Here is a 144,179-nt window from a genome sequence, read left to right on the forward strand (position 1 = left end):
AGCAAGCCACAGTGGCCCCAGACAACTGTCAGGGATGAGAGCCCGATCTCAGGCCTCTCCAAGCACTGTGACTGCGGAGAGTGGGGGGCAGTAGCCCCAGGTGCCTGACACCCTTTAACCACTCTCCCTTCCACCAGGTCAGAGAAGATAACCTGACCCTGGTCCTCCCCTCTGGGGCTCTGTACCCTCCCTCCAGGAGCGGCTCCCCCAGAGTAAAAAATTGTCATGGTGCTTGTAGAAGCAGTCCTGCACAATTCTTCCACCAGTGCAGGGATGTTAACCTGCAACTGATCCTCCAACCTGGGGTCTGTACCTTAAGGATGGACCAGGGCCAGGGGTGAGGCTTCCCTCCCCCTGCCCTCTCTTCTGGGGTCCTGAACCACCCAACTAGGAGTGGCCCCCCCAGAAGACAACATGGTAGGGGCACTGTTAGCAGTAGCCCCTTCCTCCAGGTCAGAGGGAACACCCTGAACCTGGCCTTCCAATCCAGGGTCTGTACCCCTAGATTGCTCTGGGGTCAGGGGTGAGTCTTTCTCTCCCCTTCCCCTACTTTCAGGGTTCTGCACCCACCCGTCAGGGAGAGTACCCCTTGAAATCACACCAGGGGGGGTGATTGGGCAAACCGCCCCCCCCCTTCAGGTCAGGGTTTATCCCCTGCACCTGATCCTCCAGTCCAGGGTCTGTACCCATAGACTGGACCACTGCCTGGCAACCCAGGAATTCCTGGGGGGCCTACCTACCCCCCACCAGGTCAGAGTTTACCCTCTCAACCTGGTCATCCAACCCAGGGTCACCACCCTGCGGTTGAACCACTGCCTGGCGCATCAGGACTTCCTTGGGAGCACACTTTCCCGAAGGGCCACACAAGAGTCTGGCTGGCGCAGGTCTCCTGACCTCTGCCCATCTGACAGAGTCTGGATTCCCCCCAACCCAGAAATGGTCTCACCAAGGTCATTCATGGGGGGCTCTGATCTCAGAGCTGACCCCTGACCCTCCAGGTTCTCCACTGGGGTCCGCAACCCCCTCTCAACCCTCTGTCTGGACTTCTGCACCCCCTCACTAGGAGTGGTACTGCCAGACACCAGAACTGGTGGGACGCTGGTGACAGCCGCCCCCCCAAGTTCTCCTGACACTGTGGGATCTCCCTCAACAGATGGCTCTATGGTACAGGCTAGGCTCCCCTCCTGGTGTTCCCTCATGGAACCCTCCAGGACCTGGGACCGGATCTCGGGCACCTTGGACCTCAGCCCATCCCCATTCCCTCTCCTCAGAGACTGGACATGGGGTCCCTCACCCATCCCACTACACTGGGACCTACCAGGGACACTACAATCCTTCCCTACCTCACCTGGTTGGGAAATACCTAGACCACTCCTCTCAGGAGCCCCCCCCAAATGCCTCTTCAGACTCTCTGGTACTCACCAAGAGGTCTGCCTCCATTGTAAGCTCCCTGGGGTCAGAGAACTCACACTCCACCTGGTGTTGGCGTAGCTCTAGGAAATAAGGACTAGACATATGCTCTCCAGCAATTACATCACTCAGTCCCTTACATGAATTAACCAAAGTACCCTTCACCCAACCATCCAGTGACTCTGCTTTGAAAAAGCATCCCACATCACCCTCCTGAGACTGGTGAGACAGTACCTGACTGTCCCTGACACTCAACCCAAACTCTTCTGGGATGTCTTCACACTCCATAACCAGGACTTCTACCTGGGGGGAACCCCTCTCCCTGTCACTCTCACCTAGAGTCAGTAGAGTGTCCCTCCCACCAGTAGGAATATGACTCCCCATGCCAGTTCCCCAATCCACCTCAGGGACCCTGTGCATCACTGGAGCTACCTCATACCCCTGAACCTCCTGGTGTGTGTTAACTCCCTCCTTCAAGTAGGGCACTACATCTCTGGGCATGTGCACTTCTTCAGCAGCACTAGATACAAGATTTTTGCTGCCACCATCTGAACTGGACTCAGCCCTCATGGCCTCCAGCTTCAGCTCTTCACAGCTCAGATCTTGAGCTGTAATCCTTTCTTTTTCCAGCACTAAGGCTCTCTTCTCCTCAGCCCTCTCAAGCTCCGCATCTAGCTCTTCCAGACTCCGGATTCGAGCTAGGAGCCAATCATCTCTTTCTGTTCCCTCCTCAGGGCCACTGCCCTCCTCCTCAGAGTAGTCCTCCTCCTCAGAGTAGTTATCCTCCTCAGACTCATTTGGTGGTGTTGCCTGACAACGTTTCAATTCATACTGAAACAGGGCTGACTCAAGATCCTCCCTTCTGGATTTCTTGTTCACAGCCAGTCCCCTTTCCATGCAGAATGCTTTAAGCTGCCACTTTTTATACATAAATAGGTGCCAGAAATTGACTTCCATTCTGCAAAGGCTTCACAACCAAAAACCAAAGTCCAAAAATATTAGCAATACTTCCAGGAGGACATCAGAGAACAAAAAGCAGAATCACAAGACAAGTAGTATGTGGTCACGTAGTGGTCTGAACTCAAAACAGTAGTGTACACTTAATCACTGTTTGTCAAGTACAAATACAAGTCCAAATCCCAAACGCTGATCACCAATATTAGAAATGGGGTCTTGGGTTGACAGTCAGGTTACCCCCTGTTCAAGCAAGGACCCTCACTCTAGTCAGGGTAAAAGAGAATCACCCTCAGCTAACCCCTGCTTACCCCCTTGGTAGCTTGGCAGAGCAGTAGGCTTAACTTCAGAGCGCTAGGTGTAAAGTATTTGTACCAACACACACAGTAACTTAATGAAAACACTACAAAATGACACAACACCGGTTTAGAAAAATAGGAAATATTTATCTAAACAAAACAAGACCAAAACGACAAAAATCCGACATACACAAGTCAAGTTATGAACTTTTGAAGATTAAACTCAAAAATAGCGCTTAGAAACAAAAATGCTTCAATGAGATGTTAACACGGCGTCGTGACGGAGTCGTTCCCAACAAGCCGACACCAGCGGCGCCGGACACGGAGTCGTGTAGACCCCCAAGTACAGTACCTTTGGTGAAGAGTGAAAACAAGCCGAGGCGCGAAATCAGGAATTGCGGCGTCTGTGCGAAACGTTGAATCCGTGCACTTCAAGCGGCGTCGGTCACGACGTGGCGCGGCGACTTCCACGGAGTCGCGGACTTCAGCGGGGCTGCTGCGGCGATGGGCCTGCAAAGAGTGTCGCGTTACAGCGAAGGTCACGGCGTCAGGTGCAGGTGGCGTTACCGGATTCAGCAGCGGCGTCGGTCTGGAGTCGTCTGAAGTCGATTTCCTTGGATTTCCACCAGCTTTCCTTTCAAGGGCCCAGGGACTGGATAGGGCACCACTTGTCAGAGCAGGAGTCTCTCCAGAGACTCCAGGTGCTGGCAGAGAGAAGTCTTTGCTGTCCCTGAGACTTCAAACAACAGGAGGCAAGCTCTAACTCAAGCCCTTGGAGATTTCTTCACAAGATGGAAGGCACACAAAGTCCAGTCTTTGCCCTCTTACTCTGGCAGAAGCAGCACTGCAGGAAAGCTCCACAAAGCACAGTCACAGGCAGGGCAGCACTTCTTCCTCAGCTATCAGCTCTTCTCCAGGCAGAGGTTCCTCTTGGTTCCAGAAGTGTTTCTCAAGTCTGTAGATTTGGGTGCCCTTCTTATACCAATTTTAGTCTTTGAAGTCACCTTTCTTCAAAGGGGACTCACACCTACTTGTGAAATCCTGCCTTACCCAGGCAAGGCATCAGACACACAGCAGGGGGTTGGAGCCGGCATTGTCAGAGGCAGGCACAGTCCTTTCAGATGAGAGTGACCACTCCACCCCTCCCTCCTAGCAGAGATGTCTAATCAGGAAATGCAGGTTACACCCCAACCCCCTTTGTGTCACTGTCTGGTGTGAGGTGAAAAACAACCCAACTGTCAAACTGACCCAGACAGGGAATCCACAAACACGGCAGAGTCACAGAATGGTTTAAGCAAGAAAATGCCCACTTTCTAAAAGTGGCATTTTCAAACGCACAATCTCAAAATCAACTTTACTAAAAGATGTATTTTTAAATTGTGAGTTCAGGGACCCCAAACTCCACATGTCCATCTACTCCCTAGGGGAATCTACACTTTAATCATATTTAAAGGTAGCCCCCATGTTATCCTATGAGAGAGACAGGCCTTGCAACAGTGAAAAACGAAGTTGCTAATATTTCACTGTCAGGACATATAAACCACATTACTATGGCCCTCATTCTGACCTTGGCGGGCGGCGGAGGCCGCCCGCCAAAGTCCCGCCGTCAGGTTACCGTTCCGCGGTCGAAAGACCGCGGCGGTAATTCTGACATTCCCGCTGGGCTGGCGGGCGGTCTCCTTCAGACCGCCAGCCAGCCCAGCGGGAAAGAGGCTTCCACGATGAAGCCGGCTCGGAATCGAGCCGGCGGAGTGGAAGCTGTGCGACGGGTGCAGTTGCACCCGTCGCGTATTTCACTGTCTGCGCAGCAGACAGTGAAATACATGTAGGGGCCCTCTTACGGGGGCCCCTGCAATGCCCATGCCAGTGGCATGGGCACTGCAGGGGCCCCCAGGGGCCCCGCGACCCCCCCTACCGCCATCCGGATCTCGGCGGTCCGACCGCCGGGATCTGGATGGCGGTAGGGGGGGTCAGAATCCCCGCGGCGGTGCAGCAAGCTGCGCCGCCGCGGAGGATTCAATGGGGCCGCGGTACACTGGCGGGACCCCGCCAGTGGTGCCGGTCCGACCGCGGCTTTACCGCCGCGGTCGGAATCCCCATTGGAGCACCGCCGGCTTGTCGGCGGTGCTCCCGCGGTCCTCCGCCCTGGCGGTCAAAGACCGCCAGGGTCAGAATGAGGGCCTATATGTCCTACCTTATCCATACACTGCACCCTGCCCTTGGGGCTACCTAGGGCCTACCTTAGGGGTGCCTTACATGTAGGAAAAGGGAAGGTTTAGGCCTGGCAAGTGGGTACACTTGCCAAGTCGAATTTACAGTGTAAAAATACACACATAGACACGGCAGTGGGAGGTCTGAGACATGATTACAGAGCTACTTATGTGGGTGGCACAACCAGTGCTGCAGGCCCACTAGTAGCATTTGATATACAGGCCCTGGCACCTCTAGTGCACCTTACTAGGGACTTACTAGTAAATCAAATAGGCCAATCATGGATAAACCAATTACATACAATTTACACGGAGAGCATATGCACTTTAGCACTGGTTAGCAGTGGTAAAGTGCTCAGAGTTGAAAAGCCAACAGCAACAGGTCAGAAAAAAATAGGAGGCAGGAGGCAAAAAGACTGGGGATGACCCTGCATAAGCAAAAGTCCAACAAAAGATTTGACCTTTTCTAGAAGTCTGAGTTGTTTAAGGCGTGCAGTCAATGATTTTTCAGAGTGCAATAGAGTGTATCTAGGCATCTTGGCCAATCTTTAATTTGGGAAGCACAGTGCAGAGGAGAAATGAGTAGGGATTCCATATTTAGAGGGTTCAGCTTTAAGTGAGGGCCAATACCCAAATTTGAACATTTTTAGAGTGCTATTTAAGTGAAGTATATTATCTAGAGATTTAGACTCAGATTTGTCCATTTTTGGTGCAATGCAACGCAGAAAGACAACTTGCTGTGCTGCATCAAATAGACAGTTCGCCGAAATGTGCCATCAGGGATCTTCCAGCTCTCTCTCTGCGTGGGTGTACTAGTGGCAGCCAAGTGCTAATGTAGGCACCCATGCGCCAAGGTACAAAGGTGCATGCATTAGAGCCAAGTTTATTTTTGCGCATGAAGGGACACTTCCCTGCCCAAAAACAATCCCCCAAGGTATTTTCCTCTTTCCACGTGTACTGCACACAGCAGCACACATGGAAAGAGGAAATATCAAGGAGAAATAAACATATTTCTCCTTGTTATGCCTCACCTGGGAAGGCGTAGCATTTGGAAGCATTCCCAGGTTTACTAGTCTCACTAAATCTGTGAATGAGCCAAAAACCATGGGTGGATGCATGTGAACTCACTCCCCATATGGAACAACTTCACCACACAGAGTAATCCAAGCCAGCGACTTGAGCTACCTTGCATTACTCCAGATTTCCTATGCCATGCATGGCCATGCAAGGTGGCTCTGCATGACATATTAAATCTTTCTTAAGGGCTTGTGTTGCCCTTGTGCCACCTTGTGTGGCAAAAGGACAATGAAAGCCCTTCATAAATCTGGGCCTTGATTTTTAGGTAAAGCTGTTTGTCAATCGTAAACAGATGAATGCAATATTAGTTTGTTAGACTGTCAGTGCAAGAGGCTCCATATAGAGGCTGAAAAGTGAGGGAGCAACAATGGAGCCCTAAAGAGCCACTTTACTGACTAGGGTAGGGGTCGACAAGGAGTCCTTTAGGTCAATTCATTGACAGCAGTTATTGAGATATGAGGACGTCCAGTTCAAGATTGTGTAACCAAACCCCATATGTGACATTAGGGTGCTGAGAAGAATCGTGTACTTGACTGTGTTGAAGACTGAGGGAAGGTCAAGCAGAACAAGTTGGCCCAAAAAGTGGCTTCATGCTTACCCTGCGTAGTCTGACTGCAGCAACCTAACAACCTACTGTCAAACCAGTCAAATTAGCCCCCTTTGACAACATAAAACCTTGTTTTTAAATAATAATAATTCACTCCTAAATGCACCTTGTCAACTACAAGATAGGTGCCTAACATTTAAAAGTGTGTCATATGAAAAATTAAAGTTGACATGTTTCTTTAGTCACAAGCACCCAAAACCTATTTTCACTGTCAGAGCAGTAGCTGAATTCTAGAAAATGTCAAAGTACAGATTATAAACTTGAATGTTCGCCTTTTGACATGAAATGGATCAAATGATCATTCAAAGACTATTTTTCATATTTATTAAAAGTCCAATTGATTGGTAAAGTTACATTTTTAATACATATTTAGGAAAAGTAACTTTTAGAGAGTTACCTTTTCCCTGACTGATGCTCCTGGAGGTTAATTTGCATTATCGTACCAGCAGCTTCCCACCAAGTGCTTGACCTCAATGAGGTGCAAAAAACATTCCCATAGCAGGAACGATAACTTCTGCATGGTGACAGGTAGGACTGGGTGTGGGACTTTTGATCCTATCAACCGAGAAACGACAATGGATTCAGGTACTTAATTACCTTGAAAGGGGCAGAGGTGAACCCTGCCCTTTCATATTTTAATGTAAGGAGACCTGAAGTAGGCAAAGTTCCACAATAGCCAGGTTCACTCCAAAACCCGTAGGAGGGAACTTACCCCCAGAACTGGTTTAGAGTTGACACAGAAGAGGGGACTGTTCATCTCCCTGGCCACACCTAAGGGTGGACACAGGAGCTCTGCACACTTGTCAAAATCTACTACTCAATGCAAAAAACTCAGCAACCAATCAGGTTTTTTGTGTTTTATTATGATGTTTTGATTGTTCTATGTGAACCAAACATAGTACCACTTGTCATAAGCAAAAACTATTATTTAGGCAACTACCTTTCCTAAGAACAGATGTGGAAGTATCTGCAAGCCCAATTTCACCCTTGCCTACAGAAACTCTGCTTAGCATGAGATGGTTATAGGCTTTAGAACACTGCTGCACATAGTGCTCATTTCCACCTTACTGCCAGGAAAATCACTAATAGCTCACTGCAGGTATCACTGAGGGTAGGCTTTAAAGGATAGTGCTTTCAATTCACTGCTGCCATACATCGTTCCTACAGAGCATCCATCTATGTAACAAAGGCTGTTTTGAGATATTGTTCTGTCCATGATTTGGAAATAAAGATAGTAAACTATTGGTAATTAGGGTTCTCTTATAAATATCTGTTTAAAAAGTCAGGCAATGTTAATGGGTAGTTCTACAAACTGCTTAAAAAAGACGTTTTGTTAAGGAAAAGACATATATTTTCTTTGTATAAGTAGCACTTTGTTCTCTTCCTTGCACTTTCACAGTACTTTAGAGCATACCAGATGGTTTAGGGGACACAAGGTTTAGCTGGTAATAGGACTCATACCAGGGTGTCTGAGGTTATTTTGTCCTTTTTTATTAAATATGTAATCTATCAAGATGACCTGTGTGCATGGGGCTGATTGCCAGACTTTAGAACCAGAAATTAATGTGTTTTACCTCAATGCCTTCTTCACATCCATTTTGAAGTAAACAACCCATTTGTAAGTTATGAAAACCATCTTTCTCTCTCCAACTGTGGTTCATTCTTGATTAACTCCTCACAGGTTAGTCTGCATGGGCACTCATGTCCATTTACATTGTCCATAGATACCTTTTTTAAAGGTATGGGTTTTTACAGAGCAGCTGTGAAACAGATCTCTATCTCTAGCTAACAGTGTATGTGGAGTAGGCATTAGACCTGCCCTTTCAGCCATTGGCTTCCCTTGAATGGCCTTTTCTAGCTATTTGTTTTGTCAATCATTGTCTCCAGTGGAGTATTCATGTCTCACCTAATGATATCGGCTGCATGGGTGTATCATTCCACCTTCACACAAATGTTTGTATTGAACTGAATGAGGTGCTGCTTTACAGCTATAGCCTCTCTGTCCACTCCTGCTGGCTCTCTCTAATGTGGTAATACTATGGAGCATATTTACAAGACCCTAGCACCACCTTGTGCCACCCTAGCATCATTTTTTATATGTGAAGAAGGCGTTAAGGAGTCCTTTCTCCAACGCCATATTTACAAAGTAGCCCAATGCTTACATTGCACCAATTTATAAACCCTTGTGCCACATTATGCCTGCGCCACGCATAATGTATACAAGAGGGGAGTTCCGATGCAGGCCCGAAAAAATGGCACAGTGAAACTTACAAGATTTCACTGCAGCATTTTTTCTGTCATTTTTAATGGCTGCTAGAGCAGGCATTAAAATGATGCCTCCATTTTACTCATTGGGCATGCCTGTGCTTTGCTGCACTAGTGTCAAGATTTTTTATGCTAGTGCAGCAAACCTCCACATTAGCGTCAAATATGTTGATGCTATCGTCCTAACGACCACCATGGTGCGTTATATTGTAAAATGATGCAACCATGGTGTCGTTAGGTGGGGCAGGGGTGAAGCAAGAAAAGTGATGCATCAAGACAACTGCGCCAGTTTCTTGTAAAGATGCCCCTACATGTGTTAGCACATTGTTTGCCAATGCTTATAGTTCTAACCATCAAGGAACCAATGTATGCAGAAGAGTAGTAAAATATTCATACTAATACTTGCGCCATAGTTTCAATCAACACAAATGTGCAAAACATTCATACACATACAGGATCGAAGTGAACATAGTCAAAACGTAAATAATGTGGTGAATGTAAAAAAATGCATTGTAATGGAATATTTTATGATGAGTACCTTTATGGTGAATTTATTGCAAAGGTATTTTTTTCAGAGGCCACCATCCATCTCTACCAGCACATATCTGTCGTAGTTTGGACTTTTGCTCTGGGCAAGACTGCTGGTTCAAGGATGAAAGTACTTATGTTTGTAGGTGACTATGCCTATCCTGCAACCCTTCCGGCTCACTAGCAGTACCTCATCAACAACCCAAAATGTTAAAGGTGATTTGTGGCAGCCTTTACGCTTAGATTCAAAAGTATGATTTCTCAGGGAGTGTCGTGGTTAAACGAAGATTACCCCGTTCTCACAGATATATCATGTCTCAACCAAACACAGGCAATAACGAAGATGCAGTAATGTTTCAATAGTTTTTATTTAATACAATGCAGTAAATCGTATTGGCTGCAATGATTTGAATAATGAACAGTACAAGAGATAGAATTGTAAAGACGAGGGTCATGATTATGAGGACCCCCACCAGCTTGTATTAGCATAGAATGACATAAAAGGCCTGATAACAACTTTGGAGGACGGTGTTAATCCGTCCCAAATGTGACGGATATACCACCTACCGTATTACAAGTCCATTATATCCTATGGAACTCGTAATATGGTGGGCAGGATATCCGTCACATTTGGGACGGATTAATACCGTCCTCCAAGGTTGTAATCAGGCCCAAAGTGGAAAAACACAAAGCCCGGGTCAGCGTCAAGACGACGTGCACCATCGATAGCAGCGATGGTATCTGGTCGGAATCCCTCTGATTATCTGTCTAAAGTGTGATGTATTTATACAGATCTACTTGGACCCCTGACGTACGTTGTTCCAAAACAATAGATAACGCTGCATGCTTGGGACGGTAATTTCTAATGTGAGCACCTACAGTTTGTTTGTCTTTGTTACATGAGTTGACACCTTAGCGTGGTGACACTGATAACATAACTCTAAACAAACAGGCCTAACTATAAACAAGGCATCCATCTTAGAAGATTTAATTAAATAAATGGTCTAAGACAGAGCAAGCTAAGTAGGTTAAAAGTCACGTAGGTGACTGGGACATGAGTCTGCAAGCCAAAGGCTAAGCTAACTCCAGTTATCCCATTAAAGCAAACTAGGATTCACTACACCCTCCCCATTGCTGTAACAAGTATGATGCCAGTACTGACCTCCACTGAAAGTGAGGTAATCCAAAAGCTAAAAAAGCTGCTCTGAGCTAAAAGCAAAGCATAAAAACCAAAGCTAAAAACATAGTTAAAATTGAATGTTTAAAACATACTAAAGAGACTTGAAGTCAACCATGACAAGCACAGCAGACCAAAATAAATCATTGTAGCGTGGAACTATAATCATGATGTTGAAGACTAGCTCCGAAGTCACCTTGCAAAAAGTCATCAAAAAATTAGGCCAAATCGTCTGATGTGAGATCGATCACTTGGGCGGATGGATTCACGGAGAAAAAGTGCGCAATAGTCTGATGTGCGGGTCCACCTGCGTCAGTTCCATTGTCCGTAGATGGTAGAACCAACTCTGAGAGTTCCTATGTATCTCTACGGATCAGCCTTAGTCTCATGGGGCACAACCGTGTATGAACCCTCATCGGGAACATCAGCAGTTCTGGGTCCACAGGAGATACTGGCAGGACGGCAAGACACACAGTTGGCAAATGTTCGAAGAAGAACCATACGCAGTGAAAGACCGGCTGCACGCACCAGAGGAGTGGTCAAAATGTCAATGACCAGTTCCACTCTAGTTCCTCCATCAAGAAAGCATCGAAGATCTGAACCATGCATTCACAGCACAGTTGTGCTGATGGCAGTGGCTCCATCGCTCCTTGTAGCTGTAAAGAGACAACCACTGCGGATCAGAAAAAACAGCAGTAGTATTCCACCAAATAATGCCAAAATTATGGGAAAGCCACCAAACACACTTGAAAAGAGTGAATGGAATGCCAACAGGATGACTCAGAAAATAGCCTGGAAGACGGACACAAATCCAGACCCAACAGCCTTAAAGAAATTGACAATCCCAGTAGTGCTCAAGGCATTGAATATTCTGAATACCAGCTCACCAAAGTGCTTGGGGAAGTTGGTATTTAATAGGGATTGTATCTCGGCTGATGATCTCGCAATCTGGAGTGCATACGTCTCTCTAGCGGATGTCACCACGACCTGTTTCTGAAACAGTAGCGCCTTTAGTCTACTCAGCTTGTCATAATTCACATTAATAGTATCAATGTGAGGCCACATTTCTGATACCTTTATCTCTTGTGTGGGGGGAATAAAACATGTCCACAACACGAAACGACCTTAGAGACCGAAATTATGTAGGCAATGCCCGGCCGCATACCGCAACAGCCTTGATCACTCAGCACCACGTATCTGCCATTGGTAAGTACATGGAATGCTGGTTGAATCAAAGAAACGGGAGTACCCTTCAGAAAACAGGCCAAGTTCGCAACACCCGCATTTCAGTGGCCGTGGAGGGACACCTGCTTACAGATCATAGAATGACTAACAGTAGCCTCACAGTTGCTTTCGCTAAGGAAGACTTCTGTTTCGCCATTCAGACATTTAGAATCAAAAGACAACTCCCACTCTTCCTTAATATAGCTATCACCCAAACACACATACCTGCCCACGGCAAGATGTTTCAGGCACTTCGAAAAGCGAAAGGTGGATATGGGCAGATTAATAATGCCATGTACGAGCCAGGCAGTTGAAGGACTCTCTGCAATCGTAAAAGGCAACTTTGCTATACGAAGCATGATGAAACTCGCTTCCCTTTTAGCCATTGTCCGTTGTTTCTCAAAGAGATTAAAAGCAGTGAACAGTTCACTACCATTAATGTATCTCCATGGAACACGGCCATTTTTCAATGTTTGTAACATCCAACCAAGCTGCATAATAGAACGCAGCTGACTTTGTCCATGGTATAAACGGGACATGTCTGACGGAATAATTTCAATCGTAGATGACACTATATTTGTGAGCAAATACATTCTGTTGGACAGGGTGTTCATGCCGTTATCGACAACCGCCAAAGTTCTTTCTAAGTTTTCCTTTTCTATCTGCCTTAAACGTGCAGCGGCTTCTATCTGAGATAATTTCCATATCTCAACATACATTGCATATACAAATCTTTTAGAGCGCTGTTCCCTAGGACCTAACAGGAAGTCCTGTAAGTCTATTTTTTCAGAAAGTGTGTTCAGGTGTTCTTTAACTGCAGCTAACGTGTTAGACTGTACCCATTGTTGACACAGTTTACCCACTCTATTCGTAGTGACTACCCCCGTGTGTTGACCTGAGATGAAGCGAGGATCTTGCCGGCTAATCTTAAGACCCCTGAGGAATTTAAGAAGCAAGCCTGACGGGGGCGTGGTCTGGCCACGTATAGTGATGGCCGCCTGAGACCCGAGCTCCGCTGGTCGGCGGGCCTTGGGCCGGGGGTGGCGGCGCTGGGGGCGCACCAACGACCCCTCTACCACCTACGGAGCGAGCGCTGGAGGTCTGCGATCCCCGGGGGTCTCTGACGTGCGCGAGGGATTACCATTCTCCCCCGAGCGACCGAGGAGAGAGATGACGGCATGACGGCCTGAGATAAGAGGCAGAGCCGCAGCCTCGCGTGACTGTGCGACCCAGCTCAGAGGAAGCGCCTCCCTGTGGGCATCGGGAGTTTCCTCCCCCTCCCTTCACGCTGCACCTGGAGTGCCCCTGCTCCACGAGGGCAGTGGTGAAGTTCTGGCAGCCTACGGGAGATGGCTGCATCGCGGACTAGGGGGAGAGACCCGCAAAGACCTCCCCACGGACCCTGGATACCTGATAACAGCCGCAACTAACGGACGCAACAGGTGAGTGGAGACACCAACTGCGCCCACATACTGGTCCTCACCCACTTCCACGCTTTCATCTCAGGCCCGCCCTAGCTTCACACTGCGCAACATTCTTCCCCCCCGGAAAGTGGGGGTTACCTGATTACTCGGTTACTTGCACCCTTACCTACACACGCACCTGGATCTACCCCAACATCCGGAGGCCTGCAAATTGGGACTTTACTAAGTGCTAGCAACACAACAGAGCACCCTACCCTTTCACCCTCTCCCCTCCAGGGAGAGTGGTCTGATGCCACGGGTCAATCTTCTGACACGGGGCTCTTCGCCACTACAGCCCTTACAGGTATCACAGAGTGACATTGCCACCCTGCGGCCATTGTGAAGGGGAACCTCTGATCGACCACCCAAGGGAAGATCCTTAGACGGGCAGACTGAGGAGCTGGGGGACCCCAACTTATCCCCTGTGTTAGAGCCCCCATGAACTATTCCACTGACAAACATTAGCAAACCGTAATTGACCCAAGGTACAGCGGGCTCGCTGGTTTATTGCTCCCCCCTCAAGACCCCCACAGGAGATTCAGTCTACTACCCCATGCACAGCCTTATATCCCGGAATTATTCCTACTGGTCTCTAGTTGCCTATACCACCATGTATGACTCCTGACCACCGCACTGAAGGCAGCTTACCTTCCCTTCTCCCCCACCTCCTCCTTTCTGCTGCATTGGCCGCCTGCTCCCCCCCTGCATTTGCTGAATCACAGACGGACGTCCTTCAGATCCCTACCTGCACGGGGGAACCCGCGATGCCCATGGGCAGGCCAGAGAGCAAACCACCGGGTAAGTCACCCCAGCAACTACTCTTCTCGAAAGCCGTGCGCCACAAGAAAGTCCCGCCCGCAGAGAAACACCAGTCCCCTTCACACACCAGTATGGCGGACACCACTAAGGGCGTGACGATGGACCTTATCCTGCAGGAAATATCGGCGATAAGCCGCAAGTTGGAAAGTATGGACAGTGCCATGACCTCGCTGACGGCGGAGACAAAATCTATGCGTTTGGACATAGCGGGCTTCCAGGCGCAAGTTTCCAGACTAGACCAGCGAGTGACAACAGTGGAATCACAAGTCGCCTCATGGGGTGACGGAGACCAGGAACTTCTACACCTCCGTAACAAACTGATAGATCTGGAGGACAGGGCCACAGGAACAATATTCGCCTCCTTGGGTTCCCGGAAAACGTCGAAGGGGCGGACATATACTCCTACCTACGTGAGACTTTACCCAAACTCACTGATATAACATTCGACCCTCCTTTAGTATTCCAAAGGGCGCACAGACTGGGTCCTAAGAGACATGATGGCATCAACCGCCCGCCCAATTATAGCTTGTCTGCTGCACCACGCTTTACTCTTGGGGGCCACTATTTCTGTTTGCTCTCGTATATTTCCGTATATCCTCATAGCTCATAAGAAATGCCTTTTCAATAGCTTAACTTCTGCTCTATCTGTTTAAGAACACTAGGTATCTCTTTGGAGTTACCCCACTGTTCCCATTTGTTAGCCTCAAGTTTGGTTGTTTTTCAATGATTAATATTCGATGATTAATACGTGCTGTAACATGTTATCATAGCTGCCTGATATAAAACGTCAGTGAAGCGCTCCACTACATCTTACCCGATACAGTTCAGCCCCCTCACTGCCCCCACCTCCCTCCCCCCCTTCCTTCTTACTTAGATAAGTTAGACCTACGCTGCCCTCGCAGTTAGGTCCTTCTATATGTAATCATAGTTAGGATCTTAGGGCCAGATGTAGGAAACGTTTGCGAGTCGCAAATGGCCCAATTCGCAATTTGCGACCCCGCAAATTTGGAAATGGGATATAAAAATCCAATTTCCGACTCGCAAAATGCAACGCGAGCCATTACCGACTGGCAAAATTAGCGACCCCATTTTGCGACCCGCAAATAGCAAGTCGCAATTTGCGAGTCGCAAACCATATGCAATAGCCACTCGCAAATTGCGACTAGTCGCAAAAAGCCCATTTTGCACCTCCAATTTACCACTATCTCAGAGCAGGTGGTAACCATTACCAAAGTATAAAAGGAGACCCAGAAGGTATCTTGGTTACTCAAGATGGCGGAGATATATGTGATAGGAATGAGGAGGAGAGCCCACGCCGCACAGCAGAGGAGGAGGAGGAGCCAGAGACAGGAGAAGATATTCAGAACCAGGCAGACACTTTTCCAACAAACTGAGGAGGAGATTTATGATAAATATAGACTCAGCAGTGCAGCTATACTAGATTTAATAGAATTACTCAAACCACAGCTACAACGCCAGACTGTGCGCGGCTGCGCCATCCCTACGCATGTGCAAGTGCTATGCTCACTGCACCTCTTGGCCTCGGGTAGCTATCAGGGGGGCATTGCCGTGGCAGGTGGGGTATCTCAAAGTGCACTCTCACGGTTCTTCAGAGCATTCCTAGTCGCCTTACTCACACACATGTCCAGATACATATACTTACCCAGGAATGAGGCAGAAATCAACAGCACCAAGTTGGAATTCTATAGGATTGCCAACTTCCCCCATGTCATAGGGTGTGTAGACGGGACACATATACAAATATGCCCTCCTGCAAACCTGGAATATCTGTTCCGCAATCGGAAGTGTACCCATTCACTCAATATTCCGGTGGTATGTGCCGCCCATTATGTCATCACTGACATGGTTGGCAAATTTCCAGGCAGTACTCATGACTCCTACATTTTTAGGCACAGTGGGATACACCAACGCCTAGAACGTGGGGAGTTTGGAGACGGATACCTCCTAGGTAGAGCTGAACACACCTTGCAGACACACACAGATCAATGTGGAAACCATCCATGCCCAGCTAACATTGTACTTTTTGTGCCAAACAGGTGACAGTGCATATGCACTACGACCATGGATCCTTACCCCGTGCTTAACATCCAGCAATGAGACAGAGAGGCGATACAACAGTGCACATAAGAGGACCAGGAACATCATTGAACATACCTTTGGACTGCTGAAAGCAAGGTTCAGATGCCTCCACAGAAGTGGAGGTGCCCTCCAGTATGCCCCAATAACAGCTTTCAAGATCGTTGTCGCATGCGCTATACTGCACAATATTGCCACCAGACGTGGGCTACCTCTCACCCCTGAAGACCCTGATTCTGAGGATGAAGAGCAAGAGCTACCACATTGCCATCATGGGGATAGGAGCATCGCAAATCAAGGCAGATTGAGACGGGAACACATTGCAAACCAATACTTTGGAAGGTACGTGCTAACTGGTACCATACTCACTAATGTCACACACAAAGAGTCCATGTGTTAAGTGGAAAGAACAAGTGATTTAATAAGTGCAAACAAAAAAACTGTATACATTTTGAACAGGTCAGGGGCTGTAATAGTCCACCTGGCATGGGACACATTGATTTCATGTGCCCCACCCCAGGACTGTGTGGAGCTCAAACCCTACGCCGGCCTCGGCCAGCATGGCTGGTACTTGGGGGGTTAGCAGTGCCCTGCCTTGTGCTTCCACTGCGAAGCACCCTGGTGTCACCGGCAGAGATACTGCTGATGGTGGAGCCCTCCTCGCTATCTTGCGGGGTGTCGCCTGTGCCCCTGCCTCCATTATGTCAACAGCGTGGCTGAGACGGCCCAGTCCTCGTGCCACGTCACTGGCAAAGTGGCCCATGTCCACTTGGAGGCTGACCGTGTGCCTAGAAAGACCAGTAGTGTTCACGGCCAGCCTTACAATGGACGATGACATTCTGTCTAGGCGGTTCAGCAGCTGCCTGTCCCGACGCCGTGCACTCTCTGCCTGCGTTAGCAGTCTAGCCACAAGTTGACACATGGAGAGTGCAAGGTCGCCCATGTGTGTATTTATCTGTTGCAACTCAGAATGTACAAGCTGCATGCTGTTGCCATGATTGCGTTCAATGCGCCTCAATGCCCCTGTCATCCTCCTGATCTCTTGTGTCTGCAGGCGCTGACCCCGTAGGAGTGCGGCCTTTGTACGTGAAATGGAGGCATCCCCTGACTCTGCCTGCCGCTGTGTTGATGGATTCCCACGTCGCCTGCGACGCGGTGGAGGCTCTGTGACGTCTACCGTGGCACTGTGGCTGGGACCTGGTGCAGGCTCATACACCAATATGCCAACTGGTGTCTCGTGAGGGGACAGGGTGTTGGTGGTGCAGGTCGCAGTGTTGGCTGATCCTGATCCCTCAGTTGGCTGCTGGCTGACCAGTGGCCCCTGGCTGCTTTGGCTGGTGGGGGTGTCTTGTGGGAGACCTGTGGGACATAGGGAACACACTGTCAGTATCTATTATCTGTTATTGACTTCCTAATAAACTGTTTCCTATCAACTGCCTACTTGACTACATTGCCCATAATGCACCATTCTGGTGATTGCTACTCTGAAATGGATCTATTTTGGTTGTGCATGTTCCTGTGTACAAGGTGGGTGGGAGTATGGCATGAATGGGTGTACATGCATGTCTCATGGTACTCACCGGTTGATGGTCCTTGGTCAGATGTATCCAGCTCTCCCATCCCGCATACTGCCTCAGGCTCAAGGGTCTCCTCTACCCTTTCCTCCAGGGGTGTGGGTGGTGGTAATGTTGACGGTCCCCCTCCGGTGCCCCTCATCTCCCGGAGCCTCTCTGCCACCCTCTCCTTGGTCCGGGAGCGCAGGTCGTACCACCTTTTCTTGAGTTCATCGATGCTCCGGTGGCTGACACCCAGGGAGTTCACTTTTTCCTGGATGTCCATCCTTAGGCCCATATTTATACTTTTTGACGCTAAACTGCGCTAACGCAGTTTAGCGTCAAAAAGTTTTGCGCCGTCTAACGCCATTCTGAAGCGCCATGCGGGCGCCGTATTTATGGAATGGCGTTAGACGGCGCAATCAGACCGGCGCTGCCTGGTTTGCGTGGGAAGAAACCACGTAGACCAGACAGCGCCGGCGTAGGGGGAAAATGGCGCATGGGCGTCTTAAAATGGGGCAAGTCAGGTTACGTCGAAAAAATCGTCTTAACCCGACTTGCGCCATTTTTTAACGACGCCCATCCCCCATCAACATGACTCCTATCATTGTAAAGATAGGAGTCATGCCCCCTTGCCCAATGGCCATGCCCAGGGGACTTCTGTCCCCTGGGCATGGTCATTGGGCATAGTGGCATGTAGGGGGGCACAAATAAGGCCCCCCTATGCCACCAAAATAAAATATAAAAAATAAAAAATAAAACTTACCTGAACTTACCTGAATGTCCCTGGGGTGGGTCCCTCCATCCTTGGGTGTCCTCCTGGGGTGGGCAAGGGTGGCAGGGGGGGTCCCTGGGGGCATGGGAGGGCACCTGTGGGCTCATTTTGAGCCCACAGGCCCCTTAACGCCTGCCCTGAGCAGGCGTTAAAAAGTGGCGCAAATGCGCCGTTTTTTGCCACGCCAACTCCCGGGCGTCTCTTTTGCCCGGGAGTATAAATACCACGTAAAGGCCTGGGAGTCATTTTTTAGACGGGAACGCCTCCCTTGCATATCATTAACGCAAGGAAGGGGTTCACGCTAAAAAATGACGCACATTCCGGGAACTTTGGCGCTATTCGCCTCTAACGCCATAGTATAAATATGGCGTTAGTTGGCGTTAGTTTTGCGTCGAAATTGCGTCAAAAAAAACGACGCAATTTCGGCGCAAACGGAGTATAAATATGGCCCTTAGTCTCCTTTTCTCAGTGTCTGGCACGGTGAGGGCTGCCTTTCCAAACAGTTACTCATGGTGCTGACAACACTCCTCGGTCAGCACCTACAGCTCTTTTTCTGCAAACTTGAGTTTTCGCTTCCTTGGGGTCTCTGCCATGGTAGCTGCTGTTCTGTGTGTTTGCAGTGTAGCTGTTGAAAATGGGTGTGGTCCTCCCTCCTCCCAGGTGTATTTGTAAACTTCCTGGCTGTGATGTCATCATCATGTGCCAGGAAGTGTTTTCCAGAGTGTTCTGCAGCAGTTGCATTCAATTTCCAGCACAGTCGCAATTTGCGACACCTACTCGCAAATTGCGTGTCCGTTTTTTGCGCGGTCGCAAAAAGCGACCTCGCAAACAGCGGACTCGCTATCTGCGGTGCGACTGCATTTGCGAGTCGCAAATTGTCGCTGCGTTTTCTTCTTGCATTGCATTTAGCGAGTCGGAAATTGTGAGTCGCAACGACTCGCAATTTCCGACTCGCTAATTTTTCCCTACCTACATCTGGCCCTTAATCCTTAAATCCCTGCTGAACCATGTAACACCCTCCCGTCCTGTACCGCTCCCCCCCTTCCTAAGACGAAGCACTATCCTGACTCAAGACACAGGCTCCCATGTGCGCTGACTACACCCCCAGCGCTGCCCCCCCTCTCCATGCTCCCCCCTCTTCGTTCATGACGCTTAGCTCTGCACTTTGTTGAGGAGGCTGAGTTCGGAGGGGCCGGGGTGCCGAATGTGCGCCGCCTCTCTCGGTCTGGGGCCCGCTGACTGGGTGTCGAAACGCTTTAGGCCTGGGTTGGGACCTGCAGGTTATAGATCGAGAACACCAGGACTTTTGTTCTGATCTCCCTACTCTCTTCGGTTCCGTTCAATTACTCCTTTTTTCCTTCTCTCTTCTTCTTCTCTTGCCACTCCCTTTTCTTTCTTTCTCCCCCTTTCCCCTCCTTTTCCTACTTCTCTCCCCACCCTCTTCTCCTTTCTTTTCCTCCCATCCCCCTTTCCCCCTTCTCTCTCCCCCTTATCTTCCCCTCCTCTTATTACTTTTCTCCCTTCTCCTCTCACCCCCCTCTTTTCCCCACCCCTAGGGGCAGTACTAAGTTCCCCCCCTCCCCTGCCCTCCCTCCTCCTTACTTCCTTCCTTATAGCCCCACACCCTTCCTGATTCCTACAAGGAACAAGAGTCATTTGGCCCGAACATACCACCCTCGACGCCACTGCAGATTGTATCATGGAACGTAAACGGCCTCATCCACTTCATAAAACAGAAAAAAGTCTTGTCTTACCTCAATTCCAAGCAGGCTGATATAGCCTTATTACAGGAGACACACTTAGACAGAGTGGAGTGTGGTAAACTGCAAAGAGATTGGGTGGGCATCGCCCTGTTCAGTTTCAGCCCAACCCCACACGGAGAACACCCCTTGAAAATGCGGAGTTGCCTTATTGCTGCGTAAAACCCTCCCCCTTGTAGTTACTAAATCATGGACTGACCCAGAAGGTCGTTATGTATTTGCTAAACTAAAGATAGGAGATTCCTCACTGTGTGTGGGCTCTGTCTATGCGCCAATTGGTTCAAAGCGGTTGTTTTTCCTACAAATCAGCCGCCTTCTGACGGAGATAGGGGCATCCCGCTATGTGATAGGGGGTGACTGGAACATAGTTAGAGACGCTGTACTGGACAGGACGGGACCCCTGGACGTAAGTAACAAAACCGACAGAGCCCTACAGTCCGATATAATGTCAGACAACAGCCTAGTGGACCATTGGAGGATGACCCAACCGAATAAAAAGGATATACCTTTTTCTCCCCAGTACACGGCACCCAATCTCGCCTCAACTACTTTCTTATATCTCATGACCTTGTGGCCTATGCCCATGATGACTGCATACTAGAAGGTGGTCTTTCGGACCACTCCCCTATTAGTGTCGCTATCCAAATGGGCCTGGTCTCCCCGGGCCATAAGCCATGGAGATTTGCAGTCCACCAATATCGCTCCCCCCAGGGCAAGACACGGCTAAGGGATCATGCATCCACCTTTGCCCAAGACAATCTAGGTACTGTTACATCCAGCCGTATCATGTGGGCTGCAGCCAAGGCAACAATCCGGAGACAACTCATGCGAGATGCTGCGCTAGCGAACAGAGACAGGAGGGAGCAACAGGTGGCACTGGAACTTGATATTTGTCGGCTTACCCGACAATATACTGCTCAACAATCTCTTTCAGGGCTCCGAAACCTAGAACGCGCCCAAATGGCCCTCAATGAGCTATACACTTCCCAGGCTGAGTATGCTTTACAGAGGCTACGGGGAGGCACTATGCGCAGGGTGAGAAAGCAGGGTGATTGCTCGCAGCTCAGCTCCGCCAGAGGACGGCTGCTCTTGCTATTCCGGCCATCCGTGCTTAATATGGGGAAACCTTAACGCAGCCGCAGGCGATAGCAAACGAATTTGAGTCTTTTTACAGACATCTCTACACGCCAGAGACTACGCCCAGTCCCGCCCAGGTCACGACCTTTCTAGCGGATCTTGATCTACCCTCTCTATCAGATGACGGGCGCGGCCTCCTGAAGGGGGAAATCAGCAGACAGGAATTAGAGAGAGTCATCTCCGACCTACCTTACCATAAATCACCCAGGGAGGATGGGCTCCCAGCGGAATTTTACAAATGGGTGGGGATAGAGGAGATTGACATTATACATGGAGCCTTGAAGGAAGCCTGTCAATCAGGAGACTTAGGGGCCATCTCCAACAACGCCACGATAGCCATAATACCTAAACCTGGGAGAGATCCCCTGTTGTGTAGCAATTACCAGCCCATATCTCTTCTAAACGGTGACACAAAAATCCTAGCTAGTATTTTAGCAAATAGATTACGTAAAGTCATACTGTCCCTGAGTCACCATACACAGGTGGGGTTTGTGCCGGGCCGCACCTCTCGGAATCATCTACGTACCCTATGCCATACTTAATGGGCCTCCAAGGATCTTCGGGAGACAGCGCTGGCTCTGTCTCTGGACGCCGAAAAGGCATTTGATCGAATTGAGTGGCCCTATTTGTTTGCGACTCTGGAAAGATTTGGTCTAGGTAACAGATTCATCTCTATGACACAGTTGCTACTTGAGCAGCCTATGGGAAGAGTTAACTGTGGAGGCTTCCTCTTGGACCCCTTTCCCATCCGTGGAGGGACACAACAAGGATGCCCTTTCTCACACCTCTTGTTTCTACTAGCAATGGAACCCCTTGCCGCACCCATCCGCTCCTCCTCTTCCATAACAGGCCTTACACTACCGAATTGCATTTCCAAAATCTATCTATATGCCGATGACATCCTTTTAACCTTGACAGACCTTGAACAATCATTACCAGCCCTGCTGGAGGTCATTGGCGGATTTGCGCCCCTCTCAGGCTACCGTATCAATTGGGACAAGAGCGAGGCGCTTCCCCTTTCACGTGTGACCACAAAAGCAGCACTCCTAGGCTTCCCATTCCGTTGGACCCCGAGACGCCTCAAATATTTGGGAGTGCTAGTCAATCCGGGCTTGGTACACATGGTGGCGGACAATATCGATGCCCTCATCGCATGAATGAAACTTGATTTTGCAAAATGGAACCACTGGGCCTCTCCATGTGGGGTAGGGTACAGGCGGTCAGGATGGCCACAGTGCCCCGTTTCACCTATATCTTGGGGCTTCTCCCCTTACAAGTGTCCCTTTCTACACTACGAAGCATAGATACTATCATCAGAGCATTTGTATGGGGCTCTATGCGACCACGCCTCACGCCCACCAAGTTATTAGCCTGCCACTCCTATGGGGGAATGGGACTCCCCTGAGTGGAGCACTATTCACTAGCACTACATCTGTCTCAACTGTCCCACACTCTGCCCGAAGTATCGGACCCGCCGCAGTGGGTGGCTTTGGAGAGACTTTTGCTCTTCTGGAATGAGGGACTCAGAGGACCTTATTGCGATGACCTCCCATCTACTAGCTCGACGAACCCGATTCTGAAGGTGACTCGGGCAGCCTGGCGAAGGGCTCACCGCCTGCTTGGGGTCCATCCTCTTCTACACGCTCAGGCCCCTCTGTGGAATAACAGTGGACTACGGATAGGCAGCGAGGTGCTCAATTGGCCACAATGGAAAAGGGCCGGTATCCATGAACTTTCTCAGGTCTTGAAAAATGACACACTTAAACCTTTTGCTAGGCTGCAGGACGAATTCGGCTTTCGGCCGAGCCACGAGTAGAGATACCTGCAACTTAAGCATTGATTGTACCAGGGAGCCAATGCTACCCGACAGGGGCTCCAGCCTTCACCAGTGGTGTCCTACCTATGGAAATGGGGACAGCATAGGGGAGTTATGGTGGGCCTCTACGAGTTAATTACCCGGCGGCTTTACTCCCAACCTCTTCTAGATAAGCTACGCTTACAGAGGCAGGACCGCCTGCAGCGGATTCTAGACCCAAAAGACTGGTAGGATATCCTGGAGGCTCTGGACAGGGGCACCTGGGAGGCTTGTCTAAAGTTCTGCCTCTTTAAGGTCCTGCATAACTGGTACTGGTCCCCAGTGAAATTACATAAGACAGGGCTTCTTCCACACGCAAAGCGTTGGCGATGTACTGAGATGTGCTGTGATCTGATACACATCTTGATTAATTGCCTGACAGTTCGGACCCTATGGGCCGTGGTGGGCTCTACACTGGCCGAGTCTATGTTGCTTCCATCACCACTCCCCCCTCCTCTCATACTACTGCAAGATATGACTTCTCACCCAGATCTTTCTAGATTGCAAAAAAGATTGCTACACATGGCGCTAGCTACCCCAAAAATCTGCATCCTTCGTCACTGGAGATCGCCGACTTCCCCAACCCTGGAGGAATGGATCACACCTTTGACCCGCATTGCTATGCATGAAAGAATTATCTATAACCTGCAAGACCAAACTCAAATCTTTAATCAGGTTTGGACCCCCATCCTCACTGCAAGACGATCGTAGGCCGCCCGACACTATCTGTTCCCCCCCCTCATGCGGACTCCATTATTATTTTTTTTTCCCCTTCCCCTTTTTTCTCCCCCTCCCTCCCCCTACCTCTTTCCTCTCCTCCCCTACTCTTTCTCTCCTTCTCCTCGATCTTCTTCTTTCTCCCATCCGCTTATCTTCACAGTGATCTGACCCTAGTATGACCCTCTTGTAGCAGTCTCTCTCTGGGCCACAGAATTGGTACAGAGTGGCAAGCATGAAACACACTGAGTGAAGGCCGAAGCTTCAACGACCCCAGTTGGTCCGCTATTTTAAAGCTACTATGTCCTGGCACACTGAGTCCCTGATATTTTACACTCTGCCGCAACAGAACCCGGCCTATACTGGCGCTTTCATGTATATAGATGTCACAGCATGACCCGATTCCAGGCCTCACCATAGCAAGACGTAACATTCTTATCACTGAGTGGTCAGACCACCTCGTACCCTTACCTTCACCACTCTGATAGCCTGCTCTTCCTCCCCTCCAATTCCCTCCCCAAATGTCCCATGGTACGGTACTCTGCCCATCCTCTAATTTTCATCTTTTATCTTTTTTTTAATTTGTTTATTGTGTCTCAAAAACACGATCGGTAACATCTCAGAGTTTACTTGTTCCTTATATCGTTTTATTCATTATGTATCAATGTTCGCTGCTGATGGGGCCTTGGTCCCCTCTGGGTCCTGTATCCTTTTACAGTGTTTACAATAAAAAAAAAAGAAGAAGCAAGCCTGACATCCATTGGTGTCTACTGGCCAAACTAACCACCCGCCGGGACTGGAAAGTGAAGAATTATAGGTACCAGCCTGAACTTTGGCATCTAGCTCTTCTTCAGTCTTATTCAAAAAGAATTGCCAACCATTGACTTTAGCCGGTGTGGGGATACTGGGAGTGTTCATTTCTTTTATTTTTGCTAACCCGAGGCAGGATGTCTGTTGAACAGTGTCATTCAAAAAAAATTATTTGTTCAGGAATCAGGCATGCCCTAAACAAGGCCTCCCTACCCTGTATTTGCAAATCCTGTGTCCCCCATACACTCTTTAAATCAATATTGTTCTTCCAGTGATTGTTACCTTCAATGGTAAGTCGGGAAACAAAGGCATCTGAATATATCAGTTTTGTATCTGTTAGCAAAAGTTTCTTAATTTTTGAACGGGCAATTAAAAAAAATATGACCTGGAGTTTCTTGTGTCATGCCCAGAAAAGTAAGTGAATATTTCTAAATAATTTTTAGGGCTCCCCACTGGTGGCGTTGAACAATGTTCCCACTGTGTAATTACGTATAGGTCTATGTCTGGTTGCACGGTGCAGGTAGTAATGTCCCCAATTATTCTAGTAGAACATTTCCCCATAATTCATTGTATTTACATACACATCATCACTTTCAAATATTGAATAGTCCTTCATTTCATTTAACATAGTATCAACTGTCTGGACATATCAATCATCAGAAACAACACCTAGTGTGATAACATCTGTCATGGATATTTTGAATGCATATGGAAATTGAATGACCTCAGTAGGCCTGTGTATTTAATAAGGAACTTTGTCCCACACAATCCCATCATAAATGGGTACCGCTGAAATGTTTACCGGGGAGAGGTCTCTGCGGACCTTTTGTGAGTAATGATGTGGAGTTAAAACTTCATCTATTGGTGCTACAATTGCGCGTTCAGGGATGTAATGACCATTTATAAGCAAGAAAAAAACAGCCACAAACCCAATCCATAAAAATAAGGTAGTAAATGTTAGGCAGAACCAAAAATAGTTCCATGAATATATCAAGTAGTTCTTTTTAAGCCATTGATATAGCTTGCATGTCTTTGAATCATTTTCAATTGCATGGGTGGATGAGTCTGAAGAAAAGTCATCAATGTCGATGAAGTAGCCAGAGCCAGTCTCTGCAAAAACAGGAGCAAGTTCAGTACTTGTAGATTTGTTTACATCTCGTGGGGGCTCATAATAAATTTTGACATCAATCTGTGTTGTATTGGTGTATAAAATGGCCAATTCTTGACCTGATGTTGTCGGGGAAGTGTTGACTGGAACCAGCAAGAGCTCATTCTCCGCCCTCCCCATGGTCGAGGAGGAACTTATAGCATTGTTGGACATTGTAACATAGTCCATAGTAGTACTGGTCACTCTATTCTGAAGAGGAATGTCCTGTTGGGTAGTGAGAGGGGATTGGGGACCACCCAAGGGACCTCTGGGTCTACTGTGCAGGATCAGCCACATGGTGTAGTTTGACATTGTCAATTGAAACAAATCTGTTTCCTCGGGAACCAGGCAACCGTGGTAAGATTACAGTTCTGGTACCTTGTATTCCCAAACCTGAGACTGGTGCTCTGTAGGATGGACCAAATTCCTTCTTTACAGGAATCTTTTCATGAACCAGATCCCAAACTGTGGGAATCCAGCCAGTGGAAGTTGTTGGAATATCCCTTATTCCTAAGGTGGCAGCACTGGTGGGTGATTTTTCATCTCAAAATTGTTGAAGCTCCTGTAAAACAGTGAGATGTTCATTTATGTCAAAAGGTGTTTCTGCTGCCACCATACCAGAACCATCAAGATCTGGGACATACATAGGTATCCCAAAGAGAACCTCTTAGGGATTCCGTCCCCCCAAGGACCATCTAGGCACATTATTTAGTGCTCTCTGGACCCCATATAGGTGATGAAGCCAACTGCGGCCAGAACCTAGTACTCTAGCTGTTAAGGACTGCTTTAGATCACGGTCCCGCCGCTCCACGACCAAATTTCCCTTGAGATGGTAAGGTAAGGAGCAATGGAGTTCAACACCCATTGTCCCCATGGTGTCCCTGAATGCCTTAGAGGCAAATGCAGGGCCCTGGTCCGAGTGGAATGCTTCAACCGCATATGTACAGATAAAGATCAGCAAATCTTTGATAACAGTTCTAGCGTCAGCCAACTGCTGCAGCCATACCCTCAGAAATCTAGAACAAGAATCTACAGCGACTAGAATGTATTTGTATGCACCATCCGGTTAGAGTGGACCGCAGTGGTCCAGGTACACACATTGTAATGGCCTACTGGACAATACGAGGGATGTCTGTGGTGGGCGTTTGATATTAGAGCCCTTTATTGCTGGCAGATGTCACAACAAAGGACATACTGCTTTGTCTGTTTGTATAGACCCGCCCACCAGAATCTTTTCTGTAAGAGTGTTACTGTGCCGAAATACCAGCATGAGCGGAAGCCTCATGCCCTGCTTTCACTAGATCTAATCTCTTCGTTGGGGATTGCTCGATCTCCAACCCCAGGAAGTGTTGCATAAGCAACATTCTGTGCACTGATGTGGCACAAATATTTGTAGGGTATCATTTTGGGAGAGACTTGCCTTCAGCCGAAGCTTTCACAGCAGTCATTATTTCATTATCCAATCTCGTATGGGAACGAGTCACTGTAGCCACAGAAGCCGTAGCTACTGCAGATTTGGCTGCTTCGTCGCCAAAGTATTACCAATAACGTGTACTCCTACACGTTGGTGGCCCAATGTATGTACTACATGGACACACAGTAGCTTATCCTTAAGATCAGCCACCCTCCCCCACAATGTCTTGTGTTTTATGGTGTTCCATTTAGAATATCTGAACCCGTTCAGTTTCCAATGATTAAGATAATCATTGTAAGACTGAACGCAGTAATATGAATCACAGACTATCAAAGTCAGTCTTCCTGTCTCAGTTTTTTCCTAGTGCTAAAATAAGGGCTTTAAGTTCAGCCAACTGAGCTGTGCAGTCCCCGAGGGTCTGCGTGTAGGTATTGTGAGGGTGAAAGGTTCCATTCTTCATCTGCGCAAGCGGCTGAGTATTGATGTCTGGTACCTACAGGTGGTTGGGCTGAACCACGAGTATAAATGACAGTATCATAGTTGTCTAAAGGTAAAAGATGTAGAGGAGCGTGGCACTCTTGTTCATATTGGAGAAATTCTTGTGTCCGAAGTTTCGGATCAAAAATATAATCTACATCAGTAGCTGTCAGAGAAGTTGCCCACTGAATCCAGCTTGGGTGTAATGCTTTAGCATCAGGAACGCTCGCTTTGGTGACGGCCTCTAGTGCCAGCACCAGGGTAAAGACAATGATGCGTTTCCCCTGGGCAAGTGGTCTCTCTTTAATGACAGCCTCCTGAACTGCAGTTAGAATTTTTTCAATGGGCGCAAAGTGTTGTTCTGCATTCGAGTATAGATGAGATTTATATGCGATGGGCACCGTGTCATCCTCATTGAAGGTGACATATACGTGAACCCAAGGGCACCAGCAATTATTCTGCTGACCAAATTTTTCTTGTTGTCACGGATGTGTAAGTGTTTGGCTTCTAGCATGTCCTGTTGCAAAACCCTAAGGATGCATATATGTTCAATTGTCCAGTGCCTGCTAGAAAAGTCTGGACGTATTAAGTCATGTAGTGGTTTGATGCGTTGTGCATAGTCAGGAATGTATGTTCTGCCAAAATTAAAGAAACCGGTCAAAGACTGTAGTTTCCTTAGCGTATTTGGTGGGTGCAGTTGTGCACATTTTTCTAGGAAGTGTGGGACCAGGCTCTTTCCTTCGTTTGATAGCTCATATCCCAGGAACAGTAAACTGAGAAAGGCGATCTTACTTTTCCTAAAGTTCAATTTGTAACCGACTTCTGCAAACCCCCAAATTATGCGATCGACTCTCACAAGATGAATGCTCATGTCGTCGTCTGTGAGATAAATGTAATTCACATAGGATAACGCCACAGGATCAATATCATGTAATATTGACGTTACTCGGGCTGAGAACAGCCCTGGGCTGTTCTTATGGCCCTGGGGTAGACAGCAAAAGCGTTTTTGTGAGCCAAAAGAGAATGCACTCAGGTCCCTACTTTCTTCCGCTAAATTCTGGCAGAAGAACCCGTTGGATATATCCAACGTCATTTTATATTTTTTGTGCACTATGTTATTTATTAGTGCCGTGCTATGTGAATTTTGTATACCATATGTATGGGTATCGCTGTTTAAATGTCTGTAATCTAAGACTATTCTATAGGAATGGTCTGGCTTCGAAACCGGGAATAAGGGGTTATTCATTGCAGAGGCACAGGGCTCAACTACCCCCTGATATAATGCAGGTGCCTGTGCTAAAGCCCAACTGACAGTGTAGGCTTCCATTTTAGCCGCTGGAACAAGATTAGAGAAACAAGGCAAAATTACATTTTCCCCATGTGGGAGCTTACAGACGTGTTCGGGCGGCCAATCTCTTTCGGCCAATAGGATGAACCCGATGAACCCGACATAGCCACAGCCACCCCAATGGGATACAAACTCCCACGCAAAGACCGCCGTAACAAGCCAGGAGGTGGCATCGCCATCCTGCACAAAGACACCATTAAAGTCACCACAAACTTCCAAGACACCATCGACAGCGCAGAACACATGCACTTCCTAATCCACAATAACAACAGCACCACCCGCAGAGGTACACTAATCTACAGACCCCCAGGACCACGCCCGCCTTCTGTAACACCATTGCCTACACCATCAGCACGCACGCCCTCACCTCCACAAACTACATCCTCCTTGGTGATTTTAACTTTCACCTGGAAAACCTTCAAGACCACAACTCCTCCTCCCTCCTAGACAACCTTGCCAATCTAGGACTCAAACAACTGGTCACAGCACCCACCCACGCATCAGGACACACACTTGACGCAATCTTCACTTCAAGCCAACACATATCCTACACCCACACCACCGAACTCCACTGGACAGACCACCACTGCGTCCACTTCTCCTTCGCCAAACCCCCCACGCACCACCACCAACAGACCACACCTTACTGCATATGGGACAAGATCCCTGCTGAACGCCTGAACTCCCAACTGACGCATAACCCACCCCACAGCGACGACCCCAACACCGCGGCCCACAACCTCTCTAAATGGATCATGACCTGTGCAGACACACTAGCACCCCTCAGAAAAAACGTCACCGCCCGCAACATCAAGAACTCCCCATGGTTCACCACTGAGCTCCAAGACTCCAAGCGCAAATGCCGCCAGGTGGAGAAAGCCTGCCGACAGGAACCCTCAACAAGCAACTTCTCCACCCTCAAAAACTCCATTCGCACCCACCACCAACTCATACGCACCACCAAAAGAGCACACTAAAAGGAACACATTGACAACAACTCCCAAAACAGCAAAGAGCTCTTCACCATCATTTAAGAGCTTTCCAAACCCAAAGCCAGCAACATAGACCCCACACACACACAAGCCCTCTGCGACTCCCTCTCCAACCACTTCCACCACAAAATCCTGGACATTCACAACAGCTTCATACGACACATACCCACCACACACGCCTCTCACCCACCCAAGTCAGACCCCCCCACACTCCCCTAAACCTACTTACCACCTGGGCCCCAACCACCGACAAAGAAACTGAAATAGCCATGAATTCCATCCACTCCGGATCCCCCTCCAACCTTTGCACCCATCGCATTTTCAACAAAGACAGCCCAACCATCGCCCCCAAACTCCTCGACATAATCAACACCTCATTCGACACCGCCACCTCCCCTGACCTCTGGAAGCACGCAGATGTCACTGCACTCCTAAAAAAGCCCAAAGCTGACCTGGAAGACCTCTCCAACTACCGCCCCATCTCTCTCCTCCCTTTCCCTGCCAAGGTCGCAGAGAAACTAGTCAACACCCGCCTATCCCACTTCCTTGAGGAAAACAACACTCTCAACCCCTCTCAATCCGGGGTTCCGTAAGAACCACAGTACAGAAACCACCCTCATTGCATGTACCAATGACATCAGAACCAGAGTCGACAAGGGCGAGACAGTCGCACTCATCCTCTTAGACCTCTCTGCGGCCTTTGACACTGTCTGCCACCACACACTCTGCACACGCCTCCACAACACAGGAATTCAACACAAAGCCCTAGACTTGCTCACCTCATTCCTCACCGATAGAACCCAAAAAGTCTGCCTCCCACCCTTCCACTCCACTGCTACCAAAATCATCTGCGCAGTCCCCCAAGGGTCCTCCCTCAGCCCCACTCTCTTCAACATTTACATGACCCCTCTTGCCAACATCCTCCGACCGCACGGAATCACCATCCTCTCCTACGCAGATGACACCCAACTCATTATCTCCCTCACCCGCAACCCCATCACCGCCAAAACCAACCTCCATGCTGCACTCCTCAACACCGCCACCAGGATGACAACAAATCACCTCAAGCTCAACTCCAACAAAACAGAAATCATCATCTTCGGCCCCAACAACACCCTCTATGCCGGCACCACACTCAAACTCAAACACAAACTCCAGAGAATCCAGAACACAGCTGCACGCCTCATCCTGAACCTCCCCCGCCGTGAACACATCACACCACACCTCAAATCCCTGTACTGGCTCCCCATAGACAAGAGGATCACCTTCAAGAATCTCATCCACGCACACAAATCCCTCCACAACACCGGCCCAGCCTACCTCAATGAAAGAGTGAACTTCCACACTCCCACACGCCACCTCCGATCCGCTGACCTCGCACTAGCCACAATCCCCCGCATCCAACGCACCACCACCGGAGGCAGGTCCTTCTCCTACCTCGCCCCCAAGACCTGGAACTCCATCCCCACCAACCTTTGCAAAACCCCAAACCTCCTGCTTTTCAGAAAAAACCTCAAGACATGGCTATTCGAACAGTGAACCCTCCTCCCCCCCCCACCCCTAACCCCCACCCCCACCCCCGCCCTAGCACCTTGAGACCCTCACGGGTGAGTAGCGCGCTCTATAAATGTCTTTGATTGATTGATTGATTGATTGATGTCACAATTAAGTTTGTCCCAAAAGATCACACCAATGGTTCGTTCCATGTCTCCCTCAATTTGGATCTTTAGATCGTAAAGTCTATCTGGTGGGAGTACACGCCGTCCGCCATTTCAACTGCAACAAAATCGCTAGTTGCTGTTGCATCCAGATGTTCTCTCAGACTGTGGTGACATACCGTGACCTCTGCTGCGCTGTGTACCAGTGTCACTGCCCACGGCTTGTTCTTCAGCAAAGTTCTCAAGTGTATTGGTATTTTTAAGCAATAGTGCTGCCACCTTTTTCTTTTTAAACTGTGGCTTTTGTTGCAAAGTCTTGTCTTCTTTTTTTACTGTAGACTGTGGGGAGTCTTTCTTTTGTTTCACCTAGTCCGGACGTCGGTCGGGACGGCCCCCTCTCTCGCTACGCCTATCCAGAGCGTCCTGAAAGGAACGAGAGGTACGTGAATCAGTATATCTATCAGGAGTTCAAATATACTCCCTATTTCTGAGAGTATATCTCCTTTCGGAGTTCTCTGGATGTGGAGAATCTGCTCTCTGCTTCTGTCTTTCGTTAAATTGTTTTGGCTTCTCCCAGCGCTTTTTCGAACTCTCTTGTATCTGTTTAGTACCTTCCTTAGGGGTGGTATTGTGTACTTCCAATTTCTGTGGCTTAGCTCCCAAACTATCCTCTCCTATACTAGTATAGGTATCAGAAATAATTTTTGGTAACTGTCTCTCCTGTTCCAAAGGTGGAGTTTCTCAGAGACCCTGGCGTGTAGCCAGTGCTACTGCTTCCCCTTTAATGTAACTGAGTATTATGAAGGATACCGCATCAACATTTTGCATCAATTTCATCCCCAAATCTAGGGCAGGGGCTGCCCCATGTTCATTCAGAATTTGTTTTAACACTTCTGGTAAATTGGCAAGTGTCGGGGTACCATGTGTGGTAGTATATATTGCAGCGAAGACTGCACCCCATGTGGCACAGTCATGCACCGAGGGATCCATCCCAAAGGGCAAGCACATTGTTAGAATTTTATGTTTCTCCTGTGGCCCCGAATGGGAAAACATAGCTTCCAGCTGATTTGTTTTCTGGGCTATTCAATAAGGTATTTTATCCCGTTCTGTGGGTACCTTACCCATAATAGTATGTACTGTTTGTGGATTAATCCCAGTAGTCAATTGATATCCAGCAGGTGCTGGTGGTGCTGTACGAGCTGGTGTTGTGTTCAAAGTCCGCATTACGAACTGAACAAGCCTTCTATATAATGTTACAGTTTCAATATATAAGTTCTGCAGATCAGCTACTGGCATATTCTGTATATCTGGGTGAGGTGTGTATGTGGCAAACATAGGCCATGTTGGTCCGTCATTACGTAAAGGATCTAATCTCACTCATTGTGTAACATGTGGTAGGGCGCCTTCAAACCAGTTCTGATGCTCTTGATAGGTGAGCGGTATTTCGTGATACTGGTATGCTTGGTACTGTTGAGGTACATTTGCAATTCTATATGTGTGAAAAGTGGCTGACCTGGCGTCTTCCTCAGGAAAGGTGACCCAGACAAAGAACGTTTCTGTTTGGTAAGCTTTATTAGCTTCTACTATGAAAGTGACTTCCCCACCCTCTTCTCTTAAGCCATGCACTACTAGATGTAATGTTAATGCTTGTCCAGCATTTTCAGGAATGTCTATGGCGTTAGCCATATTGGAAAATGGGTGGAGAGATGGAACACCTAGTGGGGAGTATAAGTCCTTTTTAAGAGTTCGAGCTCGAACAACCTACAGCATAATTAGGTGTTCCCTGTTCAGCTGAGGAGGATTTTCCCAAAGACTACGGACATCGCCGTATAATGGTACGTAGGGTACCTGTCGTTTTGTGAGACAGTGATAATCGGGATGCCCGTAAATTAGTGCCTAAACACCATCATTGGTGGCGTCATGTCGTAGTTTGGACCCTTGCTCTGGGCAAGACTGCTGGTTCAAGGATGACAGTACTTATGTTTGTAGGTGACTATGCCTATCCCACAACAAGTTGCAACTGTAGTCCCAACCCTTCCGGCTCACTAGCTGTACCTCACCAACAACCCAAACAGCTAAAGGTGATTTGTGGCAGCCTTTACGCATGGACTCATAAGTATGACATCTCAGGGAGTGTCGTGGTTAAACGGAGATTACCCCTTTCTCACAGATATATTATGCCTCAACCGAACACAGGCAATATTTTTATTTAATACAATGCGGTAAATCGTATTGGCTGCAATGATTATGATAATGAACAGTACAAGAAATAAAATTGTAAAGATGAGGGTCATGATTATGAAGACCCCCACCATCTTGTATTAGCATAGAAAGACATAAAGTGTATCATATGTCCGTGTACCCTATCATAATAGGCCTAACCTTCTACCTAGAGGAGAGCTGGGTATGTTAAACCTAATATGCCAATGCCATGTCCCTGGAAGGAGCCCCAAACCCTTTGAGTGAGGTCTTGAGCTCAGACTTCGGAAGAACCCAAAGTCCGGGTCAGCGTCAGGCCGACATGCAGCATTGATAGCAGCGATGGTATCTGGTCGGAATCCCTCTGATTATCTGTCCAAAGTGTGATGTATTTATACAGGTCTACTTGGACCCCTGATGTAGGTTGTTCCAAAACAATAGATAACGATGCATGCTTGGGACGGTAATTTCTAATGTGAGCACCTACAGTTTGTTTGTCTTTGTTACATGAGTTGACGCCTTAGCGCGTGACACTGATAACATAACTCTAAACAAAAGGCCTAAGTATACACAAGGCAGCCATCTTAGAAGATTTAATCAAATAAATGGTCTAAGACAAGCTAAGTAGGTTAAAAGTCACTATCTGACGGGGGGTTGAGTCTGCAAGCCAAAGGCTAAGCTAACACCTGTTATCCCATTAAAACAAACTAGGATTCACTACAATCCCAGTACCTTGACTCACAGGGCCAGAATTATTGATCTGTCATGCAACGCAGCACAGCAACCATATTTTGCTGCAATGTATTGCACAAGGACAAAAACACAGCACAGAGCCATTTGTACTAAGATTGGCCTCCTGCTGGCGTCATCACTGGTGCTAGGGCTCAGACAAGGGTGACTTGTGTGACACAGTCTTATTCCATAGTAGAATGTGGGCAGATGTGAGTGTGCACTGTTTGGCATAGCATTTGTGCTGGAAATATACTAATCCAGTATAAATTCCAATTTCTAAACAAACTAAGAAGGATATAGCTCATTGGATGTGCTCTGTGGACGTCAGTACTCATGCAATGTGCGCATTGTTTGGCAAATAAATACATTTCCCCTTATTAATGTCTGCTTCAAAGAACTGTTAGCTTTTGATGCAAAACTTAGACTGGCTAACGTAGTACATTGGGCTTTCTCCTATAGATGTTCTGTTGTTGTTCTTGTCGTTAAAGAATATGAATGAAAATAACAGGATAACATCTTAAGATACCTCTTCTCTGCATAATTATTACCTGAGACAAACACATTCTGGGGGTTATTACAACTTTGGAGGAGGTGTTAATCCGTCCCAAAAGTGACGGTTAAGTGACGGATATACCACCAGCCGTATTACGAGTTCATTATATCCTATGGAACTCGTAATATGGCTGGTGGTATATCCGTCACTTTACCGTCACTTTTGGGACGGATTAACACCTCCTCCAAAGTTGTAATAACCCCCTCTGTGTAGCTAAGATAAAATTCAGGCATATTATAAAACAGGCACCTTGTTTTCCACCACCATTTTCGTACCTACCTTGCTAGCTCAATGATAAATGAGTAAATAACACTTGCCCACAATATCCAGGGTCCAGAATACCCTTAACATAGAACACAGAACAGCGAGCCTACCCACTGACCTCACTGTTGGATGTATTCAGAGAGAGACTTTAAGGGAGTATATTTTCAAAAAGCAATGGCCTTTGCATGTCATACAGACTCATCTTAGAAATCTGAGCAGTGCAGCAACAGGCAAAGCTCACTCTCTGGACATATAAGCACAAGAATGCAGAAACGGTCTTCAAAATCTTACATTTGTTTTAGAAGGAACTTTCCCCACACGTTCTACTACTTTTTTCACTTTATCATTCAGGGCCTTGTTTTTGAGATTGGCAGATGGAATTGTGCCTGTTGAGATGGCAGAGGGCATTAACTGAGCTATTCTGAGTATTCTCTGTCCCCCAGTTTTTAAAGATAACAACTGGCCCTGTGGTCGTCTCTGACATTGAAGGAACCCCCATTCAACGTTTTACATTTTTCTGTTTTTTCAAAAGCAAACTCCTAATGTGGAAATGTATTTCTGAAAAACAAAAGGTGTTGTCCTCCACACCCTGGAATTTTTCTCCCAGAGTGTGGCGGTCATTATAGATTTTTTGCTGTCCTTCACCGTAAGGTTTTCTCTGATGGTGACAGAGAGGAAAAAAGGCATTACATTATCTAACCCAAATAGCGCAAACAGTCTAATGTCCTTCCTCCGATGGCCTGACCCCAGTGAGCCGTCGAAGGAAGTATTCTGTTAAGGGATCAAAGAGGGGTTTAGTTCATGGAATAGTAAAGGTCCATTGGTCTCTAAATGGGGCGGGCGAACAGAGGGTTTTGCATGCAGGGTACTCTGTTATATTTGCGCTGGAGTCCCCTGTCTTTTCATATGATGTCATATCATACACGTCATAGAGGGGATTGTGGGTGGTTTCCATATTTCCATAATCTAAGGATAAGAACCTTAATTGCCACCAGGGAAGTGGCAACCCATATTCGATGTGGATAACCACTTCAGTAATGTAGAAATATTGTGTAGTACTACTGAATATAAAGGGCCCAATACTTTCAAGATATTTTTTTATGTTAGACCAAATTTTCCCTAATACTGATTCAATGTATTAAAATTGCATAGTAGGTGCACTATATTACAGTCTGTTTGATCTGTATATTCAATGTTAAATTAGTGAGACCATTGCTCTTTATTGTCCAGAGAGGCAGGCTGTGAATAGCTGCAGTCAATGAGAATTCCGTAAGGCCAAGATATTTCTCCTTTGTATAGTCCCAGGTATGTTCGTATATTACAATTGGAGTAGTATCTAATACCATGGGGTGCTGTAAATCCAGTCACAATTGTTTTGTTAAAAACAAGCGCTGTCACCTGCTTTTGTTAATAATGCAGTCCAAAGGTGGGCCAGGTCCCATAGGTAAATATTAATATTTATATTTGGTTTCCTTTTCCCTCATTTTCACTGTTTTCTCCTTGATTCTTCCAATGTTTTTGTGTGTCTTCTCCTCGCTTTTTCCTCATATTCACTGCTTTTTCCTTGCTTTTACTGTCGTCTTTTGTGTGCCTTTCTCCTTGCTTCTCCCTCATTTCCCCTGATTTTTCCTTGCTTTTCCCCCCATGTTTTATGTGCCTTCTCCTTGCTTTTCTCTCATTTTCACTGCTTTCTCCTTGCTCTTTCCCTTGTTTTCACTGCTTTCTCCTTGCTCTTTCCCTCTGTTTTTATGTGCTTTTTTCCTTGCTGTTCCCCAAAATGATCAGTTCAGTTGTGTCCATCTTGAAGATCCTTAATGTATGCTTGTAGTGCCTCACACCAAATATCTGACACAGGGTAATTTTCCATTCCTTCCTTGGTAAAGAATAAGCAGGGCAAAAAAACAAAAGGTAATCCCCTGTTTTTAAGGGCCTGATTTCGAGTTTGATGGATGCGTTACTCCACCATTTTACAATCTCCACAGGTCGTTATGGGATCGTGATAGGGCAGATGGGATAGCCGTCATGTTCATGAAGGAGTAACCCCCTCCTTCAAACTCTAAATCAGGACCTAAGTCAGTATGGCCGGTAGGGTAGCTGCTACTCCCCATGGATCCCTTTATCCATTTTGAAGTTAAGATATCTAATGGTAAAATACCAAGTCTAAAGCATATATGAATGCTTTTGGCACTCTATGGTGATATTCTATCCATTAAGTGTTCAAATGTAAGGAGTACTTTTTTTGGGATAAAAGATCGATTATCCTTCCAGATAGCTGCTCTATTAGCATTTTAAGAATAACATATAACAATCTTTTCCTTTATTTTTGGTCTTGTGTGGTCATGAATAAGCTGGGGATTGATCCATAACTCCTCCAAATTAATCTAACGGACCCAAGATTTGATAACACTGAGCTAAGAAGTAACACTAACTTTGTCCAATTCAATAAGTTGTCTCACGGACATTCAACAATACTGCAACTCTTCCACAAACCAAATTCAAACCCATTAGAACGACTGTCTAAGATTGGCTACATGATCAACCCTGTTTAGTGGAAGGTCAAGACATAAGGGAAAAAGTGAAGCACTAGTTTGGAGTTTAAACAGGGATCTTAAAAATATATGTTCTGACTTACTCAGTGGGACATCATTCCCATATCCCCAAATCTCAGCCCCAGCTCAATACAAAGTTCTCCCCTCACCAGTTCCTTTGCCAGATAAACTTCAGTAGCAGGAGAAATTGACACACTAGATATGATGTTGTACATTAGCAGCTCTATGCTTAGGTATCTTCTCAATGTTGTGTATTTGTGCAGCTCAGGTTAAAGTATCCATCACATTTATTCCCAGACAATTAAAATTCCTCACTCTCTCAGTTGATGTCCCATGCACTGACATATTACCCCCAAAGGTGTGGTGGGGATTTAAGGTCATTGTATTTGGTCTTCTGGTAATTGATCTGTAGTTCATGGTAGGAACTAAAGATAGAAAACTGGTTTTCAATTGCTTGTAAACCTATTGCCATCCTTGAGATCCACAATGTATCATCAGCAAACACAGGAGAGAGGATTTTAATACCAGCTGACGTTGGTGCATCAGTGCATCATTCTGGCATGTCTCCAGAAATTCTCTAACCTCATTAATGTATAAGCTGAGCAATGTGAGGGCCAGCACACATCCCTGCTTTCCACCTCTTATTGTAGAAATCTATTAAGATAGCTCTTTGTGTCTTCTCCATCTCATTTGTGTGTCAGGGTAACAATAGAGGCATGAAAAGATTGTTAGACATGATTCAGAAATGATGCATTTTCTCAGAAGCTCCCAGAGTAGAATCCAACGCACTAAATCGAAAGCAGACGTCATGTCAATGAAGGCTAAGCAAAGATGACCTTTCTTAAGAGAGATTAACTTCTAGAACAAGGTTTGCAAGTTGAAAATTCAATCTATAGTGCTCACCTTATCTCAGAAGCTGCCCTATAGATCTTACGGGTGTGGCAATCATCCATCCTATCCTGTAATTTGAGCAATGCTTGTTTGCAGAAAATCTTGTGTAAATTATCTAACACAATTGGCCTGTAGTTTGCTAGATTATCTTTGCTCCTTTCTTAATGTATAAGAATTCATTCTGCTCCTTTCCAGAAGTGGGAAATAGCATCACCTGCTTTTATCGCATTCTTTAAAATGTTGACATATGGGACCCAAAACCAAGATTCTTATAAATAAAGATTTCCTGGAATTCAAAAAAACCTAAAAATTGTGAAACTAAATTGAGAAAGCAAATATTGGGACAACCCTTTGGAAGTACTGAAATAAAAGGTCAGTAAAGGTTTTTGGCCCATGGGGCCTACGATGTTAATAAAAACAGAGACCAGCTTTCAACTGCACAAGTGAGTCTTATATTTTACCAAAATGACTGAATGCTTTTACCTTTATGTCATCTAATACGTACCCATCCAATTCCAATAAGTGTGATCGAGGTTTACCAATGCTATTCTCAATCATCTATATGTTTAAGGCTATGAAAGCTCAGAAAACAAAGAAAGACCTTGACTTAAATGGAATTCCTGGAGACCTATTCTAGTATTAGGGGTATTATATGGGGCCTTTATAGAACTAACTTGTCTAACACTATAGCCTCCAGAGCCCCAATACCAGACACATGGTGGGACACCCAGATGATCCTGATTTATAAAAAGGTCTGAGTTCCATCACAAGGAATACCATTCCATTATTTTGCTAGATAATTTGCAAAAGGAATTTTGCTAGCAGCTATAGGACAAGCTGGATATGTGATTAAAGGAGTGTTAGACCTGGCATCCTTGGCGTTGTTCTCCTATAATGTTTTGCCTTCAACCCTTCTGTTTTGCTGACTTTGCTTTTGCTGGCTTTAGGACTCTGTGTCCTCTGCTAACTAGTGCTAAAGTGCTTATGCTTGCTCCTTTAAACATGGTAACACTGGCTTACACTACTTGTCACATTTAATTTACACGGAAGTCCCTAGTAAAATGTCACTAGCTGTGCCATGCGCTTAAGTAGCCCTTCAAACATGTCTCCCAAGCACCTCTGGGGAATAGAAACCTCTAGAAGTTTCTCCCACTTCCAAGTGGGTACTTAGGTATAAATATTGGACCTCAGACCCCCAACTTCAGTATACCTCTGGATCTGTGGACTCTGGCAGGTTGGAGGACTGCTGTGCTATTGAAGGGACAGTCACATAGCTGGTGTGCTGCCCAGGACTGCTGCCCTATTGTGCTGACCTGCTGCCCTCTTGTCTGAGTGAGACGGACTGGACCTGCATCTCTAAACCCAGGACCCCAGAGTGACTCAATGGGCTAGTTGGCTGGCCACCTGATCAGAAGCCTAAGGGACATAACAGGCTTCCAACAACCTTAAACCCAGCACCTGGACTCTGACACTTGGCAGTGGGCCTGAAGGTGCTCTGCCAGCTGATCTGTAGATTCATGAGATCCAAGGCATCTCCTTTGTGACATTGCACGTCTTCTGTAGAACCAGCGCATCGCTGCTGCTTCTCAACATATTACCCTCAGAACCAACGTATCACCTCTGCTCCAGGAAATTCCCTGATACACGGATGTTGCATTACTCATTGCAGACCATCAGAATCGCTAATGCTGACACATCTCCACGCAGGGACATTGTCTCACCCATTGAGGCTCATCGAAACCACCAATCCACGACACATCCTCACACAAGGACATTGCATAGCAGCTCAACGGAACCGCCGCTGTGCAATGCACCTCCATGCAAGGACATTTCATCACACTTCACAGCTCCTGGAACCACCGCTGCATGATGTATCTCCTCACCTAGACCTTGCATCACCTCAGCTGCACCACGCATGGGCTTCACATCCCTACGCAATCAGCACTAAGCTTACTGTTTTCAGCAGACCTAAGTCGATCCCTGTAGCTGGATCATGCACTGTCACAGTCAACGTGAACTTGTGACTTTGTCCCAGTCTGGTGTGACCAGTTAACTTAAGTTGCCAATTTTTGCTTTTCAGTGCTATTTTCACTGAAATCTTTACATTTGCATATCTCCAGTTCTACTGATTGAATTATTGTCACTTTGGTCTTTATTTAATGAAAGGTACTCTAATTTTCAGAATGGGTATGGGATTTTTCTTGTGTTGTGTTTTCACTTTATGACTGTTTGAAGTGCTGCGTTTTGCCCATTGCCTCTAAGTTAAGCCTGACTGCTCTGTGCAAGCTACCAGAGGCTTGAGTACTTGGGGATTGCTTGCGACTTTACATTGACAAGGACTGTGGTTGCTGCTTGAGTAGGGGTTCTAACCAAGTTTCTAACAAGAAGGAATTACTCCTGCACCCTGAGCAGGTGTTAGGAGAAAGATGAGCAAAGTTAATCACCTCCTTCTGGTCAAGTGGAAAACTCCCAACATAATGTACAGCAACCAATATGTTGTTTTTGTTGACCAAAAGGCACCATTTGATCATGTACCATGGTCAAAACAGTAGGAAATATTGTGGAATCAGGGTTTCCTCTCAGGAATATTAGAATTGGTAACTGATTTACACTCAAATTATTACACTCAAGTTCTTTGGGGTCCACACAGTGAACTGACAGAGAAAATTGTCATTAGCAGTGGTGTATGTCAAGAGTGTGTTCTTCGGTGGAATCTTTTCCTACTCTGCATTAGTGAATGAATACATTATCTACTAGATTTTAAAAATGATTCCCTCAACATGAGGGTTCCAAAGTGACTGCTCTTTTATTTGCAGGTGACACATTATTGCTGTCTAAGACATCAATGGGTTTCAGAATATTACTTGAAAAATTCAACGTGTTTTGTGTCAAATATGGGTTGACAATTCATGTTGAGAAATCTAAGTTTATGTTTTTTAACCCTCACAAATCTCTAAAAGGGACAACCTTAACCAATAATTTTATTCAAGAGAGCGCCCATGAATTTGATTACTTAGGCATCCGCTTTTCATGCTCAAATATTTGAAGCCCCCACTTTCTCTGTTGAAACTCGAGAACAAGTCATCAAATTACCCCATAGTACCCGTAGCAGGAATGTACAAGGCCGAAGTAGGAAGTGCAGTATTGTAAGGAGCTAAACTATGGGGCTATTGTAAAACGTACTTATTAAGAGTGAAAATAAATATATCAAGGCCTTGCTGATTGTCCCGAAGAGTGCTCCTAACTTACCAATCTGAATGATCCTCACTCTTCCTTCCATTTCTCATATTGTAAACTTAAAACTTTTAGTAGTTCAGATTCATTTAGGGGTCACTGATTAGATTGAACCTTATATAATAGCTTTGAATTACATAATCCATGGAACTACAAAACTGAAGCATGTGGACTTGTGTGGGCCTCCCATTTTCAAAAATGATGCAAAAAGTTGTACCAAAGTGACTTTTGGGAGAATCCTTAAATGAATTTCCTATAATAGCCCAAAAATACTGAATGGTTGATATTGCCAATGTTTCTTAGTTACTCAGATAACTGAAATTTAGGGAAACCTAACGAATACATTTTTACTTTTAAAACTTATTTCAATCTAATATCAAAATCAGCCCCAGGATATCTGAAGAATCTGATTCAAGCAGCTAAGGGATGTCGTAAACCAGATTAACAAGCAGCCTGAGGCTTTACCAGCCCTAGATGGATTACCTGGAGTAATAAAAGTGAAATAACATGTTCTATAGAGAAACACATTGTAAACAACACAGACATTTCCCACACAAGTGTAACCATGCTTGCCGGAACAACAACTGTCTATTTATGTGCCTTAACCACGTATGTGTCAAACTACGCATATGGGTGGTTAAGGAACAGAAAAAGATGGTTTGGGAGAGGACGCGGTGAGGTAAGTGGGGCTGGGTCAGGTGTAGGGGTAGTTTTTAGGGGTGGGGTGGATTAGGGGCTTGGGGCGGATGGGGGTTTTTGTGCTTTTTTTAGGGGCAGGGTGGGGGGTTTTGGTATTTCGTTCTTTAGGGATTACTGTGGGAGGGTCTGGCTATTTTATTTTTTAGGAGCTTATTTTTATTTAGGGCTTAGGGTGGGGGCTGGGGTAGTTTCTTTTTAAAGGGGTTGGGGAAGGTTTAAGGAAGGATGGGAGGAGAGAGGAGAGAAGAGGAGATAGAATCCGGGAATGATGCAGTGAGGTAAGTGGGGTTGGGGCAGGGGTGGGGGTGCGGGTAGTTTTTAGGAGTGGGGATAAATTTGGGGCTTTTCAGGGTAGATTACTTAGGGGTAAGGTTTTAGGGTTCAGGGTGGGTGGAGGGGTCGGGTAGTTTACTGAGTGGGGAAGGTTTTAGGGCTCAGGGCGGATGGGAGGTGTTGGCGTTGTTTTGTTTTATGGGGCAGGAGTGGGAGCCAGGGTAGGTTTTTTTATTAGGGTTTAGGGTGGGGGGTTGGGTAGTTTACTTGGGGGGAAGGTTTTAGGGCTCAGGGCTGGTGGGTTGCAGGGTAGTTTACTTGGGGGGAAGGTTTTAGGGCTCAGGACGAGTGGGCGATCGGGGTAATTTAGTTTTTGGGGGCAGGGGTGGGGGTGTGGATATTTTTTTTTTTTTAGGGCTTAGGATGGGTAGGGGTTTGGGATAGTTCACTCACAGGAAGGTTTTAGGACTCAGGGTGGGTGGGCGGTTGGGGTAGTTTATTTAGGGGTGATTCTTTTGGTGCTCAGGGCGGGTGGGGGTGTTGAGGTAGTTTTGTTTTATGGTGCAGGAGTTGGAGTCAGGGTAGGTTTTTTATTAGGATTCAGGGAGGGTGGGTTGTCGGGTACTTTCGTTTCTAAGGAAGAGGGGTCCTACATTTAAATCGAAATCTAGGGCCATTGTTAAGGATGGGATGGTGATCTGGCACAATTGTTTCTTCTACTAAAGATTTAGGGCCAGATGTACGAAAAAGGCAATTTGCGACTTGCAAATTGCGAGTCCCTGCGACTCGCAATTTGCAAGTCGCAAATTGCTATGCAGTACGGTGTCTCAGACACCGACTGCAACTCGCAATGGGGTCGCAATGACCCACCTCATGAATATTCATGAGGTGGGTCGCAAATTGCGGCCCCATTGCGAGTATGAGCACTCGCTAACATGGAGGCCTGCTGACGTCAGCAGGCCTCCATGTTAGCGACCTGCTTGTCAATAAAGCAGGTTTTTTTTTTTTTGAAGTGTAGCCCGTTTTCCCTAAGGGAAAACGAGCTGCACTACAAAAAAAACCGAAACCTTTAGTTTCGGATTTTTCAGGGCAGGGAGTGGTCCCTAGGACCACTCCCTGCCCTGAAAAAATATTTTTGGGTGCAATCACAAACTGGAAGGGGTCCCATAGGGACCCCTTCCAATTTGCGATTGGGTTACCATCCACTTGAAGTGGATGGTAACTGTGATGCCATTTGCGACCGCATATGCGGTCGCAAAAGGTATTGCATCCCAATGCGACTCGCAAATAGGAAGGGAACACCCCTTCCTATTTGCGAGTCTGAAATGCATTTTGCGAGTCGGTAACGACTCGCAAAATGCATTTCTGCATTGGGATTCGCGTTTTGCAACTCGCAAACGGCAAATTTTACCGTTTGCGAGTCGCAAAACGTTTTGTACATCTGGCCCTTAGTAGCTAACATCAACTTAATGTGGTCCAATGGCCCTGTGTGGGACGTGCACCTCGACTTTCAGGTGACGTCTTCACAAACTACTGATTGGCAATTATGTATGTCTTATCCAAGCAATAGCTTTATTTGTCAATGTTTCTTGACCTGCTGTTTTGGAATGCTTATATAAATTGCCCTGCCTTCATTCCTCAGGATTTGATTCTGGCAGTGTAAATTTTCCTGGGTTGAGTATGTATGCTCCCGTTAATGGGGTGCTGCAAACAAGACGCCCTCCAACCGGATTTTCTGGTCATGTTGCTGGCCACACAATTTGGATACCCCTCACAGTGTCACCCACAGTAAGGATCTCATTAGCATGATCAAGAGTATGGTGTATCTTTTGTAGGTAAGCAGTTATCTGCAGGGATGTTGTTAGTGTTCTCAGGCCCCACCGTTGCTCAGTCAGTTTTCTGCCCAGTCTTTAGGGATGGAGTATCTTGAAGCATTTAAGGCAGCAGCTACAGTGGATAGCCGACTGACCAGACTCGCCATCATTAAGATCTAAGATAGAAGTGTTTTTTATGACTAATAATCTCTAATTTGTCTGAAAATATTTTACTGATAGCCAATGGAGTAACGAAACTTGAGGGCCCCTCAGCAAAATACACAGAGGGCCACCCCATGCTCTAAACCGATTCAGGAGCTCGCAGGCCAGGGGACTACCGCCCATGTACAGTGCCCCTTGGGGACCTTGGAGATCACTCTCCCATCGCCCCCATCACAGCTGTGGAGGCTATTGTTATACCACTGTTGATAGCACTAGTAATACCTTTCAGTTCAATGACCTAATTTCACATAGCCTTGATGTATTTCCTCCAAAGTATCAGGGAACCCATCCTCTTCTACCTAGTCAGATAGTACTGCTTTATTTACCAATATGGATGTATCTACCACAAAATATGTACCTTTGTTTTATGTAAACACCTGATATCAGATTTGGCAAACTATACTAGGTACCAGGTGGACATGGTTGATATGAAACCCTTCCCGGCCAGTTAGAGTTAGCGGTATCATATGTCTAAGCAAGAGTAGCCTATGAGGCTCAGGACCCTCTGTGTGCAGGTTTACTAAAGAATTTCTTGACTGTACTAGTATGGGTTTTAGGACTTGATCTTCCCCTATAACATGTATTAAGCCTTCAGCTTACCTAAATAAGGTCATAAATTTATTTTAGGGTAATGTTACACAACCTGCTAAGCAGTCCATGATGGTTTATCAACTGTATTATGTTTTCTCATTTATTATTTGAACAAGTTATACTACAAAGCCTGGTTGAAAATCTTTAAAATCTAAGCAATAGCAAGCAATTGCCGTAGCTGGCCCTTTGTATATAAGGCTATAATTAGTTAAAAATATGTCTATTCAAAATAGAATTAATCAGCAACTTATATAAAAATTGTTCAAACGCAATACTATTAAAATAACCAATTTGTTAAAAAATTGCTTTAAATTCCTGCCATTTTTTATGCACCTGCGCAATCAGTCAATGTGGGACAAAGTTTGTTAGAGTACTCCAGACTGAGCCAAGGGGGTGTCCCTGCACTGTTTCATAAGGCCCTAGTAAAGTGCACTAGATATGCCTAGGGCCTGTAAATTAAATGCTACTAGTGTGTCTGCAGCACTGATTTGCCACCCACATAAGTAGCCCCTTAACCATGTCTCAGACCTGCCATTGCAAGGCCTATGTGTGCAGTTTCACTGTCACTTTGACTTGGCATTTAAAACTACTTGCCAAGCCTTAAACTCCCCTTTTATTACATATGTCACCCCTAAGGTAGGCCCTAGGTAGCCCATAGGGCAGTGTGCTATGTAAGTAAAAGCAAGTACTGGTAGTTTTTTTTCACTACTGTTAAGACTGCTCCTCTCATAGGCCAGCATTGTAAACTCTCATATATTTTTAAGATGGTAATGTCTGATCTAAAAGGAGTGTCATTGTCATGTTTGGTATGGTTGGAATGGCAGTGAGAAATCCTGCTTACTGGTGAAGTTGGAATTAACATTACAGAAATGTCACTTTTAGAATGTAGGCATTTATCTACACTTACTGCTCTCTGTGCCTTACAGCCTGTCTCCAATCCATGTCTGGTCTGTGCTGGGTGATATCTCTCCTTGTGCATTCCACCCAGACTGCCATAAACACAGGACACTAAGCTGCATCTACATTCATCTGCATACTGATGGGTCTTTCTGGGCAGGAAGGGTGGAGGTGGCTCTCACACTTCAAAGGCTAGTGGCCTGACTCTACACTCAGGACTGATACCCCCCACTCCCCCCCTCCACCACAGACCCCCTCACAGACAATATTGGGTTGAACAGGGAGCTGGTGTACTTCAAAACCACTCTTTGAAATTTACCCCACTTCAAAGGCACATTTGGGAATATGCACTGGGTCTGTGACCCCCCAAAATCAGTTGTTTCTGGACCTACAAATGGACTTTGTCAGAAGAACTGCTGTGTTGCCCAAAGGACTCATCTGGACTGCTTTTCAGGAAGTACTGCTCTCCTGCTTGTTGCCCTGCTCCTCCCTGACTCACCTGGAAGGACTTTGCCTTCCCCCCACAAGTGACCGCCAGGGGCTTGTCAGCTTGCCTCCTGTTAAGAAGTCTCAGGACCGTCAAAGACTTCACCTAAGGGAGAAAATCCACTGTGCTGGGAAAATCCACGCAATATATGAAGAATCGACACAGCACCTGTCTCAGGACGCATTGCCTGTTTCATCATCACAGCGCATTTGGATTTTCCATGCATCGTCCCTGGATATCAATTTGTCATCAAACCCTGCACCGCAGTCAGGAACCAAGGCTGTGTGCCCGAAAATTGACGCATCACCTTGCCTGAGTGGAAATAATTTACCTATCACCTACAATGCACAGGAAAAATTGGCACATCGCTTTACTTTCTGACGTCTCCCCTTCTCTGTGGCATCTAGCTTCAGTATTTTTGATGCATTCCAGGTACTTTGTGTTAAAGAGATACACCCATTGATTCCTATGGATTAAGATTTACTAAACCTCTAAAAAAAAAAGATATCTTGACTCCTGCATGTTGGATTTTGGTCGTTTTTGTCTTGTTTTATTCAGCTAAATAATATCTATTTTCCTAAACTGGTGTGGAGTACTGTTTGTGGGGTTTTCACTGTGTTACTGTATGAGTTAAGGCACAAATGCTTTACAGATTGCCTTCTAAATTACGCTTGCCTGCTTTGTGCTAAGCTGCAGGAGGGTGAGCACAGGATAATTTAGGTTGTGTTGTGGCTTACCCTGACTAGGACTGTGGTCCCCTCTTGGAAATGGTGCATACCTCTGCCAACTAGAGACCCAATTTCTAACAGAGGGCCTCATTATGATCACTGCTCAGACAGTCCTCTAAAGTTTCCGCCCTGGAAGTGTCTATGCTAGGAGCATCAGTCTCTCCAGGGGGTAACATGGATTACAAGTGGGTCCTTAATAGAAAGATGGATTACCAAGAATTTGACCATTCCAGTCCAGAATTCCCTGGTTATTCCTCAATATTCCTAAGCATTTCTCACAGAGCCCAGAGATTATAATTGCAGTTGAAATTGTCAGGTGATAAGAACAGCTCTAGAGTTTGAACGTGGATCTCATGCTCCCGATGGAGCCGGTAACACCACGTTACTGGTCCCATCAGGAACACAGAGGCGCTTGTAATCAGCCCCTAGGTGGTGGAATGCGAATCAAACTTTAAACCCAATTCACGTTTAACTAATTAAAATACCTTTGACAGCTTTCACTGCCAACACTTTAAAAAACTGCTGACAAAAACCTTTATAGGTGACTTCTGAAGTTAGATAAAGCTTCGAATATTCAGTTCTAGTTTTTGGAATACAGCCGCACCATGAACAGCAAAACAATCAGAAGTTACATCCTTTTGTTTTACTTTAAAGGTGCATTTTTAATGTTTAATGAGATGTGAGTGTTTAACAGCAAATAAAATAAAATGATTACTGGTGCCTTAGATTCTATAGAAGTCATGATTAGCAAAAAGCTCGTATTTTACTTTTGTTAGCATAATTTGCGCTATTTGAAAAGCTGGCATACAGTAACGATATATAGGTGCCAAAAAGCACAGTTTGTAAATGTGATATTTATAAATGTGAAGTGCTGTCTATTTTATCTACAAAGGATCTTCCCACACCGACATGTTGAAGCCTGATGCTTACTCATAGAGCACGTACCATTTGGCCTTTCTTGGCCTAAAGCGACTGTTTGTTTTATAAGTCCAATAGGTCTGTTCGTTGTTCACCTGTGACCACTTGTGTTTTATTTATGAATAAAGTGATACAAAACGCTAGTTCGAGCATTTCTAATTTTCTACCTGAATAGCTTGTAAAGTGTCCCCATGCCCGGCATCCTCAGACGGCTGTGAGCGGCAGTAATGTGATAATCGCCCAGTAATGAGATCTTGTGGCTGGCCTCAGGGTGCCAGCACACTTTTTCTTATTGTTGGTGAGAAGTCGCGCTCCTTTTTTAGAAATTAATTTCCGCAGACATCTTCTTTCATCAGGACAGGGTTCAAATCTAAACGAGAACCATCTTTTGTGACTTCAGATGTCAAGAGATTGGCATTGAAATGTTAAGCCAATACCCACAATCCACAGGAGCCCGGTGCAATTTGATAGTGGATTCTGCTACGTGTTGGAAGGAGACTGAAGGTAATATTATCTTCATGCATCATTTAAAAACTAATCAAAAAACTTTACATTCGCTAAGACATGTACTACCTGAAGACAATAGGAAGTAGGACTTTGTATTGACCCTTTTGTAGCCTCCCACAGGTAAGTAGCTAAAGGACTGACTTGATTTAGGGATGATGGCTGTAGACAGGACCACTGGAATAACACAACAGGGGGACCACATTTATGCGGCAAGGTTGACTAAATTACACCGCGAGAAAAGGCAAATTATGCCACATATTGTGGCACATTTTGTGAGAGTATAATTTTATCATCTTGACATTTTTTTACATGTTAACATTGTCTGGCCAAAGGTTTGACCTCATTAGTTCCAGTTTAACACCCTTTTACAGCAATAAGCAAGGGAGAGGTGACCAGTCAACGTTTACAAATGCGTGGCAACATAAGTCTCTGCATTTTAAGTAACTTTTGATCTGACTGAAGTAAAACATTTTATTGCTAAAATCTTAAATGTATGCAGCAGATGATGAATTATGTGGCAAATGAGGCAAATCTATATGCGTAAAATATTGCAGTCTCTAGGACAAGACGTGTGAAGCCACCACATAGCACTTCCTCGTCCTGTCTCCTATGGCCATCTGGAAACATTCGACTGTGAAGGCTGCACCGTGGATATTGACCAACAAAATCTGAACTCCCTGCCAGCACTGCTGTATATATATCCTTGAGTAGCATCACAGCAAGATACTGTGGGCTGTTGTTCACTCTTGAATGAGCGGTCGGTTATTTTGGAGTTAGGGGTCTGCAGCCTGCACGTGCCACAGTCTTCCCAACAAAGCACACACATTTCATCAGTCACTACCTGTAATATCTGCCAGAGCTTGACACAAAGACCACAAGAACTAGATACCCTACAACATGACAACTTTTAGTCACCTTTTCCTGTGTCAGGCACAGAGGACTACAAGCACAGGAAGCAATGGAGCAGCACAGACCTTAGTGCCCACAGTCACAATGAACCACAGTAGACACAGCCACATGATAAGAGCTGCTGATTATGAGTTGCCATAGTACGATTTCGAATGAAGATAGAATTAGAAGAAATATGTTCTTAGAAGATCCAAGTATTTGATGGAAGTGTAACTTTGCGTAACATTGCATTTTACTGAATTATTTTAGCTTCATGTAAATAGCTTTGTTATCCAGGATTAAATGCTACTTATTTATTAACTATTAATTTACATCAGCCTCGAAGAGGGAGACAGCTCGACCTCTCTGCCCACCTTTAAGGGCCTTGATATTTCAGCGAACTGCCTTTCTAGTGATAGGTGTTTCTAGCTATGAAGGCAGAGGTGAAAGTGTGCCATCAATTACAGACATGCTTCTCCACATTTACAACAGTTTACAAATATTCACAGGATGCACTTTACCACATAAATACTAATGATACCTAATTTCTGGAAGTTCTTGTGAATAGTCTATTTGCTCTATTTGAGACAGATTCAGTACAGTGTTTATGCAGCCAAGATTTAGGTGGGTTGCATCAGTGTTGGACGTATCCCTCTACGCAGGGTCAACTCCAAACTTTTTGCCTTCATCCCTCCTCTTTTCTGAACCCATTTTATGTTGACTTTAACAACTCTGTACACTTTACTACTACTGCTTAGGAAAGTCATGTTTGACATCTGAGAAATTGCAATGTAATTGTTTTTTAATGATAAACTTGTAGGTCACAATTCTGAAAATACCACTTTTAGGAAGTTGCCATTATCTTATCCTAACCATTTGGCACCTGTAGCCTGTCCTGGGTCACATGACTAGGTGTGAGTGGCAGTTTTCCTATGTATATTTCTCCCAGACATCCACACAATAGACTGATTAGGTATGCCTGAGTGAGCCATCTCAGGCAGGATGGGGGGTGCTGCACAGATGGGGAATGACCCACTTACACATCAATTGTCTGAACCCTGTACTCACACAACAAACTTCACACTAGAAGTTTGCGACTGTGGCTAGGATGGAACCAGGGCATAGGAAGGCAAGACATTTCAGACACTTCCGTGTGGGGGAGACTCCATAAACTTCTCTAACATCAAAGAAGGTTGCAGGAATAAACATGGCTCACTCTGGCTCACTCTTCCACTCTTCTGTACACACCTGGACTTGTGGAAACTACAGAAGAAGGCCACCCTGCTGCTTGAGGCCTGCCCTGGTTGCTGAGAAGGAAAGATTAGAACTGCTCCCTTCATCCCAGGCTGAGTGACTCGGAGGGTCAGCTGTCTGACCTCCTGTTCTGAGCTACAGGGCTATAAGCTCCAGAGGTCTCCATACATCTGCCTCCCTGCATCTGCTCAGCTGACCTGCTGCCTGGCCCTGCAACTGGAATTGCCTGAGGCCTGTTGGCCTCTGCAAGAGTGAGTTCCTGATCCCCAATAAGTGTGTTTTCAGGTACTGGACCCTTGGCTGACACCTGAGGGTACTCCTCTGACTCAAAAAGGAGAAATCCTGAAGCTTTGGTCCCTTTACACCACGATATTGCCTAACTATAACTACCTACCTACTGGCGACTGCCAATAGGTTTCATATATATATATATATATATATATAGATAGATATATATATATATATGTATTTTATATATATATAGTTACCTTACGGCACGAGTTATACAGAGAGCTATAATTATAACTGCTGACTTTCTATGGTTTTCTGTGTGTAAAATCTGAACCTAACCATAACATCCCTATAACCTTTGGTTTTTCAGTGAACTTCTAAGGTTATTTTAGCATTTTATTTCCTAACTATTACGTCCATGTAACTTTTGGTTTTTTTTCAGTGAATTTTGGTGTTTTTGTAATGCTATTTCCTACCTATAACGTCTCTGTAACATGGGTGTGTGAGTGGGAGTGCGAGTTGATGTGTGGGTGGATGAGTGTATGTCAAACTGGCTCTGTTGGTTTGTGTCTAAGAGAGGGTGTGAGTTTGTGTGTGTGAGTGTGTAAGTAGGTGTGTGGGTCGGGAAACACCCTCAACGCCGACTACTAAACAACGAAGTCCTGGTTAACGAAAGCGGAACAACGCTTTCGTTAACCATGACTTCGTTGTTTTGTGCCTTAACCACGCATGTGCTGAACAACGCACATGCGTGGTTAAGGCACAAACAAGGGAGTCGGCTGTGGACGACGACACGACGAGGCGACGACTTAGGTAAGTGGGGCGGGGTGGGGGGTCTGGGTTTTAGTTTTTGGGGCGGGGTGGGGGGGTGGGGTATTTTCTGGTTTGGAGCCGGGAGGCCGGGGTGGGGGGTCGGGGTTTAAGGTTTAGGGGTGGGGTATTTTCTGGTTTGGGGGCGGGGGTGGGTTGGGGGTTGAGGTATTTTCTGGTTTGGGGTGGGGGGTTGGGGTTTAAGGTTTAGGGCTGGGGGTGGGGGAGTCAGGGTATTTTCTGGTTTGGGGGCGGGGTGGGGGGTCGGGGTTTAAGGTTTAGGGCTGGGGGTGGGGGGTCTGGGTATTTTCTGGTTTGGGGACCGGGGTGGGGGTTCGGGGTTTTAGGTTTAGGGTGGGGTTTGGGGTATTTTCTGGTTTGGGGACAGGGGTGGGAGGTCGGGGTTTTAGGTTTAGGGCCGGGGCGGGGTATTTTCTGGTTTGGGGCCAGGGTGGGGGGGTCCGGGTTTTAGGTTTAGGACGGGGGTGGTGGATCAGGGTATTTTCTGGTTTGGCGGCGGGGTGGGGGGTCGGGGTTTAAGTTTTAGGGCCAGGGGTGGGGGTATTTTCTGGTTTGGGGACGGGTGGGGGGTCGGGTTTAAGGTTTAGGGCCGAGGTGGGGGGTCGGGGTATTTTCTGGTTTGGGGGTGGGGTTGGGGGGTCGGGGTTTAAGGTTTAGGGCCAGGGGTGGGGGGGTTGGGTATTTTCTGGTTTGGGGGGCGGGGAGGGGGGTCGGGGTTTTACGTTTAGGGCTGGGGTGGGGGGTCGGGGTATTTTCTGGTTTGGGGGCGGGGGTGGTGGGTTGAGGTTTTAGGTTTTAGGGGTGGGTTGGGGGTCGGGTAATTTTAGGGGCGGGGTGGGGAGTTGGGGGAGTTTAGGTTTAGGGGCAGGGTGGGGGGCTCAGAGTAGTTTTAGTGGTGGGGGTACTTTAGGTTTCAGGGATGGGGTGGGGGTTGGGGTGTAGTGTGGTTGGTTTTACAGATCCTTTGCGCATTAGCTTTAGGCTTTAGGCCTTTGTGCACTTTGCCCTGGATGTATTTTATTCATTTGCTGGCAGCTTAGAGCCTCTGTGCACTTTGCTCTAAATGCTTTTTATTAGGCTTCGTACTGTTATTTTTCAAATAGCCAGTTCTACGGTGTTGTTTTTTATTCATATCACACTGTTTTGCCTACTTCAGCACTGGAGTTCTCCATAACATATTCACTCTGTGCTTCAGTCAAGGATACAGTCTGGTACATTGCCAATAGACGTGGTAGGAGTTTAGACTTGGCATTCCCGCGTAGGGACATTTTGTGATCACGCTGACATGTTAGTTATAAAATCACGTCCTTGTCCCAATACACGCAAGAGGGAGATTCCGACCAGGAAACCACAACTAGACGCTGACTGCCTCGTTGCAGATGCTGAACCAAGATCACAGGCCTTTGCTCAGGTATGAGGGCTGATGTCTCCCCAGTGATACAGACAGGCAAGCTAGAAGCTTAACATGCTGTGCTCGAAATAGAACAAGCAGAGGGAGAGTAGAAACTATTATACACGATGATCGCTTTGTTCTTATGTTTTACTCTCCTGGTAACTATTTCAATCCTACTGTGTTGTATGGTTCTGGTTATTGCGGCTCATGCCATATTATCTAAAATACAGTTGTTTTATTAAATCATTATATAAAACTTATACTGTCTTTGTCATTTGTATATGAGATCATATTGTAAATGAGAGAGTTGGTTTGGATCTGAGTGACCACGACTTCCCTGAGAAGTTCCAAAGATGTCATGCGCTCGGCTGCCCAATCATCTCTTCCCCGTGGGAGAAATGAGGCACTGCTAGTTAGCCGGAGCAAAAACTGGATTTAGGGTGACAGAGTTCCTTACACGTGGGTCAGACTCAGTCTCCCACACCGTTATCAATCCTGCTGCCTAGAAATCCAGTAGTCTCATTTAGGATAATGAGAGCCCACGCGACATGGCGCCGCCAACGATTGGTCTGGCTCTAATATTTAGGTCCGACTGACTCTCTCGGTCTCATATATATTTTGACTCCTCGGTTCCGTAAGCGGAGACGTCCGTGGGGCTGAGGGTTTCGCCACCACGGGATAGGTACATCCTATTACTTAGTGGTTGGTTGTTCAAGCTTGAACTTTGAAAGGAAAAACCCCGATATTGGTGTGCCTTCTCTGACCTAGAGCTATTTTTTACAAATGGCGAATCCTAATGTAGTGAATATAGCTATCAATATGCATTACCAGCTCACAGGACATCTGATAGCACATGGACTGACGGTCCAGGGGGGTCCGGTCACTTTTGTGGTGGACGCCCATGCAGCCTATAGGACAGAACTTTTTTATTCTTGGGTCGTATTTCCAGCAGTTGATGGGGGTACAAACACTTTTCACGAATACACTGTTGCGAATGTCCCTGGACAATACAGAGCTTACGCATACTTAGAGATACCTTTATCTTATCAAGAACACCATAATTGGCTTGATGGCGCCCTCCCACACACAGTAGCACAAGTTAGGTTAGGTCCACTGAGTAATGATGGTCCTACCTGGCCTTTATTGGCTACATATACACCTCATCCTGCGGCTGCTCAAATGACAGTGGTTGAAGTTCGTCGTTTATATAAAGACTTAACGGCTACATATAGACGATTAGTTCAGTTTGTCATGCAGACACTAAATACAAACGCAGCGCGTGCTGCTCCGGCGCAGCCACAGGTGGTGGTTCCGGGCATCAATCCGGCCACTGTACACTCAGTTATGGGTAAGGTACCGGCTAAACCTGAGGAAACTCCATTTTGGGTGGCGCAAAAAATTAATACGCTGGAAGCAGTGTTTCCCCATACGGGACCTCAGGATAAACATAGAATATTGACGATGTGTTTGCCGTATGGCATGGTTCCTCCGGTGGACCTTTGTAATACCTGGGGCACGGCGTTTGCCGCGCTCTATACTACGGCACACGGTACACCGACATTAGCTAATTTACCGGAAGTGCTTAAACAAATTCAAGATGAATATGGGGCTGCCCCTGCCTCAGATTTGGGCATGCAGTTAATGGGCAATTTTGCTGCAGTTTCTTCTATTATTTTGAGTAATCTCAAGGGAGAGGCAGTAGCACTAGCAGTGCGAATGCGTCTTCGGGATGTTCCGCAGATTAATCAGGAGCGGGAACTTCAGAGAATAATAGCAGAGACATATTCCAGTATTGGTCGCGATAGCCTAGAGGCTAGACCGCAAAAACCCCAATTACAGGGTAAAAATAATAAAGACAATGCTACACAACAGCAACCTGAGGGTACTAAAAAACACTGGGAAAAGAAACAGCAAACAGCTAAGAAAGATGGGGGACAGTCTCCGCAACCGGAGACCCCGCAGAATAGGTATAATCTCAGGAATAGGGATAATTTGAAGACGCCTGATAGATATCAATATACTGAAACACGCCAATCTCGTTCCTTTCAGGACTCCTCAGAGAAGAGAAGTGAGAGAGGTGGGCGGTCAGACCGTAGGACGGAGTACGTGAAACCAAGACAGGATTCACAACGCTCAACTGAGGTTTCTATTAAACAAGAAGAGAAACCGCTGCAACAAAAACAGCAATTTAAAAAGAAGAAAGTGGCAGCAGTCTCAGTTAGACATGCCGCTCAAGAAGAGAGTTCTCTTGATGAACAAGACATGGGCGTTGGCACTGTTAGACAGCGCGGCAGAGGTCACAATAGTTCGCCGGAGTCTTCTAGAGCATCTGGAGGTGAAAGCAACTGATAACTTCATACAAGTCGAAACGGCAGATATGCGAGTCTCTGATCCTGATAGAGTATATCAAGTGACTCTGCGATTAGAAGGGGACATTGACCGCATTGTAAACGCCATCTTTTGGGACCATGTGGTAAAATCATATGATGTTCTGCTGGCCGAACAGGATTGGCCACCTGACTTTGTTTGCGACTGTCCGGTTGGGGAGGAGGTTATTACACCTTCCTTCTCACCACTTGTTCCGAGAGAACTAGCGGAGTCCTATAGTAAAACATGGGCTCTAGCACAGGCTCCCGCCCTATATAGAAATAACGTGGGGTGGGATAGACAATCACCTTATCATGTAATTCCAATAAAGGGCGAACCTCAGCCACAGCCGCAGTATCCTATCAAATTTGAGGCAAGGGCATCGGTTAGGAAAATTATTACACAATTGGAGTACCAGGGTGTAATTGAGCCCTGTGTCTCGCCAATGAATAATCCCTTATTTCCGGTTGCTCAACCGGACCATTCATATAGGATAGTGGTGGATTACAGACATTTGAATAGTCATACACGCACATATGCAATACAGAATTCACATAGCGCAGCGCTTATGAATAATATAGTAAGTAAGAAATACAAAACAACGTTAGATATCTCGAATTGATTTTTCTGCCAAAATATAGCGCCCGAAAGTCAGGACTATACCAGTTTCAGTGCGTTTGGCTCTCAGAAAAAGTTTTGTCGTTTGCCTCAGGGGTATAAGAATAGCCCAGGACTGTTTTCGGCTCGTGTGACTGAAATGCTGCACGAGTTGGACCCTGAAGCGTTATCATATGTTGATGACATATATCTGACAGACAATGAGATTCTGCAACATCTAAGGCGTGTATTGCGCATTGTTGTGGGGTTTGCTGATATTGGCTATAAGTTTGATTTTAAGAAATCGAAGATTGCCTTCCTCAGTGTCATTTTCCTGGGATATGAGTTGTCGAGTGAGGGCAAGAGCTTAGCGCCACATTTTTTGGAGAAATGTGCTTTGTTGCAGCCTCCTAATACGGTTCGGAAGCTCCAGTCATTGTTGGGGTTTCTGAATTTTGGCAGAACTTACATTCCTGATTATGCTACGCGTATAAAACCCTTATACGAGTTGATTTGTCCGAATTTTTCTAGTAGATTTTGGACGATTGAGCGTACACATATCCGACGAGATTTACAGACTGATCTCTTAGCAGTTAAACACTTACACACACGGGACATTAAGACACATTTAGTCATCAGGGTGATACCTGGGGCTGTTGGGTTTACATATGTCACCTTTAATGAGGGTGAGACAGTCCCGATTGCATACAAGTCCCACTTGTATTCTGCTGCAGAACAACGATTTGCACAGACTGAAAAAATACTCACTGCAGTACAGATGGCTGTGATTAAAGAAAGACCGCTTGCCCAGGGACAACGTATCGTTGTTGTTTCCCCGATTCCGGCCTTAGAGGCTGTTACAAAAGCGAGTATCCCTAATTCGAAAGCTTTACACCCGCGATGGATTCAATGGGCTGCGTCTTTGACAGCCACTGATGTAGATTACATATTTGACCCTAAACTGCAGACTCAAGAATTTCTTCAATATGAAATAGAGTACCCAGTCCCTGCTGGCACATTGCCTATTGACCAATATCAGGTGGTCATGTATACTGATGGCTCTGCGCAACCAGCGGTTGGGACTAAACAGCAGTATTCTGCTGCATGTGCGGTGGTGAGCGGCACGATGGAGGGGGAAGTGTTCTGCCCCCGTCATACTTATACTAAAACCTTGGGAGATTGCACGGCACAGCTGGCTGAGCTCAAAGCTCTATTGTTAGCGTTTGAGCACGCGGATCCGGCGATTTTAACCTTGCTGGTCTGTGACTTCTACTACTGTGTACAGTCTTTCAATGAATATCTACACTATTGGAAGATGAATGGGTTCAGAGATTCTAAAGGCAACACCATTAAACACAAATTGTTGTGGGGTAAGGTTGCGGATCGGAAGGAGACGCTTCCTAAGGTCCATGTTGTACATACACTTGGACACCAGCGCGTTGGAATACACGTTGCTGGGAATACTTTGGCTGATGAAGCCGCGAAATCAGCGGTGGCTGTCGCCACTGTGGCCGCAGTGACTCGTTCGAGTTCCAAACCAGACACAGAGATTTCGGCTGCCATAAAAGCTATGGCTGATGGCACGCCATTTCCTAAAGGATTTCCTTCTAAATATAGTTGCTGCTTGAGTAGTGCGCTGAATGCTGTTGTTAATATTCCAGGCATTGGTGTACGTGAACTACCCAATAGAATTGAGAGACCTCGATTGATTTCTGCAGCACATGAGGGGGTGGCGTCTGCACATGCTGGTGTGGCTGCCACGATTTCACTTTTACAGGCTCGTTACTGGTGGCCTGGTCTCTATAAAGAGACAAAGCAATATGTCCTTTGTTGTGACGTTTGTCAACAGATTAAAGCTTCGTCGGCTAGACGCCCGCAGCAGACGCCCCTTCTGATTTCAAATAAACCTTTACAGTGTGTGTACTTGGATCATTGTGGTCCACTGACACCAGATAGTGCATACAAATATATTTTGGTTGCTGTAGATCCGTGCTCCAGATTTGTGTGGGTCTGGCCACAGCGCTCGGCTGACTCTCGGACTGTTATTAAAGATTTGCGCATCTTTGTCGATACATTTGCAGTTGCGGCTTTTCATTCGGACCAGGGCCCTGCTTTTGCCTCTAAGGCATTCAGGGACACCATGGCTTCGTTGGGGGTCCAACTCCAATTCTCGTCTCCATTTCATCCCGAGGGAAATTCTGTCGTGGAGCGTTTAAATTGTGATTTAAAGCAATCCTTAACGGCCAGGGTTACAGGGACGGGTCATAGTTGGCTAACCCACCTATATGGAGTACAGAGAGCACTTAATAACTTGCCTAGACGGTCACTGGGGGGTCGTACTTCATATGAGTGCCTGTTTGGAACACAAATGTATGTTCCTGATCTAGATGGTCCTGGTGTGGAGGCGGCAGATACGCCCTTTGACATAAATGATCGTGTCACTGTTTTGCAGGATTCACAACAATTCCGTGAAGATAACTCTTCTGTAAGTGCTGCCTCCTCAGGAATTAAGGATGAGCCAGTAACACCTACTGGTTGGATGCCCAGGATTGGGGATCTAGTGCATGAAAAGGTCGCAGTAAAGAAAGAATTTGGTCCTTCTTATCGAGCACCTGTCCCTGTGTTAGGGGTAAGCGGCACGAGAACTGTGATTTTACCGCCGCTGCAAGGGTCCAAAGGAAATCGCTTTGTTTCCATTGATAATGTCAAGTTACAACATGTGGCCGATTCTGCACAGCAGACCAAGAGGGACACCCAGTAGTTCCGGAATCCCTCTCACTACTGGGGAAGAAGTCCCGCTGCAGGTGATTTACACCGACGCTGTTTCCTCTCCGAGCTTGGGGAGGGTGGATGATGATCTTGTGATTGTTCCACAGACGACGATTAATATGGAATCTTTTGATCAAGTTGCTGTACGTTCTACTGATGTTTCTGAACATGTGGTTTATGGCGTGCCTAGGCGAGAGCCTCCATCTGCTTCTTTGTTCACAATTGCACCTTTTGCAAGAACTGCCTCTGGCTGCTTCAACGACGCTGATGATGCAGTGTCCAGCTCCTCGTCCTCGATGTCTTCTGTCCGAGGTCCACGTAAGCTGCTGTGTTGGCTTAAAAGCACATATTTTGTTTTTCCTTGGACCTATTTGTGGCTTTTTATGGCTGTAATGACTCTTTCTTTATGGTTGGGATTTGTGGTTACTTTTTTTCTGGTAATACATGATCATTTTCTTCCTGATCGATCTGACATTGAGCACGTGGAGACTGTGTTAAAACCACATTTTTCGTCTCATATGGTTCGAAGAGACTTGTCCAATGTAAACATTTCTGCAATACCGATTCCGGATGGGATTGCGTGGGATAAAGTAATGTTTGATATATATGGTCCCACTGAATTGATTCAAATACCGTATGTCCTCAAGTTATCAATGAATGATATTGTTATACCAGGCATTGTCTCTGATGATTGGGATGTGAAGACAGTAGATGCTATGCTGACAGATTTGCAATATTATACTGTCTATGACAATGAAGATGCTTGCCAATTTAGAGATAAGCATGGTGACATGTTTTGCTACAACTATTATGGACACCACTTTATTCATAAAGCTAGTAGCCCTAAGTCCATATTTAATTATGTGCAATGGGAACATTGCTCGACTCCCCCACAAGGGAGTTCGAAAACGTATTATGATAAATTTGCATATTTTTCTCGGCGTAATCAACGAAATGCTAGGTCTTACTATTTTAAAGTTACTCCGTATTCTAATAAGCAAATGTTATTGACCGATACTAAATTACTGTATTCAAATTTGTTTGTATCTAAACTTTCGGTCGAGGGGTATGAATACTGGTTTAAAACTGTTGACTTGAAAAGTGTTTGGGGTACGAAAAATTGGCAGATGCAAGGCAGGGACACATTATTTAGAGCATGTATTATCCCTGTGCAGATGATTTTCCTCATTGACACAGTACAACAGACTAGCTGTTTGGGCTTGGCGACAATTAGAAAGTTAAATTTGCCTGGTATACCTGTCCCTTCCAAATTAAACAACTGGCAGCACTATGTGAATGCTACTTTTAGTGAATTTACACATTGGGTCCAGAATGGTACGCTTAACACTTCATCGATACATCCGGGCGGGTGGTTATTATGGCCTATAGACACTAATAAGTGTCATCAATGTTTTGTCACCTCTTCAGGGGGGTTCAGGACTAGTAGGGCAGACCCTCGTTACATTTCGCCAGAACATGCTGATATTATAACTACATACAGCGTGGGGAAGCTTTGTCAGCAATGGTTGAAGTCATCCACGCTGGATGCAGTTAAGTCACATCTCACGTTACTGTCTAATGATACTGATTTACAAGTTTTTTTGTCAGGTCCCAAGGTACCACGGAAGAAAAGGTTTTTATACGAAGTTTATGATGAGATTTGGAAGCTTTCACAACAGGAGGCTGCAGCCCGGTTGAGGCAGATTGATCAGGAAAACCTGATGCAGACTTTGTCTGTTGTTGATAATGGCATGCATACCCTTTCTGACCGTGTTTACACGATTGACAGCATTGTTTCCTCTGCTATTGACATTATTAAATCGGACATGTCTTCTTTATATCATGGGCAGAGTCAGACGCGGTCCATCATGCAGCTGGGTTGGACTCTTCAGACCTTGAAGGCAGGTCGCGTTCCATGGCAGCACATTCGTGCCAGAGAGATCTTTGTCTCCTTTAATTTGACTCGTCAACAACAGCTGATGGCTAAAAAGGAAGCGACATATGTTATGTTGAATATTGAGATATTGGTGAAACTGCCTTTCACGGTGGCTGAGATTCCGTCAGCTGAGTGGTTGATTCATGGGATTATTCATCTGCCTATCTCCACTCTGCAATTTACTTCTTGTTTGAAGCACATTCCGGTGGGTAGATATGAACTATTGGGAGACAGTTACATACACGAGGTGTGGGAGCTTCCCTTTCAATACAGATGTGTTAATGGTTTGAGGGAGGTTTTTCTTAGCGGTAGTGAATGCGAAACTTTTGTCAGCCATTCGATGGTTTGTAAACAGCTGTCCTTGCACGGAGCGTGTAACACTTCGATTGCTAACTTAGCTTGTTATCTGAAGGGAGTTCCAGTCCCGGTTATTAAAAACACTTTCCAGGTGTTTTCTAATGGCAGTTACATTGTTCTTAACAGCGAACGCTGCTGTGGCATGCGTGCCGGAATAGTTTACGTTGTCGTTGTCAACAAGGCCGTTACGTGCTGCGGGAATGTGGTGTTTCCCCCCACTCATATTAGGGAGGTAGCGGACATCTGGCCTCATATTGCTACTTCCAAGGTTAATTTCGACAAGTTGAGTCGGCTAAAAGCTTTATTGTTTCAAAAGCATGTGGCCCTTACATCTGCTAGCGAGACCTACGCACTTCAGGTGGCAAGGTCATCGGCGGAGTTACAGTCCCTTTTGAATACTAACTTTCCAAGTCACTTCGGTGAACTTGTGGGACGTATATTTAATGCATCCAGCACTGCTGGTATTGCACATTTTTTCAAAGCCGTTGGTGTTGGTTTTGCTCACACCTTCTCTTCAATATTCGGTTGGATACCTTCGGCTATACACTCTATTTTCGGAAGCATTTTTGGGGGTTTCCCGATTACTTTGGCTTTATTGGCTGGAGTCTTGCTGTTGTTGCTATTTTTTCGCAATGGCTGTCCCGCCACGACGAGATCCTATATTGCTGCTCCCGTCAGCGCAGCTGTTTCGTGAACGCATGATGCAGCATTTTGGAGCAACACTCCTGGGCCATTTGGAGTGTGACTGGTCTCTGTCATTCAGACCGGTTTTGGATTGTGTGCAACCCGTGTTTCGGTGCCTTTGGTGCTCGTTTGAACATGCACTGGCTCTCTGTCTCTCACTGCGGCGCCCTCCAGTGGTCGATCCTGATCTGTTGATGTTCCCGATTAGGGCTCATTCCCAGACTTGTGCACTGCGGTTGCGTTTGCTTTGTGAGGCAGTTTATGAGATTCCCTTCCTGGAGGAAGATGGTTTTGTCTCGTTCATAGGCCCTGCACTGGGTGCCGCCCTAAATGGTTTTGGGGCTTTGGAACACACCTGCTCCATGGTACTTTGTGGCGTGGATCTTCCGATATTGACATACATCGAAGTGGAGGAGCTCCTACTTTCTATTGCTTCTGTTTAACAATTGGATTTTTTTCCTCTCCTGCAAAATTGACATTATATTGAATTTGGCTTTATTGTCACATGTTTTCCAAATTTATGACTTTGTTGTCTTCTGACCTTGTCGAAATATGTATATAATTTTAGGTATTGTTTATATCTGGGGCATATTTTTATATTATTGGAACCACTTGCTACCGACAAGGGGAGGGTGTAGTGTGGTTGGTTTTACAAATCCTTTGCGCATTAGCTTTAGGCTTTAGGCCTTTGTGCACTTTGCCCTGGATGTATTTTATTCATTTGCTGGCAGCTTAGAGCCTCTGTGCACTTTGCTCTAAATGCTTTTAATTAGTCTTCGTACTGTTTTTTTTTCAAATAGCCAGTTCTACTGTGTTGTTTTTTATTCATATCACACTGTTTTGCCTACTTCAGCACTGGAGTTCTCCATAACATATTCACTCTGTGCTTCAGTCAAGGATACAGTCTGGTACATTGCCGATAGACGTGGTAGGAGTTTAGACTTGGCATTCCTGCGTAGGGACATTTTGTGATCACGCTGACATGTTAGTTATAAAATCACTTCCTTGTCCCAATACACGCAAGAGGGAGATTCCGACCAGGGAACCACAACTAGACGCTGACTGCCTCGTTGCAGATGCTGAACCAAGATCACAGGCCTTTGCACAGGTATGAGGGCTGATGTCTCCCCAGTGATACAGACAGGCAAGCTAGAAGCTTAACATGCTGTGCTCGAAATAGAACAAGCAGAGGGAGAGTAGAAACTATTATACACGATGATCGCTTTGTTCTTATGTTTTACTCTCCTGGTAACTATTTCAATCCTACTGTGTTGTATGGTTCTGGTTATTGCGGCTCATGCCTTATTATCTAAAATACAGTCGTTTTATTAAATCATTATATAAAACTTATACTGTCTTTGTCATTTGTATATGAGATCATATTGTAAATGAGAGAGTTGGTTTGGATCTGAGTGACCACGACTTCCCTGAGAAGTTCCAAAGATGTCATGCGCTCGGCTGCCCAATCATCTCTTCCCCGTGGGAGAAATGAGGCACTGCTAGTTAGCCGGAGCAAAAACCGGATTTAGGGTGACAGAGTTCCTTACACGTGGGTCAGACTCAGTCCCCCACACTGTTATCGATCCTGCTGCCTAGAAATCCAGTAGTCTCATTTAGGATAATGAGAGCCCACGCGACAGGGGTTGTTTTAGGTTTTGGGGGTAGGGTGGGGGTCAGTTTTAGGGGCGGGGTAGTTTTAGGGCATTCGTGGTAAAGGCATTAGTGGTAACAACGAGGTCGTTGTTCCGACCCCGTTGTTCAGGCATTCGTTGTTCCGGCAGGCGTCGTTCCGACATACATCCGTGTGGGTCAGTCAATAGGTTGTTTGTGGTGTTTTTATTTGGGTCTGGACCTGCAGATTCCCTTGAATCCACTCAAATTCCTAAACATCCAGAAGGATCCGCTGAACCTTGTGCACTCAGAAAAAATATTTTTGGACAATTTCTTGCCCATGAGGGGTCCCTCACAGACCCCTCCATCAGTCCCATGGGGTCAGGGTACCTCTAACCTGACCCCTTCTCTCACTTTAAAATTTTAGTTTCTCTGCTGGGACCGAGACCCGATTAACAAAATGGTGGCTGCAACTTTCCTCTCAGGGTGCGGCCAGCCAATCATGTCATTGCTGTTGGGGCATGGATGTGTAAATCCACCCAGATCTGCTGAGAATCTGTGGTGGATCTACGCCTCTAGATATATACAAACATATTTTTACTTCAATAATTCCAAAACTACTGAGCAAATTTAAACCAAATTAAACTACTTTGTTTCATGGGCCAAGAACTAGCTTTCTGCCAAATTTGGTGTCATTTGGTTCAGCGGTTCGGGCTGTAGTCTCGTCCAAACTCCCCATGGGAAATTGCATGGGGAAAACATGTTTTGGGAGCCTCCCCTTTTTCTCCGCCCCTGCTGGATGGATCACTCTGAAACTTTATAGACAAAAGCTGAAGTGAAAAGCACACTAGTTTTGAGAATTTGCTGAAGATTCATCAAACTGCGCCAAAGTTATTAAAAGAATGAAAAATGCTTTTACTATGGAAACTAGGTCCTACCTATAACTACCTACTGGCGAATTGTCGAGTGTGGCGAGTGTGTATTTTGTGTATATACATATATATATATATATATATATATATTTTAGATCCAGTTCCTGACCTCACCAGCCGGAATCGGTGCACAGCTACGGGTGCAGGACCCATTAATATATGACAAACTTTAAAAGATTAAATGCCGGCACTCTAGACAGCTCCAATAGTTTTTTAATAATGTTCAAGTAACCGTGTATTAACTTGCATCAATGCAAGTTAATACACGGTTACTTGAACATTAACCGTGTATTAACTTGCATCAATGGCCATTGATGCAAGCTAGTACACGGTTACTTGAAAATTATTAAAGAACTAGTGGAGCTGTCTGGAGTGCCAGCGTTTAATCTTTTAAAGTTTGTCATATATATATATATATATATATATATATATATATATATATATATATATATATATTCACACATTGTGGCCTCCTTTCATGGTTTTAAAAAAAATATTCTAATGAGTATTTCCATGGAAGAAATCAGGTTTGTTTCATTGATATAGTTCTTAGTAGGCATTTGCGACTCTCCAATTTCAGATAAGACATCGAAGCATTTTGAAGGTTTGGAATGAAAGCTAATACAGGGCTACTCCATCCAGCCCGCAGGGCAATCCCGTTCAGAGAGGAATACATCCAGTCTCAAAGCGGTCATATTATTATTTGCGAGCAGTTAACTAAATTGACGTATGTTGGTCCTCTCTATTGTGCATTGAAGGTCTTAATATGTAATATTGATGAGTGGGGGTGTCGTGGTTGTGCGCGCGCACGCTTTCTTTTTCCCTGGGTAAGTATTTGAAGAATGTAGGCCAGCGATATTATCGAGCTGAGGCAAAAAAAAACTGAAAAATGTTTGGTTAGCACTAACTTCTCTATTATGAGTTATCATTCCCCAATGACTCTAGCGTGAACTGACCTTGTTTCAGTAAGGAACAATTGTCTATGGAATTATGTAACAAGGCAACATTTAGATCAGTTGAAATTGAAACAGGTCCCTGGGATATGCGGTGGCGTTTCCAATTAAGGGGAGTTTTCTACTTGCAACACAGGAGGGATGAAGGACATGGACTGACGTCAGAGCCGCGTGGAGCGCACAGGTCATAATGTCACTTTACTAGATACAAGAAGAGAAGAAATGATGACCTTGCTGCTGAAAGGGAACAAAGAACACTGCTTCTAGCCTAACTCACTTTTTAAAGTGAGCTTTGAAAAGTAAAACAAAATAGTAGGTGTTCAGGTGAGCTATAATTTAGCACGATTACATACTAGAAAGCCCGCTTGTACACTACCTGTAAGATAGTGAGATCGGGATTTTATACTTTTTCGGGTAAAATGTGTCATTTTCAAAGCTGTGGCAACTGTCTTAACGTGATTATGTACAGAGTGGCATTTTATGTATTGTGAGATTTTGTTTCCAAGCTAAAAAAGGCAACATTTAGATGAGTGATGGATTGTAAATCCGTCTCTGTTGCATATATCCTGGCAAACTGTGTTCGTGAGTAATTGGCATCACTCTAGTCTGGCCACTGGCTACAGCTTGACAAGTATCCAATCTATGAACAAACTTTCGAATAAGTGAGCTATGGGCCTCACCGAGAACTCGACAGAACAGTAAAAAAGCCCAGTACTCGTTTTGTTCGGAATGTGTAGAAAAAAACTCAAACCCCACTTTTTATATTCCTGCAATATCTTCTAAATCATTTTAGAACCGCACACTCCACTTTCAGTCTTCTACACTTATCTCGCTTCCAACCAGCACATACGAGCCACTCTGCATACAATGTGCTATTTAAAACAAAAAAACTAAACAAATACAGATAGGGTAGACACTGATTTTGACTACCGCCCAACGAGGTGGCAAAAGGCTCCTGCTAAGCACACATAAAATGTGTAAGTCTACAGTCACCATACTACTTTTTAACATTTCTACTTCAGTTTAGGAAAAGACGTATGCAATAAAAACACTGAAACTGAGTCAGAAAAGTACACATCTAGAAATGCAGAAAAATGTGTATATATATATATATATATATATATATATATATATATATATACACACTCAGACCATAGTTTAGAAACATTCATATTAATATACAAATCTGTGTGTGTCACAAAAAAACGACTTTAAATATGAACATCTACAAATTCACAGATTTCTGTGTCATCCCGGACATTGAGCTTTTTCATTAGCATACACCATGTTGGTTGATGATGATTTTTAATTTGTAAATGCACCATAACTTTTCTTTGTTTTTTCGCACATGGAAATATATATTTTCTGTCAAACCTTGCTCTTGGCCCCCATGGACTGTATTGGGGTGGGAGTATTTTGGCAAGGGCATGTTCAGTCTTTCTCCCGTCTATTGTGGTTCTAGGAGTGTGTGAAATAAATGGGTGTGAAAAACTAGTAGCAATGTTTGTGAATAAACATGGTGTCTTGGGGAATTATTATGATGGCTTTGCGCAGAGCCAAGTGCCTGTTTTTTGCATGAGAAGTTTCAAAGGTTCAAATATGTAAATCGTAATTTCTCTGAGGTAAGCTTGAAAATTAAACAGAACAACCCGGAAACACAGAAATGCAATCTCTTTTTGACAGTTTCCGACTTATTCTTTTTAAGGTTTATACACTGACTCAGAGAAATTTCGAATTAAATGTTTGAACCCTAGGCTCCTCACATGCAAATTACAGATGCTTATGTCAGAGCCATGATGTTATTTTGCCCCAGATGTACTAAGCATTTATACAGTCACCACAACTCTGATTCAGGCTTTGTGACCATATGTACAAATCCCATTTTAGTCGTCGGAAAAGTTTTTCTGACTCTTAAAATCTGGTCAGAAAACATTGAAAACAGTGGCGACTGCTGAAGGTGGAAAGTGGTGGGGCGAAAGTACATGCTTTAGATCCACGTTAGTGAGCCAAGTGAACAAACCTCATTTCTTTAAAGGGGACTCAATGGGTTCCTCCTTCTTGAAACTTTCTTGGGCAGTTCCTTTGCAATGGTTAAGGAACGTCGCCCCCCTGGCTAAGCCAGCAGCTGAAAAATAAACTGTATTTTACTATTATGATATTTTTTCAGCTGCTGGCTCAGCCAGCATGTGCAGAGAGCGGTAGGGCTGGACCATGTGAGGGGGGGTGAGGAGTTGAGTGCACTTAAGTGCATGTGTGTTTGGCCGGCCGTCTTACACATGCGCACTTAGGTTTCTCCAACTGGGCTGTGTAACACAGCTGCATTGGAGAAACTGCACAGACTCCCATGGAGCATGAGAGCAGTGCCAGGATTGCGTGGGGAGGCTTTGATGCTGTCCCAAGGACTGCTAGGACACCATCAGAAGAGCAGAGGAGCGACACGGCAGCCAGGGGGAAGAGGTACGTTTATTTTTTTAATTATTTTTTCATTCCCCCCTCCTCTTCTCCCCCTGGCCGCTCCTCCCCTTGAGATTTGCGGCGTTCATCGCTGGAAACATTGAAAAAAACAAGGACCTTGAAATATTTTAGAATTGGTAAAACATTCTTTGCACCAGCAGTGCAGCCCTAGGTCAACTTTTCGAGTTAGCAAACCAAGCTTTGTACTAGAAGTGCAACCCAGAGATAACATTTTGAGTTGTTAAAACTCTCTGCCCAGCAGTGCAGATGTGGGGTCCTTCGAGAAAAACTGAATCTCATACACATTGTACGAAGGTATTCCAATAGTGAAAGGATGTGTACAAGCTGGGTCAAGTAGCTCAGTGGACTATTGCATCAGCATGACAGATGTGGAAATTCAGACTTACCAGCTCAGTCTTTCATCTTTGCAAAGTCGATTATTCTTGAAAAAGGCAAAAAAAAACACGTTATCTTTCAATAGGATGTAAGGACGCCTAGTGGTACAGCTATGAGCTACAAATACTTATGTTAGAGAAACTTATTTTACAAAGAAATAGCACCTGGGCATGCTCCCTCATTAATTGTCGTAATAATGACATTGTTGCCATTTTTACAGTGCACCATTTGCCACTGGCATGGCATCACTGACCTTTCCTATATGTGATCTGGAACAAGTAATCTAAAAGCTCATATATTTCAGGCCGTGAGCTTATATGTCCGTACTCATTTTAAAGGAAGTCTATCTTTGAGTATCTTATCTAAGCCTGAATTTAGCTTTTTTTATATATATTATTTAATTTAGGGTTTTTGGCAAAGCGTGTTCTCACTAAGAAGTTCATAGCACTGACAAATTAATCTGTGGATGTGCCTGCACTAAAAAATCATAAATGTTTTCAGTTTCTTGCTGAAAGAGGAGTGAGAAGGGTTGGTGCAGGGTAGCAGGAGGAATAGGGAAGCTACACCACTGAAGTGAAGACAAGTCAGTTTTGAAAGGGCACATATTTTGGGATTTTATGGACATCTTTATTTGTAAACATTTTGAATAAAAGGATGCCTAATTTTTTTTATTAAACTCTACTAGAACTAATGTTTCTTGCAAGTGCAAATTGAACACCTCTCAGTGTTCATAATACAGCATTTGCTGGGAATCACACAATCCAGGCAAGTACAGGTGTGTGAATGCTGAATTTTTACTAATAAATATTCATGTACTCTGAATGTTGAATTTGCTAGAAAATTAATTAAAATAGAAAATAATGCACAACTTGGAAAATGTGCCTAGTTGAGTGGCCGTCAGAAAGCACAAAGTGTCCTTATTAAATTGCTCATTAATATGCAATGGCGTGCTCATGTTTAGATTAATGTAATAGTATGTTATATTAATGATTATGTATTATGTATTTGCCGTATTAATTGTAGGTCTTAAGTCAGCAAGGTCTTGGGCCTAGTTGCACTGCTTCATGTTAAGATGCACTGCTTAAATAATTCACATAAAATGGCTGCTTAGAGAAATAAATACTTGTATTGTTCCTCTGCATTGACCAAACACTATGATGCTTAGTTTACTGTGTGTGAAAGTGATGTTCCCAGGAGCTAACAATGAATTTACTGACTGAAGGACAGAGAGATACAAAGTTGTTACCTGACGAGTCCGACGATGGGAACAGGAGAAGAGGAGCCAATCATCGACATGTGAAAGGCAGTTTAGTAATATCTTAGATTTGAAGTTCTACTTCCATTGGACTAGATGTAAACGTACGATTATTCAACCAATGGCAACGTGGGGAGAGTTTTAGATGATTTTAAATTAGCCTAACCGCACGGAGGAAAGATGCACTTTTTCCATATCCATCACCAGTGATGAGGTGTGCTCGCCTTGATTCCTTTACTTAGAGAATTCTATCTTTAACTTTATTGCTTAAACTTTATGCTGAATGATGTTCCTTAGACTATGCCTTACTGATGGTTCGGATAGTTAGAGTCCCCTGTTCTGAACCATTCTCTTTCTTGGTCCGATGCTGATGCTGACCGAACAGATGCCCAATTGACGAAGACAGTCACAGCTTGCTGATCCATACTGAGGAGAGGTATTAATCAATGTTATTGTTTAATGTAATTTTGTTATTTGTTTCCTAGATACCAAACGCTAATTTTGATAGAGCCATAGTTGGATTTTTCCAAATTTGTGTTAACTACATTGTTTTACATGAAGCCCAAACATGCAATTCTAATCAGAAGGTTAGTTAGGAGACCTAAAGAAATGTTTGCTAATTATTAACAACAGTTGATGCTGTTTCTTTTGCTGAATCTAAATGTATGCTATTTCTATTGCGCAGTTATTCTTGAAATTGATTTGTACCGTAATCCTAGAATACATAACTATGCATGCTTTGATTAAATTGAGATTCACTAGAAGATTTGGTCAACAAGTGTTGTTTCTGTATGTGTATCATTTGATTTTGAGACTAAGGGCCAGATGTAACAAAAAAGGCATTTGCGATTCGGAAATAGCGATTTTTAAGAAATCGCTATTTCTGATTCGCAAAATGCAATGTATCATATTTGCGATTTGGTAATAGCGATTTCTTAAAAATCGTAAATGCTATTACTGAATCGCAAATTGCGATACCGGCCCGATTCGCACATATGGGCCTTTAGGCCCATATCTGCGAATTTTTTGCATTTCCAAAATTGCGATTTCTTAACTGGAAATCGCAATTTCAGAAATGCAAAACCCCAGGGTGCTGGGGGCCTAAGGCCCCCTCTGCTGCACCCCAAAATATTTTTTTACAACATGTAAGGTGCACGCGTGCCAAAAGGCCATGTGTGCTTTACATGTAAATTTTAAAAATGCATTTAAAATATACTTTAAAAATTTGCACAAGGTTACCACCAGGTTCAACCTGGTGGTAAATAGTGATTCCTAAATGCCCAATTCGCATTTAGGAATTGATTCTTACATGTGCTTTAGAAATCGCAAATAAGGAATCCTTATTTGCGATTTCTTATTTAGAGAGGCACAATTTGCGACTCTCTAAACAGGGTCGCAATTTTAAGGAATTGCTATTTTAGCGATTCCTTTAAAATTGCTTTCAGAATGCCTTTAATACATTCTGAAATGGCTTTTTGCATTCGCAAACGGGCATTTGCACCGTTTGCGAATGGAAAAAGCTTTCATACATCTGGCCCTAAGTTACGTGATATTAGCATTGTTAATATAAGGAAACAAACGTTCTAATTTTTACATAAAGGTGTGGTTATTCATGACCAAATGGGGCCATGGTGTGTCGAATTACGGACTCCAAAGATTATTGATTCTATTGATTGATACTGTTATTGATTGGTATTGAAATTGACTCCTATGGTGCGATTTACTCTAAGCGCAGTCAAAAGATCCATTGAACCTCTAACACGTCCCCTTATAAATTAAAGATAATAAACCAAATAAGGTCAGACGCGCTAACAGAGATAGTAGCAAAGAATGATGGTTTGTCTCCTCAAGAGCCCAACATAAAGGCCCGGTAAATGGTTAGTCTCCTTAAGAGCCCAACACTTTAAGGTTAGTCAAATTGCATATTGCCCTCTAGAGAAGGTAGGACAGTAGCATGGTAGCATGGTTATGCCTTCTCAAGAGGCAAGCACAAAAGCTTCACCTTGAGAAATAGAAGGTCCCCAGAGATGGTAGTAGGGTAATAGTTAGACCCCTAAAGAGAGAAAATAATTTGCAGCTTGGGTAAGAGAAATTGGTGAAAGTTTGGATTTTCAGATTCGATGACACAAGATGAAAAGGAAATGTGTCTCTAAGAACTTAGAATGACTTTCCTAGAACCTTGGAGCTTGCCAATGATTGTTTGAAGATGTTCTTGGCATTCTAGTGACCGTGTGAATGAAATAGGTTTTTTGCTTGCACAGCTTATGCAAATCGCAGATGAATTGTGATGTTTGTGAGGGTTTAGGGAGTTTCCAAATGAAGTTGTTAAAGGAGTTTGCGTACTCCTTAGTGTCAGAGAAGGGAAGTCGTCGAACTTCACATGTGTGTGCTCAAAAATTGTCCATGTGGTTGTTTGTATATGAACCTTGCGTGGTCTAAGGCTCCGGAGTATATTGGAAAATGTATGAGTCACTGGGGCTTGATTTATACATTTTTAGCGCTGCATTAGCGTAATTTTTTAAATGAAAAGCAGCACAAAAACAAATTATAATTGAATTTTGTAAGTTTGCACCGTTTTTGCGTAAAAAATTACGCGAATGCGGTGCTAAAAAAGTGTAAAGCAGGCCCTTGGTTTTGTTGTAATTTGTCTGGTTTAATAGGTCAATCGGGCGTGGTTGACAAACTCGAGAGTGTGTGTTAAAGTGAGTGAAAGGTTTCTTGACTGAAATCTGGTGAGTCCTATGTGCACCAGGACAGACTCACTGATCAGTTGAGAGTGAAATTTACAGGTTGAATTTTGCTTGTGAATCAGAGAAAGAAAGAGTAGCTTCTAGAGCAAAAGGCCATCAGTGAAAAATCCTCAAGGTTTTTGAAGCGTCTGTTTTACCTTACCTGTAATAAACGGACACATTAAGTTTTGATTTTGTTTAGTGCTTGCATTACTTTTGCATTAGTTCAGTGTGAATCTGAGTTTAGGAGGACAAGCTGCAAGACTTTGTCAGCAGCTGTACATGTGAGTGTGACGTCATTAGAGCCATGCTGGGATAGGTCAGTAAGTGAGAAGGGTCGTGCACAGATTGGCACACAACGGTAAAGCGCAATTAGTTGAGAAGGTCGGCGAAAAGGATTTTGGGATTGAAAGTCACTTCCTGATTTGATTGAAAGTAGCATAAAGTCGCAGATGAACATTTTCAAATCTTTAAAGAGTGCCCTAAGGGGAGATACATATATTTCAACGAGTATAGGAGAAATCACACCGCCAGAAGGTACACCCGCCTAAATTGTATTCCAAGAGAAGGGTGCTGCGCCATGTCTTTGGCTGAACCAATGGTGCAAAGTGACAGAGAAAGATGGGAGTTTAGTGTTTCCTGCTTGTGAGAAGCTTAGAGAATTTGAGGTGTATTCTGTATGATTTGAAACCTCCTCCGAGACCAGTACAGTTCTAGGCATTAGCTATTTGGGAACTAGTAGCCAGACAGCAACAGCAATTAAAACTTGAGAGGAGAATGAGAAAAGATGTAAAGACACTAGCAGAGGCTAGATGGGACAGTGATCAGAGATTTTGGAGAACCAAGACTTTACAGGGAATTAAATAGTTTCCTGCAATTATGCAAGAGAATCCGAACAAAGCTAGAAAGAGCACTAGAAAGAGTGATTCATATCCTTCTGATGACAAAGAGCAGAAATCCACAGGCTCCAGGAAGTCTTTGACACATGATGAAGAGTCAGAAGACAAATTTATTTTACAGTTATTGAGAAATCATCCCTTGCCGTATGCAGCGCATGAGAGAAGTTCAAACACCAGTGTACATCCTGCAGCCCTGATATCAGTTGAATCAACCCAGAGACAGATACAGGTTATCCATAATTCTCCAGTTACTTTGGCAGTTAAGTGGCCTACGCCGCAAATAGATATTCCAAGAATTTACCCTGATGTACCCATTGTAGCTACTGCAACAAACTTGATATTGCTGACAGGACAAGTTTACCAGAAGCCAACACTGGCCCATATAGAGCCCACCCCAAATTTGATGTCCCCAAGACAGTCACAGACAGTTCCACAATACACCCCATACCAGGATCACAGACAGAAATGTTCACCTTGACAAATCAGAATACAGGAATAGTGCACCCACGAGAGCCAAATGTTAGACCAAACCCAAATGCAGCATCAGTACCAGTTACCATAGGTCCAGTCATACCATTGCTTGCCCAGGGAAATAACTAGAATAGCAAGCAGAAATCTCCTCTAAACAATGAGGTGAGATCATACATAAGACCAAAACCAAGCATGGTGACACCAGAAACCCCAAATCTAACAGTACTGCAAGTACCAGGTGTGAGTCACAATAACGTTACGTTACAGGGTTTGACAGCTCAGCAGTTAACTGAATGGTTAGAGAGGTTGAGTAGCACTCAAGGAGATTCTAGTGGAGGAAGTGCCCTGAATTTGACCTGACTTTGACTAGAGGCAGAAGACCTAAGAGGAAACCAAGGGGTTACAGGATTGCTATGTTCAAGAAAGACAAGTTGCGATACTTATGAAAGCTGATTACTAACAAGGCAGGAATAGTGCATCAGAAATTGGCAGACCTAGCAGAGAAATACGACATAGAAGTTGAGAAAATGAAGCACTTCAAGAGGAGTTAGAGATTACATTTTGATTCAAAAGATTTTTGAGAACATGAGAATACCAGGAATGAATATTCACCTTAGGGAATTATTCCAGAGCATTCAAACATGGGGAGCATTAGACAAGTGGGAAGGCAGATGGGTGAAGAAAAGAGACAAGAAGAAAAGGGATTCTGTGAATCTTACTGCAAATGTGCAGTAGGTAGAGGACCCAATAAAAATTCTACCAATGAGAGAGTTTCCAGGAGGGAATTTTGTCCATGTCCCTTGGAGCAGAAGTGACATTCTGTCTTTTAAAAATGATTATCCGAGGTTGAAAGAGAAGCCAGTAGAATGGTACCAACAGACAAACATGTTTGTGAAACTTGCAAAATGCCCGTGGGACGATCTGAACACTCATTGAGAGACAGTCTTATGGATTGAATTCAAGAGGAGTGTAGATTGGCTGACAGTGAGCCCCAGCAACAGGTGCACCGTCCCCTGACGTAATTAAATATTACTATAAGGCGAATGAAGTTTTTAAAACAAGTATCTCGTCTAAGAACATTGACTGATAGAGAATATACAGGACAGCCCAAAAAGCCAAAGAGTCAATACATGCATATTAGGAGAGATTTTTGCACGTGTTTAAACATTACATCAGTACAGAAACAATTGAGCCGAAAGACATGATCTATCTTGTGTTTAGATTTGTTGAAGGATTGAGACCTGAAATTTGCCAGATAATTAAGAGTAATTTGATTTGCTGGCAAGCAAAATCGACTGATGAGATTTTGCAATATGTAAAGTACTGTAGTGATGAGACTGAGTTGAAGCAGAGAAAGTTGAAAGAAAAGGCAATGGTGATGCAGGCTGTGGAGGAATTGGAAACATGAACCATAGTTCTGATTTGAATACTGTAGTGGTTCAGAATGATGTGCAGGGAATGAAGAGATTGTTGCCATGTCACGCATGTGGAGTGCTCGGACATTGGAAGCAGGAGTGCCCGATGTTGGTACAGGAAAGTGTAGTTCAGCAAACAAGTGACATCAATTCTTTTCAAAACATGCGAGGACTGAGAATGAAAGGTCATAATCCAAATTTCCAAAACAATGTGAATCAGATGCAAGGTTTTCAGGCCATGCAACAGGTGAAAATGGCACATTTGCAGATGCCCCAGTCGCAGCAAATGCAACAGCAAGTTCAAATTGTACTTAGACAGCAAATCCAAATACCTCAAGCCCCAATGAAGCAGCAGCATGTGATGCTTCCTCAGCAGGTCACAGGTCAAAGGTTTAATCAGAGTAATAACACAGCGCACCAATACCTGTTACACAGTGAGAATGGAATAAACGATGATTGGGTGAGTGAGAGTTCGGATGAAGAAGAACGTGTGCTCGCAGCTTCCTTTGAGGTAGATCAGAAAGGTCCATGTGTAAAGGGAAGAGTAATGGGTCACAACACAAAGTTTCCTTCTTGGTTGACACAGGAGCTACATGCGCTATGGTAAGAACTGCAGAAGTTTCAAACCTGCCCCTTTCAGGGAAAACAGTCAAGATTGTAGGAGTCGTGAATCAATATTTGACCGACCCAATTATAGAACTTTAAGGATTACACAAATTTGTAGTTTGTGACTCGAGTCCAGTATCCTTACTAGGAAGGGACTTGTGTAAAACAAGATACTTAATGACTTGCTCAAATGATGGAACTGAAATCCAGACAAACAGTGATGATGAGGATGACCCAACTCCAGAGACAGATTGTGAAACAATAAGTGAACAGTACCCTTTGATGAGCTTCTTTATGATTTTCACAGTGAGAGATCTTCCTTCTGACTTACAGGGAACATTTAAAATAAAGGTGTGGGATTTGACAGGAAAAGACATTGGTCTAATAAAAGGAGTTGAGCCAGTTAAAGTTCCAATTAAGACAAACATGATTTTTACCCAGATTCCTCAGTATCATATGACGCAGGACACCAATGAAAGGATTGCACCCAATTATTGCAGAATTTTTAAGCCAAGGAGTTTTGAAAGAAATGGAATTGCAAAAGCCCTTTGCAAAATTTTGAATTGTCCAGGATTTGCGAAAAGTGAATGACATTGTGATTAAATGTTGCCCTGTAGTGCCAAATACAGCAGTGGTTTTGTTTCAGATCCCATGCGATGCTGAATGGGTAACAGACCTGTCGCAATCATTGTTTTCTGTTCCTCTGCATGAGGATAGTCAATTTATTTTCTGTTTCAAATTTTTGGATTGAGTTTACTGTTGGTGTAGAATTCTCAAGGAGTTTTAGAGTCACCTTCTATTTTTAACCAGATCTTGAAAAATAACCTGGATTTTGTGGAAATGCCTTTCCAATCGACATTGGTACAGTATGCTGATGGTTTGCTGATTGTTTCCAAAACAAAAGAAGAGTGCATTTATGATACAAATGCCTTACTGAATCATGTAGGGAAGAATGGTCATAAAGTGTCCCCAGTGAAATTACAGTACTGTCAGAAAGAAGTGAAATATTTGGGTCACCTAATTGAGAAAGGAACTAGGAAAATATCCAGAGAAAGGGTCACAGCCATATTGCAGATGACTACCCCAGCAACACAGAGAGATGTCAGGATGTTTTTGAGAATGGCAAGCTATTTTCACCAATGGATTCCCAACTTTTCATTCATTTCAAAGCCATTGCAGAAGCTGACTCACAAGAAAGTTACTGATCCTTAGTGTTAGATCAAGCCTGTATGAAAGCATTTTCTGAATTGAGAGGAAGCCTGTTGAAAGCTCAGGCTTTGGGAATGCCTGATTACACAAAGGCCTTTAAGTTGTTTTGTCATTAGGGTGATGCATGTTCATTGTCTGTCTTGACTAAAATCCATGGCGGTGTAAACCGCCCAGTAGCATATTTTTCAGCTACTTGCAGCAGCTTTACCATGCGGTCTGCATTCAATCACTGTGGTTGGATTGAGCTCACTTAGAGTGGGAGCATTGTGATGGGACACCCGCTGACAATTATGGTCCCTCACTCCATGGAACGTTTACTTACACGAACCAAAACGCAGTACCTTACAGATGCTAGACTTGTTATGAAATGAGCGTTCTGGGGTCCCCAAATGTGTCATTGAAAAGGTGTACAGTGCTTATCCCAGCAACCTTACATTGAACATGATTATCTCGAAGTAACTGATTTGTGCACAAAACGGAGACCTGATATTAGAGACACCCGATTGGAGGAAAATTACTGAATTATTTTTGCCGATGGTTCCTGCTAAAGAGACAACAGGAGGAACACTGAGAGCAGGATATGCTGTATGCAAAATGTCTGGTATACTTGAAGCGTTTTGCTTTGAGGAGTATACTCTGCACAAGTGGCAGAACTGGTAGCCCTTATTAGAGCATGTCATGTTTTGCACAGCTTAAAGTTACCATCTATACAGAGAGCCAGTATGGATTTGGAATAATCCATGATTTTGGCCAGTTGTGGTCACAGAGAGGTTTCCTAACCTCTTCTCGTTCACGAGTCAGAAATGGTCAGATAATTCATGAATTGTTGCAAGCAATTCAAATGCCTGAGAAGACTGCCATGGTGAAATGCAGTGCAAACCTGAAATCGCAAGATTTTGTGTCAATGGGAAATTGATATGCAGATCAAGTCGCAAAGTTTTGCACATTGAACTGTATATCGTTCAAGGATAAATGGGAATTATTACCTGAGAAAGACGAGATGTGCCCAAGTTATGCATTACATGTTATAGATACCTTGGAAGAATTGAAAGCATTACAGGATACCGTTGAAAGGGAAGAGAAAACATCATGGGTCAAATTGAAGTGTTCCCAGCATGAAGAAGAACTATGGGTTTCAGAAGAAGGTCAGTTGGTTTTGCCAAAGAGTTTGCTGACACAAATAGCTAGATATTATAATGGTCAAGCACATGTTAGGAGAGATGCTAGGATTCGAGTGTTTAAACAAAATTGGCTCAATCCAAAACTTAGACAGATTGCCAAAGCAGTTTGCTATTGTTGCATCATTATTCAACAAATTAATGTGGGCAAAGGGGCAAAGGTCAATTTGAGCTACATTGGAAGAGCAGGAGGTCCATTCAGCAGAATGCAGATGGATTTTATTGAGATTTCTGTGTGTGGAGGATTAAGATATGTGTTGGTGATTGTTTGCATCTTTAGCCATTGGATTGAAGCTTACCCTACACAAAAAAATGACAGCCTCAGAGTAGCGAAGTTATACCATGGTTTGGGTTTCCGGTATCTTTAGAATCAGATAGAAGAAGTCACTTTAACAATGAAGTAATTAAATTACGATGTTCAGCTTTAAACATTGAGCAGAAGTTGCATTGTAGCTACCACCCTGAAGCATCAGGCCTTGTGGAACAACTGAATGGTACTTTGAAATCAAGAATGGTGAAAACGTGTGCGTCCACGAATCTGAGATGGCCCGACGCACTACTGTTAGTTCTGATGACAATGAAGAATACACCTGACAGGAAGACAGGTCTGTCACCACATGAGATCCTCATGGGAAGACCAATGAGATTGCCAGGGGTTCCTGCAAATGCTCTTGTGAACATAACAGATTATATGGTGTTGGACTTCTGCAAAGGTCTGGCAGATGTGGTTCACTCTTTCTTTCTTCAGGTTGAAGCTACCACACTGCAACTGTCTCAACAGCAAGGGCACAACCTGAGAGCAGGTGACTGGGTTGTGATCAGAAAGCACGTGAGGAAGACGTGTTAGGAGCCTTGGTGGAAAAGTCCTTACCAGGTAGTGCTGTTCTCTACCACAGCTGTGAAGTGCACTGGAGTTTTGAACTTGAACCACGCAAGACATACGAGGAAAGTGTCATGTCCTTAGGACAATGAAAAGGAATACCAACAACGTCCAGACCAACTCCAGATCTAGAGAAGGGAGAAGGAGAAACTGAGACTGAATCTGAGCAAACTGAAAGCAGTTCAGCCACTCCTGTGAGAAACAGAAGAAAAGACCCACAGGAAAGTGGAAGTGAACCAACCTCAATTGAGGCAACAGTAGAGTCTAGTCAGAGGAGGGCTCTCCCAGAAGCAGACAGTCTGGAGAGACAAACAGACCCAACGACAGACCCCAAGGGAGAAGGAGTTGTGGCGGATCAAAGGCAATATGGTCCGACTCCTCCTGAACCAGTTGCAGGTCCGTCAAGAGAAAACCTGCAGAACAAGAAAGAAATCACACTGAAAAGATCATTAACGAAAGGTCCACCAAAAGGAGATAAGTGGCTGAAGTCACAAGCAAAGAGAAAGAAAGCAATTTCAGTGACAACAATTGAGGAAGAAGTAGACACGACAAGGAAAGAAGATTTGACTGATGGAGAGTTAAATGGAGATCAAAGGTTGAAAAGAAAAAGAATTGCAAGTCGAAGGTAAGCTGGTCCTGAATGAGCGTATGCAACTACAACCGCATGCCAAAGATAATTTTTATCTTTTTGTTTTGATCGAGATATTCCAGGTCAATATTTTGGTACTTGAAGGAAGTCAGTGAACTGAACTGTTGAGATCTGAGAAAAGTGCAAGAAAGAGACTATTGAAAGCAACCGGAAAATACTTTTTTGATAACCTGATTTTGACAAGCTGTTCAACAGATTTTTACAACTTACTGATTTTTTACTGAAAGCTCTAAATAATTGCTGAAGAAGATTGAAGCTTTGGTTTGATTTTACTGCATAGTTATAATTTTTCTCTTCTGCTTTCTAATTCTTTACAGATCATGAGTAATCTTAGCCAGCAGGGTAGGAAGAATAGGTGTTGTAAATACATGAGTATTGGTTTGGCGATTGTATGCATGATAATGTGCCTGGTATTGGTTGTGGAAATTACTGTTCTTAACAAGAGAAAAGCCAACCATACCATAGCGTAAGAGACAACTACTACACTCACAGAAATAGAGAAGTTTAGGTGACAGAAGAAATATCTGCATGTAGATAATGCCCAAGGAGAACTTTTTTCTAATGTTTTCTATTGCTTACTGAGTGAGTATGTTGAGACGATGAATGAGAGAGCTTGTTATGTTTGCACACAGATTCCTTCATCATTGAGGAATGCGTTACCTATCATAGTGTTCCCCTTACGTACAGGATAAGTTATAATCTGTTACTAACAAGATTCCATAACCAGGAGTACATTCAGTATTTCTACTCCAATTATGATGTTGTGTTTTCGTTTATCCCTATAATTAGGTACCTGAGTAGAGTATCTAAGGAGAACACTATAGAATTAGTGAGAGGATTCTTTGAGCCTACATTGATGTTTGGCACTGCAACGCTCACAGCAACAATTTGACATGCTTGCTTACACCCATAGAAAAGAGCTTCTCAGATCAAACAGATGACAGGAGAAAAGCATTAAAGGAGAAATTAGAAAAGGGTTCAGAAAAAAGGACATTTAGAAATGATTATGCATTTAATGACATAAAGACACAAGGAAGGTTAGCTTTAGATGCGCAACACATAGAAAGCTTTGTGTATATAGACCTAATTCTAGAACTGCTACGTTGTGTGTTGGCAATGAGTGAATGCAGACGTGTGTTTTTGTTTCAGAGTAAATGGATGTTCATGTTGAATGGGCAGGATCCGGCAATTCCAGGAGTTTATTACATCTGTGGATCAAATGCATATTACCGTCTTCCAAGAGGATGGTCAGGCACATGTTACTTGGGGATAATTTTCCCAAAAATATTTCAGATAGAGAGCTTGGGTAAATTACCTGAAATGACTGAATTACATCATATCGGACAAAAGGGAGAATCCTATTCTGGCATAGTTGGAGACATATTTGAAGAAATCATTCCTTCAGTAGGAGGTGTTCTGAATTAATTGAAAATTTGAAAGTTGTCTACTATTGGGGATAACATGCTGACAAATTTTTCAGGAGCCATGATCCTAATGGATACAGAAATGGCTACGGTAAGATCTATAACTCTTCAGAACCGCCTTTAGTTAGAGCAAAGGATGGAGGAGTTTGCAAAATGTTGAACTCAAAGCATTGTTGTTCGTATATTCCTGATAATAGCAAATAAATCAGAAGCTTAATTAGTGATCTGACCAATGATAGTGCTGATTTGAAAGAGCTGAAAATGTAAATTAGCACTTGTATAGCGCACTACTCACCCGTTAGGGTCTCAAGGCGCTGTACTCATACCGCTATGGAACCCCTCCTGGCTTTTCCCTGTGAGGCGCCCACTCCTGAGCACCCCCAGGGTGAAGCCAGGCATCCAAGCACTGTTGGGGCCATTGTGGAGATTAAGCAAGCTATTGCCCAGAGTTAGACCCATGAATTAGATTAGGCACTGAGGCGAGAATTATCTGGTCAAGGGGAATTGAGCCCAAGACCTGCCGAAGTGGGACTTGAACCCTGGTCTTGAACCAGATCTCTGCTTCAGGGTCTGCCGCTCTAACCATTGAGCCACACTTCTCTGAAAGAACCAGGAGTTTGGGAAAAGGTTGGCAGAGGATTTGCTTTCTTGGGAAATTGGCTTGGCAATCTAGGGAAAGGGATAATATTAAAAATAATGCAAGGGGTAATGATTATTGTGATTTGCATAATTGGAGCATGAGGAACATGTAAATTGTATCATGTGAATACATTAAAGAAAATGAAAAATGATCAGAGGAGGGAAGAAATTAAAATGGAAAAATTGTTCAGGGAAAATTCAAAAAGGGAACGAAGGATTAAAAGAGATAGGAAGGACACATTTTAGCGAAGCAAACATTTGTGTGAGAAGATGTAGGAATGATGACATATTTAGTCATCAGAGGAGTGATTGTGAACGCTGAATTTTTACTAATAAATATTCATGTATTCTGAATGTTGAATTTGCATAGAAAATGAATTAATATGGAAAATTGAGTCATCAGAGGAGGGATTGTGAACGCTGAATTTTTACTAATAAATATTCAGGTATTCCGAATGTTGAATTTGCATAGAAAAAGAATGAATATAGAAAATAATGCACAACTTGGAAAATGTGCCTACTTGAGTGGCCTTCAGTGATCACAAAGTGTCCTTATTAAATTGCTCATTAATATGAAATGACGTGCTCATGTTTAGATTAATGTAGTAGTATGTTATATGAATAATTACATATTATGTATTTGCTTTATTATTGTAGGCCTTAAGTTAGCGATGTGTTGGGCCTAGTTGAACAGCCTCATGTTAAGATGCACTGCTTAAATAATTCACATAAAATGGCTGGTTAAAGAAATTAATACTTGTATTGTTCCGCTGCGTTGACCAAACACTAGTAAATGCTTTCTTTTCCCAAGAGAACTGTTGGCTAGAATACGCTGTATTTGCTATCATTACATTGTAGAGTTTAGTGTGTGTGAAAGTAATGTTCCCAGGAGCTAACAATGGATGCACTGACTGAAGGACAGAGAGATACAAAACTGTTACCTGACGAGTCCGACGATGGGAACAGGAGAAGAGGAGCTAATCATGGACATGTGAAAGGCAGTTTATTTACATCATAGATTTGAAGTTCTACTTTCATTTGACTAAATGTAAACGTATGATTCTTCGACCAATAGCAAAGTGGAAGAGTTTCAGATGATTTTAACTTAGGCTAACCGCATGGAGGAAAGACACTCTTTTTCCATCTCCTTCACCACCGATGAGGTGTACTCACCTTAATTTCTTTACTTAGAGAACTCCATCTTGAACTTTATTGCTTAAACTTTATGCTAAATGCTGATCCTTAGACTATACCTTACTGATGGTTCAGATAGTTAGGGCCCCCTGTTCTGAACCATTCTCTTTCTTGGCCCAGTGCTGATGCTGACCAAACAGATGTCCAATTGACAGTTTGCTGATCCATTCCAAGGAGAGATATTAATCAATGTCATTGTTTGATGTAATTTTTTCTTTTGTTTCCTAGGTACCAACTGCTAATTTTGATAGAGCCAAATTTGTGTTGACTAAATTGTTTTGCATAAGGCCCAAACATGCTATTCTAAGCAGAAGGTTAGTTAGGAGACCTTATGAAATGTTTGCTAATTATTAACAACAGTTGATATCATGTCTTTTGCTGAATCTGAATGTATGCTATTTTTACTGTGCAGTTATTCTTGCTTTTGATTTGTACTGTAATCCTAGAATGCATAACTAGACATGCTTTGATTAAATTGAGATTCACTAGAAGATTTGGTCAACAAGTGTTGTTTCTGTATGTGTATCATTTGATTTCGAAACTAAGTTATGTGATATTAGCATTGTTAATATAGGGAAATAAACATTCTAATTTTTACATAAAGGTGTGGTTATTCATGGCCAAAGGGGTCATGGTGTGTGGAATTACTGACTCGAAGTATTATTGATTCTATTGATTGATATTGGTATTGATTGGTATTGAAATTGACTCCTATGGTGGGAGTTACTCTAAGCGCAGTCAAAAGATACATTGAACCTCTAACGCGTCCCCTTATAAATTAAAGATAAGAAATCAAGGGGCATATTTATACTTTTTGGTGCAAAACTGCTCTAACGCAGTTTTGCACCAAAAAGTTTTGCAATGTTTGCACCATTCCTGAGTGCCAGCCGGGCACCATATTTATGGATTGGTGCAAGCCGCTGCAAAGGGTGGGCTAGCGTAAAAAAACATGACGTTAGCTGGGTAGGGGTGGCAGTATGGGAGAAGGGGGTTTTGCACTGAAAAATGACGTTAGGCAGGTTAGAGTGAGAAAAAATGACTCTATCCAGCCTAGTGTCATTTTCTGACGCAAAACCAGGAGTCATGCCAACCACCTCAATGGCCAGCTCAGGGGACCTGTGTCCCCTGAGCATGGCCATTGCACCCAGTGCCATGTAGGGGCGCCCATTGCAGAGCCCCCAATGCAACTTTAAAAAAATATATACTTACCTGTACTTACCTATACTTACCTGGGATGGTGTCCCCCATCCTCTGCTGTCCCTCTGGTGTGGGTGGGGCTTGGGAAGGGCAGCTGTGGGCCTATTCCATGATGTTCCACCATGGAAATAAGCCCACAGGTCCCCTAACGCCTGTCCTGACCCAAGTGTTTAATAATGATGGAAAAGATGCTTTGCACCATTATTTGACCACTCCTCCCCTGTGTGTGATTTTAGCACGGGGGATAAATATGGCGCTACAGCCATAAAGTCATTTTTTGCACGGGAACACCCACCTTGCATCTCATTGACCCAAGGTAGGTTCCCACGTCCAAAAAATGACTTTAATTCCATAACTTGCTAGTAGGGTCTAGCACCAAAGTATAAATATGGAGTTAGTTTTGCACTGAATTTCCATTAAAACATTACACAAATTCAGTGCAAAACATGCCCCCAAATAAGGTCAGATGCACTAACAGGTGCTAGGATTAAAATCGAGATCATCTGGTTGAAAGCCCATGTATAGCCCACCAGTAGGTATTGGTGCATGGCAACAGACAAGAAACATGATTTTAGGGTGAGTGAGACACGGAAAGTTATCTATAGCAGTTGCAGTCAACATTACACACAGAGGGCCGGTGTTTTTATAACATACTCAGGCACAGCCAACAAACGGCTCATGTTTACCTTTGTTGCTTATCATGAACTCCACAGATATTGCCTATAGGCATCTGGCAGACTGAGCAGTGCGTACCTGTCCAACTGGAAATGGATCTGTTGAATGCCCAATCAGAAGTCAGGCTAGGGTTGGGGCTGATCCTGCTTCACCCCACCCTAACCTGTCTTCTGATAGGGTGTTTGGATAACTGTGCTGAAATGCGTCACCGCCCCAGCAGGCTTCATTCTTCAGACATGCTGCACTGATTTGGGCACTGGCATTAGTAAAGCTCCCTGCTACCATAAAATGTGTGCTGCTCGCATGGATAATCATTGCAAGCCCCACAAGTCCATCTCTTTGTGGACAAGCATCGCCTGCTCACATGGATCACCATTGCAAGGCTCCAGCTAGCATGTCTGCAATACTTGGCTGACTCCTCATGCCACACCGACCATCGCAAGTGATACTTCCCCATGAATGGCACAAAACATGAGAAGGCAAAACCTTCAATGAGACTAATCTGGTACTGTATCCAACCAGCGCTCCATCACAATTGGCCTGAACCTTTGAATGTTACCCAGTCCAGTGTGACCAGATAGCTACAGTTGCCTCGTTATGCTTTTACGTGCTATATAGCAGTTTATTAAAAAAAAAAAAAAAAACTTTCAGTTCTACTCTCAGATTTTTTTCAATTTGGTCTTGTTTTATTTATTACATTTTGCACTATTATTCTAACCCGGTGTGGGATCTTTTCTGTGGTGTTTTCACTGTTTTACTGTTTGAAATGTTGCACAAATACCTTACACATTGCCCCAAAGTTGAGTCTGACTGCTCTGTCCAAGGTACCAGGGGTCAAGCACAAGTTAATTGAGATCTCCTTCTGTCTTATCCTGACAAGGATTGAGGTTGCTGCTTGACCAGGGTTCACACCCCTGTCAACCAACAACCCAATTTTGTACACCCACTGATTCATTATTGGAATTCAGTGACCACGTGTGTAAGGAAATGCCTCCTTGGCATGGTTACCCTCTGACGTTTTGCCTTTGCTGATGCCAAGTTATGATTAAAAGTGTGCAGGGACACTGCTAACCAGGCCCCAGCACCAGTGTTCTTTCCCTAAACTGTACCTTTGTTTCCACAATTGGTACAACCGTGGCACTTAGATAAGATGGTACCCCTGGTACCAAGGGCCCTGATGCCAGGGGAGGTCTCTAAGGGCTACAGCATGTCTTATGCCACCCTGGGGACCCCTCCCCTCACTCAGCACATGCACACTGCCTCACAGCTTGGGGAGAAAAAGACTAAGTCGACATGGCACTCCCCTCAGAGTGCCATGCCAACCTCACACTGCCTGTGGCATAGGTAAGTCACCCCTCTAGCAGGCCTCACAGCCCTAAGGCAGGGTGCACTATACCACATGTGAGGGCTTATGTGCATGAGCACTATGCCCTTACAGTGTCTAAGCAAAACCTTAGACATTGTACGTGCAGGGTATCTATAAGAGTATGTGGTCTGGGAGTTTGTCAAACACGAACTCCAAAGTTCCATAATGGCTACACTGAAATCTGGGAAGTTTGGTATCAAACTTCTCAGCACAATAAATGTACGCTGATGCCAGTGTGGAATTTACTGTAAAATACAGCCAGAGGGCTTCTTAGAGATACGACTTCTAGTGTTAGGCTGACCAGTTTCTGCCAGCCTGCCACAACCAGACGAGTTGCTGGCCACATGGGGAGAGTACCTTTGTCACTCTGTGGCCAGGAACAAAGCCTGTACTGGCTGGAGGTGCTTCTCACCTCCCCCTGCAGGAATTGTAACACCTGGTGGTGAGCCTCAAAGGCTCACCCCTTTTGTTACAACGTCACAGGGCATCCCAGCTAGTGGAGATGCCCGCCCCTCCGGCCACTGCCCCCACTTTTGGCGGCAAGGCTGGAGGAGATAATGAGAAAAACAAGGAGGAGTTACCCACCAGTCAGGATAGCCCCTAAGGTGTCCTGAGCTGAGGTGACCCTTGCCTTTAGAAATCCTCCATCTTAAGTTTGGAGGATTCCCCCAATAGGATTAGGGATGTGCCTTCCCTCCCCTCAGGGAGGAGGCACAAAGTGGGTGTAGCCACCCTCCAGGACAGTAGCCATTGGCTACTGCCCTCCCAGACCTAAACACACCCCAAAATGTAGTATTTAGGGACACCCAAGAACCCTGGAAATCAGATTCCTGCAACCTGAAGAAAAAAGAAGGACTGCTGACCTACAAGCCCTGCAGAGAAAACGGAAGACAACGACTTCTTTGGCCCCAGCTCTACCGGCCTGTCTCCTGACTCGAAAACCTGCAACCAGCGGCGCATCTGACAGGGACCAGCGACCTCTGAAACCTCAGAGGACTGCCCTGGACAAAAGGACCAAGAAACTCCCGTGAACAGCAGCTCTGTTCAATTCCAACAACAACTTTGCAACTTTCTTGCAACTTTTAAGAACTTCACTCTTCCTGCCGGAAGCGTGAGACTTCACCCTCTGCACTCGACATCCCCGGCTCGAGATCCAGGGAACAAACACCACAGGAAGGACTCCCAGGCGACTGCGACCTTGTGAGTAGCCCGAGATGACCCCCGTGGACCCCCACAGTGACGCATGCAGAGAGAATCCAGAGGCTCCCCCTGACCGCGACTGCCTGTAACAAGGGACCCGACTCCTGGACCAAGCACTGCACCTGCAGCCCCCAGGGCCAGAAGGAACCGAACTTCAGTGCAGGAGTGACCCTCATGCGACCCTCTGCCTAACCCAGGTGGTGGCTGGCCCGAGAAGCCCCCCTGTGCCCTGCCTGCACCGCTAGAGTGACCCCCGGGTCCCTCCATTGAAACCAATACAAAACCTGACGCCTGCTTTGCACACTGCATCCAGCCGCCCCTGTGCCGCTGAGGGTGTGTTTTGTGTGCCTACCTGTGTCCCCCTTCAGTGCTTTACAAACCCCTCCTGGTCTGCCCTCGAGGACGCGGGCACTTACCTGCTGGCACACCGGAACCAGAGCACCCCTGTTCTCATAGGCGCCTATGTGTTTTGGGCACTACTTTGACCTCTGCACCTGACCGGCCCTGACCTGCTGGTGTGGTAACTTTGGGGTTTCCCTTAACCCGCAACAGTGGGCAGCCTATGCCCAGGAACTGAGACTTGTAAGTGTCTTACTTACCTCACAATCTAACCAAAACTTACCCTTCCCCAGGAACTGTTGATTTTTGCACTGTCTACTTTTAAAATAGCTTATTGCCATTTTAACAAAAACTGCACATGATATTGCTTTAATTCAAAGTTCCTAACTTACCTGTGTGACATACCTTGCATTTTATGTATTTACTTCAAATCTTGAACTTGTGGTTCTAAAAATGAATTAAGAAAATATATTTTTCTATATAAAAACTATTGGCCTGAAGTTAAGTCTTTGAGTGTGCATTCCTCAACTATTGCCTGTGTGTGTACAACAAATGCTTTACTCTACTCTCTGATAAGCCGACTGCTCGACCACACTACCTCAAAATAGAGCATTAGAATTATCTCATTTTGCCACTATCTTACCTCTAAAGGGAACCCTTGGACTCTGTGCACACTATCTCTTACTTTGAGATAGTATATACAGAGCCAACTTCCTACACCATGTGAGTCATCAGGGAAGTTGCGGCCCCAACAAAAGCATTTTTGATGATTTAAACCTCAAAAGAGACTCTAAAGATACAGAAACAAGCGTTAATGAAACAAGTTCAAACAAATATACATTTGATGAAATATTCACAAATATAAGCAAATTAAAATTTTAATTTTAATGGGAAGGTTGAAGCTGTTCTAAATTGAATTGGGGCCACTCGACATCCTTCCTGTCTTCTGTTTGACACACTGCGTCCATGAGTCAATCTGAGGGTACTAACTTAATTTTCAACCTCCAATTTCAAATTCCTTCGCTTTTACAAAACATTTAACTTTTTTCATCTCTACATTTTGTGTCTTTATTTTTATACACTTTAATCTGTTAATGACCTTTAATTTTCTAAACAGACGTGGACTCCCTGAGTGGGCTTAGCAACCCCGAAGGGGTCCCCAGGCAGAGGTTAAGAACCACTGCTACATACCTTTCCCCTTTACATTTTGGCAGGTTTTCCCTGATGAAATTTAACGAGCGTTGAGCCATTTAATGCATCAGATAAATATGGGATGCGTTAAATAAAACTAAACTCATATTTCTGACCCCATGTGTTAACAGGGGTTTAGGCACAGATCGGAATTTAACAAGCAACTTGTAATAAGGGCCTAAGACTGTTTCAAAACAAAAACAGGGGAAACCCTGATTAGTGGTTATCATAACACTGCAAGGATTTAAGATGAGAACTAACATATTGCTATGGTGTATGGTTGGCTTGGATAAGAATAAGTGTGAACAATTCAGCGCTCCTGTGAGATATGGACTACAAGGTTGGAAAGCTGCATCGACGGTAGTTAAGGTGAAGAGATGATATTAAGATGTACAATTTCTGAACTTTCAATTCACACTCCTATGGGGTATTATTGAAAATTGTGAATGACAGTGTATTCTGTGGGCAAGGCATTCCAGAAGGACATTTATTTATTTCATTATATTTTGTAGTTTTATAAAGCAAGAACCAGACCCAGATGTGTATCACAGTGCTTTAACATGACAGCTGTTTCATATTGCAGTCAGTAATTCACATAAGAATAGTTTTCATAGCAATAGACTTAACATCATATCACAGTTCAATTTGCATCTAATTATTGAGGAACAGTATCCAGAGTGCAAGTTGTAGTTCATGTTCATTATGAAATTGAAATAATATTCCCCAACGTTCCCAGATATTAATATTCAATTTTCTGGTCTTCCTTATGGACCCACAGATGATTGGACCCTCAAGTAATATGGCTACTGGAGTCTTGACATGTTTCTCATGGATCTAAAGCAACACCACAGCTGGGAGTGTTCTGGGGCCAAAACTGACGCCTAAAGTGCTTTCGATGCTGAGCGCTGAACTTTATGAAGATTATAGTTTGAAAACCAAAAGAAATCAGTGAAAGAGCTTAGATTTAAGAATGTTAGGGTTACATAGTCAATCAATCAATCACGCCTTTGTATAGCGCATGCTATCATCCCCCGGGGTATCTGGGCACTCATTCATTGTTCAATATTATAATTGATTCAGAATTGCAGCACATGAAATCACACATGACATCACACAACACAATTATGATATATTTAATTACAGTACCCTGCACAACTTTCCCCTGCATCCGGAATCCCCAAGCATGATCTTTGACAGTACTCAGCTTGCTTTGAAGAAGAGGAAGGGCCTTCAGCAGTGCCCCATGCCCCGTCCCTTACAGCCCTCAGCGCATTGGGCATCACCTATCTCTTGGTGCAGTCATCCTGTGGGCCAGCTCCCCCTATCCTGAGAGCCTCCCAGCCTCTTCTCCCAGCAGGTCTTCTGCTAGCCCTACTATGGCCTGCAATGGCCTTTAGCCGCACTATGAACCCATCCCCACAACATAGCAATTGAACTCTTAAGATCCCACTGTGCTCGGCTGCTGTACCTCTAGGGATGGTGAAGCATGAGCTTTATTTATCCACAGATGGATCTGGTTGAAGGATGCGATTTGAGCATGAACCATATTGTTAGAGCTAACCAGTCCCAGACCTTTCCTCCACTGTCGGGAACCAAATGTGCAAAAGAGAAATGTCATGTAATGTTTTTACCATCGTACTTTATCTCAACAGCTTAACACCTAAAGCAATAAAAACATCAAGGAAATACGAGACCAAGGCCCTGCTTAGGGGTGAGTAATTTCAACTGGGGTGATAAATAAACACTAGGTGGACTTTCACAACCCGCAATTCTGATCTTTTTCAAGCCCAGAACGACCAGTTCTGTGAACTCCACACCCAGTGATTCCAGGCCCGGAGACACCTGACTTACTTTATTGCTGCAGGGTCTGGAATTCTGGGCTAAAGCACAGCCCTCCGCCCAACTCCAGGGTCGAATGGGACAGAAAATAGGCCCAAATACCAAAATAAAAGTGCCCCATTAATGAATTAGAATGCCAAAAAAGGTGGCCCACATTTGCCTTTTTTTTTTAAACCGCAGTAGAAGTGTTTTGCAAGGTGAAGAAGATTGAAAGAATTTTTGCTTGCTGCCGACAATGCTTGTTTTAATATCGGGGATATAAACAGTAAACACTTGCCCAGCAGACCATAAAACAGGCCATGGAACAGCCAAAAGCAGTCAACACACTGATCTGTCAGACCAGCCTGGTGGGCACTGCCTGATTGCCCAGTAGGCCAGTCCGACCCCGCCCAAGGGGAGAGAGACATAGCTCCGACCAAATAGCCTGAGACCTACCTTGATCACGCGGCTTCCCCACTTCACTTCTGCAATTTATATCATAGTAATGGATGTCACTGCCACTGCTATACTAATCTCCAGAGCCACGTGTGGATAGAATGCATTAGCATTTTCTGTAATTAAATCTACCCGAAATAGATATAGCTAAGAGGTTGAACAGAGCTTATTTTTATCCCATTGGGGAAGTCAGGACACGAAGTATTTTTTATTGCTTCTTGGGAGATGGCAACACTCATTGGCACTTTATTATTTTTAATTATTTTTCATATGTTAGCCTGTCTCGTGTAGAGCGTTTTCTGTCTCCAAGAATTGTGGTATTCAGGGATAACGTTTAGCTATTAACAAAGTTGCTGGAAGATGTCCTGCATTCTTGATGTCATGTTGAGGACCCCACATACAGCATTAAGTTCTGCAGTGCCAGGGTGTCATTGTCAATAAGCAATCTGATAGGGTAGAGTACCAGCGTGAACTATACCAGGATGAACAGAGTCAGAATGGACAATGTTGCTGTGCAGTGCAAGGGGGCATTGCCAGAATGTGTATTATCAAGTTTTGCACAGTCAGGGCTGGGAATATGTGCATGCGTGTCTTGTACCAATGTTTGCACAGTAAAGTGCTGTAGTGCCAATGGGCATTGCCATGTGAACAATGTCAAGGTTTGCAGTGCTATTGTGGGCAATGGTTATGTGTACGAAATGTGAGGATTTGCACAATGAAGGAATTTGGTGATTTGTTTTGTTTTAGCCATGTGTTTCATAGTTTTAGTGCCTGTATTGAGATGACAATTCCGCCAATGTATTTTTTAATAGATGGGGTTATCAGGTAAGGTCCCAGTCTACAGCGAAGCATTCTACTCTGTAAGTAACTTTGCATCCTCTTTCTTGGACGAAGAATGAGCTCTTCTCATGGATGGCCGTAACCCGTTTAAGGCCCTCTGTTGGTTTGAAAGTCTTGATGCGATCTGATAGCAGACTGAAGTGGGTGCTGAGAGGAGAATGGGCGATGTATTGTGCCTTGAAGTACGCTGTGTGGGTGCTTGCAGATGACAGTCTGTTTGTGTAAGGGAGACGATGTGTACTTCTGAGTTTATCTGTATGTGTGAGCATGTGTGTGAGTCAAAATTAGTGACAGGTAGGGAGCGAGAATAAGATGCGGATAGTTAGAGTGACTGCAAGAAAGTGGGGTTGGGTGAGAATGAATACGAATGAGTAAGAGTGCGAAGGAGTGTTAGAGAGAGTGAGTGAGAATTAGTGTGAGTGAGTGAATGATAGGGTGCATGAATGAGAATGTGGTGTTTAGCTTAGAAACTTAGAATGTGGTGTTAAACTTAGAAGAATTACCTTCAATATGCCTGGCATACCGAAGGTAATATTTGGCTCATAGATCACCATGGCAAAATATTGCTGCTGGCAAAACGGAGGCAGTAGTAAGCATGACAGGCACCTGTAACAAAATGCTGGAACTGGTATATTGGAGGTGCTTCTTGGCATAATGGCCATGAATGCTAACATACTGGTACCGGCATACTCATGCAATTCTTGATATATGGGGCACACATGGAAAAGAAAGACACTGGTATGCTTGCGGAAATTCATTCCCGGTGGCAAAATGGTGGCAAGAGTTCATTGGAGGTAATTATTTGCATAATAGACTAAAACTATGTTATATGGTAGGGACAACCATGAGAAAATACTGGCCCTGTCATTCTAGAGGTACTTTTGGACATGTACCACCCATGGTACATGGATGGGATGAAGGACAAAATTATGGCATTGGCATATTGTATATGGTGTTTGGTATAAGGGAGAACCTGTGGCAAAGTGTTGGCCCTGGCTAGATTTGTGACATATGGAGGCACCTATAGCACATTTTGAAATCAGTGGGTCAAGTTCTTGGGAGCATCCGGTTTAATTGGCTTGGCACACCATGAAAGGCCTTGATTATCTAATGAGTGGCATTTTAAAATCGATTACTTTGTGATGCCATTATTTTCACAATTTTCTCGGGGGGCAAGAAGAGGTCTGGCTCATTTACTCAATACAATTCAGGGCAAATATTATGCCTCACCACTTCCCAAGATCATATCAGCATCCTAGTATAGATATTATCGAAAATGGACATTTGTCTGTGGTGTAATGTTGTCAGCGTTAAGATCACATGTCAAGTCTTGCTGAGAATATCCAAGGTCAAAGGTTATATGATGTAATTTCTTGCGATGTCATTAAAGGCAAACATTTAATAAGAGAAAAGTTTTAAAGAATGCTAGGCACAGTATTTAATACTGGTACTCTTCCAGGACAGAATGTAGGCTAGACTAATGCAGACACTTATGCACTATGATGCAGCTGGATTTTGAAATAGCTCCAATGAGAGAGCAGTACAGTGTCACATCTTAGTAGATGTGGCACTTTCCTGCTTTCTCCCTCTCACACAATCCAGCAACTTTGTTTGCTGTGCGGCATTGTGAGAGTTTTTAGTAAATAAACACCCTTGCCGCTAAAAATGAGAATACCATATATTTTTATGGCCTGGCATGACAGTGCAGCTGCTGCTAGACAATTATGTATCATCGGGTAGGGAGCTTTGGGTCCGCTCACATGTTGGGAGCCAGGAGTACATGTTTTGACTAGGCAGAAGTTGTGTGCTTCCACAAAAATAGTACTTGCTCACTATACAGCTGTGATCATTGGTTTATCCAGCTGCCTGAGCTTGAACTTTCAGGGGCATCCACACATACTGTAATGCTATTAAAGTATCTTAAATAATTAGATAATTTACAGACTTTTGTTTCTGGCTGCAGCACAGATGGGCATGGGAGATGTAATGGGAGTCATTAACCTACATGGATATTTAGGTCTGGTTTGAAAGTGCCATCAACTTTGTTCAAACAACAAAAAAAGAGCTGTCATAGTCCTATAGAGAGAGAGGCTTAGGCCTCATTCACATATTCCCCCCCCCCCGGGTACAGTATTTGATTGGGGTGAATTTCCACTAAAATGGCTGCATGTTTTCCACTTTATGGATTGTGGCAACATTTATACTCAATGCGGCAGGACTGAATGGGTTATGGTGGCAAGCCGATGATCATGACTGATCTGTTAATTATGAAATGTTATGATAAAGGAACTATGCCTGACAGACCTATTGTGAAAATAATATGTTAAAGTCCCTAGACAATTAAGGTTAAATTGTTATCATTCTATATTAAAGCCTACAAATAGGTATTTTGATGCAGGGAATCCAGTGCTTAATTTGTAAAAATAGAAAAGCCAGGGCCCTCGTCAGGAGACCACTTAAGCATCCACAATCTGTTGCTCCTGCCAGTAATGCCAATGGCAGTACTAACACATCTACTATCACTCTCCTACAAGTGTCGACAATCCAGATTACTCCACGCTCCCAGAGCTTTAGGAATAGCTTGGGAGGCAGGTATTAGTTATTTGCAGTGTATATTGAATTAATATACAACTGTTGGTCTGCTCATCTCCAAATTAGACAAACAGCACCACCATGTGACAGACTGTCATAAGTGCTGGTGTTGACAATTAAGTCCCAATGTCGAGTACCTGAATCCACCAGCTCAAATTAAGCACTGATGGAATCACATAGACTTACGTAGTAGACAAGGATTTTGATGTTAGCCACACACTCTGACAAACCATGGGGAGGTTTCACTGAGATTATTCTAGGGGTGTAAGGCTCTCTGTTGAAAGGGGCTGTGTATTTTTTTTTGCATGCTGTATTTTTCTTTGTATTTGTAATTTTATAACTATGCAGGTTGATTGCAAGCTTATGTGTACTTTAATAGGCTGGTGTTGGGTAGGGTGTAAAGCCAGTGTTAAAGGGTAAAGGCTCCATCAGTTTGTTGGAAAGAGCACGCCAGGTTTCATAGATTGGATCTGCTTAATATGAAACTTTACGACAAAGCCAGTAGGCTTGACCTACTTATTGTTAAAGGCATGTGTTAAACACAACAGGCTTTTAAGAGTGGATTGGTATTAGACTGCGCAAAAGCCTGTATGCAGGAACTTTGTTATATAGATTTTCACAGATTACTGCAGTAGGCAAACGATTTTGGTGTTGGCGATCTACCTAAACAAAGTGTGGGGGCTAAAAGGTAGGTACTGCAATATTCCTTTTTAGGCTGTTTGAGGAAAGATAGTATTTGACTTTGCCAACAGTACTGTTGCATACATTTGTGTTTGTATGGCTGTATGCTTGATGGTTAACTTGTGGAAAGCTTACATTTATTATAATAGGCTTAAATTGGTTTATGGTGACAAGACAATACTCCTGATTGTTTATTATGAAGGTTATGATGAAGACACAAGATTGCAATATTAATTGTGAAAATGCAAATTTTAAAGTAACTGTTAAAGTCAATATGCAAGAATTTAAGGGTGGATTGTTTTACTCTGAATTAAAGCCTATACATAGGTTTCTTTTAAACTAAATATCATAGATTAACTTAGCAGGCAAGGGTTTTAGTGTTGTTGTTACCCCCTCTGACAAACCATGGGTATAGAGGATTTGCAATGTGAGAAGATTGTACGACGAAACAATGACTTTAAAAACAACTACTGCCTTAACAACGAGGTCGGAACACCAACCTCCTTGCTACTACTAATGATTTTACCATGAATGCCTTAACAACGATATTTCGTTGTAAAGGCATTCCTGATAAAAGCATTAGTAATAGGCACCATTCACCCTACATCCCTCACCCCACCCCCCCCAACCCCACCCCAAAACCTAAAGCCCCCTAACCCCCACCCCCTCCCCAAAACCAAAAACGCCCCACCCCCCCAACCCCACCCCAAAACCTAAAACCCCCTGACTTCCCACCCCCTCCCCAAAACCAAAAACACCCCACCCCCCGAACCCCACCCCAAAACCTAAAACCCCCTGACCCTCCTGCCCTCCCCAAAACCAAAAACGCCCCACCCCCCCAACCCCACCCCGAAACCTAAAACCCCCACCCCCTTCCCAAAACCAAAAACGCCCCAAGCCCACCCCAAAACCTAAAACCCCCTAACCCCCACCCCCTCCCCAAAACCAAAAACGCCCCACCCCCAACCCCACCCCAAAACCTAAAAACCCCTAACCCCCACCCCCTCCCCAAAACCAAAAACGCCCCACCCCCCCAACCCCACCCCAAAACCTAAAACCCCCTGACTTCCCACCCCCTCCCCAAAACCAAAAACACCCCACCCCCGAACCCCACACCAAAACCTAAAACCCCCTGACTCCCCACCCCCCCCTCAAAACCAAAAATGCCCCACCCCCCAACCCCACCCCAAAACCTAAAAACCCCTAACCCCCACCCCCTCCCCTCCCCAAAACCAAAAACGCCCCACCCCCCAACCCCACCCCAAAACCTAAAATCCCCTGACTTCCCACCCCCTCCCCAAAACCAAAAACACCCCACCCCCCGAACCCCACCCCAAAACCTAAAACACCCTGACTCCCCACCCCCTCCTCAAAACCAAAAATGCCCCACCCCCCAACCCCACCCCGAAACCTAAAACCCCCTAACCCCCACCCCCTTCCCAAAACCTAAAACCCCATGACCCCCACCCCCTCCCCAAAACCAAAAACACCCCACCCCCTAACCCTACCCCAAAACCTAAAACCCCATGACCACCCCACCCACTCCCCAAAACCAAAAACCCCCCACCCCAAAACCTAAAACCCCCCCCCCCACCCCCTCCTCAAAACCTAAACCCACCACTTACCTTCGCCAACTCCCTTCTTTGTACCTTAACCACGCATGTTTGTTGTACAGAACATACGTAGTTAAGGCACAAAAAACCGGAGTCGTGGTTAAAAAAAGCGTTGTTGCGCTTTCGTTAACCACGACTTTCGTAAAAAAAAAGTCGTAAAAAAAGGATGTTTCCCATGTGAGAATCCTTGCTAAGCCCTGTTAAGAGAGAAACCAAAGCTATAGAAGATTTTTACTGTCACAATCCATGATAGGCCCTGTTGGACTTTTGGCCATACGCATGGTCATCCCTAGTCTTTTTGCCTCCTTCCTCCTGGTTTTTCTGACCTCTCGCTGTTGGCTCTAGGACTCTGAGCACTTTATCACTGCTGACCAGTGCTAAAGTGCAGGTGCTCTCCCATCTAAAGTTGGTATGATTGGCTTATACCTAATTGGCATATTTAATTTACCTATAAGTCCCTTGTACAGTGGTATCTCTATACCCAGGGCCTGTAAATTAAATACTACTAGTGGGCCTGCAGCGCTGCTTGCGCCACCCACTGAAGTAGACTTTCAAACCTGTCTCAGGCCTGCTAGCGCAGGGCCTGTGTGCGCAGTTTTCTGCCACAGGGACCTGGCATCTAAATTTACTTGCCAGGCCCAGAACTCCCCTTTTACTACATGTAAGTCACCCCTAAAGTACGCCCTAGCTAGCCCTATGGGCAGGGTGCCATGTATGTAGAAAGGCAGGACATGTGCCATATTGCATGGCCTGTCCTAGTAGTGACAAACAGCCTAACTTGGTGTCTCACTGCTGTGAGTGCTGCCTTCTCATAGGATTGCATTAGAAATGCCCTGCCTTAGGTGTAAGGGGTATTGTCTGATTTATGAGGGGTAGCGTAGGCATGTTTGGTATGGTTGTGATGGTGATAATAAATACTGCTTACTGGTGTGGGTGTATTTTTTACTACTATCACAGAAATGCCACTTCTAGAAAGTGCGTATTTATCTGTACTTATGACTCTGGTGTTTTGCAGCTTGACTCCAATCCACGTCTGGGCAGAGTGACAGTTGGGGCTTTGTGCATACTTTTCCGACAGCCTGTACACAGGGAGGGTGGAGGTGTCACCGAGGTGCATCTACATACTGAATAGTCTTCCTGGGCTGAGAGAAGGGAGAGGCGGGGCACACCTACATTTGTAAAGGCTGTGCCCTGGCCTCACACAATAGGGTCGTTAACCCCCCACTGATGTTTGGAGCCTGTGCTGAAAGGAGAGAGGGGGCACTCCCAGAACCAGTTGTAACTGGCTGGAACCTCCTCTCCCTGTCATTGTAAAACACTGTAAAAATGGACTATAAGTACAGGGGAATTTTCCCCACAATTTGAACATTCTTGGAACTTGAAACTGGACACACTGATGAATGGACTCACCAGGAAACCGCCATGGACTGCTGCTGCTGTGCTGACCTGTGACCTGCCTGGTCACTAGGAGGAACTGCCACCAACTGCACCCCTTGTGCTGGCCTGTAGCTAGATCCACCAGCCCTGTACCGTCTCCTTGATTATTGTTCCCAGGGGCAGGGTGCTGTGGCCCCTGACCCCTGCAACTAGCTTTTCTTTTGCCCAAAGAAATCACCGCCGCAGCCCAGGCTGCATAATTGTCTTAGCGCTGTGAAAAGCGCTTGATGGAAATCACCGCCGCAGCCCGGGAGCCTCATGGTGCCTTCGCGCTCTCTACGGCGCCTTTTCTTGAATGAAATCACCGCCGCAGCCCGGGCAGGGCTTTTTGTTTCAAGCGCGAGGATCGCGCTGACTTTAGTGCCCCCGGGGCACTTGAGAAAGTGAAGGAAGGAGCAGCATGCTCCTACCGTGCCCCTGGGGGACGCGCACCCTTCGGAGCGCCCCCGGGGCACACCGGGTCCTTACCTTTCGGCGCTGCCTCCCCAGAGGACGAGGGAAGGCAGCACCGCGGCCGCGCACCGGACCGGGTGCGGCCACTTTCAGGAAGCGGGAGCAGTGCCTCAACGGACGCCCCTGCTTCCCCCACTACATTGGCAGCCGCACCGAGGACAAGGGCGGCTGCCTCCCGGCAAGCAGGACGCGGGGAGGAAGGGGGTTCCCCTTCCCCCGGTCACTGCGCTAGGGGCGTGAACGCCCCTCCAGCTCTCATCTTTACCGCTTTGGGCTCCCCCCTCGTGGAGAGGGCCGGTTGAGGCCCGAGGGGGGGCCCTAAAGGCCCCGAGTCCCCAGGAGGGACCCAATAAGGATCGGAGAGGGTGCGTGTTGCCCCTCTCCCGTTACAGGATCCCGAGACCCCCCGTTTGGCGCAGGGAGCGCGGGGGGCCCCCTTGTTTCGGCTCCTCAGGCACTGGAGGTGCCTTTAGCAAAACAGGTACTTTTAAATGGCCCAATATGATTCTAATCTAAAGTTCTTGCTACAGACTTTGCCATTATGATGTATTGCCTACCTGTTACATGATGCTTTTACATATGTGTGCACATGTTCCTTTTATGGGCATGACCTGCTAATATGTTTTCCTAACTTGCCATAGATTTTCTAATGTTCCTACTATGGGCGTTTTATGATATTCTTATGACAAGTGTTCTAAGGTGATAACGTGTTTCCTGACTACTGCTTATGTTGCAGAATACTGAGTAACCTGTGTGTTATGTGTGACTACTGCTAGTTTGCAGAGTAACTAATGTGTAACGTTCTGACAACTGCTAAGGTAGCAGGATAGTACTGTTATGTGATGTTGGTCTAATAATTAAGTTGTGTACAATACAGTATATTTTCATATAATCTGGTGTTGTGTTTCCTTTGTGGTGGGGATATTGCGTCACATGTATGTGTGCGTTGTGCAAACGCTTTACGCATTGCCTCCGGGTTAAGCCTGACTGCTCGTGCCAAGCTACCAAGGGGGTGAGCAGGGGTTATCTTGGACGTGTAACTCCCTTGCCCTGACTAGAGTGGGTAAGTTCTGCCTGGCTGAGGTGCATACCCTAGCCAACCAGAAACCCCATTTCTAACAGGCCCTCTTAGGAGAGATAGTATTTTGCTTTTAAAACTGTCAATTTGTATACTTTCTAATTTATGACTGAACATCTGATAGTTACCTTGTGGGAAAGCGTATTCTCAGTACAGTAGGCCCTTAGTTGGTTGAGGTAATAAAAGCTACAGGTGTGATTGGTTCACTAGGAAAAATATTTCTATTCCCATAGATCTGATCTAGAAAAGGTATGATAAAAGGTATGATAAACACATTAGGCTTGACATAATATTAGTGAAAATTGTATGTTAAGAAAAAGGATTGATTTTTATTTCTCTGGATTAAAGGCTACACATAGGTGTTTTGTTACACGCAGGGGCGTAGCTTCAGGGGGTTACTTGGGGTGTTACACCCCCCTAATAAATGTATTTTGTGATAAGTAGTTGGGTACAGATTATTTCAGTTGGGTATGGTAAGCTGTCTGTCAGCGTTCCCCAGGAAATTTCACACACACCGACAAAAACACATACTTTTTCCTCTCTGTTTGGAAAAGACTGCAAAAATGATGATTATTTCACAAAGTTTTCTCTCACTTACTACCTCTATCAGTCTGCATTCCTCTACCTTTCCACTGTCCTTTAACCCTCTCTTATGCACCTTGCTTGCCACCTAATGTAATTTAACATTTTGTACCAGAGTGAATGTTGGGAAATCTGACGTTTACAACCCCTAATCTTACTGACAAAGCTACAACCTGGTTACACACAATTTCAAATTTCCTTTGTAGTGAATCATTTACTGTTGATTGCTACCTCTCATAAACCCTAGGAAGATAATATTTGCACTGTAATAATTCTTATTAGAATCTATTCTCAAATGTCTGCCAGGATTTGGTAATATAGATACACTCAGGACCTTTGGGTCCCCTCTGCTCTGCCATTGGTCTGTCTGATTGCCATTTGTGCTCAACTTCTATTCATGACAGTGAATTGCATGGATTAATGGTTCAGTCTGTATGAGTCATTGGCTCTTTTGCCCTGTGATTGATGGCGTTTTCTGAACACATGCATATAACCATCTGAAAGTTAGTGTGATTCAATATCAGGGCTGTTGGCCTGTCCTTTAGTTTCAAATATTCTCCTTTTAAAATTCCCCTTTCATTTCTTTGCCTTTTCTATTTGTAGCTTAATGTTCCATATCACGATACTATCACTCTCCATTCAGGGCTAACAGGTTGCTTGCTTGCTGCTCATTTCATCTGCAGTGTGCTGCATTCCCAGCCAAATTCTATCAGGTCGTCCTCCCTGTACTTACTCAGCACTTGTTGGAGGTATACCTGTTTGTGGTTCCTAGGAGCTCTCATTCAACCTCCTCTTCTTAAGGGTGTGTGCTGGCGACGATGGACATAAATAACTCAGCACAAATTTAAACCCTGAGCTTTAATTGACAATTCCCCGACCTGTGATTTATTGTTACATTTCAAACATGTAAAAATGTATCGGGGGATATCTTCATAATGTGTTATTAATTAGCTTTGTGTACATGCATTATTCACCAGCAACATTTTTGTGATGGCTGTTTTTTTTTTCTTGTTTTCTTCTTTCCTTCCATATGTTCTTCATTGTGTTGACATGCAATGCCCTAAATGTAAAAATTAAGGGCCAGATGTAGCACATTTAAAATTTGCGAGGTGCAAAGTGCGAGTCCATGCGACTCGCACTTTGCACCTCGCAAATTGCTATGCAGTACGGTGTCTCAGACACCGACTGCAACTCGCTATGGGGTCGCAATGACCCACCTCATGAATATTCATGAGGTGGGTCGCAAATTGCGGCCCCATAGCGAGTATAGGCACTCGCAAACATGGAGGCCTGCTGTAGTCAGCAGACCTCCGTGTTCGTGACTGCTTTAAATAAAGCCGTTTTTTTTTTTTTAAGTGTAGCCCGTTTTCCTTTAAAGAAAACGAGCTGCACTTAAAAAAAAAACCGAAACCTTTAGTTTCGGTATTTTTTCAGGGCAGGGAGTGGTCCCTTGGACCACTCCCTGCCCTGAAAAAATATTTTTGGGTCCATTCACAAAGTGGAAGGGGTCCCATGGGGACCCCTTCCAATTTGCGAGTGGGTTACCATCCACTTGAAGTGGATGGTAACTGCGAGTCCATTTGCGACCGCGTACGCGGTCGCAAATGGAATTGCATCCCACTGCGAGTCGCAAATAGGAAGGGAACACCCCTTCCTATTTGCGAGTCGGAAATGCATTTTGCGAGTTGGAGCCGACTCGCAAAATGCATTTCTGAATAGCAAAGTGGCTTTTGCGCTTCGCAAACGGCGATTTTCGCCGTTTGCGAGGCGCAAACACTTTGCTACATCTGGCCCAAAGTTCTTAAAAAAGGAGTTTGTATGTGTTTTAATGCAGTTGCATCAAAGTGTGAATGGAAGAATGAGTCAGTGTATTAATGAATTGATGCACTAGCTCACAAATGAGTGAGGAAGTGTGTGTATGATGCATTATTGAATGTTTACACACATCAGCGGTACAAAAGACACTTTCATTCACAAATCAGACCTATTGGCATTGACGATACTTGCATATTTTTTCATGGAACTAGGTTTGTGTGAGCTGGTGGAAAAATCTGAAAAGGTCTCCCTGTGGCCCCCATGTTACTAGAGCCTTCAATTATGTTATGTTCACAAATATTTATAGAACACTGTATGGCAACATGTGCGAATATCTAGAGATAATGAACCCTTTTACTCTTTCCAGCCTTCAAACATGTCCAGTAAATGGGGTTATAGGCACAGCATAAACTGCTAATGGAATCTCTATTGGCTCTTGCAGACTATTCAGCATGGTCCAGGTGGTTTATCACCTAATAGTGCTGGGCACTCTATTTGTAAGTACTCTGAATATTTGCAGACAAAAGAACTGAGTCAGAAGGTGGGTAATGATTCAGGATTACACACATTTTAGACAGGTAGGGATGCCACGTTTACAAACCAGGCCCCTTGTTATGCATGGGTGGTCAGTGACAAGTAGGACTATAGTTTCCATTTAACAGCAGTACATCACTGTCTGTCATCATCACACTCTCCTGAAGTGGCTGTGTGTCAGAATATTACATAGAGAAATACTGTCTTTCATTAATATAGTGCCCTCAATAGTGTTTGCATGGCATATAGTTCCATTGGGTGTAAATTTTCTATTATCAACTCATTATGGGGTGATATTTTTGTAAAACACACTTAGAACATGTTATTTATGTGAGACCGGAATCTGTTTTAACATCATTAAGGCAAACTCATTGACATGGAGCTGGGCAATTGAGCCTAGCCCCCTGTGTGGGAGGCACTATGATCCATTTTGGTTTTACAGTGCTAGTGTGAAACAGGGCTGAAAGGAATCTGCTCTTCTCAGTCTCCGTGGGAGGTAGGTAGGGCCACACATACAAGACTCTCAAAGACTGAAATGGGGAATGCAAGGGTCTGTTGGACTCAGCAAACCCAACAAGATGACCCACAGGGCACCCAATTGGCTGGATGTCTACTGCTTGTGGGTGTATTAGACTTCTGGAGGTACACTGCAGGGCAGTAAAAACAGCCAAATGGTCCATTTTATGTCATTGGAAGTAAGAGTCGGAATTCCTTCTCCAGGTGCATTCCCCCATTCATAGCAATCCAAGGTCAACATTAAACCGTGTTGCCACACCTCAATGAGACCAACACTGAATATTCTGTCCCAGGATTCCTAACTCCTCATTCTTAGGTCTGCAGTTACACTTGAGGAATACAATGCGGATTCGATTTTACATATCAGTAAAACTTCCTTTTTTACTTATTTTATCACATTTTATTTAGCAAACTTCTTCAGGCAGTATCTGAAAATATTTGCATGGGAAAACTTCTGAGGTCAGAGTGTACTTGCGCTGACTTAGAATCTATTAAAGGTGGCTAACATTATCTCTCATTTTAGTTTTAAAGCAGGGCTCATAAAGACCTCAATAGTGTAAAAATTAGCACTGTAGTCAATAAATCACATAGTAGCTTCTAATGCTTTCATCCCAGAACTTCAAAACACCAGATGTATTAAGAAACACGCACTGGCAACTCCAATAGGTCTGGTCTTTGAATATTCATGCAAAGGTGCTATTTTTGGTAAGTTTTTTCAAATATGTCTGTTGTGAGCATATGCCACACAAAGAAAGGAAAAACATGCTGCCACCTAGAAGTAACAGTCAAATGCTTGCAATTAAAATTATTATAAAAAATTAAGCACCACATATCATTATAATAGAAGAATGTGGGTGCTTACTTCCAGGCAGGTAAACTGAGAACAGATACAGAAACCCTATTTTCTTGAATGCATATCACATGAAAATGTGACTACTTGTGGCAAAAAAAAAGCACTAGCGGGGGCCAACCCCCCCTATAACCACCCAACACGACACCATGAATGCCCTTCAGCCATGCGTAGCAGTGGTTGCAACCAACCCCCTATAACTACCAAATCCCATGCCACGCATGACCTTCAGCCTTGCACTGAGGTGGGGTTGTCCAAAGGCTCCCCACATACATTAACAGGCATTGCCCCGGGGAGGTGGTGGTCCCCGAGGCACGGGGTGACCGCACAAGCCCCTGTATACATTAAGAGGCAGTACCCCATTGAGATGGCAGTCCCCAGTGCATGGGGGGGCCACACTGCCCCCCCTGCATACATTGCATTCATTGCCCTGGAGAGGTGGTGGTCCCCGGGGTGCAGAGGGCTGCATGGGCTCCCTGTGTGTATTAAGGGGCATTGTCCAAGGGAGGTGGTGGTCCCTGGGTTGAGCGGTTGTGCAAGCCCTCGGCGCTGGGAGCTGTGTGGGCCTCGTTCATACATTAAGAGGCATTGCCCCATGGAGGTTGTGGTCCTTGGGGTTCAAGGGGACCATACACCCCCACACACTTGTTAAGCATAGCCACAGGGATGTGGTGGCCCCGGAGGTCCTTAAAGCCCTAGGAGGGGCCCCCGTGTGACCCTCTCCTATTTTTGTCCAAAATGCCCCAAGGACATGGCTCACCTAGGGGCAAAATCAGTTAGAAACATGGGCTATTGCGCTTTTTTTTTGTAAATTACAGTGAGATCTGCTGATCCTGATGTGGATATCTCTGTGATTTAAAAAAAAAAATACTTTTAAGCCTTGGAGGAATCCTAGGGGGAACCCTGAACCAAGGCAAGGGGCTTAGGATAAATGTACCCTGCCATTTTTTCTTTTTCTTTTAACTTTTATTTTGGGGCTCGGCTGTGTTGAGTCCCAAAATGGCTGTCAACACTTCTTGATTGAAGTTGTGGCAGCCAATCATATCTCAGCAGGGGATCGCCCTTGATTCAGGGCCCTAGATATACACAATTCTTTTCTCTTTAATATCTTGCAAACTACTGAACAGATTAACACCAAGTAAAAAGGGCGATCTGCAGACCAAAAGCTACCTTTCTGCCAAATCCAGTGTACTTCAGTCCAGCCGTTCAGGCAGCAAGCTTTTCTGCACAGTCCTTGGTAATAAACATGGGAAACACAATTACCTTGACCCGCCTTTTTCTCAGCCCCCGCATGATGGATGATCCTGAAACTTTCCATGCACTAATAGATTCTTGGGCACACTTTTTAGAAACGTTTTGTGAGGATTCATCAAAGTAACTAAATAGGAAAGTCAAAGAATGCTTTTTCTATGGAGATTTGCACCACTCAGGGGAGGTTGCCTGGTGCAGACTATCTACTGGCAACTGTAGGCAGACCAAAAAACATAGGGGGCCCTATTAAAAGGTTTTTGCCTCTCCTGATGGATCAGAGGAGGTTTGTTCTTAGTGTAACGTGTGACTGCGCAACTTATGTATGAGCCAATATTCCAGGGCGTTCTAGTGGGCAACAGTTGCAGGTTGAAGCGCCCTGTGTGTAAAACTGGGCCATGAGGTAAATTATTTGCCATCTTTGCTTTTTTTGGAACACCTTTCCAGAGTCCATTTGCTATACAGATGACCTTCTATCTTTGAGGGAATCAATAAATAATGCTGTCACTTAGAGTGCAGGTCTGCCTATTCTTCCACTCTGTCATAACCCAGTAGGCTGCTAGGTATGGGGGCTGTTTTCGGACCACAAGGGGTTGCTGGGGCATATCCTTGGCCCCAAAGTTCCTTTCTAGTGAAAGTCTCCTGCAGTCTGAAAACCTTTTCCAGGGGCTCATATTGGTTTCCAATCTGCCCCTGCTATTTCTTCAGCATTGAACTCTAATGTGTACTCTTTCACCAGGGTTTAATGAAGTGCCTTTCTTTTGAAGAGATTTTATTGACAAACCATTTCTCAATTATCCCTTCCTGTTCAACAGAAAGAGCTCCTGCAAATGTGTATTTTTGATTAATTTCTAATAAACGCCTCTTGTCAACATAGATGCTATCTTTTTTTAATCCTGCATCTGTTAGCCATTTTGCAGTAAATGTCGTGATCGATCTCAATTGGTACCTTTGGTTGAATTTCTGGAAGAAATTAGGCAAAGGAACTGTTTTGCATGAATGGTACCTTGGCAGTTATTCTTTAGATAGTCCTGATTCCCCAGTATGAAATGATTTAGTGCAGAGAGTTAAGGGTGTGTCATATAAAGTCAGATGGTACTGCGACACACACCAGTCAAAATATTCCTGTCTGACCGACTCATAGTTCCCCCTACCTCATCTAGACCTGGGAAGACTGCTTAGTATCGTAAGGCGAAGGTTTCAGCCAACTCCACTATTAAAAAAACATGTTTGCACAGGGCCCACAACCACAGGGTCATCTTTGCCATGACATCAGGAGAAACACCCTATTAAGGGTAGGCTGTCTGTTGCTGTATTTTTTCATGGCCAGGGCCACCTTGCAATGCATGCCAGTTTCAAACAAGAAGATAGCAAACAACGCCTCGCATGCACTTGGAGAAAACATCCAGTGCATCATGATCCTTATTTTTTTTTCAGAAACATATGCCAGCTTTGAGGCTTTGTTTCTGAAAAATAATGAATTGCCAACCAAGCTGCTATGACCATGCAGCCCATCTGACATTAAAAACGCCGTAACTGCACAGCAAGGAACTTTAAATATGGAAGAATATCTTCCACCGCACTGAAAGGCTCAGGGCCTTTGCCCCGCCAGAGACTTGGCGGCCAGCCTGCTGAAGTCCACATTAAGCCCCAAAACGGTAAATGTGGAGGTGTTAAGGCCACATTTCAAGTATTCTGTTGTCTTTGGCATAATAAGACAGTTCAGATGGTGTCTATTTGAGAAGGAGCTAACCTCCTATTAAATGTGCTGTTCGGTCCCAAACCATGTGATTTTTCACCTTTGTGGTAGATTGCTATAGTTTACATCTAGGGCTTTCCACTGAAGGCTATTACTTTTCCTGAAGTTATTTGTTTAGAGTTTATTTATTTAGTGTTTTTTTGTTTATTTGGAGTTTTTGCAACAGGCTGAACATGTTGCCTCCCTGCTAGTTGTATGTCTACAGATTGATGGGCTGTTGCATGAGTGTTATAGGTTTATGGAATGAACAAACACCAGTCCACAATGGGCTGATGGTCGATTGTGCTCAGTGTCGTTGAAAGCACACACATAGTTTTGCATGCTTGGGATTAACCATGGTGACATTGTTTTCTACCCTTTTGACTGCTTGCAGAATAATTATATCTCAATTTTGTTTTGCAACAGAAGTTTAACATTTTCCGTTTCTTTTTGTTTCACAGCAAGTAGAAGGGGTGGGCGTTTTTTCTTCTACATTTTTCCTTCTACAACGGCAATCAATCATTGCCTGTTACCAGTTCCTATGGCTACAGTCTGCTCAAGGACGTGATGCAGATTCTGTAGCGAAAGAAACTTCATGAAAAGGAAATTATGTACTGCTGTTCCAGCCGCTATCAACCGTATTTCAGAGGCATTGTTTGCTATGGAAAACCATTTTTATATATATATACTGATTTTTGTATGGCATCAAAAATTCATCCTATACAAATCTTCATGTACCATTCTACCTGTCCACTAAATGAGGTCACAAGAGTCGAAAACTGTAAAAATACAATAAATCAATATTTTCATGCAAGGGGAATATACTGAAAATGCCTTATGGAAAATGATGGCATGGTACAAATCACAGACCTGCTCAAAACTCAGTCAATGTTACTGTTGATATGTATTGTAGGAATAACTAGCATAACATAACATAAGGTCCAGGGCTCAGATTTACCTGGGCTATCAAAATTCCAGAGACTAAAAACTAACAAAAAGCATCCATAGTACCTTGAGAGCATCTCAAAGTGTAATTCTAACCTTTTTTTATTTCTGTTTGCTTTCTACATCTGCCAATACCTTCATGATCAACATGGCCTAGAGGAGGAACACCAGTGGCAGGGGTACCAAAGGCCAAGCCAGGTGTAGCAGCTGCATCCCCAGGGTCCTTCTAATTGACATCTTAGGGGCTACTCTTGATAACTTGCAGCCGTAAATAGCACGTGCAAGTTTGTCAACTTGTTAAAACCTTGTCTACCATCATGTTCTCATACTCGCTTGAACTTGGGATTGAGGTGAATGTCTGAAGGGTTCATGGTGAGCAACTCTTTATTTTTTGTACAGTTTACTACAGCAGCCAATGGCGACAGATTCTTATAAGTACACACACTGTACAAAGCAGAGATGATCGTCTCTATCGTTGGTCTCTCAAGCCAAAGAAACTCTGCATCATAAAAAACATGCAGAGCCGGGGGTTCTGTTGAGTGTTGTAAAAGTACTAAAAAGAACAAATCAGTAAATGTATCTTTAAACATGATCGTGCAGTTAAGTAGAAGCATTAATGCAAAAATAATAAAATCATGGCCAGATCCATACATGCTTATGGTCGCATTAGCCTCCTAGAAAGATGGGGGACCCTATGATAAGGGTGACTTCAGGGGCTGAGCAGATCAGAGCCAGCAAAAGTATTATTTGCTTTTGTCCAGGAGAATTAAGGAAGGCAAATATTCTGCCCTGAACTCTAGTGGGAACGACAGGACAGTTTTGTACAATAAACATTAGGTAGCACTGGGCTTACACAAAACGTCTCTTCTTGTTTAGAAGGCTTTAGCGGGGAGAAACATCTTGACCATAAGTGTCAATTAAAGATCGCAATTAATCAAAAAGAACACCCAGATCCTACTTTTTACACAAATACTTCAGGATCCAAGTGTGGTCGGACCAGGGGGCTTTATAGATATAACTAGATTTTCATTTGCTTGGGATCCAGCTGACTTAAATCATGACATATCCACATGTTAAGTCCCTCCAGGCAGTCAGAAAAAAGACCAGCGAATGGTTCTAGCATCCATGCATGTCATCAGCATATTTAATGAAGAAAAGTGGTAAGATTGAATGGACACATTGATATGTGGTGGTAGCAGGTCCGACCCCTGTGGAACCTGCAACAGATTTTGGTGGTCACTGATAAAATAGTATGTAGTGAGATGTTTGTGCTTTGACACAGTAAAATTAACTAAACCTTTAGAGTACGCAACATTCTAACCTACTTCCACTAGTCCACCAGCTTAGTTAAAAGAATAGTATATCCGATTGTGTCAATCAATTCCAACAGAGGTAACAACAAAAGGGTGGAGATGTGTCTTACTGTCTTTATTACCTCTCCCGAGATGGAAGCCTGACTCCCAAGAATTTGTTCTACCACTGTCCTGTAAAAATAATTTTCCAAATAAATGGCCTCTCTCATAAGCAGTGTATCAGGGAAAGGACAGTTTGACACTGGGCAGACCTTTGCTGCATCAAGCATGTCCAAAATGGTCTTTGTTTCACTGAAGAAGCCACTGTGGTCACCTTTTAGTTTTGCCAGAAATATTTCCTTGGTTAGCATTAGCTTTAGATGGAGCCTAAAAGGATAAGAGTTCTTTTTACACAGCTGCTGAGAACCAGCGGCCTCATTTACTAAGGTGTGTAGCATTTTCATACCCGCCAATTCAGCAAATCAGAGGGTTTACAAATGCTAAAACCCTTTTCCGAATCAATAAAAGGCTTTAAGAGACATTACGGACGTGCTATTTGGAATGGGTGTTTTAAGGGAATCCCCTCCAAATATTTATTCCTAAAGATGTGTATTAATGATTTGCAACCAAAATCTGATCGCAAAAAATATATATATTTTACGATCAACTCAAAGTAGGTGGTAACCCATTGGCAAATGGGAAAGGGGCCAAAAGGGCCCTTTGCCCTTCGTGAATGGTGATGTTTGTAACAATAGGTAGTGGTCCCTAAATTAAAAATAGGTTTGTAAACATGTTTCTTTTCTTTTTTTTTAAGCATCCTGTTTTCATTTTATTGAAACAGGCTTCATTTATTCATTTAAAAGCAATCACAGACATGGTGGTCTGCTGACCCCTGCAGGCTACCATGCCTGTGATTGCAGCCAATTGTAGTAGGTTGTAGTTTGCAGCCTATCTCACTAATATTTATGAGGTTGGTCGCATTGTGACCCTCTACAATTCTGTATGTATACATAGGTCAGTTCACAAAATTAGAATGCATTTAGTAAAAGTCAGTGCACAAATTGTGACTCCTTTCCCTAATGCATTCGTCGTACCTAAGGTCTCAGATTTGTATGCAGGGATCAAAAAGGAATATAAGGGGGAGCAAGTCATAGGTAATGGGAATTTCAGCACACTGGTTATTTGTTTTAGTTTGCTCACAATTTATAGTCCCAGTTCAGCAAGTAATTATCATTAAAGGCTGAATTGTAATTTTGCTGATTTCCATAACCATGATATTTCATATGTGGCATTCTGGTCCTATGTTTCATGTGTGTGCAGCATTCTGTCTAACATTTCCTATTGAGACTTTGTGTTTTTGTATTTGTATTACTATTGCGCTGTCATTAAATCTTCTGATGCCTATCAGGACCTGTTCTTTTGTACCTACATATCTTAACAAGCACTTCTAAAGGTAATAAACGTGGCTATTGTACAGGCCATGTGCACATTCTTGTACCAAAACACATGAGCAGAACGTTAAAGGCTTCTAAATGCACTCACATATTAGCACACAAAGAAACACAGTGTAGCAACAAAGGCTGATGCCTAGCCACCCCACTGTGGGTCTGAGCAAAATGTGCACTGCTGCTGCCATTTGGTACATTTACTATATGTGCTTTAATTAGTGTGTGGGAGGGAGCTTGCACTAGTGCTGCCTTTTCTGTGCCTATTCCATGTATATGAAAGAAGCGTGTACTTCTGATGCCCACGTAATGCATGGCATGCATTTGGGGAGTGTGATTTACCTGGTTTATGTATGCTAAGGAAGATTCCACTCATTTGCAGCCTGCACACATCCCTTGCACTCTTTATTACCCTTTGCACTCTCTGCTTCCCCTCATACCGTGTGTTCTCCATTGCATCATATGCTCCACTTACCTTTTTACTGCCTCCCTCTCCTCATTGTGCTATTCATTTTGGGTTTTATATAGAAAAAGACATCCAACCAGTGTCACTAATTTTAAAACACTAGAACAGCATGGAAGCAGCAATGCAAGCTTCCCTAACACAAAGTGAAGATTCAAGGTATGTGACAGCACAATATGCTTCCTCTCTCTGGCAAAGATATGCTATCCAAGTGTTGTCTCTTATGTGCACTACTTTTGCAGCCACCTCTTCACTACTTAGCACTACATACTCTATCCACTTTTAATAAATACACTTGATATTAAAGCTTCCACATATGTACCTTACTATAATTAACATTTAAACAACTTGTGATCTTACAGTACCAGAATGATATAAACATTTTAGAAACATAAGTGCAGATGCGTTAGAAGCACCTTATAGTGTTGTTGAACTGACCCAACCAGTAATAAATGACCCTGGAACTCTGCTTGACAACCTATACCTCAACATTCATCTGTCCTAGACCTTCTAGGATCTGTCAAATCCATAATACTAGATTATTTCAAATCTGCCATTTAGGAAAGTCATCCTTTTTTGCCCAGATCACACCTATTTTTTTGACTCATGCTGGTGGGCACTGACTCTGAAAGTGTCCTGGGCTCTGCTAAACAGACGTAGGGTTGGTTCTTTGTCCTCTGAAGGTACATGGTAATTTGTATCATTCTCTTTGGCAAAGACAATCTACCTGTAAGTCCCTGATCATATAAAATATGTTTTATATGCCCTTGTAAGGAAAAACAGCCAAAGTTGTTTCCCTAATGTAGTGATGCTAGCCCAATTGGCTTACATTGGATGGCTTTATTAAACCTAATAAAGTCTGACGTGTGATTGGAGCTAGCTAGACATATCAATCACTCAAAGCATCAACATAATGGTTACAATTAACCTAACATCTTGTCAAGGTTGGAATTATTATAACTATTACAGGAAAATAGTTTTAGAACCTAATATCATGAAGTTACCTAAAGCAGCCCTGTAGCAGCCTCTTTTGATTGCTCAGTCTTCCACAGCCTGTGCCACGCTGCTTCCTGAGTAGGTGTTAAGTGGTCTGGAGCTGAAACAATACAGTCATTTGGTAGGAGGAGATTTGCTTCCTGGGAAAAGACTTCAAAGGTAAGAGAATAGATTTCACAGGTCCCAGTTCGACCCATCTTCCTAGATATTTAACCAGATGGGAGTCCCCCTAATTATCCCCTCTCTGGGTTGGATTACACAGACACACACACCAAGGAAGGATTTTCTCAATTTTTATTTTTTGGGGGAAATTATGCATTCTGTGTCACAAATATGCCACACTTTCCATAAAGTGCTCATATAAGGGTGAGGCAGCTTTATTCCCATTGGTTGGGGGCGCCCCCACTGCTGTAAGCCAAGAATGGATGATAAATAAGGTAGAACTGCTAAAGCTCTTCAGATCACTGCCTGGAACATCACAGAAGGCTTGCACTCAGAAGGACTGCACCTGCTGTACTCACAAGGCTCCACAACAAAAGTATTATGCCTGACTCAAAGGAAAAGGTGTGGACTCCCTGATCAGCAACAGTTGCAACAGAATTGTACGACATCATCTGCAGAGTCATGGAGAAGATTACCCCAGCTGACCAGTTACAACTGGATTTTACTGGACTGCATAGGTGCATTGTGGTAAATTGAGTCCAAGCCCCAAAGAGGCAATTCAGAGTCTGTCTCTGCACGCTTGTCTGGTGCTGCTGGCCCATTGTTTCCCCACAAATGAACCAAGAAACTACACAAACTGAAAGTCAGAAACTTTCTGCAAAGGTTTGCCGAAAAGCTCCAGGAGTAGATTGGCTCAACGTTGAGAATCAAGACACCGATATCGATTCATCAATTGGTTTAACCTTGCTGGTTTGTTCCACTGAAAAGTACCCAGCAGAGCACCACTCAACATCGAAAGAGAAGCCATTAATAACAGCTCCTCACCATCGACATTGAGGACTCAACACCCGTGTTTTCCAGAGTCAACTAGATGTAGCAGCCCGCTATTGTTGAAATAAATTCTGGATCCAGCAAGCCCAAAGTACCCCTAACAAGAGAAAAGCTGTGTTAAAAATGGGGTCTCTTGTTGGCAGAGGTATACACCCTTATCCGTGTAGGGACCACAATCCTTGTCAGCGTAAGTCACAACCCAATCCGAATTATCCTGTGCCCACCCTCTGGTAGCTTGGCACTCAGCAGTCAGGCTTAACTTAGAAGGCAATGTGTAAAGTATTTGTACAGAACTTTATACAATAACACAGAAAAATAGAAAATATTTAACTGAAAGAAATACTGTTGAAACGATGAAAATACAATGTACATAAGAAAAGTTATGAATTTGTAAAGAATAAATCCAACTAAAGCACCTAGAAACACAATAGCTCCAACTGGGGCTATCATGGTGTAATTGACGGAGTTGTTCCCAACAATCTGACACAACCGGTGCTGGTCATGGAGTCACACGGACCCCGAGGTACAGTACCTTTTGAAAAGGAAGAACAAGAATGTTGCTCGAAGTCAGAAAGAGGCAATGATGGAGTCGGTGCAGCGGCAGTCCCTTACGGCTTCTGAGGAAAGAGGCGTTGGTTGCAAGCAGCAGAGTAGGTGGAGGTGAGGCATCGGTTCTGTCCGGATGCAGGGGGAGATGAGGTGGCAGTGTCCGCAATACGTCGATTCCTTCTGACCTGGCGGGATCACAGGTTGGTGTCCGTCAGGACATGATGTGTCGACTTTGCAGTGTTGTGATGACCCTGTGTGACATCAGCAGAGTTGTGACAATGTCGGACTTGCTTTGCAGGCCATGATTGTTGCATTGCTTGAGGTACACGGAGCGGGAGCAGGCTGAGGCGTCGCTGAAATCGTTCCGAAGTCCCTGGAGACAGGTATTAACAAAAAGCTAGTAGTTTGAGTCTTTGCTGTCCCCGAGACTTCAAAACACGAGGCAAGCTCAATCCAATCCTTGGGAAGCACTTTGGGAAAGGCAGAGTCCTTCAAGCACAGTCAGAGGCCAGCAGGACAGCAGGGCAACAGCAGGGCTGAAGTCCTCTGCAGTAAATCAGTCCAGAGGGTCCTTTGGACGGCCAGGCAGGTCTTCTGACAGGGTTCAGGTGCAGGTCCAGAAGTGTCAGAGTTAGTGGGGTCAGAGACCCAGTTTATATACCCAAACATAAATGCCTTTGAAGTGAGGGAGAATTCAAAGAGTGGTTTTGAAGTGCACAAGTTCCCGTTTCAGAGCCATCCTGTCTGCCCGGGTCCCAGTAGTGGGTTTGGCAGTCCATTGCATGAGGGCAGACTACTGGCCTTTGAAATGTAAGTGTCAGGCCCTCCACCCTTCCTGCCCCAGGAAGACACATTAAATATACAGATGAGTGCAGGTGTGACTGAGTGTCCTGTGTTTGTGGTTGTCTGGGTGAAATGCACAAGGGAGCTGTCAACCAGACCAGCATGGACATTGATTGGAGACAGGCTGTAAGGCACGGATGGTTTTTAAGTGAAGAGAAATGCTCACTTTCTAAAAGAGGCATTTCTAAAATAGTAATATAAAATTCAACCTCACCAATATTACTATTCTGGCCATACTAAATATGACCTGGTTACCCCTCTCAGGTCTGAATCTACCACTCAAAAAGTATATAAGGACAGTCCTAATGCTAGTCTAAGAAAGAAGCAGGCCTCACAGTAGTGGAAAACTAATTTAGGTGTTTTCAGTGCCAAGACTTATAAAACACATATGTACATGTCTTGCCTTTTACCTACATTGCACCCTGCCCTATGGGTTACAAAGGGCTCACCTTAGGGGTGACTTATATGTATAAAAGGGCAAGTTTAAGGCTTGGCAAGAACTTTTAAATGCCAAGTCGAAGTGGCAGTGAAACTGCACACACAGGCCTTGCAATGGCAGGCCAGAGACATTGTTAAGGTGCTACCTATGTGGGTGGCACAATCAGTGCTGCAGGCCCACTAGTAGCATGTACTTTACAGGCCCTGGCACATGTAGTACATTTTACTAGGGACTTATGAGTAAATCGAATATGCCAGTTGGGAATGAACCAATGTTACCCTGTTTAAGGGAGAGAGCATATGCACTTTAGCACTGGTTAGCAGTGGTAAAGTGTGCAGAATCCTAAAACCAACAAAAGCAGTGTTGGAAAAGTGAAGGGAGGCAGGCAAAGAGTTGGGGGATGACCACCATAAGGCTGTCAGGTCTAGCAAGCTCCATGAAAAAGACTAAGGTCCTGATTTAAAAGTTGTTGGAGGGAATACTCCATCACAAATGTGAGGTATATCCCATCCGTCATATTACGATCCCCATAGGATAGAATGCGATCTTAATATGAAGTTTGAAGGTACATTTCTGACCGGGACCTACCCTCAACCTATCCAACACACTATCCATTGCAGTCAGCCTAAAACTTTGAGTTTGTCCCGTCCCTGCACAACCAGATAGCCGTGAGTGGTGCTTTATGTTTTGGGGCGCTTTCATGCACAATTTGTAATTTAATTTTGAAAAATTCATATCTCGGGTTCCCTACACTGGATTTTTCCTGTTTTGGTGTAATCTTAAAGATAACAATATTCTCTATTTGTATAAGATGTTGTTGGATTTTTATTTTGTTATATCTTTTACTTATTTACTGTTTTGGTGGTATTAAACGCTTTACACATACCTGTCTCCTAAGTTTGACTGCTTGTTTACTAAGCTACCAAGGGTTGAGCATGGCTTCATTTACTGAGAATTGACTGGACCTATTAGTGGCTGTAGCTGAGGGGGAATACCCCTAGATGCTAATAACCCACTTTCCGACAAGCCAGTAATGTATTTGTTGAGCAGAATCCCACCACCCACAGCCTGAAACCTTAGTGGCATTGATCTAACACAGAACGGAACAACCATAATTGCGAGCAACATATGAGAATATATCTCAAATCTATTGTATTAATGAGACATTCATTCTAACTAACCAGTTCTTGAATATTCATCAGGAATTATGCAAGAAGGATGCCCTATAAAGCAACACTTGCATACATCAATCACAGTGCAAAGACCTCCTTGAGTTTTGAGAGTCCAAAAACCCTACACTGCCTAACTCCATCATCAATCCCCTGAAAGTTTAATAGACTTTATAGTTCCACTACCTCTTTTACAATCCATCATCACCTCACTTAAAACCCGGAATTCTTGTTAGGTAATAATCATGCCCAGCAAGCCAAAAGCATCCAACTCTCCTTTGGTCTCTTGAAATAAATGTCGCCCTCTTGGTAGAGATGGAACAACCATGATTCATCCCTGTCTATTATCATTAAATAAATATGTATTTATCACTGAAAATAAACTTTGCCACATGACTGACCTACCTTCAGCGTCTGTTTTCCAAGCAAAAGCATGGAAAGGTATGTAAGGAGGCAGCTATGAGCACATGCGAAACTAAAGCACCTTCTCCATTTTGATGAAAGTGGATACTAACCTTCCTGGATATCGAAACGCCGTAAAAACATGAGGGAAAATCTCTGGAATGGAATAGAACAAAATAATAGCTCTTGTGTTTCTTGACCTTTTAACTATCTATGGCACTGCTGATTGTACGATACTCATCGAAAGGCTAAAACAGAGAGGTATATCTCAACCTCTGGACTCAATCATTTCAATAACAAATGCTGCAAAAAACTGAGTGCAGTTCTCCAGACTTTGGAAGTCTTGCAGCAGTTCCCAAGGATCCTTTCTGTAATGTTTACTGTTCAACATCTATGTTATCCTCCTGGCATTGCTTCTTGGGCAGTACCAGGGGGACTTCCAAATGTACACTTATTATTTGCTTCTGATTGGAAGTATGTCCATAGAAACAAACCAATATGACTTCATGCCGGGGCCATCTCTTCCACTCGATGAAAGAAAACGTCAGGTGCATGACTGCCCTTGGTTACCCCTTCTTTATCCTCCCTGAGAGTAGGAATACTCTTTGATGCCTACGTTACTTTTATTACCCAAGTCAATTCAATGGCTCTAGCTGTGAATGTGGAGCTACCTGTACTGTAGAGACCCCTCTCTCATCTCCAAACCGCCCAAGTGTCAAACTGACAAAACACTCGCCATGACACACCACTTCTATTGTAAACTTATCTACTCTACCTTCTCCAAAAGGGGGATATCAGACTCACTGGACAAAGCTCATATTACCTACAGAAAACGCGTGAACATGAAACATGTCACACATTTAATCATCTTTTGAAACCATCGGGCTAAATGCATCTGCACACCTCGTCCAGTCCCTCGCCTGCGTCCCATCAGTTTGCATAACTTGTATGAATGTTTTTCCTTGCAAAACGGCTCTGCACTGTGTTGTCAAACAAATGATGCTACAAATAAAAATTTATGTCACGTCCTAAGAGCCTCTGAGTCCAATTAATTTAGTCAATTTGCCTTGTGTGTGATGTGTTCCCGGTCACAGGCTGGGATGCAGGAGGAGACGCCATGGCTGCCTGTCGGCCTCTCTCCTTTCCCACCACGAGAGCCAAGCAGGGAGATTACCTCAAACAAACAACACAGAGGCAACGGCTCCTAAGCTCTTGGGGTCTGTCCAGAAAAGAGTTGTTTTAGAAAGTCATGTTATCGGCACTTGCGGTTTTCATAAATTCTGAGATTATATCGCGCCTTTTGTAAACGATGCGCAACATTACACTCAGTTCACATTGCATACTTTTACCTACATCTATCCGATTAACATGAGATCCTTTTCCATTTCATTATTTCCGACTTTGGTTGGCAAACTGGGATCGTGCGCTCAGCAAAGGGGTCTTTATTCGTTTCTCCAACAATTCAGAGTCGCACTTAGTTCAGGATAATTAAATGTGCATTACTGCCCTCAAATTACACTCGTGCTGACAGCAGTTTAGTCCTTCCGCATCAATCAGCGCATGTAAATAAATAGAGATTAGCAGAAATGTTTATTTGGGCGAAAGCTGCTCTCCTTGACTGGATAAATGTTGTTAATTTATTTAAGTAACGTGGCCCTTCAATACATTCCTCTTAATGGCTGGCGTCCCCATGTAGGTACCCTGTGTTTTTTAATTAACTTTGACAGTAACGTCTCGGTCTCTCTCTCCTAGGAATGTTCTAGGAAGGTGTAAGTGTTGGGGTCGAAGCCCAGGCATGGAAGTGGCCGTTTCAATTTACACTGCACAAATAGCAAATTCAATTCCATGTTCCTCGTGCTAAGCGAAAAGGACAAAGGAGGCTTGGGTAGTTTAAAATACATTGTGGAAATGTTCAGGAATGTTAGGAGGGCTTTTAAAGAACAATGAGAGCCGATAAATATGATGAAAACTGAAAGAAATGTGTCTTGAGAGTGCAAGATGTTCTTAGTGAGCACTCGAGAGGCAGAATATTGCGTCAATCGAAAGTACACAATGGATGGCAAACACTTTAAGAGAGTTGTCAAGTAACTTTGATAATTGCTAAGGGCCAGCTTCCCAACGGTGTTTATCTTGAACACTTAAGAAACAAAAACAATGTGCGCTTCACAATTAAACATATTGTTTTTCTAATGAGAGGAAGTGCATTTAGGCGATGAGTAATCAGACAGTAAGGTATCTTTTTCACAACCGTATGTTTTTGGCAAGCCTCTCTACCACTGTGTTGTTTTCTTCAAATTACCAATACGATTGATTTCCAGTAGCACTATTGGGATTATTTGTGAGTCCCTGAAAATCAAAAATGTCCACTAAAGCAATCCTGGACGGGAGAAGATCTGTGTTTTTTTCATTTGGATCAGTCCCTAAGGTGTTTGGCAAAAAATGACTGGGTTAAATTTCTGAGTTATAGGGAAGTGTTATAAATGTCAACGCAACAGCAAACACGTGCAGTGCTTGGAAGCGGAGACTGAACAAACTTTAGTAGCTGAACCATAAATCTGTGCTAAACATGGAGAAATAACTGTGGCAAAAGCATAAAGGTCTCCCCGATCCATCAAGGAGCCTTAAAGCTACACAATTCGAGTAGGAAGACATTGGAGCCGGGGCCCAGTATGCACTGAACATAGACAAATTACCCATGCTTCAGGAATGTCTTAATGGATTTGGCTTCTACTGAAGTCCAATTGCTTTATTAACACTGAATAAGTAATAGCAGATAGGAAAGCAACGCCCTCATTCCCAGTTACTCTGCAATCCCTTTTTGCATGGAATAAGAACCTTCTGCCCAAATAGTTAATACCAAAGTAATTACTCACCCCAAATTATCCATCCCTCCAGTATCATATATTTCATATGCAAAAGTACTGCATTGGAGTTTTGCAAAGGACAAAGAATGAGGGCCTGTCTATTAATTTTAGCCTTTGCATACTCTGCTGGACTCTGCACCCCATATTATTCCTTGTTTTTGTAAAAATAAAATTCAGTCCTGCAGTACTCCTGTGGGAGCGTAAAAAGTCATCCTGGTAGGTCTTGCAGGACTGCTGCAGGAGTGGTCAAAATCTTCTGCAACTGTACAGTGGAAGCAGTGGAATGAAAAATATATATTTGTTCCCTAACTAAGATCCCACATCTGCGTATCCTGTACTGGTAGCTGCATATTTTCTTTCATTTTGCGGCCATCCAAGGAGGCCATTGGGTCCTGCTGGACTGAACAGGCCGACTGGAAAAAAAAGGCCTTTGTAACCAATCAAAAGGCACTATATTGCAGTCACCCAGAACTCTTCTGTCCACACACCCATAGTGTTCCCCTAATACTTCAATGCCAAAAGAACAAAACTTTTTGTTGATGATTGTAATATAGCACTTTGTGCACTTTATTATTTTGGAAATGTGTCCTGTCATTCATCTTTATAGCTGAACCCAGCATATACATCTCCTATGAAATTTGTTAATCCAAAGATATTTCCCTTTGCAATATGTAGGTATTGCTCATACGAAATTAGCTATTTATAAATAATCAAACACGAGGAATTTTTCAGAATGGTAATGATTGATATGTGCATATTATGTTGTGATATAGTGGGTAACTCTTCCTTGTCTATGCTGAGTTGTCTAAATTTTACATAGTTGATTGGGCATCTCACAACTTGACTAAGCCTTGTAAGCCTAAATGCACTGTTATTTCAGTTTCAAAATGATGGTGTTTTCACTGTTGGAGTCCTGCCTTGTTCCTTTGGAAGGGAGTGTGGAATAAATTGTGGGCAGTGGCCAGAAACCGTTGCTAGCACCAGCGTATGGTGGAAAAGGTTGCTGAAACATGGCACTGGAGGAGAATAGATAGATCGATAGATATGTAAGAAAGTAGATTGTTAGTCACATACCCCCTGATAGCTTTGACACAGAGCAGACAGGCTTAATTAAGGGCAATGTGTTAATTATTTATGCAATACCAAAACAGTAATAAAGTCAGAATATCAAGCAATGAAATCCTGAAACAAATTAGAAAAGTTTAGAAAATTGTAATAAACATGACACCAAAACAATTCAAATCAAATCATAGTCTATGGAAGGGATAGACTGGGACATAAGCATGATTTTAGGCTGACAGCGATGAAGCACAGGTCGGATGCACCAAGCATCAAAGATTTTATCTTGTGACCTAGACTCATTTATGGAGCTCAAAAGTCTCCAGAAGTTGCATCAAAAACAGACACCTTTTCTTCCAGGTCCATCTGACGTCTCCAGAGATCTTGGATATCCAAAAAGTTTATAAATCCCAACTTTTCTGGTTTTCTGGAGCCGTTCCTCTCTGCTACTTCCAAGACTCAAGCACATCAGTTAGCAGTCAGGATTCACTGCAGCAGATGCCACCTGCAGGGTCCAAACCAGGTCCAGTTGGTACTAGTAAACTGGTCACTTCAGTAAAAAGGTCTCTTGCAGCTTGTTGTGTCCCTGTAGCGACACAGGAGGTCAACCATTGACCCTTAGCATCCACTTTTTTCTCTTGGGAATAAGAGGAAGCAAGTTCAGTCCTTCAGGGATCGTCTTAAGTTAAATACAGAAGATCCAGTCCTCTTCTGATCTTTTGCAGGTTCAGAAAATGTTCTGAGGGAATTGCTTTGTGATGCTATAGTTATGGTTGGCACTAGCAAGTGGGCGGCGTGGGACCAAGGAAATGAGCAGTCCTTTCCCCTGTGTCCACACCAAATCAGTTCATAGGATAGCTTCCCTCCCAGTGGGTTTGATACCAGCCTTGCAATTGTGGGTCCTAGGGACAAAGGGTTCCCTTCTCCAGGTCTCTCCTTACACTAAACCATGACTAGGCAGGTCTCTACTCTGTCCCTTTCATGTCACTGAAGTTCATGGGCCTAAACCAACTAGCCTGATAGTGCTCAAATGCCCCACAGCCAGTCAGTCCTGTCACCAGGCTAAATCCATTATTTTCCTCGTGGAGCAGTTCTCATGACTCATTAAGGTCAAGCATTAGCTGGGCAGCAGCTAGCAGGCCAATGCAAATTAGTCTGCAGGAACTTCATGCAGGAAAAAAGGTATCTTTATAAAAGTTACTTTTCTTAAATCTGTACTACAAATTCCACACCACCAAGGAGTTAGACTTTTAATAAATATGAAAAACAGTCCTGGAATACTATTGAGCTGCTTCCAGTTGACTCTTATACATTAATATTTATAAACTGTTCTCTGACAGTTTCCAGGATCCAGTCACAACCCTGCCAGTGAAAAATGGGTTTTAGGGGCTAGTCACTGAAGGAATACATCAACTTCAATTTCACACAGGTTCCATTTTTAAATATCAGGCACCCTACCTTTGTGGGTAACAAGGTGCATTTAGGGGTGGCTGTTTGATATTTAAACAGGGGTTCTTGCCTTGTTGACAGGTTTGACAGCAGGCAGGCTACACAAGGTAGGTCTGAGGTCATGTTTTTACAGGCTCACTCTATGAATAGCATAATAGGGGCTTCAGTACACAGTCACAGGTGACATTTAACTTGCAGACCCTAGGTGTTTTTCCCATGCCATATAGTAGGAATGTACTATCAAGTTAAATACAACAATTAGGATTTGCCAATTTAACCATGCATAGGGGGAGCACAGGCACTGTACTCCTGTTTAACAGGGTTGATGTGCACTGAGTTCAGAAACCAGCAAAAACAGGGTCCGAAAAAGACAAAAAATCTGGGATGACCATGCAGAAAAGGTGAATTTGCTGCAATATTCTGATTCCACGGTTTTTAAGATTATCTTGGTTCTATACTTCCTTTTGAAGAGGCCAATTGAGAATGTGTCAAATTGTTTACATTAGTAAATACACTTGTTATATTTAAATTGTTAGATATTGGGTTTCAGGTTGGAAGAAGTATTCACACTGTTCAAGCAGGAACCACAATCCTAGTCAGGGTAAGTCGCAACACACCTTAAATTAATCTTTACTCACCCGCTGGTAGCTTGGCACAGAGCAGTCATCTTAACTCAAGATGCAATGTGTAAAGTATTTGTGCAACACTTCAAACAATAAAACAGTGAAAACACCACACAATACGACTCCACACCCGGTTAGAAAATCAGAGCTTAATTTAATGAACAAAACATAGCTGGGCACCAAATCCTTTAGTATGTGAACCCTCCCTTCTCTAGTGAACACTGCTGGTACACTGCCACCATTACAGCTGGACTCCACTTCTATGGCTTTGATGTCCAGCTGCCTGAGGCTTAGCTCATGGGACATTCACTTTTCTTCCAATGCCAGCCTCTTCTCTGTCAAAGCTTGCTCTTTCTCCAACTTTAATTTGGGGAGCTTTTTCTCCTACCTCCTGTTCTCCAACTCCTCTGAGAACAGGCTTCTTGATGACATGCTGCTCCCTTTCTGGGGTGGTATCTCCAATACTGGAAAAATGTTGCCCCGCCTCCACTAGTAGCGGTCCAAGACCCACCTGCAAGTCTTGGATCAATTCCTCCTCATCTTCCTCCTTATCATCTATCTCCTCCTCCTCTTCATTGTCTGTGGGGACCCGATGGACATCTGCCCATGCCCTTAAAGCCTTTTGGAGCTCTGCCTCCTTGATGCTCCTCTTGGCAGGCAGTCCCTTCTCCTGACAAAACTCCTTGAGCTGGGCCACTGTGTAGCTTTACAGGTTGGCCTGTTCAAACTTCATCTTTTAAGTTGAAATCCCAAATCAAACAGACAGGGTTAGAGAGGATACATTTGGAAAAATAATAACTGCCAAACAGGGAGTGTTGATTTGAAATGGACTTAGATGTTGAATGGTAGTGTACACCAAGTTACTGTATGGTATACTGCATAAACACAAGTCCTGTCCTCACCACTGATCACCCATGTTAGAAACTGGGTTTCTGGTTGGTAGGAGTATACCCCTGTCAAAGCAGGAATCACAATCCTAGTCAGGGCAAGTCACAAACACACCCTAAATTAACCTGTGCTCACCCTCTGATAGCTTGACACAGAGCAGTCAGGCTTAACTTGAGAGGCAATGTGTAAAGTATTTTTACAACACTTCAAGCAGTAAAACAGTGAAAACAGCACACACAAAAAATCCACACCTGGTTAGAATAATAGAGCTTAATTTAATGAACAAAACAAAACAACAAAAATCCAATGAGTCGAAATAGAGTTATGAATTTTTCAAGAATAAACTGGAATGTAGTGCTTAAAAGCATAAAGTGCCATTCAGGTTATCTGGTTGCGCTAGAACTGGTCATATCTGAAAATTCTGGCTGACTGCAATGGAGTGCGGGTTGGAAACAAGGACCAGCCTTGTCCTGCTGAAAAATACCTTGTTTGTGTCGGCGTCAAGGAGGATGCAAGTAGCAGAGAAGGTGATGCGTCATCATCGATCCTTAGGATGAATGTGATGCATTATTAATGGAGGCAATGTTTTGCACAGTCCTTGCAGCAGCAGCGATGCATCAGAGAAGATGCAGATGTGCCCCAGCATCAATGCTGGGATTCTCGTTAAAGTGGCACTTTATCCCAGGGTCCAGATTGGACTGGCACATCTTGGAATGACAAACCTAAGAGTTGGCAGAGTCCAAGTGCTGTATCAGGTGACTTGGAAGTCTTTTGTATCCTTGAGACTTCGGAAAACAGGAGACCAGTCAACTGGCCCTTGGAGTCACTCTGGGTGTTGGGTTAAAGTGATGTGGGTCCAGACCTTCTCACCCAGGCAAGGAGGGCAGCGGGTCAGCCCAGCAAGAAAACAGTTCTTCCAGCGCAGGAGCCCAGCAGAGTGGCAGTCCTTCAACAGCACAGCAGTCCTTCTTCCTAGTAGAGTATCCACAGGTCCTGAAGTATACTGAGTTGGCAGAGTCAGAAGTTCGGAGCTTCTTCCCAGTGGTGCCTTGGAAGTGGAGAAGACTTCAAAGTGGGGCTCTGAAGTGGGCAGAGGGCCTCCCTTCCTGCCCTGACTCCAGACCCACTATAGGGGTTATGCAGTCCTTTGAATGGGGACAGGACACAGAAGGCTATGTCCAGTTCCTCCCTCCCAACCTGCCTCGAATGGCCTATCAGGATGTGGAAGGCCACTAAGCTCCCGTTGTGTATGGTTGTCTAGAGAGAATGCACAAAGCCCAACTTAGCCCCCATCCCAGACGTGTATTGGGGACAGGCTGCAGGCACACGGTGCAAGAAAATGCCAACTTTCTAAAAGTGTCATTCTCAAAATTTTAACACTAAAGCCAACTTTACCATTAATGAGGCTTTATTATTACAATTCCATAAGTACTAAACATGACAGATCAACCCCTTCCATCTTATTAAACGTAATAAGGAAACCCAAATGTTATGCTATGAAAGGGGTAGGCCTCAAAGTAGTGAAAAACAAACGTGAGAGTTTTTAACTTCCAGAACATGTAAAACTTAAAAGTATATATCCTGCCTTTTACTTGAGTTTAAGCTATTAACGTTGCAAACTCCTAACTACGACTTTTCTTGCCACATAAACTGAAAAGTAAAACAGTTTCACATAAGTGAGCCACTCACAGGCTGCCATGAGCTCAAAGCAAACACTTAGAAAACAGAAGTTTGCTTTCAGTGAAATGTATCGGCAAAAGTGCAATTATCCATGTAACCGTCAAAAGTGCAATTACCCATGTAACTGGCAAAAGTGCAAATATCCAGGTAAATTAAATATGACAATTATTTATATGCCAATCAAACTATGAATAAAATGGTTTTACAAACTTCTGTTTCTTCATATCAACCGTCTTCTTGGAATGCTGAATTGTTTCACATGAGCACCTCTTAGAGTGCCAAAGTTTCCTTTCTGTATCCAAGTTCTGGCTACATTCTCAAAACAAAGCGATCAAGCACAAATATTATCTAAGACACGGGATGGATAATAAATGGGTGTTAGGTTTTTTTATATATCACCAACAGTCTCCAGATAACAAGTGCAGCGCAGGTATTTTCAGCTTGCAAGATAATCATTTCATAGTGTTTCTAAAATAAGAAAGGCTCTGTCATGCAGAAATTCTGGACAAATATTGCTTAGCAACCAGTGACATTAAGAAAATAACCTTCAGGGAGCTGTGGATAAATACAAAGGCTTTTTGTTATTCCAGCGAACTCTAGAGTGTAGGTGGAAATGGTCGGCTAATGTGCGTGCCGACAGGAGTCTAACGCGTGAAGGCTGCTTCAAAGCCTTCGGAGCTCTGAAGCGAAGTGCAGTGTTTCTCTTCTGCTTCGTGACTTGCAGCGTGGGGAGAGCAAAAGAAAGGAAAGTACACTTATTACAGGATGTACTTAGGCACTTTCTCACTTTAAAAATGCACATTCACTTAAAGTTTCTTTCTTCGCTATTATCATAACATCTCAATGCTTCGAATCATTTAGTGTGTTTAAAAATATTTGCATAACACATTGTCATCTTGTCATATTAATGTCAGACACTGCTGGTTAAACATATTGTGAGTAGTTGGTGCCTTTCATACATAATGATAAAAGCACGCACGGAACAACAGTTTTTGTCAATGGCCTGTTTACTTATTGGGAATCTTCATAACTTCGAGTCTTGGTTCCTCTCACAGACCTTACTTATTAGTATTATGTCCCTGTCTACAGCCATTGTTCATATAACCAAGAATCAAACTTCCACCACCTAGCAGGAAACCAACCCCTAGCACTTCCTGTAATACCAGGTCAAATAGTCAGCTGGGAGCCCATACAGCACTGAACTCCTGGGATGGGGAGGTGTGAAACTAGGACTCTGATGCGAAAGACCAGGGCTCTGAGTAATAAAGAACACCAGTAAGTAACAGGGTCATTATCTCGTTGTCCGTATTACTCATCTCACTCCTTATGAGAATGTACCCAAGCATAAGTAACAGGGGTGGCGAAAAAGAAAGGACCAGAACATTATAGAACGGTAACATGCAGAATCGTGACAGTGTTTTACTTAAGTAGAAAAAAATAATGTAAAATGAACATTTGGTCTATCCATAACAAGGGTACCAAACTCAGACAAGAATCTCCACTCACCAGCAGATGATAATGAGGGATAAAGAGTTGCGGCGTTTCTCAGGTGGTAGAATTACAGACGTAGATGATCAAAGAACCTTTAAACACAGTCCACAAAGTTGCCACTGCCCCAGCTCACAAATCCTGAACTGATACAGAAAGAGGGTTGCTTGCTATACTGTAAGGCACCATTATTGCTTCTCTACACCATCAGATTAAATTTGCAATTAAAAGTGACTTGAGGAGCCAAAGGTTACAAACAAAAAACAAGCATTTCCAGTGCAACGGGTCTCGCATTTCGTCGAGTTAGAGCTATTAGGGTTGTAAGCTCCTAACCAGACTTTTCTTGCCACATTAGATGAAAAAAAAAAACGATAGTGATCTCGCTGCAAAATGAAGAGAAAAAGTAGTCCAGAAACCATACGGAACACATGGAGCCTCGTATGTTTCCAGTAGTTGATCAGTGCGCTCGAGGAGGGCTATACACCAGAAAAGGCATGAAGTATGCATGCCTTACACTAATGAAAGCAAGCAGATTTTAAAAGGCAAGCCCACAAACCAATGTAAGGTGCTGACGTGACATGGGCGTGGTTAGAAGAGAGATTACATCAGGGGACAGAGCGCTTTGCGCTCGCCCCTAGTATACTCTTCTGACATAGGCCATTCTCACAAAATATACAGAAAGTACCCTTCATTCAAAATCCTGGTTCCTTCAAATAAAAGAAGGATGCAAAATCACTTTGTCTGGGAAAAAAAAGCAAAAAGGGTTCTGAATCTCATCAATCTTTCTTTCTTTACAGATCAAAACCAAAAGCTAAACTTAATCAGAAAGAAACTCCACTGGCTCTAACCGCTCAAAGGGAGGATCCTGCACTGTCTGAGGAACCAATCAAAGATTCCAAGATCAGAGCAGGACAGGCCATTTATTCCACTGAGCTTTTCTCTAGTGGGTTGGAGCCCCTGGAGCCCAGTGTTATTAGGGTAGGGGCTCCTCCTGGTGCCTCTGGCACTTCCCCAGCCCTCAGAGGTTAATTGCAGCAGACATGGGGAGTCTTCTATTGAGAGAAAAAGATAGAGATCAGGAGGTGCAGATAGAGAGTAGGGAGACAGATGAGAGAGAGAAGAGAAGGAATGAGAGAGAATCGATGGATGGACAGATTGCTCAAGGAGATGAAGGGAGTAGGCTGGTTTGAAGAATTGTGCCATGGCTGCTTTTGTTTTCCCCAGTCCGGCCCTGCACAAGATGATAAAGAATGAACAAATTTACTTCAGTTAAAAAGACTTCTTAAAAGAAAAGGGAAACCTTTAAAAAAATAGACTGGACCTCGGACTCTTGAATTTTTAATATCCATCCACTAACTACGTAGTACCTACCAAGCATCCTTCCCTCGAATAATCAAAAATCTTAGATGGATCAGAAGAGGAAACCTTCAAACCTTTAGTTATACACCAACTCTCAAAATTACACCAATGTAGGGGAGTATACCTCTAGGTCGATGGACTCCTGAATTGTTGAATACACAAGCAACCTCAGCACACAAATTCAAGGTGTGAAGGTTTAATCTCTCAAGCTACAAATATCCAACCAGGTGTGATTGAGGGATGATTCTGGAAGACAAGGCACGCTCATAGGAGAGGAAAATATAAAAACTCATTGAAGCTCTTGGATATTGGCAGGAGAAGAGGGGACCCTGGATCATTTTCAGCACTAAATTACCAGAGGACGTCCACATGATAATCGTTAAGTCGCCTAAGAATTTATGTAATTGGAACTAAAGCGTACAACAGACCACAATGCCATTCTCAAGAAAGAACAGCCACTTCCATGTTCTTGGTGATGGAAAATTAAAATGCAAAACAGGGAAAGCAAATTATCTCCTGAGTTGAAAAGTGATCCAGCCGGGGTCTGCTGAAGTTCTCCACTATTTGTTTGACTAGAGATGGACTAATACAAAGGGATATTGATAAGGGAACAACACTGCCCAACCCTCATTCTTCTTCCCAAAAAGAAATACTGTTGAAAGAGATAGAAGACTCACTTCCACCAATGAGTTTATCTCCTGAGCTAATATTAAATCCTGTCCGCAAGAGTTGTGCTCAATCCAACCCACTGGCATCAGTAGTCAGAATATTGGAGGAGCATAATCTATAAAAAGATCTCAGTCTAAATTGTTTGAAATAAGCTACAAGTGAATGAACTCAGTGCTGACTTTCGGAACATCACCAGGGTTCATAATTCTGAGAAAACAGATCTCAAAAGTATACAATGTGTTCCAGGGGAGGCTAAAGTTGAAAAATAGCTAAACGGAGGATGGTTAATGTTGAGGGCACCTCCCTGAGCTCTCAACCATGCCTGAGTTGTCGGAGATGTACTGTAAGTACAGAGAAAGACAGACCACCAGTCTCTGTTTCCTTGCTGCAGGAAGAAAGGCCTAACCAAAGTTTGTTCGGGAAAAGGGCCCTAATGAGTTGAAGATTTTGAACCGGCAACAACTGTGATGTTTTTCAGATTACTCAAGGAGCAGTGATGTTGAAGAATGTTGCAGAATTGAAGCACTTGCTCACATTCCAATCAAAAATAGAAGAGGAAGAAATCTTATTCCAGACTCTGATTATCTGGGTAAGGAATGTTCTATCTCCTGCCCTCATACAAATGGCTTTCAGAGGGAAGAGGTCGTTATACACTTGAATGGATTTCTTTGGCAGAGTACTAGAAAGGATTAGCAACCTTTTAAAAAGGGTTGCCTGGTCGTCTGAAATAGACATCTGGGGTTAACATTAGGATATTCAGCTTTGCTCTTCCCTGAACCTTGATTCAGGTGAGAACAGTTCAATTTGGACAATGTCGGCCTTAGCTCTCAATCGTGAAATTTGGATCACCTGCACGTTGGCAATATCCTTTTTTAGATATACTTACTATAAGAACATTAACATAGTTTACCTTGGCCCTAACAATTGCTCTAGCATTCTTCCATCTGTGGTCTATATCTAAAATGTGAGCATTTGACTCAGCATTTTTAGGTCGGAGGTAAAGGTACCTTCTATTAAATTGGCCTGGTTCTTATATTGACATCTGTTCATTAAATGCTATGTCCACTGACTTGACATTATTGCTTAAGTGAGATTATTGTCTCCATTTTGAATGGGCTCACATGTTTCTGGACTCCTTTCAACACATTGCAGACTATGTAAAAAGGAACTGTGACTTTGACCTGGGCCAATTGCCAGTCATTTACTGCTTGGGGTCTGAATATTGTATTGATCACATCAATGCAGCAGTCCAAACAGAACTGGCTAACCTGATTACTAAACCATCCATTTTTAACTTGAGTCTCTCTATATGGCAGAGTGGAGAAATATTACATACTCTGGAACTTCCCAAACCTTGCCACACTGTGCAAACTTTGCAACAGTATACCAACATGAAGACTGAGTAAAGAAGTGAATCTAACAACACTAGCTTAGAACGAGTACCTTTGTTCTTGAGCTAAGGATTATTGACTCAGTTTCTCTCCTATGTCTGAAGTTAGATTCCCACTCATCTAGACTGTGATGGGGTTTAAAGGACTATCATTCATTAAATTGGCCGAAGATTCCAGTCTGTATCACGCACACCTTCATCAAAAATCATCTTACAGAAAAATATGCACTTTCAGTAGCTCAGGTGTGACCTCAAGGGTCTGTGCCTGGGTTGGGCATAGCATAGCAGTTAAAGATTGAGTTGGAGAAGTGTGGCACAGTGGTTAGAGCAGCAGACCCTGACGCAGAGATCTGGCCAGGGACCAGGGTTAAATTCCCACCTCGTGGGTTTTTGGCTCAATTCCCTTGGACCAGATAATTCTTGTCTTGTGCCTAATCTAATTAATGGGTCCCACTCTGTAACTCTGGGCAATAGCTTGCTTAATCTCCACAATGGCCCTGACAGCACTTGGATGCCTGGCTTCACCCTGGGGGTTGCCCAGGAGCAGGTACCTCACAGGGAAAAGCCAGGAGGGGTTCCACAGCGGTGTGCGTACAGCGCCTTGAGACCCTAACGGGTGAGTAGTGCGCTATACAAGTGCGAAGTTTGCATTTTTTTACTTTTCAACTGCGTTAATTCTTTCACTGTCAGTGTTGCAGGGATTCTGTTTTTGCATAACTGTGCCTTGGGACAACAGAACGTCAGAATGCAGGGGCATTTTTCTGCCAAGTCAGTACTGTCATACCAAAATACCTAGATAACTCACAGTGCATTACTTGCACTCCTACCATCACAATGTGGCAAGGAGTTGCGGCAACACAAAAAGCAGGACACTGTAGCCCCCTCTCAGAGGACCATAGTGAAACAGGTCAGTCCTTTTCGTACATATTCATAGCAACAGAAAAAGACACAATGAAAGCACACAATATATTTATTGCAACTAAAGTAGTCTATTATGAAAGAAATTAGATGCAACTGCGACACTGGCAATAACTATACAATTAGAATAGCAGTTAGAAAACTGTATAACACAAATAGTGCCACCATAATGCAAATTTAGTGGCATAAGCCTATCCTCTTATGGTATGTGCAAGAAGACTATTATTATTAGTGATCTCTGGGTGCAGCGAACCCAATGCCTCTATTTGCATAGTCAAGTGTCCTCATAGGGAAGTGTAAACCCAGTTTACACAGGCTGCGTGCCCCAGGGCGCCTCTGTTCCATAGACAGGTCAGGTCTGCTAGAATCCTCCTTTCTAAAGCTAAACACTACGGAATCCAATTTATAACATTAGCTTGATACAGTGCAAAGCTACTGTGTTATGCCAATGGGAGCCTGGGAATGACTGCTGGACAGACACAAAAGAGCACCTAGCACTTGTTGTACCCGCAGAGCAGCTGGAGAAGGTACAGACAGAATCCCAGGAAAGAGGCTGTGCAACAAGTGACATTACAGTGTGTTTTTAAAACAACGACATGAAAGAAAAATGTGCAATGTACAAAAAGTGCAGAGCAGACACATCATAATTATTAGAGTGCTAAGAGATAAGGCATAACTACAGTGAGTCCGTTAATGGGCCTCATGACACCCCTTCCCATGGAAGGGCAGCAATATAGCAAACAAATAGAATACAACAAAATATAAGCCAAGCAATCTAAGCCACAATATACAAAACTTATAAAAACTATTTACAAAAGGGCCAGTGAGATTTTTTTTTAAATGTGCCAAATTAGTTGGGGATGGAGGCACCCAAAATCTCTTCCACCAAGTCAATGGCCAGTGAACCCAGGACGAATTTGATCTCCGCAGATGATTCCTGAAGGGCCCCATTCAACAGCTCAAGAAACAGATATGATCCTTATTATCCGTCGATGCTGAGGAAATGGCTGGTAATGCTGCCTCCATGTTATCTAAGTCAGAGGTGAGTACTCCTGGTGCCGATACACCCTTCTGGGAAGAAACTCATACCAAGCATCTTGAAACAAGTGCAAGTTCATTGGACAACTCCGGAAATGAGTCTTTACTGGAATCGTCAACCGATTTATGTCCATAGGAACAGGTGGTTGCAGAGCAAGTCAGATATTCGGTGCCCATTCAAAGGGACAACATAGGCAGTGCAACACTGGTTAAACACAGGTAAACCAGGCCAGTCAGAATGATAGTGACTAGTCAGTGTCTAGTTTCTGGACAAATGGGGCTCCAAGCCACTGGATCATGCACCTACAGCACTGCTGGATTGTTGACAGGACCAGCGTTAGCAGACTTTGGGCAGGAACATCCATTACGCAGTAACAAAAATAGGACCAAAATGCCACAGATGAGGAATAGCATCAAGGGAATATCTCCAAAAATATTGCAAAATGATGAATGAATGAAAGTCGGTATAATTCCAAAAATATGCTGGAAGTTACTGACCAAGCCAGTGCCTATTGTTGTGCTAGCATCATTGGACACATTAAAGTTGCATTTTACCTACTTGCCGAAATGTAGTGGGAGGTTTGTCGATAAGAGTGACTGTATTTTTCTTGATGTCCTAGCCGAAGTTAACACTACCTCTTTTTGAAATAATAAGGCTTAGAGTCTCCTTAGCTTATTGAAATCTGCCTTCAAAGTTGGAATGGAAGGCCATAATAAATCACAGGTGTGGGAGGGAAAAGGGTGGTATTACAACATTTCACTAGTTGGGAAACTTAAAGAATATAGGGGATCCTAGCTTTCATTCTACTGCAGTCCTGATCATTTAAAATTAAATAATTGCCATTGGAAAGAACAATAAGAGTGGGTAAAATTGTGGGAACTGGAATTTCTTTTCAAAAACAGGCCAAATTTGGAAGAGACGTATTACAGGAGCCATGAATGGTAACATGTTTGCACACAAGTGAGTGGCCAATGGAGGAATCACACTCCTTTCCAGTAAGGAGCACTCTCCGACCTAGCCAATCACAACGATATTCAAAGGGAAGTGACCATATCTTTTGAATGAAGCTCCCACTTAGGGCTTTGTGTCTACCCACTGGGAAATGTTTCATGCAAGAAGTGAACTGGAATATTAAATTATGAAGGTATATTACTCCATGTATTATCTAAACTCCGGATGGTGTATCTGCAGCGGTAAAGGGTAGCCAAACTGCAGAAATAGGTGACTCAAATTAAGGTATTGTCACAGTATGCGGCCATTCTTAAGGACTTGTAATGTACAGCTAAATTGTAATATAGACCTCAGCTGACTGCCCATGGTACAGAGGAGACAGTCCATTTTGCATAATTTCAATATCGGATGATACAATATTATTCAAGCTTTGAATTTGAGAAGACAATGTGTTAATGCTGTTATCAACAACAGCAAGTACTTTATCCAAATTATGTTGACCAATTTGTCTTAAATGTGCAGCAGCTTCAATTCGCAACAATTTTCAAATTTCATTATAGGTTGCATAAATAAATCTTTTTGAACATGGAGACCAAGGATCCGGCAAGTAGTCAGAAAAATCAATTTCCTCTGATAGAAGAGAAAGATGTTGTTTTACTGCAGACAGTGTAGAATGTTCTATCCATTGTTGACATAACTTCCCCACTGAATATGTGGCAACTATGTCTGAGTGTTGACATAGGAAATAATGAGGGTCTGGCCTGCTTCCTTGAACCCCTGTGAGAAATAAAAAAAATGAGCAGGGCAACCATTTGTGTCCTCTGGCCACAATAACCACCCGTTTGGACTTGAACATGTAGAGTCAAATGCATAATTTTGGAACATTTAATTGAGCTGTGCTTCAATGTAATTGAATATATTCTAGCATTTGTCGAAATGGGCAATAAAGGGAATATTGGGGCAATTCATGTCCCTAATTTTTGTGAATCCAAGACATGTAGGGGCATATTTATACTTGTTTTGCGCCAAATTCGCTTCATTTTTTTGGCGCAATTTAAGTGCAAAACTAACTCCATATTTATACTTTGACGCTAGACCCGTCTAGCGCCAAATTTATGGAGTTAAAGTCATTTTTTGGATGTGGAAACCTACTTTGCATCAATGAGATGCAAAGTAGGCGTTCCCGTGCAAAAAATAACCATATGGCCATAGCGCCATATTTATCCCCCTGTGCTAAAATCACGCACAGGAGGGAAGAAGCACCATTTTTTAACACCTGGTTCAGGGCAGGCATTAGGGGAAATGTGGGTCTATTTCCATGGTGGAACACCATGGAATAATCCCACAGGTGCCCTCCCCAGACCCCAGGGACACCCTTACCCACACCAGAGGGACAGCGGAGGATGGAGGACCCCATCCCAGGTAAGTATATGTAAGTACAGGTGAGTATATATTTATTTTAGGGCCATTGAGGGCCCTGAAATGGGCCCCCTACATGGCACTGGGTGCAATGGCCATGCCCAGGGGACCCTGGTCCCCTGTGCTGGACATTGGGGTGGTGGGCAGGAGTCATGTGGTATGGATAGTTTTGTGTCAGAAAATGACTCTAGGCAGGTTAGAGTCATTTTTTTACTCTAACCTGCCTAACGTCATTTTTTTGGTGCAAAACCACTTCTTCCATACCGTCAGCCCCACCCGACTATCATCATGTTTTTTACACTAGCCCACCCTTTGCACCAGCTTGCACTAGTCCATAAATATGGTGCCCTGCTGGTGCACAGAAATGGTGCAAGCCGGTGCTAAACATTTTGGTGCAAAACTGCATTAGTGCAGTTTTGCACCCACATGTATAAATCAGGGCCCCAGTCTGTTGAACTGTATCATTCAGAAAAATCATTTGTGTAGGGATTAAACAGGTGCTAAACAAAAGTGTCTGTTCCCTGAATCTGCCAAGGTTTGGTTCCCTAAATAGGTTTCATATCTTTGATTTTTTTTCCAAATTCTTATTGTCTTGTTCAGCTAATGTGTTAACAAAGAAGTCTGTATATATGAGTTTGGTTTGTGTAAATGTGTATTTCTTTGTTGTTGTGGAGACTAATTTTAAATAGAAGGATGTTGGGTCAGTTATAGTGAGACTGAAAAAATATGTAAATTTATCTTAGTGTTTTTGAGAATTGCCCTGTGGGGGAGTTGGACAATGTTCTCACTGTGTATAATTGAAAACTGTACACTCAATGTTAGCTCTATGTAAATAGTGATGAACATAATGGTGGTAACAGAACATGTCTGCGTAGTTGGCTTAATTTAGAAAAAGATCGTCATCTTCGAAGACAGTTAGTATTCTAACTCAGACAGCATTACTTTAACAGTATCAATATCCCAATCATCAGAATGTAACCCAGGTACAATGACGTCCCCCATGGCTATTTTGAATATATATGGAATCTGCAGAATTTCGTTGGGGCCCAAGACATAGAATGCAACTTTATCCCAAACAATTCCATCTATTACCGGCACAGCTGAAATGTTCACATGGGACAAGTCTCTTATCAGTCTGTGGGAAGAAGAATGAGGTGTCAGCACCTCCTCAACCAGTTCTGTGGCTGAGCGTTCTGGGAGATAGTGGCTGTTGATTAGCAATAAAAAGACAGTCACAATTACAATCCAAAGAAAAAAAATAAACAATGCTAGGATAGTCCAAATGTATATCCAAAGTGGAACCAAATTACGTTTTAGCCATGAAAAGAAAACACAAACATTTGTATGTGGAATCTTTGAGACGGTGGAAGAGTCAAAAGAATGTGATGAAAAGCCATTCGTACCCACTAAATAACCAGAACTACTCTGTTGAAAATTATGAGCCACTAATGGTATTAGAGAACTGGTAAAGTCACCGAGGGGTGGATCTGTAGAAACCAAATTATCAGCATAAGATGTTGCAGGAAGTACAGTAGTAGTGAGTGTATTGTGGCTGATATTTGCAGAGGAAATTGGAAGTAACAACTGTGATTCTGGCACCTCCTCCTCCAGCTGGGGAGAAACAGCTGTAGAGGAATTTCCTGTATGGTAGCAAGAGGAGTAAGGGAACTACCAAGGCTCCTCATGGCCTAATATTCAGTATCAGCTACATGATGTAATTTGACATGTTCAATGGAGACAAAACGATTGCCTTTTGACCTAGCAATCGTGGCAAAATTACAGTTCTTGTACCATGCATGCCAAGGACTGGCACAGGAGCACAGTATGCTGCCAAAACTCCTTCACCATGACCTTCTCTCTGACAAGGTCCCCAAAGTATGGGATCCAGCCAAAAGGCTGTGGTTTCTCCTTGATTCCAGCATACACAGACGTTTTCCACTGACCACTTGCATGTGAGTCACGGAAGTGTTGCAAATCCTGTAAGACAGCAAAATAATGATTTACGTCAAAGGGCATGCAAGCTGCCACATTGTCTGGATCATCAAGGCCTGGAACATACATATCTATGCCAAAGAGGACCTGGTATGAAGTCCAGCCCCCAGGGATTGTTTTGGGAAATTATTAAGCATCTGTTGGACCTGATAAAGGTGGTGGATCCAACAAAGTGCTGAGCCTAAAACCCTAGCAGTCAAGGACTGCTTAAGGTCACAGTTCATTCTTTCCACAACAGAGTTGCGCTTAGACCTGTATGGTAAAGAATAATGCACCTGTACCCCTAACAAAGCCATGGAGTCCCTGTATGATTTGAAAGCAAAAGCAGGGCCCTGGCCTAAGTGGAACATACTGCATTAATATGTCCCGACATTGACTTGCAGATCTTTAATGACAGTTTGAGCATCAGCCAAATGTTGTGCCCACACCCAGCGGAATCTAAAGCATAAATCGACTGAAAGAAGGATACATTTAAATGCACCATCTAAATTAAGAGGGCCAGCATGGTCCAAATAAATGCAGTAGAGCGGATTGTTCAAAAGTAACAGGTGTGTCTGCGGCGGGTGTGCTACTGTGGAGCACTTTGTGGCAGATTTAAGAGCCTCCTTGCGCCACATTAGCATCATTTTTGATGTTGCCAAGAACTCTAAGAGATTTTTTGTGTAATTTTTTCAGCACTTTTAACGCCTGCTCAGAGCAGATGTTTAAAGGAGGCACACCATTGTGTACAATGGGCCTCAATGGGCTTTGCAGGATTAGCGCCAACATTTTTGATGCTATTCCTGCAAAGCTCTGAACTAGCCTAGAAAATGTTGACGCTAGTTTGCCTAACTACCGCCATGGTGCACTGTATCTTAGATATGGCACACACATGGTGCATTAGGGGCATTAAGGGGAGCAAGAAAAGTGGTACTGCACTGGGTGCAGCACCACTTTTCTTAAATCTAGCCCTTAATCTGTTGGCAAATGTCACAACAAAGGGCATATTTCTTGGCCTGTCTGTATAAGCCATGCTACCAATAATGCTGCTGTAGCAGCCCAAATATAGCAGCGACATCAGCATGAGCAGAAGCAACACCTTCATGTGCACCTTTTACTAAAGCTAACCAGCAGTCTAAGTTGAAAATCAGCTGATCACCAACTCCAGGGTGTTAGACCTGACAGCCATAGAGCGGTCATTTCCCACTTTTTGCCTGCCTCCCTACACTTTTCTTACACTGTTTTTGCTGGTTTTAGGACTCTGAGCACTTTGCCACTGCTAAGCAGTGCTAAAGAGCATTTGCTCTTTCCCTTAAACATGGTAACATTGGTTCATTCCCAATTGGCATATTTGATTTACTTGTAAGTCCCAAGTAAAGTGCACTACATGTGCCCAGAGCCTGTAAATTGAATGCTACTAGTGGGCATGCAGCACTGGTTGTGCCACCTACATAGGTAGCCCCTTAACCATATTTCAGGCCTGCCACTGGAAGGCCTGCATGTGCAGTTTCCCTGCCACTTCGACTTGGCATTTAAAAGTACTTGCCAAGCCTTAAACTCCCCTTTTTCTACATATTAAGTCACCCCTAAGCTAGGCCCTAGGTAACCCATAGGGCAGGGTTCTATGTAGGTAAAACGCAGGAATGTGTGTTTTATATGCCCTGGTAGTGGAAACCCCCTAAATTTGTTTTCCACTACTGTGAGGCCTGCTCCTTTCATAAGATAGCATTAGGGCTACCCGCATATATTGTTTGAGTGGTAGATTTTGATCAGAAAGGGGTAACCAGGTCGCATGTAGTATGGCCAAAATGGTAATAGAAAATCCTGCTTATTGGTGAGATTGGATTTTATATTACTATCTTAGAAATGCCACTTTTAGAAAGTGAGCATTTTTCTGCACTTATAATCCATCTGTGCCTTACAGCCTGACCCCAATCAACGTCTGGGCTGGGCTGGCTGACAGCTTCCTTGTGCATTTCACCCAGACAACCACAAACACAGGATACTAAGTCACACCTGCACTGATCTGCATACTGAATGGGTCTTCCTGGGCTGAAAGGGTGGAGGGCCTGACACATTTCAAAGGCTAGTGGCCTGCCCTCACACAATGGACTGCCAAACCCCCTACTGGGACCCTGGCAGACAGAACTGTACTGAAAGGGGACCTTGTGCACTTCAAAACCACTCTTTGAAGTCTCCCCCACTTCAATGGCATTTTTGGATGTATAAACTGGGTCTCTGACCCCACCAATTCAGACACTTCTGGACCTGAACCTGCAACCAGTCAAGAGGAACTGCCTTGCTGCCCAAAGGACTCATCTGGACTGCTTTGCTGAGAAGGACTGCTGCCTTGCTGTTGCCCTGCTGCCTTGCTGCCCACTGACTTTGCTGAGAAGGGTTCTCCAATGGCTTGGAATGAGCTTGCCTCCTGTTCTCTGAAGTCTCAGGGCCAAAAAGACTTAATTTCTTTAGAAAACTCCTTGTGCACTGAAAATCAACGCATAGCCTGCCGGAAACGATGCACAGCCGTGGTGCAACCGAGAAATCGCCGCACATCCGAACCAGAATGATGCAGCCCGACTTCCCGAGTGAAGAATCGACGCAGCGCCTGCTGTGTGACAGAAAATACTACGCATCACCATACTGGATCGATGCAATACCGGTGACTTCGTCCCGCACTCCCAGGATTTCCCTGCATTGTCCCTTGGCATCAAAAAGATCCCAGCATCGCAGTGAGGTACCAAGACTGTGTGCCGGAATTCAACGCACATCCCCTTGCAGCGTGGGAAGAAACAACACATATTCTGTGCAGCGTCAGAAAATCCGACGCACACTCTATTTTTCCATGCATGTCCTCCTCTGCGGTCTCTGTGCGTGTTATTTTTGACAAAAACCAGGTACTTTGTGAAACCAAGAGAGAACTGTTGATTTTTAAGATTTAAGACTCTTTTTAATCCTATAAAAGCAACTATGTGTGCTTATTGAACCTTTAACGTTATTACCTTAATTTAACTAGATAAATATCATATATTTTTCTAACCCTGTGTGGTGTATTGTTGTGGTGTTTTCACTGTGTTACTGTATGATTTATTGCACAAATACTTTACACATTGCCTTCTAAATTAAGCCTGGCTGCTTAGTGCTAAGCTATCAGAGGCTGGGCACAGGATAATTTGGATTGTGTGTGACTTACCCTGACTAGGATTGTGGTCCATACTTGTAAAAGGGTGTATACCTCTGTCAACTAGAGACCTTTCTAACAGGGAGTATAACACAGGGTATATTATGTTCACTTAAATGGTACGTATATTAAGCTAGAAAGCCCTTAGGTAAGGGAGTGCCGTTGCATGTAGCATTTACAGCTGCCAGTATACCCCTGTCAATGCTTGTTTGTGATGTAATCGCAGCTACAGTAGCACTCCCAACTGCTGATTTGGCTGCTTCATCTGCCAACGAATTCCCTACAGCATGTGCTCCACATGTTGATGAGCTAATGTATGTGCAACATAGTTCTGTGGCAACCTGTCTTTGAGGTCCACCACCTTCACCCAAAGCGTCTTGTGCTTGATAGTGTTACCTTTCGAGTCTTTGAAACCATTCTGCCACCAATAATGCAAATTGTCATTAAAGGACTGAGTACAATAATATGAATTGCACACTGTGAGTGTGGGGAATTCAGGATCCGTATTTTCTAGTGCCAAAATAAGAGCTTTTAATTCAGCTAACTCTGCAGTACAGACCCCTAGAGATTGTGTGTGAGTTTTCTGTGGTTAGAATTTACCATCCAACATAACACCCTGAATGGAGGTGCACGCCGCCAAATACTGGTGCTCAGAACCTATAGCAGCTTGAGCTGAACCATCAGTGTAAACTGTAAATTTATACTGTTCAAGAAGCAAAATATAAGTAGACATGGGGTAAACCTGCTCATATTGCAAAAAATTATTTTGCCTGCAAAGACGGGTGAAAGACAAAGCCTACATCCGTAGCTGCTAAGGATGTTGCCCACTAAATCCAACTAGGATGCAGGACTTTAGCATTTGGAATGCTAGCTTTTGTGGCAGCCTCTAAGGCTGGAATTGGTGTAACAATAACTATGTGTTTTCCCTGTGCAAGAGGCCATTCTTTTAGACTGGCCATCTGCACAACAGTCAGACTTTTCTCAGTGGAAGCAAAACGCATTTCCACACTGGAAAATAAATGCGATTTAAATGCAATTGGCACTGTTTCATCCTTGTTGAAGGAAGTGTAAGTAAACCCAATGGCTACCTGTGAAGAAACCCCCTTCCTAGTCACCTCCTTACCTGAGACCTCCATAGAAACCGCCACTAGGCGCTCTCTGATTGTCCATCATGGGACACCTCTGAAAAAGAGTACAACCTGTCAAACTAATATTGGGGAGGAGACTCGCAAGGATACAACAAAACTAATAAAGGACTTTCGCTTTCAGGAAAGTCAACCCGGAACACACCCACAGAAAGTGAACTCCCATTGGTGGAAAGGGGATTGTAGCAGAAGTCACAAGAAGGAGGGAAAGACTCAAAGAGGCCAGGAGGCGAGAGACTGCACAAAAAGTGCTTTACCGGTAGAGCCAGAAGACAGGGCCAATGTCCATCCTGGGACGGAAAGCGAACACAATCTCGAGGAGGGAGAAGATGCTGACCTAGACACCGAAGAGGAGAATCTGTCAGAGGAGTGGTGGAGCCCAATGACGCCAGATAATGTGCCAAGGAGAGTTATGGCAACTGCACTGAGTGGCCACAAAGTGGTTGTTTTTCCATTTTCTTCTCCGCCCCTTTTTTCTTGCACAGATATGGGGAGAACTCGGGGTCCATAGATAAATCGAGAACGTATGTCTTGGAGTTGATGCCTAAACATGAGGTCACTATCGTGCATTCGATTAACTACATATCTCTGATTTCTTTCCTTCTTATTTTTCCTTCCATGTCATTTTTTTCTTTGTACCGTTTCTGGTCATCCTTCCATTTCTCCTTGAACTGCCCCCCCCCTCCAAGGACTTGACCTTCTCTTCTGGGCTTGGGGTCTTGATGCTCTAGTCCTCCATCCCAAGCACACTAAATACCGCCCTAGGATGAGATGGTGATGGTTTGTGCATAGTAAATAAGAACAAACCTCCTACCACATTGTGTCTCCTTCCTTCAAGGGTGCTGGCAGGTGATTGTAGGAGGCTGGCCTGGCTTGTAGTGGGTGCCAATGATACTTACACCTTATGTCAGGTCCAGTTATCCTTATTAGTAGAGTGTAGTAGTGTTCTAGCAGCTTAGGCTGATAGAGGTAGCTATAGCAGAGCAGCCAAGGCTAAACTAGGAGACATGCAAAGCTCATGCAATCCCACTTATATCATATAGGTACTATATCATAAGAAAGACAATACTCATAGTTACTAAAAATAAAGGTACTTTATTTTAGTGACAATGTGCCAAAAATATCACAAAGGAAATACTCCCTTAGGAGGTAAGAAACATACACAAAATATACACAACTAACCAAATCAGGTAAGTAAAACAGTCAGAAAATAGTGCAAAAACTGTAGAACACAATAGGATGCAATAGGCCTAGGGGCAACACAAACCATATACTAAGAAAGTGGAATGCGAACCACGAATGCACCCCTAGGCAAGTGTAGTGTGTAGAGGGTCACTGGGAGTGTAAGAAAACACTAATGGTGTAAAGGAGACACCACCCCAAGACCTTGGAAAGTAGGAGTAAAGTACTACTATTTCCCCTGGAACACACTAAAGTCGTGATAAAGGATTTTGCAAGGACCACAACAGACTGCAAAGCACTGAAGATGGATTCCTGGACCTGAAGACCTGCAAAGGAAGGGGACCAAGTCCAAGAGTCGCTAAAGTGTCCAGTGGGGGCAGGAGCCCACTAAACCCCAGATGAAGGTGCAAAATGGCTGCCTCCGGTTGGAAGAAGCTGCAGGTTTTGCAACACCGAAAGGAGGTAGGAAGTTCTTCTTCGTGCAGAAAATGTCCCACAGCGTGCTGGAGGATGCAGAGTTGTTTCCTTGGCAAAATACCACAAACGAGCCTTGCTACCTGCAAGAGTCGTGTTTGGAGAAAAAGGGTGCTGCCCGGGCCCAGGAAGGACCAGGATGTCGCCACTTGGGAGAGGAGATAGAGGGGGCCCTCAGCAATGTACAGAGCCCTCGGACAGGAAGGAAGCACCCACAGAAGTCCTTGAACATGGGTTCAGGAAGAATGAACACAGCAGTCGTCTCAACACTGCAAAGAGAGGTCCCATGACACCGGAGATCAACTCAGGGATCTGAGCATCGCAGGACGGAGTGCTGGGCTGAGCTGTGCATGCAGGATTTCTTGGAAATGTGCACAGAAGCCCTTGTAGCTGCAGTTCACGTGGTGCACAGGATTACTGTCTGGGGAGGGGAAGCAAGGACTTACCTCCTCCAAATTCTGACAGTTGGACCACTGGACAGTCTGGGTCACTTGGGTCTACCACCTGTATTCGAGGGGCCACGCTCGTCAAGATGAGAGGGGACCCAGAGCTGAAGCTGAAGTTTGGTGCCTACTGGAGCAGGGGGAAGATTCCGTCGACCCATGGGAGATTTCTTCGTGGCTTCCAGCGCAGGGTGAATTCAGGCAGCCCCCAGAGCATGCACCACCAGGAAACAGTTGAGAAAGCAGGCAGGATTAGGCGCTACAATGTCGCTGGTAGTCTCCTTGCTACTTTGTTGCATTTTTGCAGGTGTCCTGGAGCAGTCAGCGGTCGATCCTTGGCAGAAGTCAAAGAGGGAAGTGAAGAGGAACCCTGATGAATTCTTGCAAGTAGTAATCTGAGGAAAAGACCACTGGAGAGACCCTAAATAGCCCTCAGAGGAGGATTGGCCACCTAGTCAGGTATGCACCTATCAGGAGGGGTCTCTGACGTCACCTGCTGGTACTGGCCACTCAGAGGCCTCCAGAGTGCCCCCACACCTCTGGAAACAGGATGGCAGAGGTCTGAGACATACTGGAGGAGCTCTGGGCACCACCCCTGGGGTGGTGATGCACAGGAGAGTGGTCACTCCCCTTTCCTTTGTCCAGTTTTGCGCCAGAGCAGGTACTGGGTGTTCCTAAACCGGTGTAGACTAGCTTATGC

Source organism: Pleurodeles waltl, chromosome 9 (genome assembly GCF_031143425.1).
Source record: "Pleurodeles waltl isolate 20211129_DDA chromosome 9, aPleWal1.hap1.20221129, whole genome shotgun sequence".
Taxonomy (NCBI): Eukaryota; Metazoa; Chordata; class Amphibia; order Caudata; family Salamandridae; genus Pleurodeles; species Pleurodeles waltl.